Source organism: Uloborus diversus, chromosome 3 (genome assembly GCF_026930045.1).
Source record: "Uloborus diversus isolate 005 chromosome 3, Udiv.v.3.1, whole genome shotgun sequence".
NCBI lineage: Eukaryota > Metazoa > Arthropoda > Arachnida > Araneae > Uloboridae > Uloborus > Uloborus diversus.
Window position 1 is genome coordinate 202,821,493 of NC_072733.1, and position 144,179 is coordinate 202,965,671.

Genomic DNA, 144,179 nt, shown 5'->3' on the forward strand with positions numbered 1-144,179 from the left:
GGTAAGGGAGTTGAGGTTTGAGTAGCCACTTCCTGATTTTTTTTGAAATTTCACAAATGCCGGGTACATCGGCCATTAGGCCATAAAACCGCTGGCTCTCAAATATTTCTGACAACACAATTAAAATTAATTAGCACAGAGCAGTCGTCCAGATGAGCAGCGTCCATGACTTGTCCAGAGTTGCATCAGGTGCAGATCGGGGAATCCTTCAGATGAAAGCGGAACAAATAGGCATTGTAAGGCGTAATCAGTTAAGTTCATTTTTTGAAATTGAATTTTAAAAACGCATCTTCAGTCACGTTCGGAGATATGTCAGGGTTTGGTGCCTGCCCCAAGAAATTTTTTGAACTTGAAGATTTAAAAACCTTTTTCCAGGCTATATGTAGAAGCGTTAGAAGATTAATGACAATTTGCTTTATTGAATTGTTATGGAGATGTTTTACGCTAATAAAAGCTGCACCTACGTTAGTGTTAATTGTGTAGTAAAAAATTGTCTTGGCAGCTGTGTTTTAAGATTTTTTATCAACACAATTAAAGAAAGTAAAAAAATAATAAAACTAAATATATAAATGTAATAAATTAAAAAGATAGTTTTAGAGATTCCTGAAATTTCGTAGTCTCGGGGGTTAGTTTCCGCATTGCCAATGTGATAGTAAGATCCTGGGATGGATAGGGGCCTGTATTAATTGCTGTTAATCATTAAAAACTTGTACTTTGGTTCCCCACTACCTAGTTCCTTTCTCTTGACCGAAAGTTATAGGGTACAGCGGGTATGGCTTTAGATATGGATTTAAAAATGTTCAACTGGCTGTATGTTTTATTTTTTTCTTCTGAAAATTTATCTGATACTACTAGTGGTTCGACTCCGGCTCGACGGACCACTACTATGGTGCCGATTATATTTTAGTGAACTGTAATATTTGGTTGATGAACTTAATCAATGAAATATTACAGTCCACTAAAATATAATCGGCACCAACAACTTTCAGATAGGTTTCAAGGGACAGATATTTGCTTATTTTAATAAGGATTTTAAAAGTCTCAGGGAACTCCCCCTACTCCCTTTATCACACTGAAAGTAGTCCATACCCCCAGCTTAACTATCACTTAAGTATATTATAATTATTATCAGTTAAGTTCATTTGAACATTTTATTTTCTTTATTTTCTTATTCATTTTTGCAAAAAAATTTATTATTTTCTGTGAAAAATTTTGGGAAATGTATTTATTTTGGGGAAATTTTTTTTTTCAGAGCGGGGCCCCTGCTGGCGCGGGGCCCCATTGGGCTCTTTTGCTCTAATCGGCTTAAGGCCGGCTCTGTCAGAGTTTAACTCTAAAATTAATTAAAACTTAAAATACATTTTGGAAAATCGTTTAATGATTCATTGATTTTTTTCTTTCAATGGGAGGGGTTTAACCCCTAAAACCCTCCCCTTTGACACGGCTCTGGGTACTTTGATAAGATACCTTGATCTCCCCCCTCCCTCTTTAGTTGGTTGGTTGGTTGGTTTATTTAGTTTTAATGGCGCAAGAGCCCTTGAGGGCTATACTGCGCCAAACGGTTTTTTAATCTTCATTATTTATTAATTATATAAATATAAAGTCAGGATATTGTAAAAGTAAACGTGCTTTGACAAAAAACTTATAAAACTTCAGTAGTTTAAAAAAAGTAGTAAAGAACATGTAACCATTAAAAGCATTTAAACTAAGTATGATTTCAGAAAAAATGAATGAAACGATAGGTTGAAAATAAACCTTGATTAACAAGAAAAGGACAAAATCACATTTTGACGCCATAAAAACTGAATTAAAATGGAGGAACCAATCTCCTGGAGGAAGGAGTATAACTCCTCCCACTTTATCTTATTTTAAATGCCACTTCTTTATAAAGTTTTGCTTTACTTTCGATTTTTACATTTAAACAATTAAGACTACTGGTGCGAATGTTTATTGTAACACTGCTGTTTATTGCACTGTATATTCAATTTTCCCCTTATTTAAAATTTATTTCGGCCCTCTGTGTATTTTTCTCCACTTGGCTGTGATTTCCGTGATATTTTTTTATTATCAAAAAAGATTAAATTTGTAAATATGTGTACTGCCCCTAAAAAGTTTTCATGTTTTTATCAACTTATTTTCTTTTTAAACTAAGGGGGCCCGCTGCCCGAAACCGTGAGTTTGTACAACGTACAGAATACTTTATTTTTCGTCAAAAAATGTTTCGATCGCACATTTCGGCGACCTTTACTTTGATAATCTTAATAATGCAGAAACTTTCAGTCTTTTCTCAATTGTATTTTAAGATTGCAATTTTTTTTTTGTAATTTTAGGGAAAAAATACTTTTTGTCACCTTTATTGTAATTGTTATAAACAGGGTCGCCAAGAGCAAAAGTGGGTCCGATGTTATTTTCTTCGCAGGATCCCTTCTGCACTTTTTACCAATCCTCTGCACAAGTTCAATTCCGAACCGGGCCCCTGTTCTTCAACTAAGCTGACATGACCTCTCGTCGGCCCTTGTTGTAAGCATTATATAGCAATTGTGAATGGTCATTCATAAATAAAAGCGTCAAAGGGACCAAACGTATTTTAACATTAAGGGCCACTAATTTTCCCCTCTTTTTTAAATTTATTCATTTGTTTATTCATTTTTTATTGCACCACTAAAAGAACATAGGCGGCTCCATTTCAGAAGCTCCCCCCTCCCTTCTTGGCGACGGCCCTGCCTCTCTCCACCCTCAAGCCCATGCGTAAAAAGGAGCTGAAGCTGGTATTTTGTGAATTTTCGTTATTCCAAACACATGCGCGCAAAATTTACATCTTGCTGTTAGTAGAGAGGCCCGAAGACTTTGCTGTTAGTTCATTGGCCCGAAACATGACCGGTCCACCGGGCAAATTACCGGTCGTCCGCCGGCTGTATCCGCCACTGCTCAAAAAGAACCCGGATAATTTTTTTTTTCATTTTTTTTTTTTTTGCTGCCACTAAAAGAACTAAAGCTTTTAGTTGTCGTGTTTTCTTTTGCCCCACCCTCCACTTTTCAGCCTCGATCGCCGCCTCTGAAGATATCGTATAGTTATGAAATAGGCATGCATTTAAGTCTTTAGATATATTTGAGACATCAAAAACGATGTTTTCTGGATTTTATGTAGGTTCAAATATACTTTAAAGTTGTAGGCAAATTTAAAGGTTTAAAAGTCGCAATATTTTGTATGAAAAAATAAATTATCTATAAATATCTTCATTTTGCATGCTCAGTTAACAGCCCATTTACCGATATAATATGAGTAAATGTGTTGATATTTATAACTAACTCATTTGTTAATACAAAAGTTATGATTTTTAAACCTGTAAATTTTGCCACAGCTATAAAATACAAAGGAGGGGGGAGGGGGCTAGTAGGGAGATGACAAGTGTTCGACATTGGGTTGAACATGAAGGGCGCTCTGAAAGAAGTTAAAAGCTGAATTCTAAACGAAAACCCACTTGCTCTATTTTCACCTTGTGGGGTCCATTCATTAAATTTAATTGGACTAAATGCTGCAAAGATTTGTCCTCAAAAAGTGGAATTATTTGACTCAGTTCAAGCGTTATTTTTATTCTTTGCAGCCAGTCCTTCGAGATGGTCCATTCTTTTAGAAGAGATACCAAGTTCTCTCCCATTTCGTTGCACCAGAAAGCACTCGATAATTTGTGTGAAGAACTTGCCCAAAGCCCCCGGCGCCCAAAGTGCTTGGCGCGCAAAAATCCCGGCGCCCAAAGTGCTTGGTGCCCAAAGTTCCCGGCGTCCAAAGTTGGCGCCCAAAGGTCCCGGCGCCCAAAATGCTCGGCACCCAAATTTCCCGTGGCCAAAGTGCTCGGCGCCCAATCTTCCCATTTCGCCATACTATAGGTCCGGTATCCTCTCCCAAAAGGCGGCCCTGTTCTTACCACATTATTACGTAGAAATGATGTAAAATTTAACATCGTTTGCAATTGCAAAAGGGTGTCAAGTGACGTTTTTTAAAGGTCTATACAAACCTAGTACGAAAACGACTGCAAAACGCTGTCAAGTGACGTTTTCTAAACATAACCATTAAACGTCGAAAATAAAGTTGCCAGGTTGGACATTTTGAACTGAAAATCGACGTCACCAAAGTACCTTTTAAAGACGTTTTGAAAACGTGGTCATGCTGCTTGGGGCTGTGTTGTAATCGATATCATTTGTATCGTTTTTAATTTTCATTCTACTATTCGGAACTCCAGCGCTCGAATACGCTACCTTGCGGTGATTTACAAAACTGCAAATGAAGCGTTCCACGTGTGTCTGTTGACGTAAACACAGGCAGTTTGTTCTGAGTATTTATTAACGCAATCGATGTGTCTTAGTTTGCTTTCAGCTACAGAAATTAATTCGTCACTTAGTAGTATTCTCGAGCTTCTCAAAATAATGTTAGTTTTCATTATTTCCTTAATAATTGGTAAAAGCGAAAATACTGGATTAACAAACTTGGATAACGTTATACAAGGTAAAATTTTTTATTGTTTTGTATGAATTTGTAAGAATATGCGTTTTTTTTAAATCTTAAATTAATTAAACTTACCATATTTTACAGCAGCATTTAGTTGGAATGGACAGTATGCAAAATATTTTCTTGAATATATTATCATAGAACAAAATGAAAAATGTTTAACCGAGAAAGAATTTACTTTATTCCTTTTATTCTCAGCTGAAAGGTATCGCCAAATTTGTTTAGGGTTATAGTTGTGGTATTGTGCGAGCAAAGTAGCCTTGGCGAGATTTCGCGTTTTTAGTTAAACCATTTTCAATTTTTATCATGAGTGGAATAAAATGGTAGTAAGATTACAGAATTTGATAAGTAAAAAGAAATAATTGTCAATCAACTGAAAAGAAAACTACCACCATATATCCGTGAGAATTTTGTTGATGATTTGCATAACATGACACAATTAAATCGTAACTCAGAAATTAGAAAAATCGAAACAGAAAATTTTTAAATTAACCGATTCGGGAATTCAAGAGAAATAACTCAGCTACAAATGGAAAACAAGTGCTAGCCAAAGCAAAGCAAAGAAGTATCATCTTCTTTTGGTAATAATTTGTAATGTCATATTAAATTTTCTAGCATTAATTGTTATTCTTGTCAGGCCACAATTATTATTTAGTTTTATCACGAATTGATAAATATCGAATTCAACATCGTGAAAATGGCTGCTTAGAACTACGAACTACGAGTACTTTGCATTAATGTTTGACGTTTAGTAATGCTTCTTGAATTCTCATTTCTTTCTACGTGGGTCAGAATATCAAGAAGACTTTGAAAATTAATTTAAAAAGAATAAAGCGAAAAAAATCATACGTACGAACAAAAATCACAGCACTTTTAGCATTTTCTTCGTTACCATGTGCGTTTGTTTTAGTTTTCAATTCCGCCATTAGACAGTGACTTCAGTGCCCCCTATAGTTCGTTGGAGTTGCGAATTGAATCAGTAGCGAAAGTACCACAATCTCTTCAATTTAGTGAATTAAAAAAAGAAAGAAAAGAAGAAAACTAAAATTGAAATTAAAAAAATTTAGAATTTTGAATTCCGTTGGAAATTGTGTTCTGATTCATTGAACTCATTACTTGCTCTTTAGTTTTTGAAATTTTGCATAAAACACGTAGAATTCAAAAATTTAGAAAATTTTCAATATGAAGGAACTTTTTAAAGTCAAATTTTCTTTAAATTTATCATGAGAAATATTGCCCCGATCTACCGAATTAATTCCAAAATATTAACTCTGTGATGGCATCAAAATACATTATTTGTGTATGTGTGATTTCTGTACCCAAAAAATTTTTAAATTAAAGAATGATGGACATAAAATTTCTTTTTACAAATGCAACATTTAAAATGTTTAGAGAAATCCATATTTCTCGTATCTTCAGTCAAGGTTTATTTTATGCTCTTTCAGTGTATGAGTGAAATGCAGAATATTTATGATCGAACCACAAAGCGTTGTTTTGATCGAAACTTTTAGGTGCTGAAAAGTTTTTCCGAGTAAGAGTACTATTAACTTCGTCTTTATTCACAACCGACGATGCAGTTATATTATTTTTTTGTTGTTACAAAAAATATGTATACTGCTTATATTTTTGAATACTTTTCCTACTTCGTCAGTGATTTTACATGAAAGGGCAATGCACCCTCAAACAAACGAATATTTGAACTTGCATTTGTTGCACATGAGGAATTGCTTTTAGTTGTAAAAAATGCTCTGCTTATCTACCAAATCAACTCTTGTGAAAACAAACATAGTAACTGGAAGCAATTCTGCTTTCAATTTTTGTGAAAACTTGTTGTACATACATGGGTGATTCTCCAAAAACCTGATATTTTCCAATCACAATTTTTTTTTAAATAAAAATGCTTAAGAAAATCTGAAAAAAAAATATAAGTAGGGGGGAGGGGGAGTGGTAATGAATGGGCCGCTAACAAAGTATGAAAAAGTATTTGCATCAAATTATTTTAGATGCCACTAATAAATGCAGGTATTTGTTCTACTAAACTCATCCAATTTTCAATTGTTTGAGAGAAGCCATTTTTTCACAGAGTAGGATAGTCAAGAATCTATTTGAAAAGTAATTTTTCCCTTTTCAGTAAAATAAATACTAGCTAAAAAGTATCTATTTTTCCACAGCACGAAAATAATGTTTTTCTTCCTTTTTTTGGATTTTTCTCTTTAATATTAAACATAACTGGCTGTCATAGATTTAGATTGCTGTCTTGTTAGAATAGGTTTATTGTAATTTCTAAAATTTGCACATTTTAACCCTCGGAAATACTATTAGCTATTTATTAGAAACATAAGTGAAATTCTATAAGTGATTAAGATGAACTTTCCAGTTATTGACCACACACTACCAATGTTTCACCATTTCAATTTGATATGAGTGATTCCATCCAGTAGGTATATTCAATAAATAGGTTAGAGTAGAATAGTGTGCTTTTGTTTGTTGATTTTATATATGATTTTTGAAAATGTCCTATTGTTTGCTTTGGTATATATTTAAATAGTACTTTAAAAAAAAATTACTTGTCTATTTGGAAATCTAAATAATAATTATTTTTTTATTATTAATGCTTTGTCAACAATAATAAACTTTACCAAAAGTAATAAAAATTTTAATTATTAAAAATATATATAAAATTTAACAGTAATTGTAATGAAGTTGATAAACATTTTTGCTTGTATTTTTATTTATTTATTAGAATTTTTTAAAAAATCAATTCCATATGGTTTCATTGAATTCATTTAGTGGCCCATTCATTATCTTGGATGGCCTATTCAGTCCCATGGGTGGGGATGAATGGGCTAAATATCTATATATTTTTATTTTCTGCTATCATTCATTATAGACAATTTCTAATCCACCTTTTATCACTTTTTTATACAAACAAATAAGTAAAGTGGGGGGAGGGGGCAAATAAAGGGCCAATTCTGAATTAAAAAAAAGAGTATTACAAAAATTATAAAAATTAAAACGGAAAATTTGGCTCATTCATTACCACTCTCCCCTACTCTTTGTTGGGTCATTCCACGTCAAATCAACCCAAAAAATGAGATTTTGACACCCGTAGTCTCGGATTTTGATGTAACTTGGCATAGTTCTTTCTATTATGGATGTAAGAAAGAATGTAATTTTTTTTTGCTGTATCTCGAACGGTTTAGATTTTATGGAATGTCAAAGTTTTCTGAATGTTCCGATTTTTCCCGATAGCGTGCGTGAAAACTAATTCGCATTTATGCAGAAAATAAATTATAACTTCCCTGTTTACCAACCAATATTGTTGAAATTTTTTTTAATAAACCTGATTATCCAAGGATTACAGAAAAAATACAATTTCATCAATAATTATCAATAAAAAAATAAGAAAAATTACTAAAGTACAATTTATTAAGTTTTTTTGAGAAAGTTGGGAGCTATACTTAAAATGAGATATCTCCAAATGGGTAGTAAATAATCCCTCCATTTTTTTTATTTCTGATCTAAAACATATATTTTATCACATAAAAAAATAATTTAGGTGGTTTTTACACGCCTTCATTTCAACAAGGGGCACAAAACATTTTTTAAGATAGCTGCATGAAGAAAAAAAACATTAACACCAGCCTTGCTCTCAAAGGGTAAAAATCTGACTATTATTATGCAATTTTGTCTGGAGCATACCTTTATATTGAATATACAACTTATAAATGGTAAAAATTACATTTAAAAATTTTGATTACAAAATTAAATGCTGTAATGAACATTCAATGAGCACGTTCATTGTAATGAAAATCGTAATCTTTAAAAACTTACCTCAAGGAACATGCATAATATTAAATACTCTTAATTGCAGATAGGGGAACTTGTATTTTCAAAAATTGAGTTGATTGTTTTCATAAAGTTTTGAGAAAATTGGTAAGTTCTTCCAGTTGTTGTTTTGGGGGGCTCCACAACTGCAAGGACAAAGAGTAATAGGGACTGCACAAATATCCTCCCTATTTGGCCAGAAAAATGATGGCGAAGGTGCATGAGGATGCATAAAATTTACAGTAACATCTTTTTCTTCTTCATTTACCTCATTCACCATGCCAAAATACCACAAATTGTCATATATACATGCGATGAAGCACCCAAAATACAACTGTTCTATTTTCACAATTGAAGTTTGCTGTTTGTTGTAGAGATTGAAAGTGAGAGCTGGTTTTTCATCAGTACTAATTCTTCTTGCTTCAATGTTTCCCAAATTATCCAATGGTCGAAAATTGTGGAACATTCTTATTCCGGGAAGAGTTTCTACTGATTTAAATCGACTTTCTAAAGTCTGGCGAGTTAAATCGACTTCCTGTTTAGAAATTAATTGTAAGTGAATATTTTTGAAGCTAGTTTTGCAAAACTCAAAAAGATCATTTGTGGTTAATACTTCTTTATGCATTCTCTTTTTGTGTCCTAGCAAACAATGAAGGACATAAGTTTTTTATAATCTACCACTCCCGCCCCCTTAATTAGCAAAATTACATTTTGGTGAATTGTGCATACACACACTAAGTGTGTGCCACTAGCACCAGCCAAAACACACCACTTTGGTCTTAATGAACAGAACTTGGACAAACCTATCTTCACATTTGGGTATTCTATTTTAAATTTTAGATACAGTTCCCTGAGGTTACACAAAATTAAGCGTTTTCTTTCGTAAACGTTTTTTCGAACACTCACAACATCTGGGGGCACGGCAGTGCTCCCGCCAAGTCGAGCGCGAAGCAAACACTGCCGTACCATCTTTACTGGAACCATTTCGCCGCATTTTAAGGCCCCTATTTGAGAACCTTCTGATGAGACCAGAACGCAGAAATTTTCGTCATCCAGTAAGCTATAATCACATACTTAAAATCCGAAATTTCAAGTCTGTAGGTCATTTAGTTCCGAAGTTAAGCGAAAGCAAAGTTTCGCATTTATGACACTCACTCACTCATGATCATCAAAATAGAACTAGTACTTCCCATAAACTCAGAGAGGTGAAATTTGGTACAGAGTTAGGGTTTAATGGTCACATAAAGGGAAAACTATAAAAACTAGGCTAATCGAAGATCTGGAGTGACCCTGATAAAAAAACACAAGTGCCCAACCAAACTATTAGAGATCGACACACTGCCTTTACAACAAATATTCAACTTGGTGGGCCGCTTCATTTGATGTCAAAAATCGAAAGTCTGAAGTATCTAATGAATAACCCTCAGCTGTATTAGAGATATGGTAATGCTCCCGTCTACTATTGGTACATAAAATAATCGACTGTCATTGCAAAAGTCCAGTGTAGTGGGACACATCTTCTAATTTAATTTAGCCTATTTTTAGTCTACTCGAATATTACACAAATTAAATGTTTCTACAAAAAGAAGTGAAATCCCACCAAAAACATTCTGTAAAAAACTAGCCAAGTCTCGATGGAGCTGCTTGTTTATCTCTAAAAAGTAATGAAATCTAGACAAAGTCATGTCAAGTCGAAGGTTCCTTACTGCGATTTCTTTATTGTTATAGTTAATGTTGTGTGACTTGGCCGTTAAAGGGTACACAAGGGTACAAAACCAGGTGCTCCATGACACGATTGCACCAATCTGTCGCCAGAACCGCTACCCATTGACGATGGAAAATTGCCACTTGGAAAACGTGTAAACAAAATTGACTTGTACCCACTAACGTATAAAGAATGTTTAACGGCCAAGTCACACAACATTAACTATAACAATAAAGAAATCGCAGTAAGGAACCTTCGACTTGACATGACTTTGTCTAGATTTCATTACTTTTTAGAGATAAACAAGCAGCTCCATCGAGACTTGGCTAGTTTTTTACAGAATGTTTTTGGTGGGATCTTTCTTTCCAGGCAGAATTCTAGAATGTTCGCTACTTTGATAAAACTGTTCTACTAATTGAATAGTTTCAGAACTTAACATTTTCCCTCGTCTTGGCTCCGGTTCTGCTAAAAACCTTTATCTTAAACAGTTTTTGTGCTTTGCGAACTGTGTAATCAGAAGCATTGAAAGTCTGTATTATTTTCCTTTTTGGCCACATCAATGCAGCTGGAATTTTCAACATTTGAATTTGTTTTTTTTTTATTGGAGCATTGCTTAAGTCTTTCTTAATAATGGAAATAGGTTGATCTAGATCTTTGGATTTTTGAATAATATCTTTTTCTGGGACATCTTTTTCTTCTGGTAAATTAACTTCAAGAATATTTTGAATTTTTTCTTTTACAGTTTCATGCACTCTTTGTAGCTTTTCTTCGCCATAAGATGGTTTGCTGTGTTCTCCAAGTGCATGTAATTTCACTGGGGAGCATCCAATATCATGCAAAGAAGAATTCAGTTCCTCGATTTGTCTTTTTTTTTTGTAATTTTTTTAACTCGTTAAGATTCAATCCATCATCTTCTTCTTCTGAGGAATTTCTGCTTTCACTGGTTTTTTCAATATCGTCAGAAAATTCATTCAACTGAGAAAACTTGTTCCTGCAATTCGCACAAAGCTTCTGTCCTGGTTTCACTTGAAATCCTTTTGCTGAAATAGTCCTACTTAGTTCTAAAGTTACAATGCGAAGTCCTTTCTGAATTGAAGATTTGTGTCTTTCAAAAGGATCACAACAACACTTTTGTAAAAATTCATACTTTTGCAAATACACACATTGATGATGAAGACAAATAGTTTTTAACTCATTGCTTGCACCTGTTCTTAATTTCAATAAAGTTAACTCAGATTCAGAGAGGTTTTTAGTACTCTTTGTGTCCTTTTTCTTGACAAAACTCAACAAATGACAATCACTATGCGTAACTTCTCCAACGCTACATGTCTCCATTTTTAGTTTACAGCCATGCAAAATCGAAATTTTACTAGCAATTTTTTTTTTTTTAAACGACAATATTAGAACAAAAACTTTTCACTTCTAATTACAACTAAAAATACTGTAATTGGAAATAAGAATCAGCTAAAGTATTAAACTCAATCATATGTGTTACTCAAGCAACAGCTTTTGAATGACTGACTGGTTAAGGTTTGCACTTCTGTTTCTATGATGATTTCATGTGTGGGAAACCCTAAGTGCAACTGCACAATCTCCAATCATATAATATGTGGTATGACCTTGTATAGTTTACACAAGTCAAGGCCATATGTTCTGTTTCAAAAATTCCTAACTTTTTCAGACAAGTTTCATGTATGAGTTCTCAAGGGAGGGGAGGGGCTCAATGAGCCTCTCAAGAGAGAGGCTCATTGGGCCTCTCAAGGGGTTTGTGCAGCTACTTTGTTTATTTTCATTCATCACTTGGAAGTGTAGGAGGAAGGGAGGGGGAGCTCTTATTTATTACTTGATGAATAAAGATGAATGACAACAGTGGATTATCCTGGTTGATCACTTTTTTTTCTTTCTTTTTTTTTTTTTGGCTTAATATTTTGGTTTTGAAGTTCCCAGAGAAGTTAGTTGAAACAATTTCTATCTTTAAAGATTAAAAAAATGATGAAGGAAGGGGAAAATTACAAAGGTGATTTTTAAATGTGATGAAATGAATTTTTAAGATCATAAATAGAAGAAAAAAAGGGGGGGGGATATTGTCAGCTCAATTTTTGAAAGTATTAGTTCACTTATCTGCAGTTAAAAGATTTTTTAACATTATGTATGTTCCTTGAGGTAAGTTGATGATTTTCATTGCAATAAACATGTTCATCGGATGTTCATCATTGCACCTAATTTTTGTAATCACAAGTTTTAAATGTAATTTTTACCATTTATGTGTTGTATATTCTATCTAATTTTTCATCCAGACAAAATTGCATAATAGTAGTCAGATTTTTACCCTTTGAGAGCAAGGCTGGTGTTAATGTTTTTTTTCTTCATGCAGCTATCTTAAAAAATGTTTTGTGCCCCTTGTTGAAATGAAGGAGTGTAAAAACCACTTAAATTATTTTTTTATGTGATAAAATACATCTTTTAGATCAGAAATAAAAAAAAATGGAGGGATTATTTACTACCCATTTGGAGATATCTCATTTTAAGTATAGCTCAAAACTTTCTCAAAAAAACTTAATAAATTGTACTTTAGGAATTTTTCATATTTTTTTTATTGATAATTATTGATGAAATTGTATTTTTTCTGTAATCCTTGCATAATCAGGTTTATTAAAAAAATTCAACAATATTCGTTGGTAAATAGGGAAGTTATAATTTATTTTCTGCATAAATGCAAATTAGTTTTCACGCGCGCCATCGGCAAAAATCGTAAAATTCAGAAAACTTTGACATTCCATAAAATCTAAACCGTTCGAGATACAGCAAAAAATTTTTGCATTCTCTCATAACTTTATAAAAGGAACAATTGTGCCAAATTTCACCAAAATCTGAGACTATGGGTGTCATGACTGGGTTGAAGTGACATGGATTGACCCTGTTAGGAACTTATTAAGAGTAAAACAGAGGGAACTCTCGCTTTAACTATGCTACACCCCTGAAAACAGGTGGTCAAATTTTCACAGTCCGTTGAGGGTGACAAAATGATTCTAATTCACTGATTTAGAAAAAATTTATCTAATTCTAGAAAGATGTGTTCTAAATTATCTATGTCAGAAATTTTAAGCAACTTCATTTACTTATTCCAACAACATTAAAATTTAAAAAATGTATAACCAACAAATCTTTTTTTGAAAAATTCGTCTGAACGAGAAAAAAAGGAAAAAAAAAATAAAGAGAATTTTTCTACTGCTACATTTTTCATTTGTTTGCCAAATTCAGCTTTTTTTAGAAAAAAAAATCAATCTTATTTTCTAACTAATGTATTAAAAATAAATTCCATTCTACTGGATGTATTACCAGTGCATTATAAACAATGCTAGGAGAGAGAATTTTTGTGTCCGGAGAATGATATATTTTTTTTTGCACCAGGAGAATGGTATTTTTCTTACAACTTGCCTGTTATGTAGGCCCAGGATTATAACTAAGGTAAAGAATGTTATTTCTCTATTCTAAACTCTTAATGCAACAGCACACTATGAGTAGAATGAATTATTTTCTTTTAGTTAAAGAAAAAGGTGTTGAGGAGAATGACAGTAAAAATATTTCATATCCATTTTTGAACTTCAAAATTTTAATAAGAACAGCAGACAAATCATATTTTAAGAAAATACTCTTAAGGAATCTAAAAAAATGGTGATAATGAACAGTGTTGTACTACAGCAGATATAAAATTCACTTTTTTTTATCACTAGTAACTGAATTTATTCCTAGGTTAGGAGAATGACATGAAAACTGGGGGACAAACTTTAAATTGATGTATTTTGATTATTTTAATAATTAAACTTCTGGATAGAATGTTATTTTACATCTTTAAATATGCATAATTTAAGACTACAAATTAATTTGTTGAATGCTGATATAAAATTTTTGAATAATTTTACATCTGAGAAACGAATCGGGACACATCAAAAGTGACTTTCTGGTTCTTAAAAATTTTTTGTAGGAAAAAATAAGTTTTTTATTGTTTTCATTAGAATGGCATCAGAAAAGTTGTTTCTGGTTAATAAAATATAGAGAAAAAGTTCTTGGTCAAACAATTCTTGTGTTGGGCTCCTTGGACATAATATTGTTAGGATTTTGGGGAATCACCCATATGGTTGTTTCAGAACAAAACTTTAGTATATTTTTGATGCATTCTTGTTTTATTTATTATGAAAAAATGTGCTGCTAGTTAGTTTTCATGTATTTACATTCACATGTTAGTCATTTATTGTAAATAGGTTGTTGTATATTTTAATTGCGCATGAATGTAAATTATTTATGAGAATTCTATCAATGATAAATGCCAGTTGAAATGGTTTCATTAAAAAAGTAAATTTAATGTGCTCTCCAGCTGGGTAAATTGAAGTTTCAAAAAGTTCTAAAAATTATACGGAGTTTGTTTTATTATGGTTTCATTATGGTATTTGCTGTAGTTTTTTTCTTTTCTTTTTTTTAAAGATTGATTTACTCTGCTCATGAAATACTTACACTATTTTTTTTCTTCTGTTTCTGTTATTTCAGGGTTCATACGCTAATTACAAATACCTTATAAACTCCTGCTTTTTAAGAAAAGAAAATAAAGGCCCTTAAAACTCCTGAATTTTGCTATTATCTCCTTATAAACTCCCTATCTTTTTTTTTTTTCACCTTAAAGATTTTCTTCTATTGGCTATCCGATGCAAGTGCTTACGTTGTACCGAATTTTACCAGAATTCCGCTATTTTTTTGTCTGTTCATACCAGATATTCGATATTTTCGTTGACTATTTTCTTCCCCAAATCCGAATTTTTTTTCCAAATTTCTGACGATTATTTCAATAACTAATAATAATATAACATCGTGTAGACTTGTAAGTACCATTCTGAAGTTCTTTTTGCTTTAATCAATTATTTTACTTGCCGTGTTTTTAGACTTTTGATGCTTTCATTTTCATTAAAGCAATCTCTTTGCATCCGATATGAGAATCGAATTTTTCTGACTTTTGATGCTTATTATGATTTTAAGAGAGCAAATAAATGAAATTTCTTTTCATTCCTATAAAAATCACATAGTTTAAATTTTCAAACCAAATTCTGTGTCCTTTATGAGACTCAAAAAGTTAAAATCTAAATTGCTGGTTTAATTTGATTTTTGCTTCAATTACTTCGATTGCTATTAGTAATACTCTTATTGCAAAGCTCTAAAATGCAATTGTAATATTATTTATTTAAATAAATTCTTTTATGTGCCGTTCTTTATACTTTTAACGTTTTCACTTTGAAAATAGCAATCTCTTTGCATCTGCCTTGGGTATAAGATTTTTGGCATTTATGATGCTTACTATGCCTTGCGAAGAGGCAAAGAAATTAAGTTCATTTGTATTTTTATTAAAACCATTATATTGACAAGTTCTTAATGAATTTCATGCTTTTTAAGAGTGTCGAATGTCAGAAAGTTAAGTACAGAATCCTTTGCTGAAAATTCTTTTTGTTTCAACTTCTTTAAGTGTTTTATTCCAGACATAACATCTGTAGTTGTACGTCTTAGTACAACTGTAGTTTAATTGTTAGTTCGTATTTTGTTTTTGAGAAAATACTAATTTTCAATCAATATCACTTATTTTTTATTAGTTTTCAAAATAAAACATATTTCAATGGTTACCCCCCCCCCCCCCTCTTGTATTTGAATTTGATTCCATGACGGCTAAAGTCTAAGAAGCAGTAATTGCATATTTTTGCTATGCTATAAATTTAGTATGTTACATTTTTTTTTTTAAATACATTTTAAAAAATATATCTTTAAACAAGAAAGTTGTTCTTAAAAAGTAAAATGAACTACTGCAAAACTCCTTAAAAACTTCTTACTTTTAATTTTCATAGTTGAGTATGAACCCTGTATCTATTTCAGTCTTGAGAAAAAGTGTGAGAGAGGAATCAATTATTGAAACTTACAAAAATGGAAGATGTTGATGGGCTGCAGTTTGGCATGCATGCTAGTTTTCTAAAATCTTGGTGCCACAGCCATTTCAAAAGCTCCCTTGCTCTATTAAAGTTCCGCAAAATAAATAAGAACACACACACACACACAAAAAAAAAAAAAAAAAAAAACTATTAAAAGTTATTAAAATTCATTATGTTTTGCCAACGTGGCTATTTATCATCAATCTCCAAAAACCCACCTTTAAAGGTATGGAGACAGAACATTCAGTGCCCCTGAATTGTTTGCAATGTCCACAGCTGCTTTATACTCCATGCCTCATTCTGTGTAACCTTAAGTAGTATAATCTGAACACTATCACCTTTGTTAGCATTAAAAAATCAAAACCCATATAATTTTCACCCAAAATAATGTTAAAGCATATTGCTAAAAAGTGTAAGGCTAGACTCTAAATGGCGAAAATTTCAAACACCTTACCAGAAACAATCACATCCCCCCCCCAGCCTTAGCTATATGTTTGTACTTCTAAATTCAATTCCCTGATATGCTATTTTTATTTCTTGATTAAATCATGAGCAGGGAGAGAAGTCTTATGTGGCAATTTTGCAGCTTCAGAAGAGAGCACTTTCAGAGAAATCTATAACAACATCGCTGCTTGCCATTTTGATTCGGCTATGATAAAACAAACGAGTTACTTTACAAAAACAAAACAACTGACATAAGTTAATTTCTTTTAAAGAAGCAAACTAACATTAACAACAAGCACTATATTTGGCAGAATTAGTGATTTATTGCTTCTGCTGGCATAAAAGAAGAGCACTAATATTTTTTTGCCAAATTAGCAGGTCCATGTATAAACTGATTCCCCTAGTTTTAACTTTAAAAAAGGCTCCAAAAATTATCTGCATATACACAGAAATATCAGTTGATAAAGTGATGTAGTGGTTTTAGACGCTGGTATCTTACGCCCCAAGGCGCAGGTTCGGTCCTGGCTCAAATTGGTGGATTTTCAAGATGCAGAAAATCAACAGCGTCCGTATGATTATGTGCCATATAAAAGATCCCTCAAGTACTCGTTTGGCATGGAGTATCTCTTGGCAAATTAATTTCTTAGTGCTGTTTTGCATCAAAACCACTTGAAAGAGTGGTTGCTATACCGGGGGATTGCACTTAGATCTGCAAAAGGCAGGGCCTCTACCGCCGCCTCATTAGAAAGAAAAGAAAAAACCCTTGTGGAAATATGAGTTATTTTGATCTCAAATTTGTTTTTTTCAAAAATTATTTGTTAAGGGTTCTTTTTGGTTGATTAGAATTTTATGAAGGGTCCGTTTTCGTTGATCAGAATTTTGGGAGGAGTTTGTTTGGTATTTGGTTGATTCGATATTTAAAAAAGGTCTGTTAACGGACCTAAATTTCCTCTGGCCAGACCCCTGGGAGCAGGGTTGTAGTTTATCCATGGTTAAAACCACCACATGGCCAGAACTCTTACAACCCTGCCTGAGAGTGGTTTAAACCCTCCTCCAAAGATTTTCGATATTGAAGTTTTCAAAATGCAATTTTAAATGCTATCTTTGGTGATGTCAAGTTGATTAAGGATCTCCTTCTAAGCCCAGTTGCTCAGTGGTAGCGCTTCTCGTTTCCACACCACAGATCTGGGTTCTATTCCCGGGTCGGGGGGGATGAATGGTGAGCATGGTCGGCTCAACCATTCATCCCTTCAGTAGGTCGATAAAATGAGTACCAAGTGTGGTGGGGAACTAAACCCCGCGTTAGCGTTAGGCTGACCACTTAACGGAGCATCTGCCTTGCACCCCAGAGCCCTTGGTCAGCAAGACCAAGATGGGCACAGTAGGCCTTTGCCCCCATGGGTTGTTGTGCGACTGGATTTGTTTTTTTTAGGGATCTCCTTCAGAATTAATTTTCGAAATTGTATTTTAAATTGCTATTTCTGGCTATTTTTTGGTACCAATGGTTGTGAAAAGCTGCTTCTTGGATCCTCTTCAGAAATTTTTTATATTATTTATGGGGTGGATAAAGTTTCCTTGGTAAATGTTTATAAATAGGGAAAGAAAAGTGAAAATGTGCAACAGAAAACAAATGTTTTACTTTCAATAAGTTCAACATTCTTTGGAGAAAGATGGAATGAGGATAGTTACTTTTTGGTTTCATTGCAGGAAGATTAGATGCAAGTCAGTGATGTAGCCAAAAAAAAAAAAAAAACTCTGTGAATAGTAGAATTGTGCTCATCTAAAGCCAGTTTTTATGCACTTTCAATTAGTAGATTTAATAACTCATATCTCCAGAGTATCAACTAACATCTACATTATATATTTTTTTTCTGGTATAAATAGACCATGTTCTCACTTTCAACAAAAAATTAGAAGGGTGCTTTTTGTTGTTTTGAAAAAAAAATGTTGTTTATTTTGTAGAACATTTTCATCAAATACAAGTTTTTCATATCTTTAAAGCCCTTTTGTGCTTTAAAAATCGCAAAAACCTTTCGGAAAAATTATTACTGATTCGTCAAAGAACAAAATTTGACTTGTATCAATTGTAAATCGTTAAAAATTGGCTCAGTTATAAAAAAATTTGCACACTACTCCGTTTCATCTTGGCAGAAAAAAAACTCTTTTGATTGAAAATACACTGAATAGCAACAACAATAATAAGACAAAGGATTGAAAAAAAAAAACCCTTTCTTCTGGCCTTATTTTAAATTTCTTACGGCATTAAAAGACAAAAAAAAAAAAAAAATGTTGAAAAGTTTTTATGACGTGAAGTTGGATTATGTAACACCTCACAATAGGGCTGGGCGATGCATCGGCAAAAACTGGTGTGCTTCCCACATCATTAAACCGGTTTAGAATTTTTCTCTAAACTAGTGCATCGATACTACTCTGATGTACAGACACCAGTCCACGATTTTCGCCATTTTAATCTCTAATTTTTTCACACTAATGTTAAATTAACAATGACAATTCAATCTTGCTAAACAATGAAGGCGGAAAGAAGTAGACTTTCACTTCCCCCAAAACATGCAAGAAATACGTATTTGTTTTTTGCTCCTAACAAAAAATCTATTGATGAACTAAGTTCGTAATATAACCACTCTCAAAAAAAAAAGCAAAATTTTAAGAGCAAATTAGCAACAAAAGTTGAAGAGATGTATTTTGGTATTACAAGCAGCAGAGTTCCTAACACGGGTTTTACGTAATGTGTGCGGGCATCACCCCCCCCCCAAAAAAAAAACTTTAAATGTATTTTGTAAATATAAAATTTATACAATTTTCCGATATTCATTCATATTTTTGTGGTGTTACGAAAGTTTAAATTAAAAGACAAATATGAACTCCAAATTCATTTTATGCAAAAGTTGCCCCAGGCGCATATTGGGCTCTATTTTTGTTAAATTGTAATAATAAAATATAAATTAAGATATGTTGGTAGAAATTTTCAAAATTAAAGTATAATTTTTGATATATGAAATCCACTAGCAATGCTACTGGTTACAAGGAACTTCTTTTTAATGCAAGAAGATGTGAGCTTGTGAATGAAATGCATTACTTAGCTTCCATACACTCGCATCTTTTTGCATTGAAAAAATAGGCTCATTGTAATTTTAAAACATGCCTACATTATTTTTTGCTATCTTGCACTTTTAACGCTGCTTTATGTGTACTTTTAATTTCTTGCTGGTGCTTGAATCGGTTAATAAGTATCTGGCATGGTATACAATTTTCATACCTTAGACTCACTACGGTTTTAATTTTTGTAATTTATACCAACTTTTCTGTTATTGAGGTTACTAAACACGTTTTCACTGCTTACGGAAATCTATATATGTGTGGAAACCCGTTTTTTGAAACTCGATTTAAACACTAATATCTGATTGAGAAATGAGAGGGAGTAGCTTTTATTGACAATTGTTATGAAAAATGTTTTGAAAGTGCCACAGAAAAAACAAAAACAGGTGTCGCTAGTTCTATGTCAATGTCATGGTTTAAAAGAAACCACATGAAAATATTCAAATAATTTCTTGCGTTATGTTTTACATTGGTAGCAGATTTTAGCGTTGAAACTCAAAACGGATAGAACCGCAGCTACTTAAGCTCGGCTGTTTTACTAAAAAGTAGTGCAGGAGCTCATGCAAAATGGCATAATCAATTTTGGTGTTAATTTCTTAAGAGAAGTCAGCTCTTGATCAGGCCCGTATCTATAAATTTTGGCCCCCCCCTCATAACAAAATTTGTTGGGCCCCTTCCCAGAGGCCACCAGTGTATATTTGAAACATTAATAAGTGTTAAAGCTAGTTTTTTCCTTTCCTTTTTTAAATTTCTTGGGCTGTTGGACCCTTAAGGACGTAGGCCCCCGCGTACTGCGGGTACACAGATCCGGGACTGCTCTTAATAGTTTGGATGCCCTAAAAATTTATATGTGGCTTGTCGAACAATTTAACACTTTGTTTTCAGAAATTTTTTGGTCAGTTTTCTTTGAAATAATCTTCAATAATAAAAATTATAACATATGTTTATAATGCTAATAATAAAATAAAAATGTAAGATTTCGAACATAAATTTACCCCTTATGTCATCGCAGCATTTGAAATGAATTAAAAATATGGAGTTACAATTGTCGTTTACTTCGCAGAAAAGGGAAGGTAAAATTTGTGGCATTTAATAGTTATCAGAGAAAGCGAATTACAAGTTTTGTTTGTGTTTCTGGAAAACTTATCAATTGCTAAGTCCGCCAAATTCATGTCCTTGATTCTACCACTGTGACAAGCACGAACTTGAAAGACGCTTCTCAACCATGTTTTGACCCACTTGAGGGTGCTAAACGATCGCTCAACAGTGCATGTTGTTGGAGGAATTGTCAAAAAGAATTCTCTGAATCAAAGGGAAAACTTTAGTTTCTAAGAGAAGATCGATGAGTTTTATCCTCTGATTAAAGTCCTTGTTTTTCCGCACATTGTAACAGATTCTTACTTCTGCTTCAAGATTTTTAAATTCATAAATATGAGAAAGCTCCTTCTTCGCTTTGATGAAAGCACATTTCCTCATGGTTTTCAGCATGTAGGGTAGAATAGAAATTGCTTTGGTGTATCATTGCGATCTAAAAATCTGAATTCAAGTGACATAATCAGAGAATCCAAGTAAGAAATAAATAGAACAGTTCTGTAATAATCAAAAGGGGAGGCTTCAGGAATGTTAGATCGATGAATTTGCTGTGTACATTAGGTGGAGTGAAAAAAATAAAAATCTGATAAACAGTAAGTAGTAGTGCGAAAATGTTGCCTTTTGCAGAGATATTTAGTTATGCAAAAGGATTTTGACAGAAAAAAATATTTTAAGAGTTCGCCCATGCCTTGAAGTTGACCATTATTGCATAAAAAGTGGAAAAAGTTACAATAATTTCATCAAAAATAAAAATTTGATGTAATATCACTTAAGAGTAGGCTTTTTGTGTAGATTACACACTACATGTGACCATTTTAATAATTAGCTATATTTTAAAGTTCCACACATGCTTTGAATTTGACGAATATAGCATCAAAACTGAATAACATCGTGATGCTCCGTACATTGAGGAAAAAGTATTAGAAGTTATTACTTGTAAAAATTTGCTTCCACATTAATTAATTCTTACATAGATATGAATAAAATAAGCAAACTTTTACAGATAATAACTTCTAATACTTTTTCTTCAATGTACGGAGCATCACGATGTTATCAAGGGCGCCCATATAGGGGGGCAAGGGGGGCTCAAGCCCCTCCTTAGAAATGAGAACTTCCGGAGAAAATATCCTGCTAAACCATGGTTAAAATATCTGAGGTCTAATATTAGAATTATGATTTATTTAATTGAATTTATTGAATAATAATTTAGAATCTGAGGTCTTATCTAATATTAAAATTATAAGGGATATCTATATATATCCCTTATAATTTTGCATATGGGCGTCCATGGATGTTATTCAGTTTTGACGCTATATTCGTCGAACTTGTGTGTGGAACTTTAAAATATAGTTAATTATTATAACGATCACATGCACAGTGGTAATCTATGCAAAAACCTACTCTTAAGTGATATTACATCAAATTTTTATTTTTTGTTGAAATTATTGTAACTTTTTAAAAACTTTTTATGCAATAATGGGCAACTTCAAGGCACGGGCCAACCCTCAAGATATTTTCTTCTGTCGAAATCCTTTTGCAGGACTAAATATTTCTACAAAAGGCAAATTTTCTGCATTACTACTTAACGTTTATCAAATTTTGATTTTTTTCATTTTGCCCCCGTTATGAGCAATTTGATACCTATATCCAGGGAATTACATATATAGGGTTCGTACTTCCTTAAAAAATACTTAATTTCAACAAGTAAAATTAAGGTCCCTTTTGAAAATTCCCTTAATTTTCTAAAAACTATATTAAGTTTGGCGCCAGTTTTTTTATTTTTTCTATTCCCCCCCTCCCTCAAATCTCCATCTTCTGTGATATCTGCCGAAAACGTTTGTTTGGGAAACATGCCAACGACGTCTTTAGAAAAAATGTAAAAGTCGATGAAAAATAATGTAGTCCCTCCCACAGTCTTGGATTATATTGAAACTTGGCATGTTTACTTTTTTTACGTACTTAAGAAAGCGTTCAAAATATTTACGGTGAATCTCTAATGGTTTAATCTGCACAGCCTGTACTTTTTTTTTTGGAATCTCATGATTAAATGAAGCAACTTCAAGTTCTTTTTATCATGAAACAGTATTATGAAGTTTTCTGAACCAAATTATGAGTTCCAATGCAAGGAAAAAGGATAACCTATTATTTATATGTATAAAATGGAATGTTAGTAACAATAGCAAATGAAAAGCAATAATAACAAAACAATAGTTTAAATATCTTGAAGAAAAGGGATTTTAGTTCTTTTTCTTCATTTTGCCCTTCAATAATGTATGCTAAAAAAATAATTTTTTAATACTTGTATGCAACTAATTTTCTACAGCTATACCTATTTTCTTGATCCTTTTTTTTACTGAAATTTGAGAAATAAATACTATGCTTTAAGAACAATATGTGCCATGCATTGTATTAATTATTACGCATTTATTTCAGACACAGTTTAGGGAAAAAATTCCGTATTATCTTTGAAACTGGTAAATTAGCCATTTTTGTTGAATTTTGGAATGTCCTGGACTCCAGGAGCCATTTTTATCTCATCCCTTTTCTGCATGATTTTAAGATTTTTTTTTTTGGGGGGGGGGGGGTTTCCTCATTTTTGCTCTCTGACCACTCTCATCCCTGTGGTGTATGAAATTTTAAAAAATGATTCACTGATAATGGGGCATCGCTGGAAATTGCGCCTGTCCCTGCATTTTGGAAACAATGTTATTCATTTGTGCATGTTTATATATAATATGTATCAAGTACTTTGCCCCTTCCCCCCTGGAAAACTTTGAAATGGTGTACCTAAAGCTATTTAATCATTTCCAATAATTCCTTAACATTTTTTGAGAGTCCTTAAAAAGTTCTTAATTTTGCGATGAAAATTTCATTTAATTCTTCATTTGATTCTTTCATGTGCTTGCAAAACTGTTTTAGGAGTTCATTCGTTATGTACGGAGTCAACAAATTGTAATTTATGCACAATTGATTCCAAGTAAGATTCCTTGTTATAATTCTGAAAGCAATTTCAGTGCAGATTAGAGTAATTAAAATTAGATATGTTTGATAACTCATTTTTTAATAACTGAAGAAGGAATGTTTTTATATTTTCACTAGAAAAAATAGTTTTAAAAGTAAAGGAGTACTAACGTCTAGGGCGGGGGTGGGGGGAGGGGCGGCTCGAGCCCCACTTGCCCTGCCTTATGAGGGTCCATGATATTGTTTCATTATCATTATTATTTTTTTTTGTCCTTTAATGTTGTAAAAAATGCAAAATAAGGCCATTACAGAGTTTTTTTTTTAAATCCTTCATCTTATTATTGTTACTGCCTAGTATATTTGCAATCAAATGTTTTTTTTTTTGCCAAGTCTGAAACGGAGTACTCTACAACTTTTCTCCTACGTCAACAAATTTGTAACGATTTACGATTTTTTATTCTTTGACATTCCAGTATTGATTGTTCTGAAAAGTGTTTGGTCTTTTTTAAGCTCAAAAGAGCTTTAAAAAACTTGTATGAACATAGCAAAAGCATGGTCTATTTATACAAGGAAAAAAAATATGATGCTGATTTTAGTTGGTACTCTGGAGATATGGCTTATTAACTCTCCCATTTGATAAAGCATACTAACTGACTTTAGATGAGGAGTGGAACACTCTGCTATTCAAAGAACAATTGTGTTGTTTATACTTAAAGGGAAAAGTATTAGCTTGAGATTGATGACTAAATCAGCTTAATTGGTTGAAAAAAAAAAAAAGAAATTAGGGAGATTTTGCTAAATTTATGACAAAACAGCGAAGCCAAAAAGTTATAAAAAGCCGATTTTTTTGAAGAACTCTCCTAAGCTTCATTTTTATTAAAAAAAATCTTACAAAATTAATTTGAGCTTATCTCATAGACATCTATTCATAAAAAAAATAATTTACTGTATCTGAGACATGGCCGCACGGTCAACAATTTAATTTGGGTGATTTGACTTGGAATTATCATCCGATGGAAGCACCTGTACTCCCTTCAATGTAAAACTGCACAAGGAATTTGATTTTTCCTAGAGTATTCAAAGCCAAATATTCAAGGGATGTTTTACATGCTGCATAATCATACAACATGGGCACTTTCGATTGTCTGTGTCTTAGAGCTTAATGAGTGTGAGAGCTTAATATCAGGTTCACCCTAATCATTAAAATAGCTCATTGTTTGCTCAATAAACAAAATTACTATTTTGATATTAAATTGGCCTCTATTTTCAAACACTATAAGGTTTTTTTAATTTTATTTAATTTCCGTGAATGAGGTATTTTTTAAATTTATGAGTAGAATAATAGGAGTTTAGCTGAGTCATTGTTTATAGTTCTTGCTAGTAGGTAACACTTTCATGTAAGAATGCAAAAAAAAAAAAAAAAAGCAAAATGTTTTGAAATTGAAAAATATTTTTGTTCAAAAGTTTCACATAATGACCCTAAAAACAATAATAAATAATGAAAAAAAAATTAGATTTTAAATTTATTTCAGGGAATCTTTTTAAAACGTTCTCCTACGTATTGCTACATGTAACTGATAAAAATTGTTTCTCATCACACGAGGGGAGGGGGGGGGGGGGCAGCTGACCCTTTAACACTCCTCTAAATCCGGCCTTTGCAAAAAAACACCGGTTATACAGATGCTGCTGGTTGGGTAGACAAGGCTTAGCAGAATAAAATGACAAAAACTGTTGCTACATGCATGCTTCAAGCTGTTTTGTTTCTTGATGCATGGTTGTTCTGATATGGACAGCTGCTTAAGAAATAAAATTGATGCACAGTAAAACCTGTGAAGTTGACCACCTTTGTAAGTGGACCGCATTTTTTAGGCACGGAATTAGTCCTTATCATATAAATCAACCTTTGTAAGTAGACTACCTGTTTAAGTTGACCACTAAAGTAGTGCACCGCAAATGGTCAATTTTGGTTTCACTGTATTTCTGTACTTTTAATTTAATGGTTTTAAACATTTCATTCTTTCATGATTTTTAAACATTTTCATGCTCTTTAACATTTGAACTTAATTCATTCTTTCAGAAAAATAAATGAAGGAGTAAAATGGGAGCATCCTGGTAAGATAGTCTGATTTAGTACAAAATCATACTGCTATCATCAAACTTATCTTTATGTGGTTGCATTCAGGTGAGTCAGTTAATTACATGTGCTTTCAGAATTTCTTTTATTGTGACTGGCTCTTTCGTAATTATGTTCATTAGATGTTGTTTTCCTTCTTTCTAAAATGTTTATTTTCAAAAATCAAGGCAAAACCTTCCCAATTTTTGCAGAAAGTAAATCTTCTACTTATATGTGAGTTTTTGATTTTTTCTCAATTTTCCTTCTAAAAGTAAGGAGGTCGACATGTACAAGAGTCGTCGGAGTAAGGCTTATACTCTAGTTTTATCAACAACAGCGACTTTTGAATACTATTGAGCCTGTATATTTATTTATGAACTTGGGTGCCGGCAAGGGATGCGAGGGGGTGCACTTGCTTCCCCTAGCTTTTGAAATTAAGAAAAAAAAAAGTTAAAAAAATGTTAATTGGATATATTTTTTAATATTAAAATAATAATTACTATTAATTCTAAATAAATTAAATTAAATTCATTTTAATCAGTGGACAAACTACAAATTACTTAATCTACAAGTACATCAGAAACTATATAAGAAGTTGAATATTTATGTTTATGAGTGCTGGCAAGAGAATGCAAGGAAATATACTTTCATGTCCTGGCTTATAAAAATTAATTTAATCAATTAAAAAAGAACTAGCTACAAAATACTTAAAAAACTACAAAATGCATCTTGTCACAAAACTTTTTTTATGTAAGTTTTAAAATGTTTAAAAAAAATTACCTATTGCAGGGATCTGGCCAGAGGATATTTGGGTCCGTGAACGGACCTTTCACAAAAATCCGATCAACCAAAACGGACCTTTCTCAAAATCCTAATCAACCAAAACAGACCTTTCACAAAATCCTGATCAACCAAAACGGACCCTTCACAAAATTCCGATAAACAAGAACGGATCTTTCACAAATTGTTTATTGAAATAGCAAATCTGAAAGCAAAATAATGCACATTAAACCCAAACCGATAATTTTTGGAACCTTTTTTAAAGTCAAATTAGAGGGATCAGCTTGTACAAAATCTGCTAATTTTGCAAAGAAAAAAATCGTCACTCTTGTGATGCTCCTACAAGCGATAAATTGCTACTGCCAAATAAATATACTGCTTGTTTAGAACAGTTAGTAATACAACGTTGTGAAGCTCAAAAATTGCAAAATTATTGCAGACACGTGTTTTGATGTTACAAGGAACACCTTTTTCAATGCTAAGAAGTGTGAGCTTCTGGATGAAAAGTCATCCGAGAAAATCATAATGTTGGATTACTAACTGTTCTATTTTTCAGCACAAAGGTATTTATTCATTATTCATTATACTGCTGGTTTGTTTCTTGGAAAGAAATAAGTTTGGTTTTAAATAATTTTGTTTGTTTTATCACAGCTAATTAGCAGCGGTGTTGTTGTAAACTTTTCTGAAAAGGCGTTGGTAAGCACTCCCCCCCCCCCCCCCGCTCATGATTTAATTAACAATAATAATAATATCTCTGCGAAATGAACTTAGAACTGCAAAGGGATAGTAAGGGTGGAGAAAAAATATGATCGATTCAGATAGGGTTATACCAATTTAAAAATTATCTCCACTTAGTGTCTGGCATTAACCCTTTATAATAACTTGATTAGAAAATATTCTCATCATTTTACCAGCTTGTCAATATTTGTGTTTTTATGGTGTGGTGCGATGTTTATCTGTTATTTTGGGAGAAAATTATATGGGTTTGATTTTTCGATGCAAAGAAGGATGATTAACTTTAAATAAACTTTTACTTGCCTTTTTTTTCTTTAGATGTCTACATTTTGAAAAATACAATCTTTTAACATCCAGTATGATAATCATATTTTGTTCTTTTTCCAAGCTAACTTCGCTTTATTAAGAAGCAAATAAATGAAAAGTCTATATTTTTGTTAGAACACTAATTTCAAGATTTTAAAGCAAAATTCCATTTTCTGTTATGAGTCAAAAATTAAAATGCTGAATCGATGGTTGAATTTTTTTTTGCTTCAACTGTGTCCACAGATATTAATGATACGTTTATCATAGCACTCTAAAATGCAATTTTAAAATAATTTTACTAAAAATATTTCTTTTACAAGCCATTTTTATACTTTTGATGCCTTCACTTTGAGAATAGCGATCTCTTTGAATCTGCTATGTTAATCCGATTTTTTGAATTTTTGACGTTTAGTACACTTTGTGAAGTGGTAAACAAATAAAGTCTCTTTTTATTTTTGTTAAAATCACAGAATTTATAAGTTTTAAATGAAATTCTCTGCTTTTTAAGAGTGTCTTGGGTCAAAAAGTTAAATGCTGACCTCCCCCCCCCCATGTCTGAATTTTTAAAAAATTTTTTTTGTTACAATTATTTTAAATGCTGTACAGAAATATTTCTAGTATAATTTAACATAATGTAGAATGGTAGATAAATATTGCTACTTGAGAGAGCAATGCCGCCCCCCTCCCCGCACCAAATACTAGAAAAACACCCCAGAATGATATTCTCAACATAGAAGAGGAAAACACTCAACTTTAAGTTTAAATGATGCAGTTTGTGCCCTCTTTAAATTGTAAAAATTCGTTTTAACAAAAAATATTTTTTTTTTTTGAGAAATTATTCGATTTTTCACAGAATTAATTCATTTTTCACAAAATTATTTGATTTTTCACAAAAAACGGACCCTGTGAAAAATCCTGGACAGACCCCTGTATTGGGTTTTAACTTTCCTCCCCTTTAGGGTTTGACTTTATTTCAAAAATCAATGTATTATCCAAAGTTTATTATCATTTAAAACATTTTTAAAGTTCTATTGCATTAATGAAAAAACATTGACAGGGCTAGGTTGGGGGGGGGGGGGAATCTGAGGTTTATTTGTTCTGGATGGCAGCACCGCTATGCATACGCAGATTTAGGGCTTACTGCATTCGTGGTTAAATAAGTAGCTACAAATAAATCATGTGAGCCACAAAGATTTTCTTCAAGTAATATGTTATAGAAACGTGAGGAATATTATTTTTACATTTTTGGTAACAGTGGCCAAATTGAAACCAAATTAAAAAAAAAAAAAAAAAAACGACAAAACTTGGTGACCAAAAGACTGGCGATGTATCGCCAAGTGTCCGACAAATTATAACACCGCTTGAGTTTACATCGAAATTAACAATGATTTCCCCCCCATAAAGGGGCAAAAGGCCCCCTTAGGAACATACAAATGCAACCAAAAGAGAAGGTGCACAGCTAGGCCCCACTAGGAGTCTATGTACCAAATTTCAACTTCCTAGGACATACCGTTTTTGAGTTATGTGAGATACGCACATACATACATATAGACAACACAAGAAAATTCATTGTAATTAACTTGGGGGTCGTCAAAATGGATATTTCGGGTGTCTGTAGGTTCCTATGCATATATCCACGTGTGGTTGGGTCGAAAAAAAAACTCAATATACATTCGGGGGTGAGAAAAATGGAAATTAAGGCCAATTTTTGAGTGAAAATTTTTTCGCGACTGCAATACTTCCTTTTTTGTAAAAGGAAGTAAAAAAGCCATACGTATTTAGATGCCAATAATGTAACCAGAATAATTTAAAAGTTTGCTCTTTATTTTGCATTATTGTTATTTTTATTCTGGTTATAACTTATTTTTTTATTTGGATACATTGCATCAATTAAATATGTATTTTAAGTAACTTAAGTTAAAACATAAATTTGAAAAATGTAGATGCTTCACATTTTGAGTTTGGGTGTAGAAGTTTTAGGAAGGTATTTAATTTAAAAAGAAAGAAAAGAAGAAAGCTGAGTTGTCTCTGAAGATTTTGTATGAGCTTTTTTTTGTTTGTTTATTTGTGTACATTAAGTGATTTTTTATGTATCTTTCCTTTTTATTTATTTATTTTTGTTATTTTCTGAGAACGTTATATCATTTTTCAGGAAGTTTATCAACATAATTTTTAAGATTAAACTTTATTATGTGTAGCCAAATAATTTGAACTAGAATATTAATCAAATTTCCTTGCAAATAAGTTTGTTTTTTGAATTTAAATTGCATTAGAAAAATGTCTGCTAATGTACTTATTTTGTTTGATTGCATGTATTATTGAATATGTGTTAAAATATTTGTTTATTCCTAGAATGCCTATAAATAACCCGGTGGAAGGAGAAGATGCTGTTGAAAATGATACAGACTTCGATAATCAACTGACTGGTATTTCAAGGCAAAGAGTTCAGTTGTCTCGATTCCCAATCAAGGAATCAACTGAAATTGAATTTCAACCTGACACTGAAGTTTTGGAAAAGTGTGCAAAACTTATCAGTAATCAACGAAGCAGCAATAGACTTAATAAGCGCTTACGTCAAGAAGCCAATCCTATTGATGCTTTGAAAAAACCAGGTAAACAAAATTTGGTATTAAAAATTGTGTTTCTTGAAATATATGATGTAATTATTTTTATATTTATTTGTATACAGATATTGCAAATAATTTATATCATGCATATGCTACTTTTGACACCTGTGATAGGACTTTCCTTTTCCTGTGAGCTTTTACATTAAAGAACTAACCTTGATAATATATGCTGTTGGATACTTAAAGTTCCCTGTACATCAAAGTATTACTTGTTACTTTTCTCTCTAAAACTCTAAGTATGGGTACACCTACGCAGTACAGAATTGTATATGCCAAAACATACTCCCAATTGTGCTAATGTGTGCAACCAAATACTAGCTGATCCAAGGTCTTTAAAATTTTGAGCCCATTTTGCGCTGAAGTTACGGCAAAAAAAAAAAAAAAAAAAAAAAAAAATGATTCGAAAGATTATTGCCTAGATTGCAGATATTTGGAGAGATTTTAATGCTAATGGATAAGTAGAAAAAGCAGGCTAATTTGAGCTCGTGTATCTCCATATATAATGGTGACGGTGTTTGCTTTTTTTTGTTTGTACCCGACCTCTAAAAGACCCCATAGCACCTAGAGCCCTCAAACTTTTGCACAAAATTTGAATTTACCCCGGGGGTCTGCACCTCAAAGCCCAAATTTTAAATTTCAGATTAGTTTTTTTTTAAATTAAGTTTGAATTTCATTTTGTGTAATTAGGGGGTGAAAAATCCCCTAACATTATACATCATTGGAATGGGTTTTCATTTCTGAACAAGATGTTTGTTTCATTTCCCTCAATTAATTAGAACAATAGATAGAAACAATTCTAATTAAGCCAATTTTCAAGGCTAAACCTTGTATTTTTTCTGTCTGAGTTTTCTGTAGTGTTATCATCTTCCACAGACGTCGGATTCTGATGGATCAACCGGGGAATTCTTGATTTGGTTTGCATTTTTTAGCGGAATAAAATATGCAACTTTTTCTTTTGTCTGACGATGATTTTCGAATGTCCCACGGGATTTTTTTTTGTCTTTTTCCCAAAGGATGGCTTTTTGCACATTTTCTTTATTTTTTAACAACATTTTGGGGAAGTTTTCATTATTATTTACAGATGTTTTCCTGTTATTACTTTAGGTTGTACTGAAACGTAATTTAAAATCCTGTACTACTAATTTATTGCATTTCTACGACAAGGTTACCTCAGCTTTAGATAACAAAAAATGTGTGGATGTTGTTTATATTGATTTTCAAAAAGCTTTTGACAAGGTACCGCATGTTGCTCTTCTCAGCAAGTTAGCTGACATTGGAATAGGAGGAAAAACTTTACTTTGGGTTAGAAATTGGCTTACTGGTAGGAAGCAAAGAGTAGTTGTGAGAGGAAATCATTCTAATTGGAGTGATGTTTTAAGTGGGGTTCCTCAGGGATCAGTTTTAGGGCCTCTTTTGTTTATTATATTTATGAATGACATCAATGATAATATTTCTGGAAGCATGAATTGTTTTGCTGACGACGTAAAAGTTATGGGGATTGTCGAAAATGAAGAACAAGTAAAACAGCTGCAAGAGGATTTAGATCATATTACTAAGTGGGCAGATAAATGGGGTATGGCAGTTAATGTAGGGAAATGTCAAGTGCTACACTTAGGTCATGGAAATAAGCGTATGAGATATCGTTTACAGGGTTCAGTCATAAATCAGGCAGAAAATGTTATGGATCTGGGTGTCTTTATAAATCAGGACTTCAAGTTTAGTCAACAGTGCAGTATTGCTAGTAACAAAGCCAACAAAATGCTTGGGTTCATCAATAGATCTATTTCAAACAAATCTAAGAAAGTTCTTCTGCCTTTATATAGGAGTTTAGTAAGACCGCATTTGGAGTATGCTGTTCAGTTTTGGTCGCCTTATCTGAAGAAAGATATTTTTGTATTGGAAAGGGTTCAAAGAAGGGTAACTAAATTAGTAAGGGGACTCTCAGATTTAGATTATGATACCAGGCTTAATAGGCTTAACATGTATAGCCTGGAGCAAAGGAGAGTCAGAGGGGACATGATTCAGTTATTTAAATTTATCAAAATGAAAGATGTAAATGGATTAAATTTTTGCGGGGAAAGCAGGACAAGGGGTCATTGTTTTAAGCTATTTAAATCTCAGGCTAACTTGGAAATCAGGAAAAACTACTACTTTAGCAGGGTCGTGGGCACTTGGAATAGCTTACCGGAAGAGGTGGTAATGAGCAAGGGAGTGGATAGCTTTAAGAGGGCCATTGATCTTCATTGGGGACTAATTAATTGACTAGGACCAGCCTAGCTGGGCCCAGTGCCTGTTGCTGGTCGTCACATTTGTATTTGTATTTGTATTTGTAATAATCCTACTTATGCCTGGATTAGTCATAAAAATTCTTGTAGCATTTAGTTCATTTATGAATAAAGTAAACTCTTTTTATTGAATCCTAAAAAGTTTCATTAGTTGGACTTATGCTCTTTCTGAAATAATCGATTCAGTTCAAAAGTGATCGGGAAGCAGTGTCTGATGAACACCGTTCTGGCCAGTCGATTGAAGTTTCAACTTCCACACTGTGGACTCGAATCAATGGTATTATTATTCATGCAGACCACCATGTCACAATGGAAATGATTGCAGAAAATATTCAAGTTAGTGTTGGTACAGTTCATACTCATAGGAGAGGTATGATTATCTAAAAAAGCAAGACAATACTCCTCTGCATGTTGGTGAATTAACATGTAAAACCATTGATAAAATGGGTTGGGAAATACTTCCTCATCCCCCTTGTGACCCCGATTTAGCACCCTCTGATTTCCATTTGTTTGGTCATCTGGGGGATGTGTTACATAGGAAGATGTCCAGGATAAGCACGATATCAAGAAATGTGTAGGAAATTGGCTCTGACACCAAAACAAAAAGTTTTTTGCTGCTGGTGCACAAAAGCTAGTAACTCATTGAGACAAGCGCATAAATGTTGATGGGGATTATGTTGAAATGTAGGATAAGTCTTTTATTTTGTAAAAATAAACAATTTTTTTTTCTCCAGATCAGTTTCTCTTTGATTTTTGAATGACCCTTGTACCTATAGTACTCAAAATTGGCACCTCCTTGGTTCTATGTTAACGCTACCGGTGACAAAGCCTAGACTGCAGAAGTTCCGTTGACACCATGTCTCCCTCAGTCTGACTTTTTAATAAAAGTGTGCAATATCCTGCCCCCCCCCCCACCCCCCCAGCCCTTTTCACTTTTTTACAAAAAGAGTAATGATACATTTTACCAAAAGAAGGCAAAGTAAAAAAGACTGTTGTGATACACCATGTATTTGTGGGAAATGGTTAGTCATATGCGCTTGATTGATCTAAGCGGCATGATTGATTCAAATATCCGGCAGTGTTTTACCGGGAGAAACCAGTTTAAACGGGTCAAAAGATCCACCTTTTTTATGTCATAAAATGTTAGTGAAACTATTCAGGAATATGTTGCCAAAATTTCAATGCAAAATTCTGATTAGTTCTAATGCTATGAGCACTTTTGTGACCAGCTCTTGATTCAGCTCCGAAGTGTGCAGTAACTAGAATGGAGCAGTTCCTCAGATAGTCCCTTATTCAGTTACCTGGCTCAATACCTTCCCTGTACTAAGGGATATTAGAGATAAAGGAATATTGGCAGATGTTCTTTATTAGCCTTCAGTAGGAGGTGCTCAAAGGTCACTGCCTTAAATTCCTTGTTTTCATTCCTTTTTTTCAAACATGTTTTTCTTGAAACTACTTTTTTTCAACTTGTGGGCATTCTAGCTCAAAAACTTATCGACCAACCATTCTGAAAATGTGTGAGAGTATTCTTTATTCAATTACAATCTATATAATCCCAAGGATGGGAGGATATTATAATTAAAAATATTTTTTTAATGCAAAAATGATTAAAAAAAAAAGAAAGAAAGAAACATGACATTATGACCAAGCACCTCAAAAACATGCAATTTTCAGCTTTATGATCAAATTTAGGTTCATATTCTTAGGAAAATGTTGTTGATGAAAAGAAAAAAGTGAAATGATTACAGATAAAAATTGTAACTACAGTAATGCTCCCCAGCAACTAGCTCTAATGGTGACCATCCATTAACATCAACTTCTAACTCCACTATTTCTGGGGTAAATAACTTGAAAAAATTACAAAGTGTGTTTCAAAACATGAATAAAAAAATCTTCCAAGTTAGAACAAATTCTGATAATTCCTTCCATGTTAAAAAAAGAAAAATCAGAAAAAACACAGGTATTTTATCCTCCTAAACTGGTCCCCCCCCCCCCTAATGTTAAAGCTGGGATTTGTTGTTTTTTGAAAATCTGATTCACTAAAGTATCTGATTCAATGCAATCATTCAAATAAATGGGGCTCAACAGATATCTCCTATTTATTTAATGTGTCATCAAACAGTAATTTCACTAGATACCTTATCTTAAAATATATCAATTTAATTTTTTTTTTTAGTATTATTGAGCAATATTGAGATTTATAAACATTTCAGCTGCTGTCAAATCATCCAGTACAGTTGGATCGAAAACTCGCCGTCCATGGGAACTGTGGAGCGTTGAAGACAAAAATGCATTCTTTGAAGCATTATGTGAAGTAATTGTGTTACTTATTGTACCTAGTTTTTATACTATAAAACATGACAGTAACATTATTTTTTCTTTGAAAACTTCTTTAATTTTATTTTAGTGCATCTAAATACATTTTACAGTTTATACTAGAAAATATTTCACATTTCACCCCCAGCCGCTTCCCAGCGTTCTTCAAAATTTCAGTGGGTATTTTGGTGATCTTTCCCGTCTTTTTTTAGAGACTCTTTCTAAGGATAATCAGTAATATTTAAAGGGATGTGCCAACAGTCTTGGTGGGGGAGGGGAGGGAGGTCTCTCCTACTATTTTTGAACTTGCAAAAAAATATGACTTCTCTTTTGGACATTTTCTGTAACAAAAAAATGTCTTTATTTACTTCTCAATGATTTTTTATCCCCTTAAAAAGTCTGCACTAAATCTTAATTTCTTTGATATTATGGAGGCTAAATCGGCATCCTTCAACTCAACCTTCCTGCGCCCTGTTGACCACCCAGTCCGGTCCTGTCAATATTGAATGCAATATTATTACTTTACTTATGCTTGTATTTTCTGTGCTATTAACGGGAAAACACTGATAAAAAATTACACAATGTTTAAAAATTATAATTTAACGGTAGCATTCAAATTAAGTAGCACCATGAGTAGCATCAATGGATCCCTTGACTTCGTAGGTCTCAGTTCAAGAAATGATGTACAGCATCATTTCTAATATCTACGGCTTTCTCACCAAACATGCTTTAACACTTATCGTTAAACAGCATTGACGGCCGTCGTTCAGGATAAGTTTTGTGTTGATTGCATTTAAAATAGCTCCTGGTGGTTATATGTTGATAACCGTTTTCATTTGCTTTGAACCAAGGTTCACAAATTTAAGGATTAAAGTTAATCTTTGAAGAAACTTCATCTAGGGTAGTTTTTTTTTACGGGTTTTTTATGTAGACTAATTCATAAGTATACAAAAATTCATTCGTGCAGAAAAGAGCAATTTTATGACTCAAAAAATGAAATTAGACCTCTTTGGGTCTTTTTAAAATTCCAAAAACCTGCCTATATGAATTCTTGAGCAACAATTTACCTTTGTGCCAAATTTGGAAGAAATCTGACGAAAACTGTGGATTTGTATAAGGAACATACACACATACCCACAAACATACATCCATTTTTATAAATATAGATTAGCATAATATTAAATCATTTAAATTAGAACTTCAGTTTTTACAGGTTATTCACAAAAAAATAAAAAAAATAAATAAATAAATAAAATAAATAAATAAATTTGTAATTTTTAATGATTTATATCTGGAGAGCAGCAAATTAATGGCAAGTCAAACAACAATGGCAAGTCAAATTACGTGTCCAAAAATGTCTCTAGGCTCCATCTATTACTGCTTATTTGGTTATTATTTTTAAGAACATTTTTCTGTGACTTGTTATTGGCATGTTTCACTGCACCATTACCTTTTTTTTTATCACTTTCTCTATAATGACATATTTGTTTTATTTCTTGCATTGGGGGTAGTTATACTGTGTAGGAGAGACTGGGGCAGGTTTTCGCGCTTTTTTAAAATTATTATTTTTATTTTTTATTTATTTACCTAAGTTTTAAAAAACTGTACTACACCAGTCAAAGAAACCTTGGCTACAACGTGGAATTACTTTAATTAATTAAGCTTTGTTTTGCAGAAAAATAGTTTTTTTTTTAAAGTGTCATTATGTCACATGCGAAAATGTGCCCCGTGACTGGGGCAAGTTTTCGCATGCACTTATATCAATATAATTTAGGAAGTCAAACAAAATATTTTCAAGGTAGGTTATTTATTGATTTTCAGTAATATACATTTAAAAAAACTCATCACCAACTTGGCTACTTAATAATTTTAATACATGTAGGACTGTTAAAAACACTAAACGTCATCGACACTGTCACAATTAATGCATACAAAGAACATAGGATTTTTTTGATGCAAGACTTGTGCGCTCATCTTATTCAACGAGTGCACTTTACCCATATCTCTTTAGCCTTAGATTTACTGTACAATTCTAAGCAGTAAATGCAAGCACAGTCTTCTTCCTCTTCATCACTTGATTCTTCATTTTCTTCGGACTTGTTAGGTTTTCCAATTTGTCTCTTAAATAAACTCTTTTTTCTTATCTTTCTTTTCATTCTCATTTTTCATTTGTTTTTTCTGCTTAGCTTGTTGCTGCTCTAGTCTAAGCTGCTCTTTGACCAGAGTGTCGGTCAAAATGACCGACTTTCTCTTCTTTCTTCCTTTGCCGGTCTGTTTTCTCGGACCCACTTTTTCCAGAGGTCTGGGGTGGGACAACCTACGTTTGGCTGTGTTAGAACTTGAGTATCAGCCTCTTCGTGCTGCCCTGTTATAGGCCTGTACACCTCTGCCTGCACTGAGGCAGGTCTGTTGGTGAAATAGGCTGGCATGTAGTCGGCATCTGTAAAAATATCTGGGTTCAATGGAAAAATCCCTGACACCCTGAAGCCAGACAGTATATTGTTTGGCGTTAAAGCCAGAGGCATTGCTGTTGCCATAATTGATGGGACATCATATATTTTCACAGGCTTTTTATTTGTGCAAACCCAAGCATCACAGGCAGTATTGACGTGCTTCTTCAATGGCCCATACACGCTGCGATCCAACGGCTGAAGCTTGTGGCTGCAGTCAGGTGGGAAAAAAAGCAGGGTGACACCATTATCTTTTATACACAGTCGGATCCCGCTACAACGCAATCCGACTTGCGCAAAACGGCTATAACGCGAGTTTTTCACGAGTAATGAATTTTTTATTGCTGACGCAAATTACTCGCTTGCAACATTAAATTTTTTGGAAAGGAGCAGCGGAGCATTAGAATGGGCTTCGTTGACACTAAATATTGGTTTCGTGAATAGACTTTCATCCCTTTAGCATCACTGACAGCGGATGTTTACACATTGTATTAGTCTAAACAACGCTTTGGCGTACCGCTCCGATTCTAAACGTTTTTTTTTTCCTTCTTATGGACGCTGATAAAACAGAATGGTTCCCAAACAAGGACTTTCATCTCCTGTTAGCAGAAGTAGAAAGAAAAACAAAGTTTCTGACAATACAAGAAAATATAAAGATTCTCGATGCTTAAACAATTCTAAAGTGCCTCGAAGGTAGCACGAGAATTAGGTATGAGTTAATCTTCGATACATACAATTAAAGTTCAAAGAAAAGGAAATCCGCAAAAAGTTCAGAACTTAGTTTTAACAATGAAGCTCGCAGAGTAGTGTCTGAGCAAAATACAAACATCATGAAAATGGAAGCCAGGCGAGAAATAGTGGTGTTCCCACACTGCATAAACTTCATAAGTGTTAAAATTATAATTAAAATTACGATATCTACTGTTCAGTGTTATTATGATGCAGTAATGTTCTTTCTGTAAGTACCCTACTGTTAAAGTACATGTATTTTATTGATCATTGATTTTGTGCTTCATAACAGAGTAATCATGTTAAATAGTATCATTTTTTCTAAAATACAGTAAAAAGTCAGTTCTTAATAAAACATACAATAATATAGAGCTAAGAAATGGCTTGAAACAAGTTGAGGGGTATTATGTCTGAAATAATTGGGTATGCTTATAAAAATATTCTAAACATACGTTGTTCCACAACGCGAAATTCCGACTTGCGCGAGGGGGTCTAGGAACGCATCCCTCGCGTAAGTCGGGATCCGACTGTAGTTTAAAACTTCAGCAGATAAATGGGACTCATAGTTGTGTAATAAGAGAAGACAAGGATGTTCTTGAGAACATCAAGCATGGGCTACAAAGTGGTGAGCAAAATTCAAAAATGTTTTTTCCGTCATCCAGCCTGAAGGATTTGCGGCCCCTGCACTACCAGAAGGGCCATCACGAATTAAATATTCATGAAAATGAATCCTTGGAAAAATAAAGGCGGTATACTATTCCAGCTGCATTTACAGCAAACTCAAGTGTAACTAGATTACCTCTCTCTGCAGAGGTTAACTTGCCAATCTGTTTAAACCCACGACGGACCACGATTTTATCCGGCTTTTGGACTGTAGTGACGCCTGTCTCGTCCATATTCCAGATATCATTTGGACCTACATGTAACTTTTTTAACACAGTTGTTAAGTTTTTAAAAAACATTTCAAAGTTTGTCCTGTTGAAACTTGTGGCCCGGGACATGCTGGTAGCCTGCGGGGTCCTAATAGAGAGTTTTGTGTTTCTTTTTAAAAAAGAGGTGAACCAATCTGGCCCCGCCATTTCATTTTCCGACCAGCTTGAAGGAACTTTCCTATTGCATGCTTAATGAGGCAGGAGCACAGAACTGTCTGGGAGTTTCAGTTACCTTTTCAGAGGTTAACTTTCTACAATAATTTACCAAAATCCTGTCGCACAATCCGAACTCTGCCGCGACACTTTTCATACTTCTTCCTTCTTTTACTTTGTTGACAGCTTCTACCATAGTCTCTATGGTGTACTTGCCTCTTTCAGACTTCTTTTTGTAGTGTCGTACCATGACAAATCTGAAAACCCAACACACAGATCAATATCAAGTCATAATAATCAAGTCATTCTGTGAACATATCAGTTTAATGCTATTTTTATAAACACTTAGGCCTATTTTGTTTTAACATGTATCTCTCATGAATGATTGAAATTGTGATTTAATTTTTGTCTGTTTTTTGTTTAAAAATATAAGTTGTCAAATAAGAAGCTTATCTTTTCATGTGTATTTAACTATTTATGCTTCATTTAAGAGTAAATAATATAATAAACATAAATAAATAGTAATGATTGAAGGGAGCGGGGCATATTTTCAATGCGACGAGTCACGTTTTCGATGCAAAAATATGCCCCGCTTGGTGTTTGAAAACGTGCCCCGTCGCCATGTTTTTCCTTTAACTTCATGCAGACGGTCAAAGAAAGAATTTTATGGTCAAACTATCACATCAATGATAGCTCCTAAATGTGCTCTTTCAAAATATTACAACAGACAAAAACTTAACTTAAGACGTATATGTTTGTTTTTAGTTTAAATGAGGTCATGAAAATTTACTAACCTGTATAAAAACAAGTGAAACTGACGTTACGCAGCGATGTGAACAGCCCTCCAACTGAAATAGTTATCATCTAGTGGCGCTGCCTTTCAAATAGCCTGGTCTGTGCATCGCTCTACCGGCTCGCTAACGAGTTAAAGTCAAATCGAAAACATGCCCCGCGCGAAAACCTGCCCTGGTCTCCCCAATTCTTCGTTGGAGTTTATTTTCCAAAAAATGTAGGCCACTTTAATTAACCCTAGCATCAATGACCTAACATTTTCTTTACTCTCAACAACTGGGTACCCATTTTGAATTTTGAAGATGTAGATTAGGAATATATTTTTTTCTCTGAGACCCCTTCTATTTAAATGGAACTTTTTCTTCAACCCTCCTCTTGGGAAATGTGTATATCCTGTTTTTATTGAAAAACAAAATGGCTTATTGTTTTTCTAGCATTTTATGCTTACGTTTCACGTTGAATGGTCTTTTAGAAAAAAATGCTTTTCTCCAGTTTTTTGTAAAACTGGATGTATTTGGTTGTACGCTTTGCTATTTCATTGTGGATTCGTAGTATTTTATATAATTATATCACTGATGCTCATTACCGCCCGCAGACAACATGGAGCCCGGAAAGCTCATCCATGTGGCCCGTTACATCAAAAAATGATATCGGTCATTTTTATCTCCACAATCCTTTGCTCAACCTTTGCTGACATCCGTTGGTATGCTCAAAAAAGAAAAAATAACTAAATAAATAAGTAAAATAAAATAAATAAATAAAAGACAGGCCATATATTCCAACTGAAATATAATTGTCTACATCAGGAGAGAGATACACAGTTCTTAATTCGATATCACTGACAGTGTAACAATATGTTCGTACAACAACAAAAAGAAAAAAGGCGTAATATTGCTTTCCAGTTCACATCATAAAAAGTGCAACTCTGGAGCAACCAAAAGCCACAATTATTATGTTTTATAACTAAACAAAATCTGGTATTGACATAATTGATCAAATACTTTGAAGGCAAACAATGGGTGCAGTACCCTCCAAAGTATAAATTCACATTAATGTATATTATGAGTATACTTAATTTCATTTTTAATCTTAATTATATCTGTAAATGTAATTACAATAAATATCAATCATATGGAAAGTTTCTCTGCGTCAAAGATCTGTGGTGTGACTCGTATGTAACAAGCAATATTTTCAAGTGTTTATTTTTATTTTTTTACAACTTGAAAATTTTTTCGAGCCTGGGAAGAGAGACCAATACTTTGGTTTTAGCCCCAAAAAATAAATTAAAAAAAATGTATATAAAGAACCAGTAACAACAGAGAAAATAAATTAAAGTAAGGCATTTTACAGTGGAAAACCCCCTTGAGTGACTTGCAGTACTTGCAACACTTGAGTTGAACTTACGACACATGTTGAAGCTTGTGAACTCTGCTTCTCTTACTCTTTCAGAAGAATATTAATGGTAAATATTGTGCTCTCTTCCCCATCAAATTCAAATAACGGCTATGTGACTGTCAAAAACTGAATATAATTAGGGGGCGGAATTTATGGGGGGAGGGGAGGGGGAATGGTAAGGGGAAAAGGTGGTCATATTTTTATTCAGGGGGTCATTTTGCATGAGAATAATCAAAAATGGTGTCGGAAGCATTTTGAAGGAGTATTTTTTGATGCACAATGTAATGGGTACCCGGGTACCTGGTTATTGAATATATGTATAAAACATTTTAATGCTACTCCCCCTCCCCCCTAAAAATGTTTTTTTTTCTTAAAACACCGTTGCAACTTTCTGTTGTTCATATTCATGTAAATGACAAGGATTAAAACCAATTTTGCCAACACTTAATTAGAAAGGATGAAAATTGTGTTAAAAGTCCCAAAAGGTACCCGGGTACCTGGTCATTGATGCTAGGGTTAAGCTGTGACCAAGTTGAACTTGCATCTGTCATTTGCTAATATAACTGGGTCTGAAATATTGCTAATTTCTGTGGCTACACATTTTTGAAATATGTAAAACTTGTATTACAAATAAATGTGAATTTTATTCATGATAAACACATAGTCATTTCCAGTTCATAGAACTTGAAGATAAATAAATTAGTTTTTGTTTAAATGGTGTAAATCAATTTATGAACAGTGTTGACTTATGCCCTTTTAACAAATAGTAACTCCAATATGTGAGATGCTTCTTCCCCAATTAATAAACAAGATTCTCGTAACTACGTGTTCACACTAAAGAGGTTATCATGTTGAAGCTGTAATTTATTTATGTTTAATTTTTCTTATAAGTAAAGCTTAAACTGTTTATTCTCTTTTAGTATGGCAAAGATTTTGAAAGTATTCAAAGCTACATTGCGCAAAGAAGCAAGAAAAAGGGGGTTTCATCGAATATGATTAAGAATAAGGACCAAGTTAGGCACTTCTATTATCGAACATGGCATAAAATATCAAAATTCCTAGAAATTAGTGAGTGTAAGTATTTTCCTTGCACATCAAAAAATGTTTGACAGTGAAATGTTAATCTATTGTTATTTTTCTATTGTTATTTTCTTTCTCATTTGTTATAAAATCAATATTTAAAATTTTTGGCTCAGAGCAATACTGTCTAGGAATTATACATCGTCTGCGTAAGTTGGTTATCCCTGTTTGAGTTAGTGTCTGTTTGGAGGGCTTTTACAGTATGTATATGATGTAATAAGATTCTGTCCTCAAACTTTTGCAAGAATATGTTTTTATTTTTTAGAGAACTTTCAACTGTTATTGAAACTAGTAATGTACATGGGATTTTCTCTTTGAGGAGGGGGGGAGGTCAATTTCCCTCAAACATATATGTCCGTCTTGTTCCCCTCTCAACCTCCCAAAGTAAACAAAGTCTAAAATTGTGGTTAGTGCAATACCAGCTATGGGCGATTTATTTTGGTGGAGCAAATACAATTTTTACTGCCCTTTATATTCGAGGAGGTGCCATGCAAAAGCAATACAAAATTGATGTAATTACTGATTTTTATTTCTCAGCCTCATTCCTATATGGTAGTGTAGTTAGTTTTGTCCCAAAAAATTATGTCCTATTATTTTAGAGCTTTAAAAATTGACGTTCATTGCATAATGGAACATATCCATACATGTGTCCTAAGCAAACAAAAACAAATCCACTTCAGCCAATGGGAAGCTGTAGTTTGGTCATGTGACTCCCACAATGCACACATGGATTCAATGTTAACTACAGAGTTTTCAACAGTAATGGAAAAGTAATTCCAGTGTGTAAAAAGTTTTTTATGCACCTTACTCAATTGAAAACAATAAGGTTGAGTAATATAGCTAAGAATTTGGTTACAAATCAAAGTCTGAAGGAGAATCGTGGTGGTGATCAAACTAGTAATAAGGTTGAGTAATATAGCTAAGAATTCGGTTACAACTGAAAGTCTGAAGGAGAATCATAATAGTGATTGAACTATTCGAAAATCTGTAGGGGAAAAAATTCCATTTGAAAGTTTTTGAAAAATCTTAAAGGAAGAGAAAGTCATTATAATCACAAAAAGTCGAAGAGAATTTATTTGCATTCGGACTAATATTGCAAAAATTTTCAAGTTGTACAACAACTCTGTAAGTGTAACATTGTAAGTAAAAAAGTCTATGCTTCATAGAGTATTTTGCAAGTTTAACATACGCTTTAAATCACCAGCTAGTGATATTTGCAGCTATTGCAGCAGATTAGATTTGAAACTCAAATTATCTGTCTGTATATTATTATGTAAAATTATTTTCCAGTTTTACTAAATAAATTGAGAAAAATTGTCCAGGCAAAAGAGAACGTATCCCAACCCAATTCATTAAAAAAAACACAGATCCACGTAGTTCAAGTAAAAAAAAAAAAACACACACACACATCCAATATTTAACATTATATAATTAAAAATCTGCATATTTCTATCAAAACATGATGTAAAATATTAACATTAGATACAAACTGAACAATATTAAATACTTTTTGTTGGTTTAAGTTCAACATTATATAAATAATGGTTTTTCATGTTTTCCCGAAAGTTTTTTCAAATGGACCTGTTTGCTTTTGCCTGGCACCTTCTCATTTGAATTCAATTTGAAAGTCATCAATGTTCAAATAAACCTTGTGTGTATCAAAGAAATTTAAAATATTACTAATATATCTTTTGTTGCAAAGACAAGTTTAATTGCAACTTTACATTAGTAATATGATCCTAGTTGTAAGTGCAGGTTTAAGTAGAAGTAAGGGGTCAGGGGGAACTCCCTCAGGCATTTTTCTGAATTATAGTTGTACAGAAAATGTAATTTTATAACATTTTTGGTAATATTAGCAGAAGAAGAACTTCAGGGGCCCACCCCCCAAAAATTGTTCAAAATTTTGGTTAAAAAAAATGTAATTGTTGGTTATCTTTGCTTATATTTGGGGAAGGAATAGGCTCAAGGATGCACCCCTAGTAATTTTGCAATATTGTAGCTTTAAAAACACACTTTTAGACTATCTTTAGTAATAAGAACAAGAGAGGTTTGGTGACCTTCCATCTGAAATTTTTTAAAATTGAAATCTCTTTGCAATACTCTTGGCAATTTTTCGAAATTTCGGATTTAAAAATGTGATAGTATTGGCCATCTTTGTAACAAATACAAAGGTATAGGGTTCAGGGAAACATCCCCAATTATTTATCGAAATTGCAGTATTTGGAAATTGTCGTTTGGAAACCACTAGCTTAGAAAATCTCTGATGTTCATAGGAGGACAGGTTTGAAGACCAGCTCAGGTAAAATTTTCGAAAATGAAATCTTAAAACCCAATTTTCAATTGATCTTTAGTGAATAATGTTTTTGTAACTTTATTTTTAAATTCAATAAAATTGAAAGTAAATGTGCATCTTAGTCTTTTTGCCGCCCCCTGGTGGTGATGTCACCCACAGCAGATGTTCTCCAGAGACACCTCATGCAATACTTTTTTAAAAATGTTATTAAAAATTTAAACAATAGGAAAAATGATAGTTAATTTTGGAAAATGTGCAAATTTTTCACATAAGCTCAAAAGGGGGGGGGGAGCGGGTACACCACCTATGGATCCATTACTAATTTAGAAAAATGTATTTATTTTTGTTAAAAAAATAATATATGATGGATTAAACACAAATGAGAAATGTAGATGAAATATTAGATCTTGAATCCCAGAATGAAGGTAATGTATGCAAAGAGGATATAATGAAGGCTTTTAAGGAAATTATGCAAATGAATGTATTAATTTTGTGATGGTGCATTTTTGTATTCAAAATTATCTGTCATATGCTCAGTTTTCAGATTAAATTTTGGGAAGAGCTTATTTTTGGACTAGCATTACTTATATTGCATTACACTTATTGATCTGCATGGTTAATATATGTTTTAAAAAGTCCAGTCTAGTTTTTTGATGAGAGCAGTTTTAAAAGGAAACTTAAATTTTATAAAAAAGAGTTTTTTCATTTTTTTCTTAATTAAAAGGGATTTTCATCCAAAAAAAAAAAAAAAATTGAAAAATATAAAAAAATTTTTTAGCACAAAATAATTTACTCAGGAAGTTAAATTCTTAGCATTCTAATGCTTTTTTCTTTAATTTTTTTTAATTATCCAATCTCCCAAATGAAAACAACTAGATTTAATAAATCAGAAAGCGGTAAAATAATTTAAGCTCTCTTAATACGAAGTATTATTTGCTACTTTTCTCACTTAAACTGAATTTGTATGCAGGACAGAATTACATCAATGATATTAATGGAAATATTTGAAGTTTAATAAATTGTCATTTCATATAAGTAAATTTTTGTAATTAGAAGAAAGTAAAATAAGCTTAGTTATTCTCAATTAAAAAAAATGATTTGACGATTCACAAAAATTGCAGGCTATCTAAAATTAATAGTAGAATGATAAATTTTTAACTAATGTTGATACTTTTTAGTGTTTTGAACAAGGAAACTTGCTCCTTCTCTTTCATAACTGATGCTACTTGCAGTTATGAAACAATAAGCTACTGTTTTAAATAGTGTTTTATGTACATATGGATAAAATATGGACTGCATATTTTTTAAATGTTTTAACACTCTGTTTTTTAAAAAAAGATAACTTAAAAAACACAGTTTCATTTGTAAAAAAATCAATTTTTCCAGAAAGAAAGGTTTTTTTTTCTGCTGTTTGAAAATTTCTGGAAGTTGATATCTCTTGTCCATATTCTACCCCCACTCATATTTATCTGTTCTGCTGAAATAGCAGTAACTTTCTTTCCTTTCTATTATTTAGCTTTTTTTTTTGTTAAATTTTGTTCAAATGATGCCACTGATATTTTATTTATTTAATGTTCTCCCCATATAAACTCAAGCTTAAAATTAATTTCTAGAACATAAAATGTGAGTGTAAAATGGTTAAAAATTCTTTCATATTTTTTAGGTGTTAGGAAGCAAACCCAAGAACTATATGGACTAATTAATTATGCAGAACTCAGAAAAAAGATTGGAGGCTGTAAGTTTATCAACTGTTGGATAGAGGGCAAGCATCAAAACTATTTTCAATGTACACTCTTTGACAAAAATAAAGCACTCTAATGATAGTTATTTAATATTTTGAATGCACTGGCCCTGGAGATCTTGAAATTCAAGTTAGAATTTATTGATAACTCAAATAAGAGTGTTGCAGTTGATAGGAATTGTGCACAAAAAAGACATAAATGCAGTTGAAGGTTATTGAAGTAAAATATTATTTTGTGTAAATATTTTGTTTTGAAGCATATGTGTTTGTTTTGTGAAAATTGATTTGTTTCATACTCTTCTTATTGTGAGAAATTTCCTTTTAAATCAATTAGATTAATCTTTTATACAGTTATAGCAATGATTTGAGTTAAAGATATGCATCATCAAGCATGGAGAAAGCAACTTATTTCCATTGTGGTCCCGTTTAGCAAAATGTAGCAGCTGAAATTGTTTGTATGGAAACATTGCAACTGAGTTTCTAATTAAATGATCATTAAATTAGAAATAAGCAAGTTTCCATCAAAAGCAATATCATTTTGCTAAATAATATTATTTACAGATATTTGAGTACCCATTTGTGCTGTAACTTTTTATGGATAAAAGTCTTTCATTTATGCCACTTTGGGCAATTATTGAACATAATTTTTATTACATTAACAATGTTTGATGCTTATGAAACATTCTTGAATTGAGTTTTTCTTCTACATATTTCTTTTGATACCACATTATGGCAAAACATAGTTTTTTATGCATATTTCTTATTATGTGAGAATAATCTTTTTTATGCAGTTTTTGGATTATTCTTTGCATCTCTGTTTTTCTTGGTTGGTTTCATCTAGTTTATTGCTGATTATAGCCCTAAAAAAGGAATTTTATGACTTTATTGCAGCCGTTTTCTCATAGTTAATTGCAGTTTCATAGTTTTTCTCTGATCATATGCTTTTAGAAAGTTCACACAAATTCCTTTCCTATGTAGTTAGAGAATCTCTGAATATTGTTCAGATTTAAGCAGAACACTTTCATAAGCATCCGAGCTATAAAGCTGTTAGCTAAAGTCGTTCAAATTTAAGTCAATGGATTGCTTGTTTCAAACTTTCATTGCTTTAAATATGATCAGACCTCACTATAGAGTCATCTCCATTTGAAGCCACCTAGTTTAGAGTATGTTCATGAAATCTATAAAGTACCTGTTATTTCTTTTTAGAGACATAATGCTTGCCAAATATTTTTCTATCAGTTAGGGTGTCATCTTAAATAGCAAGCTGCCTCCATCTTAAATAGCAAGCTGCCTCATACTGTTAACAGAACATATCCCTCCATAAAATTCCTGGGTACTGATTAATTGATTGGTATTATGTCTCTTATCTCAAGAGGATTACAATAATTCATCATCCGGTGTGCAACTGGATTTTTCACATTAAAAGCTCTAATTATGTTTGTTTGTTAATGGGGAAGAATTTTTAATTACATGACTGAGTTACTAATATTAATTCGTAGCTAGCTGTGTTGTCCTTCATAGCACAGGCTATCTCAAAGTTAAAAGGTACGCCAAGTGATACTAGTTCAACTCTTGCCTGAATAAAAGTTGAAAATTTTAGTGTGAAATTTTTTACCTACCCCCCCCCCCTCTTCTACTCAAACACTTGAATTTTAACACTTCATTAAAATATGTAAAGACATGTAGAAAATAAGAATTAAAAATGTTAGATAATTCCTTCTGCTGGCTTTGAGCTTGAGGGTCATCAATATAATTGCCTTGCTGATTTATAAATACGAAATCCAATGGCTTAGTGCACTACTGACAAGGAGAGGTTACGGTCTCGGAAATTCAGATCGGGATGAGATTTGGCAGATTAGTAGTATCCCTTAAGGGTACTCTCAGGGTAAAGTAATAAAGCGCACTAGCCATAAAATTCCGAGAAAAGAGCCTTTAAAGATTTACGTGCAACTTATAAACTAGTAGAGATTATTCGTGAACAAGAGCCTGGTGGTCATGTGGGCAGCGCTCTGGGGTTCCATGCGGCCGATCTGGGTTCAAATCCACTGCAAGTTTCTTTTTTGTTCATTTATAAAGTGACTATTACCGCTTTTTGCAGTTTGAATTGAAGGTAATACTTAATTTAAAAAATATGATGTATTTTTAATGTGTGATAGTACATTAAATTTCTATTTACTATTCTCACAAACAAGTGATTACACATTTTTAGATATTATAAACTTTGACAAAGTAAATGATTTTTGCAATAAATACATAATCAGTTTCATTGTGGATGAGTAAGAATGTTGTTTTATTGCATATAAGCAGGTAGTCAAATTATAAAAACCCTAACCGTACTTATCGAGCAATGGTTATACATTACATTATAATATACATTATTTATAGTATGTGCTGTATATTAGACAGGAAAATTCTATACCGTGAAAAAGGATTTCAGTTTTTAAAATATTGTGAATCGAAATGGTCGGTTATTGAAGTAACCCTGAAACGAATAAAATCTGTTGGCAAAATGGATAAAAATTCATTGCACAGTGAAATGTTGAAGCAGAGATTAAAAGATGGGATTGTTTATTACGAGAGCTTGCTTACTGAAAATCATTTGATTGCATCAGAATCATATCAAGTTCAATTTCTCGCCTCCATTTTTATAGACAGGTAAAGAATTTAATAAAACGTATACAAAATTGCGCATATCTCGTTGAAAATAATAGAGAAATAAATACCCATGAAGACTGCATAAAAATACAATCAATTGTCCACCATCAACTGTCATCGCCAATTTTTGATAAAATGATTCGATATGCCTGGTATACTTCTAAACTTTCTGACAAAAGAGAAATTTTCCTGAATGTAAATGAAGTATGTTTTCTAACGACTCTTTCACAAAAAAGTTGCTCCTGTAAGCAATCTTCCTTTATAAATTTTGCGAGATGTCAAATCAGTTTTTGTTTTCCATGTTTTTATGATAAATATCATTCTGGTGTATGTATATAAATAACAACTATATTGTTAAAAATCATCTATAAATTAAGCTCTACAGTGATTTTGTAGTCATTGTAATTCAAATTTTAACTTGTATCGATTTAATGAATCTCCATTTTCTCTAGTAAAGTGCTTTACGTGTTTAAAAATTTCGCATTATCTTCAATTCAAATTGCACAAAACTGTAACAGTTACTTTATAAATGAACAAAAAAGATACTTGCTGTGGGTTTGAACCCGGATCAGCCGCATGGAACCCCAGAGCACTGCCCACATGACCACCGGGCACTTGTTTACGAACAATCTTTACTAGTTTATAAGTTACGTGTAAATCTTTAAAGGTTGTTTCCTCAGAATTTTATGGCTAGTGCGCTTTATTACTTTACCCTTAAAGGATACTACTAATCTACCAAATCTCATCCCGATCTCTGAATTTCTGAGACCGTAACCTCTCCTTGTGAGTCAATGCAGCTTTGTGCTTCCACCTTATAATCCTGAGTTCGTTTCTGGGTTGAGCACAGTTAACTGAACCTTCCATTCCATCAGTTGATCGTCAAAATGAGTACCAAGCGTTCTTGGGAGCTAAACTCTGGGGTTCCCTGTTTGGCTAGCCAATCTAACCATAATATTTGCCTTGCAAACCAGAACCCTTGGTCACAAAAACTGAGATGGGCACAAATAGGCCTTGTCCCCCATGGGCTGTTGCTCCTCTGAGTTTAATTTTAGTTTTTAATTAATGAAGAAAATTGGTTTCCTTATTACTTCCTTTTACAAAAAAGGAAGTATTGTATTTGCAAAAAAATTTTCACTCAAAAAATTGACCTTAATTTCCATTTTGCTCACCCCCGAATGAATGTTGAGTTTTTTTTTCGACTCGACCGCATGTGCATGTATGCCTAGGAACATATAGACACCCAAAATATCCATTTTGACATTTCCTGAGTTTCTCGTGACGTATGTATGTGCGTATGTGTATATGTGAGTATGTATGTCGCATAACTCAAGAACGGTAGGTCCCAGAAAGTTGAAATGTAGTATGTAGACTCCTAGTGGGGTCTAGTTGTACACCTCCCCTTTTGGTTGCATTCGGGTGTTTCTAAAGGAATCTTTTGCTCCTTTTTGGGGGACAGTCATTGTTAATTCGATGTAAACTCAAGTGGTGTTACAATTTGGCGGACACTTGGCGATATATCGCCAGTCTTTTGGTTGCCAAGTTTTATCGCCAACTTGGCAACAAATTTGATGGTTTTTTTAAAAAAAATCTGGTTTCAATTTGGCCGCTGTTGGTGATATTTAGAGAGTAAACTATTGAATCACATTAAAATTACCAATAATGGGAAAATTACATTAAATTGGAGTAAAAGGAAGTCATGTGAGGCACACATCCTAAAATAAACCACTAACCCTAAAATTAAACCACTAACCATTTTGACCCCTATAGAGCTCAGATGCAGGCCATTTCTAACAATCCAATATGGCAATCCTTGCAATCCAATATGTGATGGCAAAAGATACTAATTTAATTTTTTAAAGTACGTAATTACAAAATGTTTGATAAGATGTTTCTTTATGATCTGTGTGTCTTTTATAGCAATATTTTATCACACCATATACACAGCCACACAATCATATTGTTTGTAAGACGAGTAACATAAAGGTGACTCTGTAATGAGGCTTGACTGTAGTAGGTGTTTGCTCCTTAATTCTTATTTTACTAAGATTACTCCTTTTGGTGTTTTATTTATTTTGTTGTCAAAGAGTGTAAAATTCATCTGCTGAAAATATATTATGAGTAATTTAATACAGAATTTGATGCTATCATATTGACTTTTCTTGCATGACATCTTCATGATGTTGTAATTCTATTCTGTAATTTTTCACATCAGTGACTTTTCTATTGGTATTTTTAATTATACTAACAAGGTTATTTTACTTTATACTTTATATTTGTCTTTTTCTGTTTGAAGCTGGGATGAAATGTTTGGCTTTGTTTTATTATTTGAATTCATTATTGTTTTTGCATTAATATTTCTCTAATGATATATTACAGTATCAGACTCTGCATCATATATCCTTGGAACTGATCCATGGTTTAGATACTCTAAATTAAGACTTTAAGTTGTCACATGTTTTTATGACTTCTGCTTTTAGAGGTCTAGCTAATAAAAAACTCTCTATCAAAAAGAACAATGTTCTGTTACTAAATGAATGAAACCAACCACATAATAATAAAATAAATAATTATTTAAAGTATAACTAGGATTAATCAAATTTAACAAATATTTATACTTTGCATAGTAAATCCTCTAATTATTTCATTGAAAGAAAAAAAAAATGCAAAACCTTTATAGTAATATTGATACTTCTGAAAAAAGGTTATAGTAATATTGATACTTCTGAAAAAAGGTATCTACTTGTCATATAAGTCCCCAAAATGCCACAAAATCGGAACATGGATCCCTCAAGTCCTAAGAAAGTAAAGAAACTTCAAAACTGGTCTTAAAAACAATTTTAAAATCTGACCACATCTTAATTTTTTTCTACGGAATGAGGTCCTATGGACCTTGTCACATAGTTTAAGAATTGAAAGTTGGATTGATGAGGAGAGCACTTATAAATGATGCAATTTGTTGGCAGTTGTAATTTGTTGGATTGGCAGAGAAGCAAACCAATTGGAACATGGCTTGTACTCAAAACCTTGTTTGAAGGGGGAGAGAACAAATTCTTTATGATTTAGGAATATGATTCGATTTGTAGTGCTGCTCAAATATGGAATTTGGCATTTCCAGCACTTTCCTATTACTTAAGGGTGAGGGTTCTGATACTGTAGTTATCTCTTGATAAAGTCCTTCTGTTTTTGACTGATCTTTGAACTAGGGTCACAGGTGCATGTTCATATGTTTTCTTCTTTTTTAAAGTTCTTCGACACTAATCTTTCTTGCATTGTCCTTGGTACTTCATGTTGGTTTTTGTGTCATTCTTTTGCTGCTTATTTTTGAACTAATTCAATGAACATTTCCTTTTTTTTTAATTATGAATGCAATTTTGACTTTATACTTTTTTGTTTGTTATTTATCATTTCATTAGCTTGCCATATTGTTTAGAATATAGTGTAATAAATTCAAATGCCCATTGGATATTCAATGTATTTATTTTAATTCTGGATCCTCTTTAAGAAATTTAAGTTTTATGTTATGTGTGCGGTATTTACCACTGTTTATTACCTTTGTTCCTTGTTTATTCAAAATGATTTCCTTTATTATGACTTACTCCAAGAAGTGTGATGTTTTAGTGTGACACATTCTAAAGTTTTAGGCATATATAGGTAAAGATCCACATTATAAAAATGTTATTGGCAAAATTAATATGCAGATAAACTCCGATAAGGGAATATTAAGCCTAGTGAAACAAATACGAACGAATTTAAATTCCAAAATGCTTATGGTAAATCCTGATCATCTGGTTGCAAATGATCATCATGTGCTCTTTTAAACTGCTCATCTGTATAGTTTGCAATGTATTGTAATATTTTGAATTTGAAAACAACTTAAAGAAACCATTTTGTATCATTTGTAAAAAAAAAAAAAAAAACTTTCTGCTGTAGGAAATAAGCTTTATTTTAGTTCCAAAGAAAAATTTTTTTTTTGTTCAATTAAAAAATTTATTTCCAGGTGATTCGTCTTCTTCATTTTATATTTGATAAACTCTGAATCAAGTAAAACAAGTAAAGCACATTTATTTTATTGCTATTTGCATCATAGTCATCTAGAAGCTTAAAATAAATCTATTTTATCTATGAGTAATTATTTTGGTTTTTGCAAGCAATTTGAAAAGTATTACTAATCAAGTCAATGGGAGAAAACTGCCGAGGTACAAGAAGTTTCAGTTCAACTGTGTAAAACTTCAATTTTGTTTACCTATGGTTTATTTATTCAACCAGTCAAGCTCGGAGAATTTCTGGTTTTCAGTATGAAGTTTGTTTTCATTTGAATATTTAGTGATTTTGATTCAGAACTAATTGGTGGGGAGTTATACAATTTATTCTTTTCTTATTTACTTTAACCATGTTTAAGAATGGTTTTTGTTCCTTTATACTTTATAAAATGTGCTGTTCATGTTAGTTTATTAAAAAGAGTTGAATTTTTTGAAAAAGATGTAGCAACTGAAAGTTATTTTTCCTTTTTTCAAGTATGTTTTTTGAGCAATTTTGCTCATCTGTCGTGCATAGATTACTCATCCCCCCTATCAATATTTCTTATTGCTGTGTTTTGTCATTATATTTTGACTTAGTATTGGTCTGCTTTGATCTTGCAGTTTGTTGAGTTTTCCATCATGAATATGCTCATGGCACCTACAACAGAATGTGTGCTGCAGACCTTGAGCGAATTGATGTTTTTCAGCAGAGTTCAAAATGTAATGTTAGTTTGTGAGGTTTAGTACAATAGACCTCTGGTCACAGTGCTTGGCTTAGTTGACCCCCCCCCCCCCCCACCTCTTGCATTTTATTTGGTCTAGGATAGAGGGTTTCCTTCTGTCATAGAATGAAGATGAGCAGTGAGATAAGCAGTTCTTAATTTCCAACATCACATGATCTTTTTTATTTACTTATTTATTCACTCAGGTCAACAATGCAATCAAGAAAGAGGAAAAACGCTTGATTTTTTTGAATTTTGTTATTGCTCCTATCACTGCTATTAAATGGAAAAAACAAAGTTTTATGAAAATATTTTGTGATTTAATGCACAGTAGAATCATTTTTGGAATATTAGTTAGAGAGCTAGAGATGTTTTATATATTCTTTTCAGCCGAAATGTTATTAAAATTAAGTCTAGTTACTACATACTCTGGCATCCTTTTTACAGGAAAAGTCTTCACATATCTTTCAAATTTTCTATATGGAACCTTTCTTCTAATTTTTTGTTTTAGAATTGAATCATCTTGAATTAATGACCATTAAAAAGTATAGAATTGGAAATTCATAAAGCTTTTATATAAAAGATACATGAATATTTTTAGTGTCTCCTCATAAAATTCTATCATGTCCCAAACTATGATGCCTATATTTTACTGTACATTTAGGAAAATAAACTTTACAAATAGCTTTATTAATATCTTTGAACTTTAAGATTTGTCAATCTTGTTACTTTTCTCCAACAACTCCCTACCTTTTAGTGTGAAGCATTAGGACTATCATATAGCATGGGAGAAGTGGTAAAGTCTGCCTATGCTGGGTTCTTCTTCATGAAAAACAGTAGCCCTAAGTTGAAAAATATAGAATTATTGATTGATTCATAAATTTTTAAAAAAGAAAAACAAAAGAAGCAGTTGGATGTCATTTATTCATAACTTTAGCTCATGCAATTTGCAATTCATTTTTTTCTGCTTTTGCAGCCATTAAAAGAGCTGAAAAATGACTTTTTTGTCTGAATATTCTAAAATCTTGTCAGGTTGTGGCAAGATTTATTTTCCTGACATCTAAGATATAATCTTTGACTGTAATCTTATCTAAATGAACGAATCAATTTCAAATTTGTTAATCCAATCCAAGGAAAAGTCAGGTTTGTTATTTTTTAGAATATTTAAATTTTCTTTAAAATGTAATTTTTTATAATAAAAATTAAATGTATTTCTTACTATTGCTTTCACTGTTCATTTGAACTTGAATAAAAAGCTTGTTACAAAGTTTGGGTTCTTAAAAACGAGAGATAGTTATTATTTATTTTCTATTAATTTTAGTGCTAATTATTTTTTGATGATTTCTTTAGGGGTGTTCCCATAGGTTCCCATCTATATACACCATATACTATCAAGCATTTGTTTTTAGACACATAGAGGCTTCATTTTAGGGTGATTTTACGGGTGTAATAGAAAAAAAAAAGTCGCTATGTTCACTATCCATTTTTATCAGTTTTTTATTGATACTTTAAAAGTACAAAAATGCATAATAGCTGAAAAAAAATTCAAAATTGTAGTTGGTGGAGGCTGGCAAAATGTGGACTCTTAAAAAAAAGGGGGTCTCCTGGTTGACATGATTCCAACCCGCCAGGTGATCTGAAACATAAAGTTAAGGTAAAATTCTTATTAAACATGGATGTAGAATTGTCTGGGCGTAGCAGATTTGAAAATAATTTTTTTTTTTCACGAAATGGCTTCTTTTTGAAAAAAAAAAAGAGTTCATTGTTTGGATCCTTTTTTGAACTTTTGTATTTTTTTAAAAATAATAAAAGCCCAAAATTACAAAAACTCCCATGTGGACACAATTTTGATAGTACTAAGAATGTCTACCAAATTTCAGGTAAATGGGTGCATTATAACTTGAAATATTTTGTCAACTGTATCGAATAAACTAGCTTCGAGAAAAACAAGTTTCAAGTTTGCTGTCTCATTTCAGCAAAAGTTTATTTTAACAAAATCAACTGTAACTCCAAAAATAATTTGAATTTCCATAAATCCTTTTAGAAACTTATTTTTAAAGGTTTAAACTTTGAGAATATGAAGGAAAAAAGAAATCATTTTTTTTTTTGGGGAATTTCTAGACTGGAATACCCTTTTCACAAGAAAAAGAAAATCTACTGGGTTGGAGGATTTTGTGTTCAAATATTCATTTTTGTTTCCATTCAGTTTTTTCTCTCTTTGTGAATTAGTCTTAAAAAAATCATGCGTAAACGTTTCTTTAAATTCAGAGGGAAAAAATTCCTTAATCAAATTGATTTTTGAGAATAGGAAATATGTTTTAGAATGTATTCTAAGTTTTGTTTTTAAAATCTGTTTTATTATGATCAAAGCTCATGTTTTTTCTGTTTGTCATAGTTTTTGAGTCAGCAAAAATACAAGTTGGTTGAGTATTGGAAAATAATCTAGTTTTCATTGTATTGCTAAATAAAATGTATTCTTTTTCAATACTTATTTCAATGAACCCAAATAATATTTAATTATATATGTGTGTTTTTAAGGCTTAAATGAAAAAAATCGACAGAAACTTAACGAATTGGTCTTTAGTGGGTAAGTAAGAGGTTTATATTGATTTCTAAATCTGTTTAAAACACACTAATTTATGTAACATATCACGATTGTACAGTAGTGCAGCAAAATGAGTCAACCTCAGAACCTTGATTTTAAGCTGTATCATTAACCCCAGTATAGTAATTTATGTGTATAAGCATACCTAATGAATCTATTGTTTTTTGCGGGAGCTTCCTCCTGCTTCTTTAGGCTATCTCTCGGTTCCCCTCTTTAGGTATAATTTTCTTCAACTTTTTCAAGTTTATCTAAATTAAACAATTAAAAAAACCTTCTATAAACCCTCTAAAAATCTAACACAACATAAAATGATATTTTTTTTCCCTCCAATCAGAGTTTTTTCCATTATTTTTAAACTTACTCAAAATTTCTACCTATCATATTGGTTATTACTAATATTGTTAACCTTGGCCAGGTTGAAATATATGTATAAAAGTATTTTATTCATTAGAAAGTTCTTCTTACTTTAATATTTCATACTTCTTCTAAAAGAATGTGATATTTTGGCATCTGTGTTCAGAGTTATATATGTTTCTTTCCCACTTTCGATTATTATTCAACTTAAAAGGCTAGTACATAAAAGTTTTGATTATTTTCATTTAAACTGTAATTTCAAAATGTTTGAATGAAATTCTGTAATCACTTTGAAAGGGAGTTTTCAAATGTCTTGAATTCAAAGCTATAACAAATTAGTTTTAAAAACTTATTTCAAAATGTTTTCCATAGCTTACTGTTTTTTGATATAAAATTCTGCTACTTATCTCCTGTTTTTCAAACTAAAATCTACTATTTGTTTCTTTAAAAAATGATTGGTATGTGTATATAAGGACTCTTATGACCATAAATCTCACCTGAGGAGAAAGTTCTGGTTCATTAAGACTCCCCTCCTCCCTCCAGCCATGAGGAGAATTCAGACTGCTCTAGTGCAATCGTTACATCCCTAATGTTCATAAATCATCATGTTCTCCAATCATTTTCCATTGCATATTGCTATTAAATTTGCATCATACTAATCATTTTGCCATTATAGTAAATTAACTTGAACATGTTATAAAATTTTAAGCAACATGCATGTTTAAAATCAATAAAGACCCTCCTCCTGTAGTTAAATTTATTTTGGTGTTTGAGTTTCAGGAAGCAAAAAATATATGTTATATATTTTTAAAAAAAAAACAAAAAAAAAAAAAGGAAAAAGTTGGAAAATTGATGTGTAAATTAAAAATGTGCAAAATTTTTGAGCTGAAATGTGATATTTGGCAACCTATTCAAAAAAGAAAAAAGAAAAATCAATGCAGTTAAGTATCCTGCCCCGTTTACCAAAGTATTTCACATATACAATTATGCAAAAATTGAAATTCATGAAAGCTGATTCACATTTATATTTCTTGGCTTAATGTTTTCTTTAAAAGCTAGGCTCTTCTGTGTAACTATAAACAAATAGTGTACTTAATTTCTTGTTGATTTCTTTATAAAAAAATAGAAAAAATCCCAGCATGTACTTTATTATATCTTCCCTTTTTTTGACTTTCTTGGGGTTTATAAAAAATAATGATGTGTGAAATCTTTCTTATCTAAAGCTCTATGTTTTTCAAATCGGAATAAACTATGCATAGCTTAACTAAAACTAATGTCAAAAAATATGATAAAATAATGCTGTAAAAATCTTGCAGCCTAGATTGGAATTAACAAAGCTCAGGGCTCTTTGCTTTAGTTTTTACTCTTAATGATTTTATATTGATGTTTGATCTTCAAAGATTTCTTCTTATTTCTTGAACTATATTGTATGAAAGCAGAAATAAACAATATAAGAGTTGTGTGCATAATTTTTTCTGATATGTGTTTTTAAAAATCACATATTTTGACAAGAAACCAAGGTCCTTAAGAATTGAAATGAACTCCATAAACTCCTCTTACTTTTAATTTTCAAATTTCGAATATGATTCCTGTGTTCAAGAAAATTTAAAAATTTGAAGTGCAAATGATATTTTGCCACAAATAATCTGATTTTTCTCCTTCTAAAAATATTGAGCATTAATTAAGTAGATTTTTCTAATAGATAATGTTAACTTAATTGTGAGCTATTAATCTTTTTTTGAACTTCAGTCAAGTCAGTCTCACACATCCATACTTGCTGCTATAGTGCCAAATTTTAACAATACTATTGAACTTTAGTTTATTACCTCATGTATTGTTGTGAATGTTGTGTTAGTTGCACAGTTAATTCTCTACATTGTCATTTGAATTTTGAAATTTTGAAAGGGTGTTCAGGATGTTCTTCTGAAGGTGAAATTTTTTTATTGAACCACTTAACCGTTTTCATCACCAGTTGCCCACCTACAACATATACAAAAAACCTAAGTCTTTTACTCAGCAATGTTTTTAAGGACGATTTCAATGGTTTCAATTTTTCAACATTTTAGTTAGCATATAATGCTCAACTTCTCTTTTAATAGATGGAAATACAGAGGTGATTCCAAGAACCAAAGTTCATTTTATTGCTAATATGGTTGCACACGTTTGTTGCAGACTTTTTCTTCAAATTTTGTAATGTTTTAAGTGGAATAAAAAAAAGCTGAAAAGTTGTTGAATTCTGCTGATTTTTGCCTTGAAATTGCAGAAGCACTTTGCAAAACAAACACCATGTCCAAGGGTTAAAGAAAAGGAAAGAGTAAATTTGACAAAGGAATGGAGTAAAAAACATTATCGGCCTACTCAGCATCCACACTGAAAACAATTCAAAAATGTTCCTGGAAACTAATGGGCAGCAAATGTGCCCAATATCTGCCAGTAACATATCTTGCAAAATCCAGGAATGTTTTTTGCTAAAAATTAGTAACCTTCAAATTATCCTTGAATCTTCTGAAGAATTTGGAAATCTCCCAGGTTAAAACCAGGCTAGAACCTTCAAGGGTAATTCAGTAGGTTTAATGTAATTGATTAGAAACTTCCTGAGTTGCTAAGAAATCTCCAGAAGCATCAATGCAACCATGGCCAAAGCAATGACAGAATCGCAAGAAAGAACCAAACATCTCCCTTGTCTTGCAGAGCTGCAGCTATTCCAAGACTTATTCGCTCTCATTGGAAGCTTAGTCAACCTGGATGGGCCGGAATCAAACTAAAGCCAATATGCTTATTAAATACGCTCAGTCAATCTGAAAACCGAAAAAAACTTTTCACTACAGTGAAATGTCTGCATTCGTGCAACTTGTAGCAATTCAGGAAACATTTTTGCAAATGCACGTGATTTTACTGGGAAATAAATGAAAACCCGAGAAATCCCAAAATGTTTCACAGAAATAGTCGGTGACATTTCGGAATTTTTTACAGTGCAAATCCAATGTTCAGTATGAAATTGAGCACTGCCCTAAATGGGCTGACAAAAGCTCTAATGTAAATACCCTAAATGCTAAGGATTCATACAAAAAATGTTTTGTGAGGAATATGATTTAGGGACTTTGCTACAGCAAAAACAACAGCTATTTTCAAAATTTCCATATAAATTGATATTTTTGAAGGTTGGAAATTTATTGCCATTGCGATTTTCTTTTATCTTGTTGCAGAAATGCAACAATCAATTTTTTTTCAATGAATTATCCAATTACCATTGGAATTTTGTACAAAGATTTTATACATGCTTAGAATGGATGTATTCTAATGTATCGGCTATATATTTTTTTTTTTTTTTTTTGAATCCGAGTTGTTGAGATAAAAAAGATGAAATATTGATAGTAATATTTTTTATGGATGTTGCTTTAAGAATGCTTTTGGTTAGTTCATTATTAACTTGATCATTTTTTTCTTCATTTTTTTTCATGGACATAATAAGATTTAGTCCTTTTAAATTTAATTCATTTCTATTTCAATACATGTTAATGCTTCTTAAATATTCAAAAATGATTATTATTTTAGGCTACTGAATCAAAATACAACCCTCAGACCCCGAAGAGTTCCTATTTTTCCTACTTTTTCCTACTTTTTAGAGCTCTCTCCTTATTTTCCTACTTTTTCCTTTTTTTTCCTACTTTTTTCTTTTTTTAGTATGGCACTTCTAATTGTGCATTGATTCTTAGTTTTAGAATGCCGCACCGATAAGTTTCTGCATGTTTCAATTTTGAAAAGCAAAAGAAACAAGCAGCTCCTGAATTTTTCTTTGATTGACTACAATAATTTCTGGAAGAAATGCCGTGGCGTTTGCATGTTTAAAAGTGAAATTTTCGTATGTGACTTTTTTGCCGTTGCGCCGTTTATGATCGACTTTTCTTTATATCGCCCTGACTTCAGTCCTACTGTTTCAACAAAACAATAAAGAAATAGAAACTGGCACATTCTGATGTAATTATATATCATTTACCCGTCAATTAGAAGCTTTAATTAAAGTAAACGGCCGACTGCTCAAAAAGTGCCGGAAAAGCCGAAAATATTTCCTATTCCCCAATTTTTTGTATAGTTAATTACAAGTGAAATGGAGCTCTGTTTAAACAGAAAGGCAATGTAAAACCTTGAAAGGAATGTAAGAAAGAAAAGAATGAAAAACCTGTACACTGTTACATATTTTATTGATGTTAATACAAAATAAAAGTGACAGAAATTCTCAAAAACGGACTACTTCAAAAATTATCACGGAAACTAACTTTTTTCATACAGAAATATGATTATTGTTCATTCAAAATCGTAAACATGATTTTAAAATTTAAAAGAAATTATTTTCTTTCCTTGCAAAGAGTATTTGCAGAAAAAAACCTAGATGGGCAAAACGTTCCTGATTTTTGGAGAAAAATCAGAAATTAATTTAAATGCGAGATTCCATTTTTATTTCTTCAAATTTTAAAAGTTGGGAGATTGAACCACAAGCATAAATGTACTGTATTTTTTTAATGGGTATTTTCTACTCGGATGTATCATCAATATTGGTGGAGTTGCTCATTATTTTTATGTGCTGCGTTTATGGCAATACGGCATTTCTGAACAGTAAAATTTTTTTTGACAGACTCTTACTCTTTCTGGAGTGCGGAAATTATACCGATGCGGCGTATCTACTGCAAGTTATTGTACTAAAGGCGCCTGATCAAGGGGGGTGGGAGAAAAAAATATATGTAGACATTTGATGCCAGGTGCTCCCCCTCACTCTCAATTTCGTGAACAATTTCCGAATGAATATTTTTGTTGTATGGTGAGGATTGAGAGAATCTATATGCCTTCCCTTTTATGCACAGAGAAACATTAGTAACTGATCTTTGTCTTTGATAAGAATGTTACATTTACTATGCATGGGTTTTTCCTTTTTTTTCCGTGACAAAAATTTTGGAACAAGGAGGTAAAAAAATCATCAAACCAATAAAACAATATTTGTTCTTATTGCTTGATTAAAATTAAAACTGACCCGTCATTGAAGGATGTATACTGAATGCTAATTTTATCTGAAAACAACAAACACCGCACAAATTTGTCTAGTTAAGCATTAATTTTCCAAAGCCAGGGACGGGAGAAATAGACTCCACTGACTCCTATGAATGACGTGCCTGAAACAAAAATTTATGTTGAATGCTAAAAATACATAACATAATAAAAAACCCTATAGTTTGCGTATTTCATTATTTATTTAATTTAGTATAAATTTTATGTTCCATATTTAAGAACAACTTTATTTTAATTCTGCATTTTCAGTTCTTTTTCCTTTTTTTTTTTCAAATTCAAACATCTGCTCCTGTTTATGCAAGAATTCGTGTCAGCTGCTGATTATTTTTAACTAAAACTAATTTAATATTTGCTTTGCTTTTTGTATCATAGTTTATGACAACAGAAGCTGAAAGTGTTAGTATTTTGAAATGATAAATGGATGCTCTCAAAGGAATGTTTTCATTTTTGACAAAACAAATCTTCAACAAAAATGGTTTTATTGCACAAAAATATGAGTTTTACTAAAATTATTATTACTATTGTTTTTTTTTTTTTTGTGTGATCGCGCTCTTTATCATTTTATTCTGTCACACTTAAAAATTTTATTACTGTGTTGTTGAAAGGTGTTTCTTTGTTTGGATTTTATTTTCATATTTTTGTAATTAATATCTTTGTTTCCACCAGTTCCCCCCCCCCCCCATACTGATGATTCTCAGCTTATTTCGTTTTGTTTTTGCAACTCTGTCTTTCAATAAATTCTTTTAATACTTCAAAAGTTCTGTTGGTTTTTTTTGGGACAGTTTAAAATCAAAAATACTGTTAGTTTATTTTACATTAGAAATAAAATTTACTCTGAATTTGTTTCCTCGACGTGAGTGTAGTCTTATCTCTTCCTAGTTTTTCCTACTTTTTTAAGTGATTTTTTTCCTACTTTTCCTACTTTTTTAATTTTTGATTCCTTTTTTCCTACTTTTTACCCCCAAAAAACCACTTCGGGGTCTGAACCCTTTTACTTTGAAAAGTACCTTCAGTTCAAATATCTTAATGTTTTCCCTAATTATTTTTCCGAGCTCCGAAATTTTCCAGTATGTAATTCTGTGTATTTCTTTTATAGTAAGTAAAATTATATTTTTATAATGATATAGCTACATAAAAGTATATTCTGACTGGTTTAAAATATCATCTGGTTTCAAAAGGCTTTTTGTTTTTTTCTGGTTTTAAACGTATATCTTCCTCTTTTTCATTGCAAAAATGGGAAGGTACGGTATAAGTATATGAGCTGGAAATGGTATGGGTATATGAGCTGATCGTAATTGATTTAATTGAAGGAATGAAGTGTTTGAAGTTTGCTGTGGTGTCAAGGCCTGCATTTTTTTTTTCATTGATCATTCTTAATTTTATTTTTAAATTTTTATGAAAAATTAACTCTTAGATTTCATATTTTTGTCTAGTGTGACAACAGTTAAGCATAAAGGAAAGAAGCTAAGAATAAAAACTCCTGTTTGTAGAGCCTTAAAGAAAATAAATAATGTTACTGGTAAGTTTCTAATTTTATTCATTTTCCCTTTTTTGCTACACTTATAATACATTTAGCTGCATTTGAATTGTGGGTGTTATTGTCGAAAATTCATTAAAAAGTTTCTAGATGAATGCACTTGTTTTTCAGAAAGTATTGCTAACTCAAAATATACAACAGTTTTAAATGATGCTTGAAATTTCTGAAATAAAGAAAGAAAGAATGTTCAGTGTAACTTGGTCTTGTCTCTGTTTCATATCAATTCAACTTGCATTTTTTAAAATAATCTTTTTTCTCAAAAATGGTGCTTTTAAGTTACTCCTTGGTGTTTGAACAGTCAGCGTTGTTCGATTATTTGCCTTTTAATTTTAATTGAAGAAATTTCATCTTTGAATTTATTTGTTCTGTTTTGTACTTTTATGTTGAAGTAGAATTCTTTCTGTGTACAATTGCAATAATTAAAAGCAAGGTTGATAAAAACCACAATTTAAAAAAAATAAACAAACTAACAAATCTGTTCAAGTTAGATGTCCAAATCAGATAATTCATTTTTTTATATGCATACTAAAAGTTGTATGTAAATAGTATGTATGTAAAAGTATATGCAAATAGTGTACTACTATTTTATTGCAATTCTATGACAAGGTTAAAATGGCATTAGGTTACAAAAAGTGTGTTGATTTTCAAAAAGTTTCAATGAGGTACAGCATGTTGCTCTTCTCAACTAACTAGCTGATATAGGAATAGGAGGAAATTTTGCTTAGGGTTAGAAATTGGCTGACTGGAAGGAGAAAAGGAGAGTAGTTGCAAGGGGAAGTCATTCCAAATAGAGTGATGTTTTGAGTGGGGTTCCTCAGGGATCAGTTTTAGGGTCGCATTTGTTTAATATTTTTGAATATGAATCACAGATTGAGAGTGGTTGCTGACGGGATGAAATGTTTACGCCACAGCAAAAGGCGTTCACATACTAGGCAAAATGGGAACTATCAGGGACTCTAAATATTTTAATAAAAATGAGAATTTTGGAGAGAATCGGACGGAAAGGGGGGGGGGGATTTCAAGCTGGTTTGAAACACAGATGGGCAACTTGTTCTTGCATTTTTGACATGTTTCTTCTAAAATATTCTAAGACTAGAGGAACCACTAAATTTCAGTGTCTTTCAATCTAATACTCGCTAGAATGGAAATATGGGGGGGGGAGAGAAAAGGAAACAAGAAAATAACGGCAGCACGAATTTGCGAAAAACGCTTCTCTTGCAAAGAGGGTTAGTCCACAAATTAACTCACGATACTGAGGTCCAAAAACGTTTGTATTTTGGACAATCTAAGAGGGGGAGGGGTGGGGCTACTCAAGGGCTCCATAATAAAATATCAAAAAACTGAATTGAAAGTCATTTTTGAAGCTAGGAGTGGTTTGGGATTTTTTCTCTGCAAACTCATAAAAATTTAAAAGTCAAAAATGTTTAGGCTGTCTTTAACGATGTTAAAGGTGGGGAAGTTTAAAAAAAAAATCGGAAACTGGAGTCTTAAAAACATTAATTTAGGCAATCTTTGAATTGATGAGAGATGGTTTTGGTGTTCTAACCTGAAAATGTTTTGTAGCTGATGTATTAAAAACTATTTGAGGCTATACTTAAATTTCTTAATAGAAAGGGAATTTGGGATCCTCTCCGGAAAAGTGTTTGTAATTAAAGTCTTAAAACTTTTAGGCTGTCTTTGGCAATGTCAAGAGGGGGGAGGGGGTTCTCTTTAGACAAAATTCACTGGAGTCGTAAATGCGAACCTTAAGAACATCTTGGGATTCTGGGTCCCCATTCCCCAAAAAAAATACAAAGCTGAAGCATTCAAAACTCAGCTTTAGATAATCTTTGAAGGACTTAGGAAGAGGGAATTCAAAGACTTTCTCTCAATAAATTTTAGATCATAAAACTTCAGCGATGAAAAGGAGGAACCTCAAGTTTAAGTCAAATTTAGTGAACTTAGGGGAAGGAGTTCGGGGGGGGGGGAGGCTCTTTTCCCCAAAAGTTTCTCCATGCTGAAGTATTGGAAGGCTATTTTGGTGTTTTTTGAGTGAGTTAAGAGTTAGGGAATTCGGGGGTCTTTCCCGGAACATTTTCGAAATTGAAGTATTAAAACTAAGGGTTGTCTTTGGCGATGTGAGGAGGGGAGTTGCTCTTACAATAGAAAAATTAATCTTAAACACAAACTTACACTGCCTTTAATAAACACAAGAGGGGGGAATATTTGTGGTATTCCGCCGCCCAGCCCGAAATGTTTCCATTTCTGAAATATTAATAGCTCTGTTTTGGACTATCTTTGGATGACTTAAGGGGGAAAGGAGTAAGAAGCTTCCTTCAAAAAGTTACCAAAATTATAGTATTAAAACTTTTAGCTGATTATAAGTCATGTTATAGGTAAGGGGGGTACTGTTCCTAGAAAAAAAAAATTAGAAACTAAAGCCTTAAAACTCAAATTTAGGATATTTGTGGTGAATTCAGAAAAAGGGGTTCGGGAGTTCTCTTCCAAAAATTTTTTGATGCTGAAATATTTAAAACGCCACTTAAGACTATATTTGAGTGCATTAAGAGAGATGTGATTCGGGCGTCCTCCCTGGGGTGAGGATTCAGTTCCCCTATTGCTTTTTTTAATTAATGATTATTGGAAACTGTACCTCGTTTAAAAAATGTATCTACTTCACTGAAGTGGTTTTTTTATGGCCAATTTCTCCACCTGCTACCTTATAAAAGAATTCTTTTTCAAATGAAGACTGTGTGGGGGAATGGTGCTAATAGTCGTGCCTATAATTAGTCGTGCACACCCTTCCCCCACCTTTTCTTCTTTGGTTTGTTGGCGCTACCTTGGGTAGACTTTCCGATCACAACTGAATGATGTTGCAAAAGTGAAAATCTTATGTCCCAAGCAATTTTATTACTGCAATAAAAATTTTTACGATCGGCAAAAAAAATGACGGGGAACCCCAAAAGCTTTTACCCCGAACGTTTTCCAACAGCATCTAATATTGCGCTTTTTTAACTTCAATTTCAAAACGTTGCCGAAGGAGACCTCCTGAACTCCATCCCTTCGATAATGCATTCAAAAAGCGTATAAACATTATGAAAGATTGAGTACAATTTCGTTTTTAAAGCTTTAATTTCGGGGAGAGTCCAGAGCGCCCCCCCCCCCCTCTTTCTCTAATATTTTTGAAGGTCGCCCAATATTGCGATTTTGGGACTATCAGTTTGAAAAAATTGATGTAAGAGTCCCTGAACCCCTCCTTTCCCTGAACATTACCAAAATGGCCTACCATTGCATTTTTTGGACTTCAATTTAAAAAAACATCTAGGGGAGAACCCAAAGACCCCCCATTATTGGCGATTTTTAGATTTTTGGAATTACGATATCAAAACGCTTAAATATTGCAATTTAAATTAAGTTCATGTTGTTAGAAAAGGCAAAAGCTTAAAATTCAAATCAAACAGATTCCAAAACTGGCATACTTAAAATCTTTAACATTTATACACATAAATTTTTCTTAAAGCACACATGCTAGGGGGGGGGGGGGGTAGCAGAAAATATTTTCCGTCTTGAACACATCACCAAACTTGCACCCATAACGGAAGCGGTCATTTTGACCACAAACGATTTTCAAATGCTCATATTTGCTGCGTTTAATTTTCAAACTCTTATTCCTTCATTGACTTTTCCTAACTATTTATTAAGATCTTACAACAGTAACTTTTTTTCTTTTAGGATTATTATTATAGTTGCTATAAATGTTTCTACCTAGAAAGAGACTGACTACGTTCATTTTGACTGTTAAGTGAACCTTTCTTTATGCATCCGTTTTCTTCTTTTTTCTCTTATCAGTTGTGTGTACTATGGACTATTGTTAGTTGTCAGGGTGAATAATGTTCTTTTGAGCTCACATAATTATCTTCATGATGTCGAGAAGAACCGTTGACAAGCAAAACATTAATTCCTGAAGCTGTTGCAGATTTATCTAAAACAGATTATGGTTCGAATGAACAGTCTGACTTATCTGAAGAGAAATATATTCGTAGCGATGGGAATAGGTTGCTTTCATGAGATTATTGTGAATATTTTTTGGAGCCTAGATTTGCAGAAAAGGATTGTTCTTCTAAGTTAGAATCAGAAGGAACCTTGCTAATGAAAACTGATGCTCAAAATATAAAAAGCAGTGAAAGAAAAGGGAAAAGGGTCCGACGCCGAAAAAAAGGGGAAAATTTCAAAAACAGAACGCTTATTTCTCCAATTTCCTCCAAATCACTTCTACTGTTAATTTTTGCTGCATATAAATAAGTATCTACCTCAGGAAAAAGATTAAAATAGTGTGAAATTAAACTATGCGGAAATAAATCTACGAGCATTTGTTCTGATTGCCAAAAAAAAAAAAAAAAAACTGTTAATGGCTAATATACAGGTGACGTGATAACATAAGTATTTCAAAATACTGTAAAAGATAGTAATGTACGGTATCTTGCGATATTTAGATATTTTTTAAACCAAACACATGCATGGTTGATAATTGTACTTGTTATTACATGCTAACAAAATTTCCTCTTTTTTGTACAAATTTGCTCTTTCTCAATGCCAGTTGTGTAAAGCATGTGTATTTAACATGATCAAACATAAAATTTAAAAAAAGCTATCTGAGACTTATTTGCAGACTATATTACGATTAAATTGTTAAATTACATTCTGACATGTTGAAACAAATCTTTTCTATGGTTAAAAATCCCGAAAGGAGGAAATTTCCAATTTTTTAAGTCTAGCGGTCAAAGTGACCCTGCTAGTCTTTCTAGGTATACGCAAAACACCGTCTTTCTAGTGTTAACTTAAAAAAAAAAAAAAAACACTGTATCCGCTGCACCCGTTATATGCGCCGCACCGGCAATTTTTTTACTATTTTTCTTGCTTGCGCTGCGGCGCTTTTTCCTGAATATTATACTGAATTTTTTTATTTTTCTTCAGTTTCAATTATTATTTTATTTTTCTTCAGGTTCAATTAATTTTTCTTTATTTAATAATAATATGAATCTTTCTTTTTTCTTTCTGTACAATCATTTATAATCAATATTTGTTTATGGTTTTTTCTTATAAAAATACTCATTACTTCATACCCATCAAATTCATTCTTCTATACTTTTAAAATTTTGATCTTTACAAATCATGATTTAAATCCATGAATTTTATTTAAAAAAAATCGACTAATTCAAATCACTATTTAAACCAGGTTGATTTAAATCACTCAACCCTGATTAAAAGAAAGAAATTTTCAACAATTAAATGTAATATGTGTGGGTTCTCAATAAACTGATCAATTTTTATCCACAGATAGCAAAGAGCCTGAAGTTGAAAAACTTCCCAAAGATGTTGTGGTTGAATTTAGGCCTCATAACAATGCTGCCTGGCTTCAAGTGCAAAATTTGTCCCAAAATCCTAGGGTGCGCACGAAAGTGTGTCTTCAAAAACGCTTAAAACCTGTGATAGAATATTTACAAAGAAGATGGCGATCTTACAGATTGAAGAGGGTATTAGTATTAAATTTACCTTTTTTGAAAAAAAAAATGCTGTGACTGTATTTTATCCAAAAGTTTGGTTTGTTTTGCGCAGAAAATGAGAGAACACATTATTTTACACATATAATGCTTTTTTAACATTGCTAATTTTTTTCATTTATTTTTAAATTGTGAAGTATTTTATTAGTTTTGAACTAGTAAAATGATAGAAATTAAGGACTTATCTAAGATTAATAAAGGTTGTTGTGTGTGATTGTCTGTCTATCTATCTATGTTATCGCTACTTCTGGTGAACAACAGAAAACTGAGCATCGAACCAGGTATCTATAGATTCGTAATTTTCCTGACTACATGTTTTCCTATGGGGCATAGCTGTGCAAGTTTAATTAGCGGAGATATTAATTAAAAGTGATTAAAAACCTAACATTCCCCTCTATCGGTTCTTCACTCCCCCCCCCCCATGATTCTCCCTATAATATTCCCCATCATTCCAGCAAGGTGACTCACAGAGTGAATCTTTTTCCTTTTCGCAAAGCCATGTTATTCTGCGTTCATAATCTCTCTCTCTTTTTTCTTGCTTTTAGCTTGAAGCGGAAGTTATTGAATAGGTCAGAATCAAAGGATTCTAGAGCTATGCTGCAAAAAAATTACCACACTGTTTATTAATTGATGTACCAATACAGGCGATGTGTTTTTTTTGATGCAATATTTTTTTTATCTTTTCCTTTGAAGGAATGTAATTTATGTATCGAAACTGTCATTCAAATTTCTTTCACTAATTGCATATACTATGCTTTGCCTTCAATAACTTTCTTGCCTTAAGCCCTAAAAATTAATGAAGGCCTTTTTTTAGGATTTGGTTCTTTCTGTGTCAAATCAACCAAAAAAATTATTTTCAACCTCCGATTTTCATGGCACTTTTAGCAGGGCCAATGAGAGGCCATGTCAGCCTAGTTGGAAACTAGGGGGCCTTCTCGGAATCAAAGTAGTATAAATTTGGCATGGTTTTTATCCAAAGATTTAGGGGTGGAGGGGGACCTACAACCAACTGACAAGGGACAAAAGTCTGGGCTTTTGACTTTCAGGAATCTTACTGTTTGACGTCTCAAATTTATGTATAATTAAAAAATCTTGTTTGATGAGTTATGTAAATGTTATAACTCAAGTTCTATTGGAGCTACAGAGTTGTGTAATAGCTCAGTGTAAAGGCACAGCGCTAATACACAGCGTGGTCTTGAAAAAACGCAAACTTTTTAGTGATAGAGTAAAATAAGTTTGGTTTAAAACTAATATTTATTCAAAATGAGATTTATTTAAATCTCTACATTTTGAACGCTCAACCAATCCATTTATAGACGTTTTAAATTCGGTTCTGCTTTAGGCAGGGCACACATTGAGGAAACACGTGTCTGTGACTAAAATATCTTCACAATAGCGCAAGGAGAAACCAGTCCGATTTTGCGTCACCATGAGTTATACAGGCTGTTTATATAGCTGTGCTGTGGTTGACTTAAGTTCGCACATTTTTGCTGAAGGTCAAGCACATGTAGCTTTAATTCGAGTTAGATCCCTAGAAGGACTAATTATCAGTAGTTTAGACCACTGCAAGTTACTTAATAAACCTCACGATACAAGCAAACTCTCTCAGTGAAATGACAAGGTTGCGAAATGTACCGTCTTATAATCATAATAACTAAGTCAATCAGTGGCGTAGCTAAAGGGGGGGTTTTGGGGACAAAACCCCCCCCGAAATGTTAGTCTCAAAAAAAAAGAGAAAAAGAAGAGAGATGAGAAAGAAAAAAAAAGAAAAGGAAAAAATTCCAAGCGATTATATATATATATATATATATATATATATATATATATATATATATATATATATATATATATATATATATAATATATATATATATATATATAATATATATATATATATATAATATATATATATATATATATATATATATATATATATATATATATATATACCCCCCCCCCCCGAAAGTCGGGTCTAGCTATGCCACTGAAGTCAATGAAAGTTAACTAAAAAGTGTAAAATAAAAAATTGTTAAATAGAAACAAAAAACCCGACTGCGTAAAAAGCAAAAAAACAAAAAAGGAAAATGTATAAGCCCAGTAGTTTAGAATGTATTAAGTACTACTGAATAACTACACCGTTGAAATAGTTTTATAACCGCACACAGATAAGACAATTCATAAATTCAAAAGCAGAATAGCAGGATCAACAGTCGGGTTCCATTCAAATTTTACGGGGTTCCTTGAATCAGAAAGGAATGGGCCCCGACTGTTGATCCTTCTATTCTGCTTTTGAATTCATGAATTGTCTTATCTGTGTACGGTTATAAAACTATTTCAACGGTGTAGTTATTCAGTAGTACTTAATACATTCTAAACTACTGGGCTCATACATTTTCCTTTTTAGTTTTTTTGGTTTTTACGCAGTCGGGTTTTTGTTTTTATTTAACAATTTTTTTGAAAAATTCAGTTTGTTTTGATCGAAAATATTGGATGTATCAAAATATATGATTTATATCAGAAGGATTGCCTGATCTGGGGGGGGGGGGGGAGTAAGCTTTGTTATAGGCAGCAATTTGTGGGGGCAACAAAATTTACCCTATTCCTGTTTTTTTTTTTCATATTCGATATAAAACTCAAAAGAAAAGATAAGTAAGGGTGGCAGTTTCATGATTTTGTCTCGGCTTGAAAAACCTGAAGATCTGGCCTTCACTGACCTAAATATCGGATATTTTCGAAATTTTGGAAAACATGATATTTTCAGACCCTGTTGTCAAATCAAGTCAAAAATTAGTTTTTGGCTTCCAAAAGCCAACCCTGATAATATCCAAGCATTTTTGGAAGGGGAAAAAATATATGTCTAAACCGCCAAGCTATCTTTAAATATTTATTTTTAATTAGTTCTATTTTAAAAAGAGAGAATTTTAATTCTTCATTTAATTTCCAACATTAAAATATTCATGTAACATTTATTGTAATACATGATTTAAAATTTTTCTAGTATGTTAATTAATAAATTTCTAATACATACATAGCATTTATTTGAACTTTACAGCCTAAGCAAATATTAAGATTAATTATTTTGCCAAATGAGTCTATTTATTTTTATTTTATTTTAATTAATGTTGCATTTTATGCAAATGTTTTCCCCTAATTTCAAGCTGTTCAACGCTAGAGTAAATGGAAAAACATACGTAATTGCTAGATGCGGCATTGAAGAACGTCAGACACCTGTCTTCTTTTTGTGCGCGCAAGAGTGAAGTTGTCTGATGCGTGACGCTGCCCCTAGCGACAGGGGCATTTGGTCGCCGACACATGTCGCCTCAGTGTGGGCACTGCCTTAGTGACTGGAACATGACCATAAAAAGCTCCTTTCATTGCAGTTTTCAGTTTCGGGAACAGAAAAAAAATTTGTACTCTCAATCACCCTCTATATTTGCTTGATCTATCATTGTGTGACTATTTTCTGTCTAGGAAAATTAAAACTGCTGTGAAAGGAGCTTTTTATGATGATGTTCCAGCCATTCAAGCAACCGTGACACAGATGCTAACGAAAGTTTTCAAAACTGAGTAAAAAAAGTCTATGATTGGTTGGCTGTTGAGAACATTATATTCTATTTCATATAAATATTAGCTTTAAACCATGCTTATTTTGTTCAATCACTAAAAAGTTCGGTTATTTTTATATTATATTGTGTGTGCACTATAATTTAATAAGTAATTTGAATAGTATTTGAGAAAAACTTTTTTAACAAAACTTATAATTTCTAAATTTTTTTAAAGTCTTTTATAAATTTTGTAAAGAAATGTATACTTTGCTGTTGCTGATCCCCTTGGTTTAGACCCCTAGACCATGTCCAAGAGATTGTTTTGCACTGGAAAATCAAAAACTCGCTCATGCCAGTTGCCAACGGAGGCACGGATTCAAGAGATTATATGAGAGTCAGAGGCAATAGCTAATCAAGGGCAGGTTAAAAAGCAAGGCTGTGGAGTCATTCAAAGAGTCGGAATGTGACTGATTTTGGGGCAAAGGAGCTCCCCCCTCTACACAGATGATCCAGTCCCCGCCTCAGATGGATGTCAGCCGAGAGCTTTGCAGGAAACTTTTTCCTCTAAAGTTAGTTTTCAATAATTTCACAAGAAAGAACTAATATTGCAATCACTGTTAAAGCCCCCCCCCCATCCTATAAGGGAAAAAAATTGAAAAAAAAAAGAAAAAAAGAAAATTAATTTGAATTTTGTCATCTTGAATTCAAATTATGTTTTTCGCAATCACGAGTGTGTGTGTATATGTAAGCGTGTGTGTTTGTGTGTGGGGGGCAGGCTTGGAGTCAATTACGAGGGAATGTAATCGATTATGATTACGGGCACAATAAAAGGGGGATTACAATTACGATTACGATTATAATCCTCTGGTAAAACATAATTACGATTACAGCAACTATCCGATTATGTAGAAAATGTAATCGATTACGATTATAATATGTCGATTATGATTTTGATTATGATTACAGACTTATATTATAATGTATATATCACTCATTTGCATCAACAACGTGATAGTTGAAAATTATGATTTTTGATTTAATATTAAAGAGATAATTGCAACTACCATGTAGTATTAACTTAAAGATTATTGATTTTGTATTATTGCGCTGTTGCAGGGAAAGAGAAAAAAAGAGAAAAAATATGAAAGACAAAAAAAATCTAGGAAATTCAAATTACGTACATTTCACAATGCTACAATGACTGTACAGGTATAGGCACATTCTTATTCAAATGGATACACAGTGCATATTGTTTTTGACTCGGCTGTTCATTAGTATTTTGCCATTGCAGTAGTTCTGCCTTAGCCCTGGCTTAAGGGCAATGACTTACTGATAAACTGCTCAACATTTTATAGCTTATTATTTCTGAAAATTGTGTGGCATTTCAGCATTGTATGTATTCTCAATTATTTAGTATATTATGTTAATTTAATATGCAGTTATTTAAAAAAAAGAGAACCTCATATAGGTCTTTGTGCAGAAAAACTGCAATGTAATAAAATACTCAGAAAGTGTAACTAAAAAATACGGAACTAAACAATTGAAAATTAAAAAAATAAATAAATAAATAAATAAATGCATTTAAGTGTAATTAATACTTCAAAGATGTCTGTTTTTTTTTTCTCATCCTTTGAGAAGTGAAAAATTTTTCCAGCAATGCTAAACAATCGTTGAACTGGAGCAGATGACGCAGAGGTGAAAAAATAATTGGGTAGTATTATTTTTAGCAAAAGGATACTTATGTTTGTTTGACCCCTACAACTCTTACAGGATCAATTTTATGATCATTTGATAAGCTAGTTGCATATGCTTTGATTTCATTTTTGAATCACTCACGTACTATATAAATTGCACTTTTACAAGTGCTAAAAGGTTTCAATTTAACACTCGTAAAGAATAAGATTGGACATAACATGTTTTGCTATGATTTCCACTTTTTTTGTCATACAGCTTTGTTTGTTTGTTTTTTTTTTTTTTTTTTTGCATAAATGAGTATTTTATAATGATATTTATAGATCACAGTTTTAATGCAACAGTGAAGAGCAATTTTTCTCACTTTAAAAATGTAGCTTAAAAGATAATTAAAGTTCAAAATTTGTGTTAATTCCTTGACACAATAAAAAGAAAACAAATTTTATAAAATCTGTCCATGCAAACTTTTTACTTTCATACACACTCATTAATTAGAGATAATATCAGTTGTAAACATATAAACATACATTTAAGATGGGACTATGGGAGAATCTTATTCACCAGGGTTTAGATTAGATGTCATATAGCAAAAAATAAATGCAATACGTGTAAAGGCAAGAATACTTAAGAATCACTGAAACCAAATGCAAATTCGGTTTTCTTTTGACAAAACCTTTTTTCAGTCATTCACTATTTTCTAATGAAAGTATAAAAAAACCAAAAGCTTTTTGTTGCGCAAAGCTTAGTTGTACTTTTGATATCATTGTACTTTTCTGCTAAAATACGATTTTGAGGCTTGATTGCCTAACATTGACAGATGAAAGGGAAACTGATGAATGACCAATTGTAAGAATTTAGGAAGACGTTCCCAAGAAGCCCTGAAATGCAAAAGCGCCCACAGGCTACTAATTGTACTAAACACTTAAGATGGGGCTCGATTTATGACTCTCGTTTGCAAACAGGGACGAGTGGGGATGAGCACTGAATAGTTAAAGAAAAAAGTTGTTTTCAATGTTACTATTGAACTATGATTTCTTTCCATACATTAATAAAAGGGAGGCTTAAACGTTTTCGCTTTTAGAAAGTCAAGATTACAAGATTATAAGGTTAAATTACGGATTATTTTACTTAGATTACAATTACGATTACGCATGAAAATCCTGATTATGATTTCGATTACGATTACGTCAGTATCCCATCGACAGATTACGATTATGATTATGATTACACAAAAACATAATCGGCGATTACTCCAAGCCTGGTGGGGGGTATGTGTGTGTGTGTAGGCATATGTGTTTGTGCCTGTGTACAGGCATGAGTGTGTGGATAGTTGTGTGTATGTGAGTGTGTGTATGTGTTTGTGTATGTGTGTAGGTGTATGTATGTGTGTAGGTGTATGTATGTGTGTGTAGGTGTATATATGTATATGTGTGTAGGTGCATGTATGTATGCGTGTAAGTGTAGGACATTGACGAAACCTGGAGACGGTTTTCGCTAGAGATGCAGCATCGTGAGGACCCGGTCGACGGTGATGCTGCAGAGGATGGCGGTGGGAAAAATGATAGGAATGTCAAAAACAGTCAAATGAAAGCAATAAGCAATCGTGATTGCTCAAAAAAAAAAAGGTGGAATCAAGAGTCAGACATTTCAAAATCCAAGAGTTGGTTTGTCCATTTTCTGTCCGACTCTGCAACCCTGTAAAAAAAGGCCCTTGTGGAACCATTGAAGTCCAGACTTCTAATGTGGCCAGATCTTAGCTTAGCTAAGACAGTTTGGGCATTACTTGAGCTGGTGTTCTGCAAAGACAATCCAGGATACTCTGCAATGTAACAGTCGTGTTCAGGAGGAATCGTCCAAGTTGATTTTACTTTGTCAATGAACATGGAATGAACCTTTGAGACTCTTATAACGGATGATGAGGGAGTGGAAGGGTTACTACTTTCCTCAACGAGTCGGTCAGCAGCATCATTACCATTGATACCAACATGAGAGGGAATCCACTGTAAACACACAGAGCTTACCTGGGACAACTAAACCAATTTGGCAATGATTCGTATGATTCTTAATGTATGATTTTTTTGTGTAATTTTTAATGCCTTTAATAGAATAGATACAAAGTTTTTCAGAATGAGGCTATGAATGTGTCAGCAATTATGACAAATAATGTGGTAGAAATTTTGATTTAAAGCTTTCATAACTCAAGTTTTGTGACCGCTAGAGTTTTATTATAGCTTATTTGAAAGATAATTGCATGCACTTGAGTTAAATGGGTCATTCCATGAGAAATAAGCAAATCGATTGAAGCACAGATGTCAATGAAAAGTTTTAGATAAATCAGACATATCTGTGACTGAATGCTAAGTATGAAAGTTAGAAAACTATATGTTGCATTGTTAAAATTAGAAGTTGAGCTAAGAATAAATTTTCAGTGTTAATGGTAGCCAGTTTGTGACTCAAAAACTCTTAAGTTATAAACATACATTCAAAAGATACATATTTTCCCATTCTCTTGACAAATCTCTATCAGGGAAGATGAAAAAAAAAAATTATTTGGAGCTTTTCTTAAATATGAGATATTAACAAAGATTGAAAACTTGTCAAAATACTTCAGATTTCAAATTATTCTGCTAGGGCTTTCAATGGGGGAAAGAAAAGCAAAACAAAGCCTATATACAAAAATATATATATGCATCTATATTTATGTATACATAGTGAAAAACTAGTTATTGCTAATTTATTGTTTTTGAGTTCCTTGGTAAAGCGATCATACTTTAAAAAGTTCAAATTTTCTGAAATTTTAATTTTTTTTCACTATTTCAGATGCTTGTTTGCATATGAGAGAATGCCCCTAATTTAATATTTTTTCTACGATATATCAGGGCTCCCGATAGAGTGAAAATAATGCATTTTTAAGAGAAATCTTCCTTGAAAAATATTTAGATGCGGGACCTTCTTGCAATTTGTCAGGTCTGTTAAATTGAATAATAAGATTTAAAAACAAATCTCTCTCAATTTTTTGAAAGTCTCACTCTAATTTCAATAGAGAGGGAGATTTTCTCACTCACATTTTTTCCACTAATGAGAACCCTGTATAACATATTAAAGTGTCTTTTAGATAATACGAAAATTTTTGTTTTTGCTTTTAGTGTGTTTTTTTACTTGAGTAACATGAATTACAATGAAATCTAATCAATGTTGTTCATTGTAAGTTCAGTACAACTTAAATATTTCTTTCATGTTTTATTTCCTTAAAATTGCATTTATGAAGTATTTTCTCAAGTGTTTGAATTTTCCTCTTTACTCATGGTATGGGAAAATAATAACAAGAAACTTGCCATAAAATCTATCATGTTAGTAGGACTATAAGAACATACTTTGTTTTAAGGTGAAAACAGAGGACCATCTCTTTTACATTCTCAATTGCATTGAGATTGGGCTATAAGTTTGAAGAAATTTGTTTTAACCATGGCTGATTATATTTGATGACCATACCCCATTTATTTTTACCATCCTGCTGTGATGTTCTTTAAGGTGTGGGGGGGGGGGGGGGGTGCAGTTTTAAAAAAGTGATTTTTTTTTCTTTTTGTTTTGTCTTGTAGTTAAATATTTCAAAAATATATTCCCAAAATTTCAAGTCGTTTCAAGCAAAATACTAAAAGTTATCAAGTATTCAGTCTTCGCTCCTTTAAACTCTAGCTTGGACAGCTGCGGACTCTCAGAATGTCAGTGCTGCTTGCTTGGGGTTAGTTAAATATAATATAAATAAATAAGGAAAAAAGAAAAGTCGGAGGAAATCCAGCGATTGTCGACTATGGAGCTGGAATTGATGCTTTTTAACTATTAAAACTTTTAACGCGTTTTTCTCTAAACCACTTTTTCAAAGTTGGTGTTCACTCCCTTTTTTGAAACCAATTCACCAATCCATTTCAAATTTTGTACACACATTCTGCATATTAAAAATTTCTCCCCCCTACTTTGAGTTTTTTTGTTTTTTTTTTAAATGCGTTTTTTGCTAACAAAATAGCGGATTCTTTCGTGAAAAATAGCACTTCTAACTTCAAACAACTGTCAAACATTTTAAAGTCAAGCAAAAAGATCTGGAGAACATGGGGGGGGGGGGGATTAATTAATACTTTGACTAAATTCAAATAGAATTTGATTTCAGATAAATGTCGACTGAGATGCAGTGAACACTGCAAATCGTCTTTCTCCAAAGGTGCTCTGGGAAAAGCTTTGTCATCGGCTTGTCTGTGGATATTTTATAACCAAAAATTTACAGAATACTCGTAAAACCATACATAATAATGTACAAAAGGTTTTAATACATTTAAACAAACCATTTCCTTAAAAAAAAATTCATAAAAAAAAGTGAAATTTTTGACCCTGAAAACCTTACCCTTAACAGAAAAAAATTCCTTTAGTTATGAAACTCATGTGTTTGAGTCATAGCTCTTCTGTCCAGAATGAAAATTGCAAGTTAACCAACATTTGCCGCAATGAATCTAATTTGTAATGGAATGGAGATGGCATTTTTTCCTACTATCCATGGCAAAACTTTATATTATTGCATCAATGTGACTTTTGAGCTATTAGCAGTAAGAACAAGTAATGTTGGAAACAAAGTAACATTCCTGATCATGTGCCTCCTGTCCTCCATGAAAATATTTTCTAAACTAATTTTAGTTTGGCATCCACGTTAAAATGCTAACTATTTTATTCACTTCTAAATCGAAGAAGAAAGACATTTTGATTTGCATGTAACTGAGCAGTCGCAGTAGCAATCCAGGTATAAAACTTCGATGAAGTGATAATTCTACACTTTTAATCTTTTCTTTTCATGCTACTTGCAGGTAGGTGCACATAAGTGCAACTTGTAAGGAAATGCCGAGATGGCATGTTTTTAAGTTTATATAAGGTGCAATAGTGTTTTATGATTTTAGTTGAATAAATTTTTACTGAAGTTATTTTGAGAAGTATTTGTGATCATTCAAGTAGAATTTCAGTTCGTGCTTCGCATGATTGCCGACTCTGCAATAAATATTTTTCAGCAAATGTGACTTTTGAGCTACTAGCAGTAAGAACAAGTTTGCATAAGTCATATAATAATCCCCTTATAACTACTAGATAATTTCTCCTTCTGCCTGCTACAATTACAAATGCTAAATATTTTTTGTCCCATCAGTGAGTGTTTTTAATCTTGAAAGAAAAAAATATAACACTTTTGGGGGTACAGAATATTAGTGCATATTACTTACCGAATTTCATCCAAATCAAAAATGGTGCTGCACGGCCCATTTGTTGGTTTAATAATGGAATGACCCTATAACAATGTGGTTAGTTTTTATGGTCAATTTTCTCAACAAATTAACTTTTGCCAATGAAGTATGAAAAATTCATCTCATTATTAGATGAGAGTTGTTAATTTTTATATAAAGACAAGAGATTTAACTGCACAAATCAATAATCAACAACAAAAAAACCAAATTTAAATTTAACGACTCTTTAAAATTTGTTAAAGAAATCAATAATGTAAATGAAAACAAAATGCATTATTTGAAATATTCTATCATAAAATTTTCAAGAATACTTTGAAAAAAATATGTTGGATTTTGAAGAAATATTTTTATTTTTCATTTTAATTCTTATTTTATTTAGGCAGTAGGTGCTGATGTTTTTATATTGCATTTCGTAGGACCAAGTTTTAAAAGTAAATGCATAGTATTTTTACATAAAAATATTTGGTAATTTAAAATGCAATTTTTGTGTACAGGAACAGAAATTACAAAAAATAGACAAAAATGATGATAAACTGGGGGAAGTTTTGAAGTTCCATTTCCCCTATTTTGAACCATTATGTTCTTTAATGTATTACATATTTCATTTCTTTGATCAAACTAATTATATTTTACAAAAGTATGTTATTACACTTTCAGTAAACCAACATTTTAGTCTGCTTGAAGTAATTTATTTTAAAAAGTTTATCACATGATATTCATGTTATTCTTTTTCTTGCTTCTGAATAATTCTCTCACTGATCTATGTTGAGTTGTGATATAATGCTCTGCTCTTGAATAGTAATTAAAGTAAACACTTAAATCACTATTCAAGATGCATTGAATAAAGGAAATCCTTTATTGCTTTTCATTTCTGCAAATATTTAATATACATTTCCATTTTCAGAAAGAACAAATTTTAACCAGTCTTCCAAATTCTACATTAGAAGAAACAACTTGTGATAATCAGTTTGTGTTGCGGGTCAAACCTCCCAGAGCTGCAAAAATTTCACCTTTATCATTGTCAGCTATGGATATAGCTTCAAGTTCTGATGTGTGCCTTGAAAATTTTATGAAACATTCTCAAACTGTTGACAAAGACAGCACCACTACAAAAAAAATATGTCGCTTGAAACAGAAAATTTTGCATGATAAACAAAATGATTTTAATGAAGCAGTCTCTGATGTTGTGGACACTTCACTTGATTTGTGTGGAGAGTGCCCAGATGTCAACAATTCATCTGAGACAGTTGACTTGAACCAAAACTCTGGTAAATGTGTAGCTGATGAGATAAGTTATATTAATGTTTTAACCCCTCCAAAATCTGTTCCAGAATGTTCTGATTCCTAATATAACTGCAATTTTAACTTCAATGCTGGATCCCAGTAATACAAAATCTATTGCAACAGATGATAGTGGTGATAAAGAAATATCTGAAACCAAAGGATTTAATGCTTCTGATGTGTGTAATGTTGCTGCTTCTGAAAATGAAGTTTTTTGCACAAATGAAGAAGGTGAAAAAGATAATTCTGCTGCCAATGAATGTAATATGGATATTAATCAACAAGACAATACTTTTGAGAATAATATGACACTTGGGGAGCTATTAAGTTTGAATTCTAAAAAAGAATTGCTTTCTCCTGACCCTTTATCACAAGATAAAGGAAAAGGTTCCCCTGAAAACTCAATAGAAGATTATGAAAGTGATGAAATAAAAACTAACAATGATATTTACTGTAAAACTATTAGAAATGGATGGACTATAGAAGAAGCAGGCTTCTTAACTTTTGGAGAGCTATATTTAATGGTGAGTGATACTTTTTTGCTTTTTGTGGGATGAGTAATAAATTTTTACGGACATCAGAAATTCAAAGGAAGTAGTAACATTTACTTTTGCTGTAGCATTGGTTAAATGCTCTTAAAAATAATCATCAAGGCTCCCAACTGGTCTTTTCTCTCTCACCCCCCTCCAAGTCTCTTTTTTAATTTCAGGACAATGAAAGGCCCCCCTTTTTTTTAAATCCGGTCCCTTTTTCTTTTTTCCTTCACAATTTCAGTTTCAATTTGAATATTTCCTATAACCTCTTTTATCCATTTGTATTTTTTCTGAAAAAATATGAATGCATTGTTCACACTCCTACCATGACACTTTGTAAATTTTGAATCAGATAGAGGCACGCCAGCAAGAACTAAGAAAGATTAGTTGGGTGTATTAAATTCATTTAAGATAGCTTTAAGCAACAGTAATTTTAATGAAAAAAATATTTTCTAGCCATTTAAGTGGCTGAAATTGGCCGATTTTTACATAATCAGTAAAGAGGCTAATTCTAGTTACTGCTGGTTAATCAGTGCATCCCTAACTCTAACTTTCAAAAGTGATGATTTAAATCCCCTTTTTAGAGTTCTGTCCCTTTTCCCCTGAGGACAAACTAAAACTTTGTATAGGGTGCCCTGAATCAAATGGTATTAACAATTTTAAAACACCTTGTGCAAAGTAGTCTCTTAGTAAAAACTCATTTTTGTACTGAGATTACAATATGAACTAGCTAAACCATGGTTGCCGTTGACTGAAACATGTATCTGAAAGAGGGCTGTGGAAGCATGTTACATCCCCCCCCCACTGCCTAATTGACTCCTGGATAGGGGTCCGGGAAAAACAAAAATTAGCAAGGGGTCCAAGAGCAAAAAAATTGGAACCCTTTGATATATTTATTGAATTGAAATACCCATACTTTGCCTTCAGTGGACATGTTGAACCTTGTTTTTAGTATATTGCATCTTTGGTTTATTATATCACTTGCTGCGTCGTGGGGGACTGCACGGCCTATTTGAAAGTGACCCATGTTCAACAATCTGTTAAATGAGAGAAGAAAAAATAGCAGCATAAAATTTCACGTTGGAATAATTGTGACAGTTCCTGAAAATTCCATTAAAATTTTGACCTTAGCCCCTAAAAATTCCCATTCGAATGAGAAAACTTAGTAAATAAAGTTTACACTACCCTAAAAATCAAAATACAAAAATGAATGAAAATAAATATAGATAAAAGGATTATTTGAATGAAGGCAAGAGCATAATAAAGACTGTTGACACAATAGTGTCAACAGACTCTTTGAAGCCTCACTAGAATTTGGGGCTACAACTTCCCCAAAATCCCTAGTACAATCTTGACATTATCCCCCTAAAAATCCTTTATTGAGTGAGGACAATAGCCCTTAAAGATCTCTATGAGAGTTAAGGAATACACCCCTTTTAAATTTCAATTAGTTCTCCAAACACTCCATTAGAAAAGGAAAAACATTCTTCAAAATTCTTTATCATGATAAGGACATCTGTTTCTAAACATTCCTGTTTAAATTAGGGTTACAGTTTTCAAATAATGTCAACAGTCCCTCCAAAAATATCTGGATAAGGAAAATAGTACTAAAAACCCCTTTCAGAATGAGAAGAAAGTTTCAAAATAACATCAACCTTCTCTCTTTTAATCCCCATCAGAATTGGAACAATATCTTCAAAAAATTTCAGTTTGAATAAATTCCCTAAAAATCTCCATTAGAATATAATCAGTCCTTGAAAATCCATAACAGATTCAACCATGTTTAAATAAAGTTAACTGCAAATCTAAAATTTTTGTTTATCTTCTGCTGGCATTACAAAAAATTAGTAAATTGCGGAAAAATAACCAGAATGGATTTTTTTTTTTAAATCTCCCAATAACAGGTAAAGCCTCAAAGCAAAAGCAAGAATTTTATTTGTTCACACTCAAGAAAAAAAGGCTAATGATTTTTCTTTACAATGATTTTATTCACTCTAATTTAAGCTGAGCTCACCGCAGACGATAAATTTCCAATTTGACATTGATTTTCCTTTATTTAAAAACTCTTATAGCTTTTCTGTTGGTGATTTTAGGGACTTGATAGTTTTGAATCCAGAGAGAAAAAAGATCTTTTAAAGATGTATTTTTTGGGAGCTTTTGAATGAGACTGAAATTGAATCAATCGGATAATTATTTCATGTAGAAAGAGCTATTTTATACCGTTTTCGAGTCCTGAAATTAAAATTTGGAGATTTCGATACTTTTTTGGCACCTGAAAACCCTCTTACAATTCTTCCTGGGTGCAAAAACACCTCTCTGCCAAATTTGACCAAGATCTGATGTAAGCTGGATATAAGTCTTTTAAAATCAAGTTTAGAATGAAAATAACTTAAAATGAAAAATTAAGGGGGGGGGGTGTTCTAATTATCCCTCAAACTTCAAGTAAAGTTCATCTTGTGCAGTTTTTTAAGGACTTAGACAAGCTGCGAAAATCGAACAAATATGATCTTTTTCCGATAAAATTCTCTCAAATTTATGATTTTCTTAAAAATTGGAATAAAAATCATGTTGTACTTTTTTTCTAAACGAAAAGTACCCGTGTTTACCCCAGCACCCCTGACAACAAGTATACAAAATTTCATAATGATTGGTTGAGTAGTTTAAGGCATGAAAAGGTAATAAACAAAGTCACTTTTGCATTTATTTGCCTATTAAAATCTGCACTTCTGTCAAGTGCTTATCACACAATCCAACTTGAGACGAGTCCAAGTTGCTGCAATCCTCAACACTGTCCAACACTTGCAGAGCTCTGCCTTGTTTGTAGTCATGGTTACTATTGTGGGATGCCATACAGTTTGGATCATCTGCTCTCAAAACAAAGAGCTCATTTGCTAAAATAAATTTTTATCTCTTCATGCTGACTTCTTTTTCATGTGCTAATTTTTTTCTTCTCTTTTCTGTTTTTTTTTTTTTCTTCTAATTTTGTCAGTGTTTACTGTCAAGTAAAAAAGTTGCTAAATTATAGCTGCATTAAAATTGTCCTTTTTTCTTACTTCTTTTGTTTATTTATTAACTTTTCTCTATTCAGATTTAAAATTTTATTTTATGAAAAATGGTGTTAATAATTTTTTGTGTTAAATTTTTTATGAGATGTAGGATATATCTGGGCTTCCGATTATGAAGGTTATAAATTGCTATCTTTCCCGCATGCACAGTGAAAAATTAATTGCTTTAAATGTTCATATTTAATTAAATTTTCAATATTTTAACTTCAAGTTTTGTTATGTTTTTCTAATATGCTGTCAAATATTCTGAAAGTTTAGTAACGTTTGATGGAAAACTCTGCGTGATATAAGCCGAAAACCTTCAAAAAAAAAAATGCATTTTTGAAAGAAATGCTTATATCTCCGTGGCTATAAGAGATACTTTCACGAAAATATAAAATAAATTCTAGATATGTTTTTAACTTATTTCTGAAATTTATTGTGTATTTCCAGCTATTTACAATGAAAAATGATCAAAAACCTTTTTTTGTTTCTTCACCCTAAATAAAAAGTATACTTCTCTCTCATTTTGTTGGAAAATAGCAGCTGGCGTATACCTTTTATGTGAAAAAAATTACAGAGCAATTGATCTTTTATTTCTCGAGAAATCCGTAAAAATGTGCATTTTTGAAAGTGTCTCAATACTTTTGGTCATATAGTGTATAAATCTCTAAATTAAAAGCAAGTTTGCTTCAGACAAACTTTGTTCGAAAAAGCTCTGGATGAAGAACGTGAGGCAGTGAGAAGCAAAGGGATGCAAGTGGACATTTTCAAGTTTTGAGTAAAACGCGTTTAAAGATAACATCTTTGGTATGCTTTCATTGAATTTTTTTTCTAAATCATGCTGTATAGCAGCAACTACCAGGACTACTAGTACCATCTTTTGCCCCAAGACAGTGTAGAGGTTCACCTACCATGTGTACTGGTTATCTCCAAATTTTTAATTTTGCCGCTTACATCCCTTTGCTTCTCACTGCCTCATGTGTAGAAAAGTTTTTTTCATTTAGCTATTTTAAGGGAATTTTTTGAACAGTTCAAAATTTTTTAACGTTAAGGAAATTGCAAAACATTTTTTCCGCACCAAAAAAGAAAAAAAAAAGATTGCAGATTCTGAATACATTCTCAATTTTTGGTTTCAAGAATAGAAAAATAAAAGTTCTTAATAAAAATCAAAATACAGTAGAGTCTCAAAAATCCAAGGTAATTGGGGCTTGCTTCACCTTGGATTACTGCAAACTCGGATAATCCGAAAAATTCTTTGGACTACATAAGGACATGTGCTGTTTTCTTCTTAATGCTCTGAAAAGGAAATATTGTCTCCTCGAAAAATTCATCACTCAAATATCGACATAAATTTATGTTTTAATTAACCCTAAACGAGTTTTGATTTTTGTTTTTGATGTCTGCACGTTTGTGTGTAAACTTGTAGGCAACTAAAAAAATGCTCTTTGATCGTCCTCGAATAAGTTGTCAAATAATTGATGAGTTGTCGTGACATTTCAGTCTGTGTGAGTGTATGTATGTACCTCACAAAATACAGAAATGTTAGTGGTAGAAGGATAAAATTTCGTATATAACACTTCGTACAGCGTCGCCCTTACATTTTTAATTGCAATCAGATATTTCAAAAGAGCTGTTTGTTCGTTCTTTGAGGCAAAAGTATGGTTTAATTTCAAGCTATTTTTGCGTCAACCTACTTCCTACTTTTTCCAAGGCATCTCATAATCCATCTCTAACAGTCAATGAATATTTCATGACACTTGGCAAGTGTTATCGACATAAACCTTTCAATATATTTTTATTACCTTATGTGTTAGGAAAGTTCTACATAGCTAAATATTTCAATTTTTAGATTAAAACATTTTTTGTCTATAAAAAGTATATCTTAAAAAAAAACTAAAGAACGACAGAGCACCTCGAATTGAGCGGAATCTCGGACTTTTGAGACTCGGATTTTCAAGACTCTACTGTATCATATTACGTAGATTTGAACATTGACTCAAGTCAGAGATAAACATAACTGAATCGAAATGAATTCAAAGTGCAAATGCTTTTACTAATGCTGCACAGTCAAAGGAAAATGACCATTTCTCTATTCTAACTCCTATACCCCAAAATTAGTCGGATTAGGACTCCCTCAACCAAGAAATAAGTCTTGGTTCATACAATGTCAATTCTATGTAAGGTTACCATACATCCCAGTCTCACATCACCATCTAGATTATAAGCTAATAAGTTAAAAATGAGAGAATCGGTCCATCTTCCTATGTTTTTGACCTGAAATCTTAGTATCGCTATATAGTAAGGGAGAAGTGGTAAGTTATTTCCGTAACCGATGCCAGAGATTGAGCCTGCGTTTTCTAGGAGAAAGACAGCAACCCAAACCACTGGACCCTAATTTACACCAGAAAAGGAGTTACCAAGAACAACCCTGCATGATTCTAAAAATGTTGTTACTAATAAGGATGTGTTTGCAGGATACCCACTGCATTGGTATCTGAAACTAAAACAGAACATGATTTACCTAGTAAAAAACATCCTATATCGGTGACAACTGTTCTAGTCAAAAAATGACCATCTAATCACAAAAGGTTTGTGGCAGAATAGATCCAAAGGAAAGTCTAGTCAACTGTACCCATATAACATACATGGGTGTGCCTATCCTCAAGTTTTGCTAAATGATTTCACAATGCCTATGTGTATTTTGACCACACTGTTAGCATATTTGCTAAGTAATGACATGAATAGCAAGTACATAAAATTGAATAACAAAGAGTTTATTTTAAATAAAGAAAGTATAGTAAATAAGTGGTATTAAAAGTATATAAGTAGGGGAATGTGGGGCAAAGTGAAATAGCGAGGCAAAGTGAAATGGTGGAATATTTACTCCGCTTTTAGTGCCACTTACCTAATAATATTTTAACTATGTAGTAACATATGTAGTCTATTCCAGTCAAGAAAAAATTACCTCTGAAAATCAAAGCATTTGGTAATACATGCAATTTTCAAAAATTGATGCACAAATTGTATTGTGAGTAAAAAAAATATTTTGATACAATTTATGTGATTAAGTTCTTGTCATTAACATTTTAAATATTAATTGCTACCTTCTAATATTTTGTGCAGTATTTATTTAGTTAAAAGCTAGCTTGTTTGTATTTTTAATATTTTTCACAATTAGTCAAGTGCATGCAGGGCAATGTGGATGGGGCAAAGTAAAATATTTCATTTTGTTTATTCATTCAATCACTTACTAAATCACTTACGTATTCATTTATTGACTAGTTTATTTACATTCCTACATTTAATAATTCACTTATTAATTCATTCTTTCACTTATTTTCTTATTCATTTTTACTATTTTATTCACTCCATTATTGTTCCTCATGTATTAATTAATAAATAAATTAATTTATTAGATTACTGTTTCATTATCTTTTCATTTATTAAATTATTCTTTTATTTGCTCATTCTTTTGTTCAAAAATATTTTTCCCAATCGATTTAATTTGAAAAACATTACATTAAATTTTTCACTTTGCCCCGGAAAAAAACTGAAAAATTTCCAGTATTTTTTGAAAACACAATTTTATTGCCCAAAATATAAAAAAAGTTTCAGTACAAGTTTTATTATAAAATTTAATGTTCTTTCTTTATGTACTGAAATTTTCAAAACAAAATTCCAATTTGTTCTATTGGAAAAAGCTCAGTCATCTTAACCATTTCACTTCGCCCCACATTCCCCTACTATTCTTTAAAAAATAGTGTAAACTTTTAATTAAAACACAGTATTTAAAGACAGTAAAATTGTAGTGAATAAAAATGGTATGGAATACATTTCTAGGTTTTTAAGAGTAATGATGCTTTGCTTCAAATTTTCATTTATTCTTGTCTAGATGCAATGAATTCTCTTCAAGAAGAGAAAATTTTTTAGTTTTTTTCTTGACTCATAATACTACCATCACCCACTGAACTATTGCAACTGTAAATCTCTCTTTGCCTTGTGGTTTTCTTCAATTACTTTGTCATCAGAATCACCCAATGGATAGAAAAATTAACCAGCAAGTTACCAGTATGACATATAATGTAGTTTATTTAATCTGCCAATATTTATAAACCAGCTAGCATTAATTGGTAAGATTTCATCAAAAGGGTTTTTGCTGTATCTTCACTGGCATAGATGAAAGATATCCTTGTAACTGAGAAGCAAAAAATACCTACTGCTTTCTTACAAAATCATTCAGAAACTCATACTTTTAAATCGTAATACAGCAGTAACATAGATTAATACTTGTTTCCTTTCAGTGCATTCGAAACTAATCGACTACAAAAATATCCAACAAAGACTTAAAATCAAGAAAATGATATATATTTGCAAGCTGAATTAATACTGATTCATTAACACTGCAAAATTGAAAGTTGTTTTTGTATATTATGAAATTAAGCAGGGGTCTGGCCAGAGGAAATTTGGGTCCGTTAACGGACCTTTCACAAAAATCCGATCAACCAAAACGTACCTTTCACAAAATCCCGATCAACCAAAATGGATCCTTCACAAAGATCTGGTAAACAAAAACGGATCTTTCACAAATTGTTCATTTAAAGAGCAAATCTCAAATCAAAATAACGTTTATTTCCGTGCATAAAAACGATCATTTTTGGAACCTTTTTTGAAGTTAAATTTAAGGTATCAGCTTATACAAAATCTGCTAATTTTGCAAAAAGAATCTCCACTCTTGTAAGCGATAAATAACTACTGTGGCCAAATAAATATAATGCTTGTTGTTTGTTTCTTTGAACGACATTAACAGCTGAAAGTTAGTCTGGTTTCTAATTTTGCTTGTTTGTTTAAGGCAGCTGTGTTGTTATAAACTTCTCTTAAAAGCGTCAACCTTCTCTGAAAAGCGTCCTAAGAAATTTTCTCCCCGCTCATGATTTAATGAATAGTAATATACAGAGCAATGAACTTAGAACTGCAAATGATAGTAGAGGTGGGGGGGGGGGGGGGGGGGGGGGGCGGGAATGTGATCGCTTTTAAGATAGAGTTGCCAACTTAAAACTTATCGCCTTTTAGCGTTTGGGGGTGCAATGTTTAACTGTTATTTTGATAGAAAGTTGATTTTTCGCGGCTAAAAAGGATAATTAAATTTTAATAAACTCTTTAATTTACCGTTTTTTCTTTAGATGCCTACATTTTGAAAGATGCAATCTTTTTACATCCGATATGAGAATCATATTTTATTCTTTTTTCAAGCTAACTTCTCTTTATTAGGATGCAAATAAATGAAAAGTCACTTTATTTTTGTGACAACGCTTATTTCAATTTTTAAATGCAAAATTCTATTTTCTTTTATGAGTCAAAAATTAAAATGCTGAATTTTTTTGCTTCAACTGTGTTTAGATGTTAATGATTTGTTTATCATAGGATTATGCAATTCTAAAATAATTTTATCAAAATTATTTCTTTTACAAGCCTTTTTTATGCTTTTGATGCCTTGACTTTCAGAATTACGATCTCTTTGCATCTGCTATGGGAATCGGATTTTTCGAATTTTCGATGTTTAGTACCCTTTGTTAGGGGGTAAACAAATAAAATCTTTTTTTTTTATTTTGTAAAAATCAAGGAGTTTATAAGTTTTAAACAAAACTCTGTGCTCTTAAACAGTGTCTTGGATTAAAAGGTTAAATGCTGAACCCGTGTCTGATTTTTTTTTCTTACAGTTTTTTTAAATACTATACAAATAACATTGCTAGTATAATTTGACATGATGTAGAATGGTAGATGAATATTGATACTTGAGGGATGCCCATCTCCCGGTGAGCGATGCCTCCCCCCCCCCCCTCTAAATACTAGAAAAACACTCAAAAATGATATTCTCAACAGAGAAGAGGGAAAGCACTCAATTTTAAGTGTCAATGATGCAGTTTCCACCATCTCAAGATTCTAAACTTTTTTTTTTGCAAAATTAATTTATTTTTCACAAAATTAATTGATTTTTCACAAAATTATTTGATATTTCACAAAAAACGGACCCTGTCAAAAATCCTGGACAGACCCCTGTTAAAAATGATTTCCTTTCAATCAGATCATATGAGACATGTCAATAAATCTGCTAATAAATTTCTTACCATCCTACAGCACCTTAAGAACTTCATTTTACAAAAATTAAATGTATAAATTATAGATCAAGCACTTAGCGGTAATTACTTAAATCAAATATGATATAGTTTTATGTAAAGAGTTTTGTATTTTACACACACTATACAAATATCCATTATGAGATTATTATTGTTATTTTTAAAATAATTTCAGATTAGTTATAAATTCACTATGTTTGACAAAATTCCTTTTGATTCCTCAAAAACATGCAATGGCAATTGTTTGCAGACAAAACTGCAAAAGAAATACAGCTATTCAAAATCAGAATGAAATTCATGCTATCAAAATTATTATTTCTTTTATTGGTCAAGAGTTTACATTTTTCTTTGAGATATGTTTGCAGAAGCCAAGTTTAATGAAAGCACAGTATAAGCGGAAAGTTAGTAAAACAACTAAAATGTAGAGTTTTTAAAATCAAAATCATAATAACTATGCATTTAAGCAATTATCCAAAAATCTGTTACAACTTGAATCAGCCCATTTATTTCGCATGTAACAAACAAAAAACTCAACAAAGATTCAGTTAAATGTAAACAGTTATTTGTCATTATTTTGTACTGTTTATTGTCCCCAATGTACCGTCTTTAACAACAATTACGAATTAATGTAAGAATTAGCTCAACTTTCATACGACGTTTAAATTAAGAACAATAATTGAACAAAGCATTGCAGATTTTTCTTCCGGGCACGATATCAAGTAATAATAATCATTGAATAGGAAAACTTTCCGTATGTAAAAGGTGTGCATGTTATTTGTAATTGTTGATTAATCAATTCCTTGAAAATACTGCCTCATTAACCGATTCCTATTGGTCTTTATGCAGTACAAGGGGACTTTAAACACTCCACAGATATTTTATCTTTCTCTAATAAAGTCCATTATTTAATAAATTTCTTGGTCCTCCACTTTAAGTTTTTGCAGGCAGTCATGTTGGAGTTGACCGTGCACTTCTCAGATACTTTCCTATTGGTCAGAGACCGATTTACCCCAAATTTATCATTTCACAGGCAAAAACTTGGACTATATTGGCATAGTGGGTGGAATATAGAAATGATTACGTTGAATCGGCCAAAGCATTTGAGGCATATTGAACTTGTCCTGAATTGGAGGGAATCATGCAAAAAGTTGCATCATGTGATAAGCGCTTTAATCTGCCTCTAGTCATCTCCTTAAAAGCAAATGTGAGCTAAGGGTCGAAACAGGTGTCAAAAATTTTGAAATTTTACAAGGATCCTCTAGATTGCCCGGTCTCATCTTCGTGTGACTTCAGTTGGAAGAGATATCAATTTAAATGTCAATTTGAAGCAATTTTTCACCCATTTCAAAAAGGTGTAGCAGTTGCTCGCTTTCAAATACCTGCTTCAAGTAAAGATCTGTATTTGATGTAATGCATTTCTTTTTTTTCATCTTTTCCTTTCAAGGAATCTCAACTTGTATGACTTTAATTAGCATGGATATTAAGTAAAAAGTCTATTGACATTCTTTTGCTTACTTAAATGATCGCAGATGGCAAGAAAGAGGCCAAGCCAAAAGGGTACTTTGTAGGGATGGGGGTTTGCACTGACTCTCTGTCAACAGGGTGAATGAACCACCATAGACAGTAAGGCTGAGACAGCTGTCACAAGCAGTTAATCTCGCTGCCATGGTTGCTTGTCTAACTTTATAATGTACTAGTCAGTTTACACAATAACTGACAGTTTACTAAATCATGGTTTTAAATGTGTATGTACATAGCTTTGCATATTGTGCGCTTTATTACAATATTTTAACGTATTTCACTGTAATTGATGAGTTGTAAAGTTGTTCTTTTGTTTCATGCATAAAACCTTGCAATTACTTTTAATTATTTTCTTTTTATGTAAATTATTATTATTTTTTAAAAATTATCAGTAAAGATTTCCTCTATTTTTTCTGCTAGACGTCATGAGTAAATTTCTCATTTTCAGTTTGGAAAACCATCTACTATTGTTCTAGAATATGAATTTGTGGAAACTCAAACAGCTATTTCACATCTGGAAAATTTTGAAGAGTTTTCAGTTGTTGAAGAAAGAGTTACCTGTGTATTGAATGAGGTGTTTAAAATTGCTAATAATTTTTTTATGGAGGGTAAAAAGCAGGTATGTATAATGTTTCTTTGAGTAAATTTGCATTCATTTTTATCAAATACTAGCTGACCCAGCCACGTGTTGCTGTGGCTCGAAAGTCATCATTTTGTTGTAGTTAAATTAATATTTTTAATAACCCTGGAAATAGTTTAGCCAATTTTAAATCTTATGTGGTTGAAAATGGGTGACTTTGGGTGTAGTAAGTACTTATTAAATTTATTAAACACTTACTAATGTTTCTATAGTAAATGCGTTACTTATTCTTTCTATGCTTAGTAAATATAATTAGTACTTACTTCGGCCTAACATGCACAGCAATTTGAAAATGATAGGTTAAGTATCGAAAAGTTGAAATTAAGCATAAATCAACATACACTCACATTGAGTGTACATTTTATTCATTTTAGCTCTAGCTATAGTTTAAAATCAATGACTTTCACACAAAATATACTACATAAATTCAAAACATATAATAACTAAATTTTTTAAATCAGGCACAATACACTAATTTTGAACTATTGTTTTTAGTATTATAAATTTTTAAAACTGGAAATTAGCTTAGTACTAATTTGTGCACTATGTTCTGGGTTAACCTATCTTTTGCTATCACAAATAGATTTGACGGTTTTCCCACACGTGAGCAGGTGACATGTAGTTGCCCCATGGGAGAAATACAGATTTTCCAAATCCAAACCAACATTGTTTGACCTGGAGATCTTTTTATGGTTATCGGGAAAACTAAACGAATCAGAAATTGAAGCAATCTATATGAAATTATAGATTTTGATGCTAATAATGGAATGCATGGCAACAGGACGATTTCTGATTCAACTTTTCCCATCAAAATTGTTGCTTCGAGGGCATTTCCGGTGTTTGATAACTATAAGTGTACCATTGCATAAGAGCTAGGTGGGATTAAATTACTAAGAAGAATTATTGGTGAACAAATTTTCAACCGGACATTGTATGGTGGCCTTCCTGGTATATCCAGAGAATTAAAAATTCAATTGGAATGTTTGTGGTTTCGTTTTCACTAACAACTGTATTAATTGATTTAAAATACTTCAAATCACTGGGAACAACTATTGTATCTGAAAGTTAATTTCATCTACATCAACATTTCTTTCTGCCAAAATAACACAAATACAAAGCCAATTATGATTTAAATAATTATCTAATATATCTGGGAAGATAATCTCAATTAGTTCACTTTTCGTCTCAACGGCAGAGCATAAATTGTCGGGCAGTTTTATGCATTGTGTATTTTAATACAGTTCAATTTCACCGCTTCCATTATCCAGGAATTGCTTAAAAAATACTTGTGCGGATGAATCATTTTGCACTTGTACTGGTATGTTTATGGTCAATCGCAGTATCTCGACATTTCGCCATGAAAACGGTTCTTTTACATATGCGTTGATTTTATCAGCAAAAGTAGAGTTAAGATCCGTAGGGGGTCCTACAGAACCTGGAGGTAGTGTTTGCTGGAAGAACCCAGACAGTAGTAAGACAGTACCCCGGAAAAGTTTATCGTTGTTTTTCAAATCTTGCATACTCCTATGATGTGCTTCCAGTAAATGCTTATGGGCCATAGGACACTGATCCCAAATTAAAAATTCCACTCTTTTGCTACACTGCAGCCATTCCACGTTTTCCCCCCTAATGTTACACATTGCGTTTAGTTTGTTTTAAATATCTAATGACAATTTTAAAACTGTATTTGCTGTTAGTTCACTATCTAAAAAGGTGGCAGCGATTCTTGACGATGCTATTTTATGTTGGGAACATATCTTAGCAAGACTTAATGATATTAAAAATGTATTTAAAAAAAAAAAAAAAAAGAACAGAAATGTTTTTCGCTAAAATTCAGTAACCTTCCAGAAATTATCCTGGAATATTTCTGAAGAATTCAGCGATCTTCCCGGTTAAAGCTAGTCTAGTCTTTGGCAACTTAAGAGAAAACTCAGGTAGGATTAATGTAATAGCTTAGCATCTTCCTGCTTTTCCAAGAAATCTGCAAGAGCATTAATGTAACCATGACCAAAGCTAAGACAGCATTACACTCGCTTGCCATATTCTTGTGAAACTACAGAACCCAGACACTTATTCGCTCTCATTTGGAGCTCACTCAATCTGAACGGGTCGTAAGTCAAGATGAATCTGATACACTTATTAAATAAACTCAGTTGATTTTTATACTGGTGGCAAAAATATTTTTAATAACTGTTAGAAGTCTGCATTTGTGCAACTTATAGTAATTCAGGAAACCTTTTGAGAAATATAGTTCATTTTCTCCGGAAGGGATTAAAAACCTATAAAATCCCAAAACGTTCTACGGAAATAATCAGAAATGTTTTGGAATTTTTTTGCAGTTCAGATGAGTTGTTTCGAATGATTAACCGACATTATCATCTATTAGGAATTAGTAGAACTAAACAATCAATACACACCATTATGAAATAATTAACATTTAATGTGCAATAATAAATGATAAAAAGTATCCTATCTTTTAAGTTGAGCTAAATTACTTATAACTGTGAAATGTTATTAAAATTGGTTCAGTAGTTTCGGAGTTTATCCCGAACATACATCATGACACGAGATTTTTATACATACTGATATGTTCAATAAATATGTCCTACCACTTATAAGAAATAGTAAAAAATGGAACATGCATGTTGTAGAAGAAATTAAGTTTCTGTTTTGGTTGGTGAAGAAAACTTTAAACCTTCCATCACATTTTTAAGGTTCTATAGTGACCCACCAAAAATTTTTTGCATCCTACTGCTGGTTGAGAAGCACTACTGTAACGTATTGTCTGCAGATTTTACACTACTGATTTTGAACACTTCCCCCCTTTTTTTGGATAATAACCTAGAAAATGCCATTAAATCAATAACCTGAAATATGCACATTTATTTATGTACAACCTTTAACAGAAAATAAGTGCATTTGGTCCAGTGACAAAGCCATGATGCCCAGGCCCCTCCTGAAATGTTAGTTACTGATGTGGTAATACTTATTCATGCAGAAATTATGTTCAGTCACTTTTTTTTATTTTTTTCAAAAGCTGCATTTTTTTTCTTTCTTTAACTTTTGAAATTTATAACTAATATCATCAAGCATAGCCTAAAAGTGTTTTTGGACCTTCAATTTTTGAAATTTTTTCAAGAAAGAGCTCCTTCTCCCTGTTCTATCATCTTAGCCGAAAGCCCAAAATTTCATTATTAAAACTTCAATGTCAAAAATTACTAGAAACTTATCCCAAGTCCCAGGCACTTGCAGTGGTCCAAGTGAGTACCCAAGCAACTGTAATGTATCCAATTGCCTTGGTATTATTACTTATACTTTATATTTTTTGTTTGTAGTATATCTGTGTTTTCTGAGTGAAGCGTGTGAATTCTAGTGTTACTGTTATATTGAGTAGAGCATTTTATATGCAGAAAAAACAAATATATAATATATAATACTGATTAATTACAAAAATACATTAGAAATGCATATTAGCAATACGTTAAAAAACAAATAATTACTGAAACTGTTGTCAAAAATATGCAGTGTTATAAAATACTACTAAAATACTACCAAGTTTAGTTTTCAGAAGCAGATACTGCATATAGTTTAATAGTTCATTTATAAATGAATTCTATTCTTCGTACATTAGCAGCAAACTATTCAATCGAAAAACATGTTTCTCTTTTTCAGAGCATTTATCAGTTCACATTAAATCAAAATTAGTCCAAGATCAAAAAGCTGCTTTTGTTCTATCAAAATCCAAAAAAAGCCAAGAAGCCAGACAATTTTTTTTCAAGCTAGACAATTTCAAAAAAGCTAATCTGGCAAACCCTTCAATCTCTGCATGTTTGGAACTGCTTGCTTGATTTTGTATCCGAAGAAGACCCTTTCAATCTTCCACATGCATGGGTTCGGTGTGGTTCTTTTTCCTTTGCATAGGAATGCGGTTTCCGAGGAAATCACTGTTTGAGCAACTAATACATGTAAATGTTTTTTAAAACTTATTTTCAGTGAAAGTCAAGATAAAGAAAAACTTATAATTTGTACTTCCTGTCAATTACGAGCATATAAATCAGAAATGAAAAGTATTTTTGGAGTGCCCAAGCTCTGCTTGGTTTGCTTGGACGGATCGCAGGTCACAGCCAAATCCTGACCTTCTTCCCGATGTCATCAAAGATTGACTAAAATGTGATTTTGGAACGTCGAGTTCGATAAATGTCCAAGAGAGGGTTCTCAAACCTCCACTCATTCCTTAATATTACTACCAAAGAAAGCCTCTTTTAGATTTTTGTTTTGAAAATTTTCCTTGCAAGTTTTCTTTACCTCCCTCCCTTCATTTTATCTAACTTCTCTCAAGATAAACAAAACTGTGTTTTCAGAGTTCTTTTTCGGGCAGTTTCTGGGAGGGACTCCGGATCCCCTAACTCCGAAGACAGTCTAAAATTGATTTCAATTTAGAAAAAAACTCAGAAGGGTACCCGAGTCTCCCTTTTCTACAATGGGAAAAAAAATGTCTAAAATTACAATTTTCTACATCAATTTTGAAAATTTCTCCAGGGGATGGAAACCCTTCCCTACCTCTCCCTCTTCTCCTAATGCCATTAAAGATTGACTAAAACTGTTTTTAAGACTTAAATTTCTAAAAATTTGCTTGGAACCTTCCCTAGTCCCCCTTCTCAGTTCTTCCTTTGACCATCCAAAGGCAGCTTAAAATTACATTTTTAGGACTAGTAACTTTTGGTATCAAGCTTGCCTTCTGAATAATAAATAAGGGCTCTAGTTTTAAGCCTTTTTGCTCAGTTGCAGAAACATTGAAAACCCATTCTGCTCAAATGCTTAATCAATGGCAATTTCATAAAATCAGAATTCTCTGAATTGAGACCAGAGTCAAAATCTACTCAAATAATTTAGATATTTTAAGGAGTGAAGACTATTTAATGATAAGTGCTGGTCAAAAGTGCCTAAATGACATTGTTTTGGACATAAATATACAGAGAAATCAAAATCTCTGCTGAGGAAATACCTGTTGGATTAAAAAAATAAGATGTCTCAAATTTTAATGCTTTAAAACTTTTTTTGTGTAAACTTCACTTATTTATAAACACTATGATTGGTAAAAATGCTTCATTATTTATATTTTCTAATTGAAAACTACTTAAATCATATGACTCATACATAATTTTTGAGAGTATTTATAATTTAATAGAGTTAGAAGGAATGAGACAGCTATATTAATGCTGAAATAAAAGAAAAACTATTTCTTGTCCAGTAGAGTCAAGAAAGAGTCTGAAGCATTTTCTTTTGGCATAAATGCAGCTGTCCCATTCTTGCGCCATCCCATTCTTCCTGACTCTCCCCAATAGGTGCATAACTGATTTTGATTAATAATTTAGCAGCTACCAATATTAAGAATAATCAAAAGCAGTCTTTATATTTATTATAAGGCAATTCCGTGTATGACAGAATTACATTTTTGATGAAGAGCTAAAGTCTAAGCGATTACAGTGATATAATTTTCATTAAAACTGGCATTTTTTTTCTTTATATTTCATCATTAGCATTTAAGATATGTAAAGCAAAACAGAAAGATTAATTTTTATGGTTTTATATTTCAATTTTCACTCTTATTTTATGCTTAGTGACGTAATCATATTTTCATCAAAGAAGCTTACAGGTTTCTTAGTACAAAATAAAACATCTTTAATTTTTGTATAAATTAATTTTTTTAACTGATTAGTACTTTTATGGTACAGAAGTAACAATAAGAGACTGTTAATATGAATAATTATTCATACATTGGATTAAAATTATTAAAGCATATTTGTGTGTGTTGTTATGGTTTAAAATAATTGAAGTTTATGACTGTGTCAGAATGGCAAGAATTTCCCAAGTTCATTAATTGCAGTAAAATTGACAATATTTTTAAAGAAATAGAAGAAGAAAAAATGTACTTAGCTCATATAAAGTTACTGAATAAAGTATTATGCGTGAAATGATTTATAAAATCATTCCAATAAAATTAGTTCCAAAAATATATATATATTCATAAAAGTTGTGATTTTCATTGAATTACCCTATTAAATGAAAAATAGGTAATGTGGTCTTTCATTTGGACTGCTCTCGAAATAATCTCGGGCTACGCCACTGACTTGGTCATAGAAATGTGGGGTCTGAGTGTATGTTATGGGAAGTTTCAGTGTTGTAAAAGTCTTACTGAGTTGTTTTAAAATTAGACAAAACACATTTTGTATTGTTTTTGTGTTACCCAATATTTTTCTTCTTTGTGTACTTCATATTTTCGAGGTTTTTCTTTTTTGGAGAATACAGTCGACTCCCGCTACAATGCAATTCGACCTATGCAAAATGGCTATAACGCGATTTTTTCACAAGTAAAGAATTTTAGGCCTAACACGAATTCCTCACCAGCAACACGAAAATTTTTGGAAGGGAATCATGGTGCATTAGTATCAACTTTGTTATTGGTAGCTAAAAATATTTTTTTTGCAAATAGACCTTCATCCCTTTATCATTACTGACGGCAGAAGTTCCCAGAGCATACTAGTCTGAACATCACTTTGTTAGTGCATACTAATAACTACTCCTCATTTTCCATGTGTTTTTGTTGACCTAGGGCCATTATTTTTGGTTCTTGAAGATAATTCCTCAAGTTTTTGAAGGTTTATGAAAGTTTCCAAAAACTTACTTTCTTCTTTTTTCAAACTTAGAATGTCATCCTGTTATTTTACCGGCGCACAAATCATTCCCCAGAGCCAACATTCCCTGCATGCGTAGCATGCATTTGTTGACCCGCCACAATGATGTGACATCATAGTAAAGATGTTGATTAAATTTTTGCTGTGTGCATGTGGGAAACAATTTTAAAGATTTGAGTTTTAAATTGTAAACTTTGTTGAATTGTTTCATCAATATAATTTATGCATGTTTTTTGATATGCGTTACGCCATCATGTATGGGGATTGTGAATGCTATTTAAGTGTGAACTCTCAATCAATCAATCTGTTTTTTTAACATGTTGTGACAGCAGTCCGATGTCTTGCTGAGGTGCTGAGATTGCGCCTGGGAACTGAGTGCTTGAGATTGAATGTTCCAGGTTGTATAGTGGATGAGAAGAAAAGAAGATGTAGGAAGTTTTTGGTTGAGCTCAGCTAGAAATGCAGGCATGTTCCAGTAGTTGCCTTGAGATGTCTTTTTAAGTGAGGTATTTTCTTTCTAAAAATGAGAGTTTAAATCAAGTCATTTTTGCTGCTAAAAGGCAAGCAGGGCCATTGAAGAATCACGTTCGAGAGCTGGATTGGATGTCCGTTAGATTTCTTCATTGGATGGATGGTTCCTGTTGTCCGGGAGGACAGTTTTTTTTTTTAATTCAGCAAGGTGGCATGAAATGACCACGGATGACTTTTATATGGGATCCAAATTGGTTGATCGTGCCTTCATTTTGTGCCAGCTTTTAAGGAAGGAATAGCTTTTTTGGTTGAATTTTTAACTTGTGCATCTGAACTATTCTGTTTTTGGCATAGAACTCTAGGTGGTACTTGTGTTAAACTAGTCATGTGATTTTTACTGGAACTTTTACGATACTCTTTTAAGAAATGTTTCCTACTGATATTTTTGGTGGGATTTTTTTTAGTCAGTTGTTGGGGAATGTGAATTTTTATTTACACTTGTTAATATTTCCATGTTATGATACATTTATTGTTCAATAAAATGTTTATTTATTGTTAAATATGTGTCTATAAATCCTTTCTTCCCGGGCTGATCATTCCGCAAATTTTCAGTTGGGCTTGCTTGCTTAAAACCTACTTTTAGTTCTTGAACTTCGGGCTTTTAATTGAGCTATCAGATTGAATTCCCGATCATTTTTTTCATTCTTAATATGAAAGTTAATGAAATATGACACCTTCACCTTAGAGCGCTGTTTCATCTAAAGTAAGGTAGCAAGACAATTAGGTATGACTATTAGTGAATCTTCTATAAGCACAATTAAAAGTCAAGAAAATTAAATCCGTAAAAGCTCGTTGAGTAGTGTTTAAGCAAAACACAAAAATGATGAAAATGAAAGCTGATCTTGTATTGTGAATTAAAGAAACCAGGAAGAGAGGTTTTGCCATATAAAAACGTTTTAAAAAAACTAGTGAAGCAACTGCACTTAAAAATATATTAAAATAACTGTTTGATCACGCATCATAAATCATCACCATCTTCATTTTTTATTGTTACCAATATCATTACTGGATCTACTGTGCAGTACAATTATAGTGCATTATTTTATTAGTATACTGCACATACCATACTAGATTAATTTATATCCCTTTTTCCCCGTTGATCATTGATTTTGCATCGTACCATTATTTTATGTTGAATAAAATAGTTTTTTTTAAAAAAGAAATACAAATAAAAATTCCGTTCATGATGTAAGAAATGGTAAAATATAGTTAAGGAATGGTTTAAAAGTTTTAGGTGATGTTTACAAGTGTCTAAAATAATTCAGTAGTTTATGAAAGTTTTTATGCACACCCTTTTCCACAACACAAAATTTCATCTTACGCGAGGGGTCTTCGAACGCATCCCTTGCGTAAGTCGGAACTCGACTGTGTGTGTCGGAAGTGTTGTTCTGTATTGATTTTTTGCATTTTGTGTTGCTAATACCAGAAAGTAATGTCGCTTTTTCAAACTAATAAATTTTTGTAAGCTTTTCTTTTTATTCAATATTGTAATTGCCCTTGTTATCAACAACCTTTTGCTGTGTAGTACACAAATTTTCAATTAGATAGATTTCCCAGATAGATTTAAATCAATCATTTTTGAACAAAATATTTATAGAAGGCATTGGAGATAATGGACAAATTTTCATTTTTTGTCACATATGGATTGTAATAAAGGGAAATCAGATGGTGCCATGTCAGGTGAGTGTGGTGTGTAAAGCAGCTCACCACCGCTCATTAATTTTTTAAAGGTTCCTCATGAGCCATATGGTCTTGCATTTTCATGTTTCATGATCACCAATTTTCTACTGATAATGTGAAAATATTCTCACGACAAATTGCACCATCTTATTTCCATTACTTATGATCGCTAAAACAGTTTCTTTGAGACGAAAACTTAAAAATTTGGCTTGCATCCAAAATGCCATTTAAGATTTTTACTTAAAAAATCAATTGATTTTTATCTATCCTGGATTAAAAATCTGCATACTAGATGGCAAAAGCTGTTAATAATGAAAGTTATACCATTGTTCATTAAAAATACAACTTTAACCAATTAATATGTTTGAAAAAAAATGACATTACTTTCTGTTCCCTTTAATAACTTATAATTAATTTAGTATACTGTTGATTATAGAAGGGACAGTAAATTATTTTTCTTTCCTCCTAGATAATAGGAAAGCAAACTGCAAGAACTTCTAAATCTACAAAAGTAAAAACTTCTGGTCTCTCTGAAAGAATAATAAAAGAAAATTCATCACCTCTTGTGAATCCTAACTTAGATGTAAATAACTCAATGAAAGATAACAGTGTATGTAAAGACATTGCTGTGGGAAATCCTAATTCGTCTAATGCAATGGATATTCCTTCTGCTACTGCTGATAAGCATGTGTTTGTTATGCCTGTTGGAACAGCTCCTCGAAATGTTAAGCCTCCCGATCAAAATACGTTAAAGGAAGAAATAGGGGTAAGTTGCAAATAATGACAATTTTATGGGGGTGCATTGTATATTAAACACCATACGGGACACCTCACACTACATTATACCTAGAACTTCCACAACGAAATTGCTGTTAAATATCATTTAATATCGTAACTAAATTATTTCTTTTTTATTAAAAATGAAAATTATTTTTTTAGGATCAGTTTACTCTGTTAAATTAAGTTATTGTGTTGTGTAAACATCTTTTGACTGTGAAAAGAAACATAAAATAACAACTAAAGAAAAAAAATGTAAAATTATGAAACATTTAAGAAGGATAAAATCTTTTGTATGGGTAATTCCATATCAAATCAACCAATGGTCAAAACGTCATGTCTTTAGATTTTGCTCATTTTTTGTTCCAATGGAGTCTTACCACAACAGAGAAAATATACAAAGTTTTAGATTTTTTCACTCATTTGTTTTCAAATTATAATATTTTAAAATTTTGACGAAGTTGAAAATTTTTCCTGACACGTTTTCTTTAAATGGCCGTAATTAAAAAACTATTTGACTCAAAGAGTTAAAACTGGTAGTGTTTTGTTCTGTATTTAATAAGGTTTTATAAAATATATGACATGACCTAGTTCTACCTTTTCCTTTTTTTAAACATTTTTTTTGAAAAAAAAATTTTTAATTAAAAAAAACTCAAAATCGAAATTTTTAATTTTTTTGAAAAAAAATTATGTTATTAAGTCTTACTTTAGCAACATTTATGCAAAATTTCATGATGGCATTATTGTGGTATCATAAGAAAAAAAAATATTTCCTCTTTCAACATCTTTATTCATGTAACAATTCATACTGCTTGATCAGCTGGATCATCCAAAGGGGGTGGAGGGATGGCAAAGACTGCCATTAAGATTTTTAAGGGGATGTTTAAGGGGCATTTTTCTCTGTAAAGAGGTTTCATCCCTGTGGGGGGGGGGGCTGTACATTATTTGAGGAGGTGTTATTGGCACCCTTGGCTTGATTCCTTTAAATATATATAGATGTTTATTTATACAGAAATATATATATATATGTATGTATATATATGCAGGTTCTTTTAAATAGCCAAGAATTAAAATTTATTAATTGAAAATATATTAGTCTAGTATCGTAAGTGTTGAAATAATTCAGTAAAGCAAAGGTCTCCAATCAACATTTTTTGAATCCTATGTTCATGGGTTGATACAGTAGAAGGGCTTGACCATCATGAGTCATGCTTCAGCACCTACATCCCTGCTACCCATCCTCTAAGTAGCCACTTCCACTCATCAGCTGCCTGCTGTAACGAATCCTTAGGCTTTCTCCTGGTGTAGTATGAAACCCGTCTGCTTTCTCCCACTACAGAGGCATTGAAATCTTCAGAACTTTGTATGTTCTTGGACAGTGCACATTCTAAATTTTACTGCTTGCTTTCTTTGAGAATTTTTTTTTCCAAGTTTTATTCTTATTTTAATGTTAAATTTATGCGTATTTTAGTTAAGAGCCAACTTTTAGTTGAAAATGGTTAAACAATGGAGCATATTTTGCTGCAATCTATTTAAAAAGGAAGGACATTGGGTGAAAAAAGATCTATGAACTGCAAGCTTGTGGATGACAACACTAACATATGGCATTGAAGAAGGAATGAAAATTTATACTGCTTGTCGCATACAATTAAGTAAGCAAAAACGTTCTTCAGTTCCTGAAACTGATGATGTTATGAATGAGTTCAGCAAAGATCCAAAACCAGGCTCTAGTACAGGAGATCCCGAGTTCATGAGCCCTCATAATGGGGATGTACAGTTTGAAGAAATTGTGGGCTATATTGCTTGTGCCTACGACAGCAAATGGTAGATAGGATATGTAATTTCAAAAGACCAGGTAGAAGAAGAAATCCAGGTTTCTTTCCTTCATCCTAGCGGACCATCATCATCATTCATTTATCCAAGAAAAGCAGACATTTTGACCATTTCTAAAAATTTTGTTCTGTGCAAATTACATCCTGTCACTGCTACAAGCAGAACATACCAAGTCTCGAAAGAGGAGATGGCAAAAGTAATTGAAATCTTACATTAGAAGAAATTATATCTATACTATAGGACTTACAAATCGAGTTCTATAGTAGCAAAGTGAGTTACACACATTTCAAACTGCTTCTTAATGGGCTTAAAAAAATATTAAATTTTATGTTGTAGCAATTAAATTAAATATAAATAAAACTTAAATTTGCTTTTAAAATATGGCTAAAAAAGCTTCAGTAACTTTTAAATTGAAGTTTTCAAATTTAAATAAAATTTAGATTTTTTATTCAATAATAAATATTCTTTCACCGAAAAAACTGTTTGAACTTGTTAATATGCTTGCAATGCTGCCAAGTACTTGTTTTTCTACGCAATAGTCCCGGTTTAAACCTTAACTACTTTTCATTAGAACAAATGTTTTTACAAATAAAATTAAAGCAACTGTTTGAAAGAGAAATTTTTTTTTTCTCCATGATACCACAAAAATGCCATCATGAAATTTTGAATTTATGTTGCTTAAAGAAGACTAAGTACCCTGTTTTTTTTTTTTTTTTTTTTTTTTCAAGAAAATTAAAAATTTTGATTTTTAATTTTACAAAATATTTTTTTTTAAATAAATGATTTTTTTTGTAGCTGTTTTGTTACATATTTTTTAAAACCTCCTAAAATACTGAACAAAACAGCACAAGTAAGTCAATTAGTTCTTTGATGATAGCCTTTTAAAGATTACTAAACAATGTAAAATTTAAGATGCTTCCAGAGTTAAAAAAATTTATAACTTTGGAAAGAATTGTTGAAATAATTTGAAACTTCAGATTTGTCATCATGGAGGTGTGTATCATAGACAGATAAAAAATCATTACATTCTAAAACATTGACCTTAAAAATTTATTTTTTATTGGTTGATTTGACATGGAATGACCCATTAAAGCACTGTTGAAAGAGGAATTTTTTTTTTTCTGCATGATACCAAAAGAATGCCATCTTGAAATTTTGAATAAATGTTGCTAACAAAAGACTAAGTAACATATATTTTTTTCAAGAAAATTAAAAATTTCGATTTTGAATTTTTACAAATTAAAAAAAACTTTTTTAATAAAAAAATTTAAAAAATATTTTTTTAGCAACTGGGCTTTGTTATATATTTTTGAAAACCTTATAAAAGACTAAACAAAACAGCACCAATTGTAGACTTCTAAGTCAAATAGTACTCTAAAAATAGCCCTTTTAAGATTTTAATCAATGCAAAATTTCGGGTTCTTCCAAAATTTAAAAAATGTATAACTTAGCAAAGAATTGTTGAAAAAATTTGAAACTTCAGTTTTTTCATCCTGGAGGTAAGTATAACAAACAGACAAAAAATCATAATAATCCAAAACATTGACCTTCAAAATTTATTTTTTATTGGTTGATTTGATATGGAATGACCCGTATTCAGGGTGCATGCAGACTCCTGGGATCCTGGAGAACTACTTAGAAAAAAAAAAGATTCATATGCAAGACACTTAAAACTTTGTCCTTGGAATTATTCGCAAATCTATACTAACGCAACTTCAATCATGTTTGCAATTTTTAGATAAAGAAATTATTACATTTTGCTTACAAAATGTAAGAATCACTGTTCGGCGCCCCATATAGTCTCGCGGGTACAATGAAGAATATTCTCAAAAAATCTAGATTTTTTTTTTCATTTATTTATTTAACTTAATTTTAATTTTTACCGCTAGGCATCAGTATTGTGGTGTTAGCCAGCGCTGAAGCGTCTTGTTTTATTTGTTTTGACAGAATTTTATTTCAGATAAAGTCAGTGTGAGCGAGATGACACAAGCTCAAATGTCCCCATCTTTCTTTTGTATATATTCTGTTAACGCCATTTAGGTACAGAGAGGGCTCTGAATAGGATTGATTTCTGATAAACAGTATGCAGATCTTACATCCAAATAAGCCATTGGTTAATTGCTTAAATAACAATGTTTACGATTGAAATGTGCAGCTTTTATGTTTTTTTAAAATGTCTTGCTTTTGAGATCTCATAAAGATTTCGTTTTGCAGTTATGGTTTTTGCTAATTGTTGCTTTTATTCCAAATTAATATGAATAAAATTTGGCTGTCAAATTTTCTGTAATCTTATCACAGCTGTTATTTAAGTAAGAAGTTTGTCCAGAACTACACAAGCTTACATCCTCCCTTATGTCAAAATAAATTTTCTAGCAGTTGCTGTATCTCTCTATCTATTGTTGCAGACTTCAAATAAATTCAAATGTAGCTTTTGAAAAGATAAGAACAATTTTAATATATATATATTGGAAAGTATTAAATAGGAAAAAATTAGAGTACCATAAACCAGAAGCCCAAAGATGCGCAAAGCAGCCAAACAAATAAGCCAGGTAAATATAAATATCAATAGAACAATAAACAGACAAGGATACAACACAGATAAATGACAGAGATGAAGATGAAGCCAGTACTCTTCAGCAGTGGAAACTTCATCCTATGGTTGAAAGACCAAAAATACTAAAGTGTTTAAAATTATATGTGCATAGGTTGTCGTTTTTCAATTTTTTGAAGGTTTTTTAGTGTGTTTTTGCGTATCACGGCATAACATTTGCATTTATTTTTGAATAGCAATGAAAATTAAATGCCTTTTTTTTTTTACTTTGACGACCTATCATTCTTCTGAAAGGGTGATAAGTTTTAAACTCATTATCTGTGTGACCCCTTAAAACTTGGAACTGAAATATCTCCTAAAGTTTTGGTTGGACAAATGTCAAGTTTTTTGTGTCAGTAATAGTTTTCAATGGAGTTTTATTTCTCTAAATATAAGTTAGGGGACCTAGGACCTGTAAAAATTTTTAAAGTATTTTTTTCTGAAAGAGCATGCTTAGAAAAAAGGGATCTGACCATTTAAAAAATAATTTGACGAAATTTAATATGTAAAAAAAATAATAATAATCGGTGCGCAGATTCAATTTTATTTTTTACACTTCTGCACATGACATCTCAAGTGATAAAATGGCATTCACCAATGCCATTAGCACAGAGCCTAAGGGAACCTGCAGCTCATATAAAAAGTTAAATTATGTATATTTTTGACTCATTTTTATTTTTTCTTCAAACTTTCACTATCTTAACCCTGCAGCTGATTTCGAACATTTTTGCAATTGGAAGTTTTTACCTAGGACTAATGGTTGCAAAAATAGAGGTATTGTAGGTTAAAACGGAACACCCTGTATATATGACTTAACTGATTATCATCATTAAATTTAGGTATATTGCCTCTCGCCTTTTTGCCAAATCACCTGCTTTCCCGTTTCAGTTTATTTTCTCCCAATTTTAATTTTTCTTAAAATTTTCCCAATTTTTATCATTTTGTAAAAATTGCAATGAAATTTTATTTTATTATTTCTTTTAAGCTAGAGATTGATGTTTGCGGAGTGTCTCCTCCCCTTCAAACTCTGGGAACGACTTAGATTTCGACTGTGATCACTAATGGTTATGGAAAGTCATGATTTTCAGCAAAAAATACTCAAAAATCATGGAAACTAACTGGTCATGGATTTTGGGTTTCAGAACATGCATATTTATTGAATTTTCAGATTATTTGCAAAATTTGCACATCCTAGCCGTATGTTAGGCTTTTACGTTTCAGTTCTGAGTTTTCACACGTTTCAAAAATCTGATTGCATCCACTTATTTTACTCGCTCATTTTTCTTTACTATGTGATTCTAACATTTGGATAATTATAATTTTGTGTTTAGCATTATTTTTTACCCTCCTTATTTGTCTAATAGTGTAGCTGAGGACTCATAGGCTTCTAATTTTGCTGCTCTCATTCGACTCGAAAATTTTAAGTCATTTGCATCCAAGTTGATGCAAGAGACTCATAAAAATTATCGTTAATTTTCAGCAGTGTCTTAAGTTAATGAAGATTTTAGAAAACAAAAATAGTCTGAAGAATTAATTAAGGAAGTTTAGAACATCGAAAATATACAGAAATCGGGGAATTTTCAAGGGTAAAATTTTTAATAAGTTAGAAAACGTTGCAAAAATCTTGAATTTGGGAATATTTTCAATATTTGTAGCATATCCTAAATCTTTGTTGGTAATACAAATACAAATACAAAAGTGACGACCAGCAACAGGCTCTGGGCCCAGCTAGACTGGTCCTAGTCAATTAATATATCTAGTCGTGTTGGTAAGTTAAATATTAAGTACTTTAATTTAATATTTTTTCTCATTATTTATTTATTTTATGTATTGTAATTTTAAATTTAGTATTCATCAAATCATTGCTAGCTTTAAAAAAGAAATAAGAATAGGTATAGATTCATTGTTTGTTTATAAAATAAATTATTTATTGAAAAAATTCAAAAGAAAAAAAATAAAATCATCTTTTAATGTTTCCCTGTTCACCTGTTGTTTTACATCATTATTGCTGCATGTTTGAAGCTTCTTTTATTTTGAAAAAACCGTTCTGCAATTGAAGCTTTTTAATTTAATATTTAATTTAATATTGTGTATCATATTGGATTTTTTGGAGAAAAAATACTAAATTTGTTTACATGTAAATTCTTACACATGTAAACATTATGTATGATTCATTAGAATCCAAAAAATATTTTCAAAAATTTTAGATTGATAAATGTATGTTCTTGGTAGCAAAATAATTAAATTAAAACTAATTATTTCATATGTATCACTAGTCATTGTTGTATAAATCGTTTTTTAATTATAATAAAATACCTTTATAGCACCAACCTATATAACGAGTTCTCTATAAACCGCACAACTTTTCAGACATAAAGAATAAGGTTTGCAGTTTAAAAAAGCCCTTTATTCCAATTTGCAAACATAAAAATTCTTAGGCAAATTAAATTTTGAAATACTTATTATCTTTCTATCTTAATTGAAAGCTTTTAAATTAAAATTAGTATTCACAGGAAAAAAAAAACAGATTGCCCTAAAACAGTGGTTCCAAACCGGTGCTTTTGAACAAAAAGCACCGGTTCATGAACGAAAAGGGGTTGGCGGGAGGTTTTCGGGGGGGTTGCGAAAAAAATATTGTAGTGGCGGAGTTTTAACATAACTGTTTCTGATGAAGTCTCTAATAACTTACGATGTTTAAATGAAAAGCAGAAAGTCTAATTTCTGTAAGACAGTCAACAATATTACTTGCTTATACAAGCAGAGATAATACCACACAGTGGAAGATGCAGAATTAATGTCAGTGTGAAGAAATGAACATTGGAAACTTGTTTAAAATCTTACCAAAACTTATTGGTCCATAGAAACTAAAATAAATAATCTCACAAAATAAATTAATAAAAATAAACCCTGGCCATAAGCAGAGGGGTAGTTCGCAACTCCCAAACACCTACCGAACCTAACAGACAAGAGGCTGATGAACACAAAAGAGAGAGAAAAATTAGAATCGTTTACTATTTATACTTGCCTCATTTGCATATGATTGGCCATCAAAGGATGCCAACCTAAAACTGAAACTTTACATGTACCGAAACAGTTGAGAAGTTAATCTAGTCTGAATAAAGTCGATTTTACATTAGATTAGGAATGAGAACGCAGTTAAATATCTGTTAGGAAGAAAAACAATTTCAAGAGTTTAGTGGACCTCACAAATGTGTATTGGTTGAGTCAAATTAGGAAGCATATTTAAGTAAATCATTAACATTTATTAGTACAATAAAAATACAACATGTTAGCAAATATTTCTAAAGATTTTAAAAAATAGTGTATTCTTGTAGAATCCTAATCCAGCAATAAAAAAAATATTGCAGTATAACAAGAACAAGAAAAACAGTTATACCACAGGTGCTCTTAAAAATTCATCTTGATAACAAAAAAGTCCAGTAGTTTTGAATCGTCTTCAACCAGGTAATTTCCAATCCAAATCTTGAGCAGTTCACGCAAGGCCGGCCGGCCTAACTTATTCATTCATCAGGTGGAAGCACGATTCCTGCATCTGGACTTTTGACCAAAGCCCAGGGCAGCTAGCCCACTACTGGAGCTTATATAGGAGGAGACGTTGTTGTGGAAGCGGGAGAAAGAGAGATCGACGTACGGATGTCCACCGCTTAAATACAACCACAATGACGTTCCACACAACTTGCATGTTCACTCTTGATAGTTCGATGAAATTCTCCAAAGAAACTCAAAATTATTATTGGCAACACTTAATTTCGTTGAAAACGTTACTTTGACAAAAAAAATCTTTTCACTGTGAGTTTTAACTGAACCGTTAATCGTGCACCATGCGGTTTGTTTACATTTTGCACTACGCATGCCGGTATGAACGAAAGTCTTGGGACTGCATTTAACATGTGTAGCGTCAAGATATGGAGAGCCCCCTCACATAGAAATAGGTAAGTAAAATTAATATCATTTCCCCAGCACCAGAAAGTCAAGAAAAATAAATAAAATTTCTAATATTTTGACAATATCGTTAACCGATGTCTATCAGTCACATGTTCAAGCGGTTTTAAGCAAATTTTGCTCTTTTTTTATTCATTTGTCTCTCACACATTCGATACTCTTAGCATGAGAACATTACTTAATGAAAACATTACATGGAGAATATACCAGGGGTAGAAGTAGTCCTATATATCCTATATTTCCTATATTTTAAAAAAAAAGCATCAAAAGGGTCCTATATTTCCTATATTTTTGAAATTGTCCTACATTCTTATAGTTTGTTATAAAAAATTGTAGAAAATTACCATTGAAAAGCCTTTTGGTCACTTGATTCGCACTTTCTTTCACGATTTGACAGTTCAAGACTACTTAAAAACAGGATGCTTGTTTATAAAAAAAAATTTTCTTGGCATCTCTGCCAATACCTGTTTCTTTAAATTTTGTAGAGTATTTTATGACACGCTCACCAAACTATTGATGAAGCACTTTGCCACTGAATTTTCACTAACAACAAAATGTGGGAAGATTCAGCCGCTATTAATGTTAAAAAAAAAGATTATTTAAAATATTTAAATGTAGGTAATTATGCAAAAAAAAAAAAAAAGATTAACCCTGCCTGGATTCAAAATTTGAACTTCTTACTAGAATCAGAATTTTACGTTATTTGAAAACTATATTTTTAGCAGAATTGGTTATTGAAAAGAAGGCTTTTTAGAAAATTAAAAAAATAAATAAAATTTTTACATTATTCTTCCATTGATACGTCACCATCTTGTTAAAAATTTTGAGGAATGGGGATTGGATGTTGGATATAAATTAAATCATTTTGGAAAAATATTTCATAATGATAAAAATTGATCAGCTCTCTAGATGCAAATACTTAGGTTTTTTAGTAGTGAAAGTCTTAAGCACCTTTCATAAGATGTAACATCAGTTGAAAGAGGTTTTTCTCGCAAACAAAAATATACTGACATAAGAAAGATCATCCTAAAGCATTGACTCTATAATAAGAGTTTTAAGGTTAATTAAGGTACTGCAATTGGGAAACCAATAAATTATGCATGCATTACCAAGGAAAGTGTTCCGTTTTATCATGATTTATTATAGTACTAAATACAAAATTCATAAAGAAATGGGAAATTCTTGTAGAGATGCATAACAATCAGAGGCAAAAGAAAAGTTTCATATACCTTCCAAAAAAAAAGTGAAATTTAGGGAAAAACTTGATTTTGCAATCTGATTAATGTAGGCAGTCAAGGCATAGAAAATGGCCTTAAACGTAAATACATATATATGTATAAACTTTTTTTTTTTTTTTCTGAAGCTATTCATTCAAGAACTGCATACTCATTCTAAGTAAAAGTTATAACTTTTATTTGGGTTTTTTAACTATGCAATATGATTAATTGAAGTCATTGATAATTATGCAAGAATATCTAGATTATATATACTATGTATTGTTTATTTTTTCATATCAGTATTATTCATAAAACAATCAGTATTATTCAAAGTTGACCACTTCTACCCCTGCATATACGAGCATCTCAAATATTTTGATGTTTAGTTTCTTTACCATTTGAATCCGACGAAGAACTATCGCTCTTCTCTTGTGTTGAGTCAAAAATGTGTAGAAGTGAGATCATGCTGTTGTTTGTTGCTTTGCTATAATTTTCACACTGCAGACCACAGTTTACTTCAAGCTTCATTGTCGAAAAAGAGAAAAAATGGCTAGCAACCCAAAAGTGATTCAACCTCAATAGCTTTAAAATTTAAAAAGTTATCAGCAATCTAATGAGCCGAATTTCTATAATTCTCGGATAGGCAACAAATGGTAAGGGGTCGTTTGTGTAAACTGGCAACACTTTTGTGGTATCGTTGCAGAGTGATTCATGATAAGAAGGGATTATTTGCGAATGATCCCTCTTGATTCGTCGTCTAGCTAAGAATCATTAAAATTCGACTCGTTAGATCTCTGATAGCTTTTTAGAGTTTAAAGATATCAAGGTGGAATTTTTTTATGAGTTGTAGAAAATATTTGGGCTTCCGATTATGAAGGTTATAAATTGCTTTGTTTCACGCATGTGCAGTGAAAAATTAATTGCTTTAAACATTCATATTTCACTGAATTTTCAATATTTTGACATCAAATTTTATTATTATGTTTCTCTAATATGCTGTGAAATATTCTGAAAGTTTAGTAACGTTTGACGGAAAACTCTGCTTCATATGAGCCGAAAGCCTTCAAACAAAATTCCAGTTTTGAAAGAAATGCTTATATGTCTGAGGGTATAAGAGATATTTTCACGAAAATATAAAAATAAATTCTAGATAGTTTTTTAAACTTATTTCTGAAATTTATCGCCTAGTCCCAGCTATTTATAATGAAAAATGATCAAAAACCTTTTAGTTTCCTCAATTTGTTGTTCGTCCCTGAAATGATTTGTAGACTTATTTTTTGTTAGAAAATGGCAGCTAGATTATACTTTTTTTCTGAAAAAAATTAGAGAGCAATTGGTCTTTTATTTCTCGAGAAATTCATAAAAATGTGAGTTTTTGAAAGTGTCCCATGGTCATGTAGTGTATAAATATCTAAATTAAAAGCAAGTTTGCTTCAAACAAACTTTGTTTGAAAAAGCTCTGGATGAAGAACATGTGAGGCAGTGAGAAGCAAAGGAATTCAAGTGCACATTTTCAAGTATTGAGTAAAACACGTTTAAAGATAACATCCTAGGTGGGCTTTCATTGATTTTTTTTCTAAATCATGCTGTATAGCAGCAACTACCAGGGCTACTAGTACCATCTCTTGCCCCAAGACAGAGTAGAGTTTCACCTACCATGTGTACTAGTTATCTCCAAATTTTTAATTTTGCTGCTTACATCAATTACAATTTTTAATTTTGCTTCTGACAGCCTCATGTGGTGTAACGTAAAAACTGGTATAACGCAAAAGCTCATGTCCCAAAAGGTGTGCGTAATAATGGTCATCTACTGTAATAGTAACCGAGATAATTATATTTCACTTTAATTTGAATTTTTAGAAACATATGTCCAAAGCATAGATCAGATTGTTGCAATTTAACTTTCACAAAATAATAATTTAGATATTCCTGGGAAAAAATTTAGGTTTTTTTTTCTTAAATTTCCTCCCTTGAGTCATGGATAGTTACGAGCAGAAGTCATAGAAAGTCGGGGAAAGTCATGGATTTCAAAACTCGAAATATAACAGATTTCATGTGTTTGAGTAAAATTTTTGAACTGACTCATTGTTTCGTGATCGTTCATTGCAGTATCTTACTTGTAAGGTGTTGATATTAATGCAGTAAGATTCACCGATGGCAACAAAATCTTAAACTTGGTTATACACCCAAACCTTTTTTTGTGCGGTGGATAGATATATACTGCCGTATGCAGGTAAACGGCAGTATCTGCAGAAATGAGTTTTTGTGATATTTGAAGAAACGTGTTTTGGATTCAATACTAATAATTGGGAAATGTTGGAATTAGACGACTTTTTCGTGCCTTTTTTTCAGTGGAAACCAAATAAGCGAGCTTGTACAATAAAGATAACGTACAATAGATGACAAAAATGCAAAAAAACTGAAAAATGAAAAATTTGCAGTTACTGCCCTTTACCTGCACATGGCAGTATAAATAACTTCGTCTGTTTTCAGTTGAGTCTCAATCTGATTGAAATTTTCATACACCGCACAAAAAAAGTTTACACTAAAAAAGTCGCCTGAAAAAAATCATTGCACAAAAAAAAAAAAGACTGCACAAAAAGAGGTTTGGGGTGTAGTTATTTCCTAACTTCTTGCTTTTTCTACACTGCTTGACAATTGCTAAGGAACAAGTGATTTATGCAAATTTGTACCTCAACCACCTGGCCAATGGAAATAAATCCAAGTTCAGATGGCGTGGTAGACCAAGACTCGTTATCGGTATAAAAGACAGACATCGGTATATGAATACACGCTCAAAATTCGTACAAAAATTCACGCTGTTTGGTTTTTAACAAAAATAGTGCTGGATGTTAAAAAAGGTTTTTCTCTGAAATTCTGTTTCGTTCTTGAAATACTTAAGAGTAAAATGTCAACAAGACATCGTTTGAGTATCTACGATCGTGGACGAGCGGTTGGACGACTGGAAGCAGATGAAAGTGTCACCACTGTGACTGCTGCAATGAGCGTATCAAAAAGTGCCATCTCCCGATTAAAGACGGCCGCTGAAGGTGGAAATGTTTTGCAAAAGCATGCCGGGGGTCGTGGTAGGAGCACGACACCTTCAGAAGATCGCTATGTAGCCCTCGTGGCAAAAAGGAACCGAAATTTCACTCCTGGACAGAGAGCTGTAAATCTAACAACCGCTACCGGTACGCATGTTTCTGCAAGTACCATCTCACGGGGAGTAAATAATGTCGGTCTGTATGCACGGAAGCCCGTACGTTGCATCCAAGTTCAACCATCGTCGAGAGATATTATGCTGGTGTAAGGAACATGTTGGTGGGATTATCAAAATTGGTCTAGAGTGATCTTCTCTGACGAAGCTCGTTTTAGTGTGACAAGTGATTCTGGACACCAACTACTGTGGAGAGAGTGTGGAACAAGTTATGCACAAAAATTTGTTTGCGAACGTGATCGGTACGGCCCAGGCGTCATGGTGTGGGCAGGCATCATGCACAATGGCAGAACACAGCTTCACATTTTTGAATAAGAAAGCGATACGTCGCGAATGTATTGCAGAAATGTTATGCTGGACCATGTTCATCTTTTTAGGGGGGCTGTCGGTTCAGATTTTCTCTTTACAAACGACGATAAACGGCCACACTGGAGCATTGAAGTGTCAGACACACTGCAAAGTGAAAACATTCTGTGTATGCAGTGGCTTGCTTACTTTCCCGACTTAAATCCAATTGAACTTGCCTGGGAGACTCTTGGCAGACGTGTTGCGCGAAGAACCGTCCCTCCCAGAAGAGTACATGAACTCAAATCCGCATTGAGAGAGGAGTGGGAAAACATCCCCCAAGCATTCCTCAATAATTAGTGGGGAGTATGGAAAACAGATGTAAATTGTGCATCAGTGTCCCTGGTAATCATACATCATATTAAGGTACTCATGTCTCCATTATTCTGACCTAGATCATTATTTTGGTGTTGTATGAAAATCATCTAAGTAGGATTATTTTTTATTTTTAAGTTTTTACTTCATTAATGCAGTAATATTTGTATTATTTTGTACTTATAATAAAGGCACATCCTCCCTATTAACTATATATTTCGTTCTGTTTCTTGAATCATTATCTGTTCTTTACTATTCCAAAAAACGTACTTGTTCCTTAGCAATTGTCAAGCAGTGTAGTATGTCTTCAGTTGGTAAGCATAGCGTCTTCTCCCAAAGTTATCTTCTGCTTAATTCATGTTTATATAGTCTTTTGTTCTTCTGTTCTAAAACTGAATCTAGCGTTACCTTCTGGTAAAAAAACTTTACTTTGCAAACAAATTTGAATTGAAATACTTATATCTACAATTTAATTTTTTTATTGTATGCACTAGTAACTTTTTCTCCAAACTAAATTTCACAAAATTTAAGAGTTTTTTCTATAAATGTATCAAAAGGAGACTTTGAGAACCCCCTTTCCTAGAATAACTCCTGGTTTTAAGTTGCAAACAATTTTTTTTTTAAATTTCATTTTAGGTTTGTTTGGCCAAATATATTCAAAGTACAAAGTTGATTTCATTAAAGAAATTGCCTCTTTGCAGAGACAATAATCTAATTATGGTTTTTTCAAATTCTAAATATACAACTAAGCTCGGGTATATATGTTTGAAAAATTCTTGTAAGGAATATAGAAATATTACTGCAGCTACTTCCCACTCCCCCACTTTACTATGTAAATGTTGCATTTAAAGTCGAGTTATTCTTTTAGTCAATTATTCTACATGTTTGTCATTACATGAATATTTGTTACTTTCTGTATGATTTGTAAAGTATTTTCCTTTTATCTCACATTTTCTTTTCTATTTCAGAAATTGTTACCAGGCACACGGAGAGGATGTCGAGTGCGTAGGAAACCACTAGTTGTACAAAGACCACTTTTGCCTCGTGATGGAATACGAACTCTTTCTGGTCCTAGACCTATGACAGTAGTTCATTTTGTGCCTTCTGTTTCACCCATAACTGCTGTCATACCTTCTGGATGTGGAAGAACAGAAAATAAGATCAGTATACCTCCTGCTAAAAAAGTTGTAAAAATCTTATCACCGGGTAAGAATAAAATTGAAGAATTCATCCTAACTCTTAAATTTATGCAGATAGTGCTTATACATTTGATTTTTCAATAAAAAGTAAAATTTCACATGAAAATGATACCAAAATTATTTTTTCCCTTTAAGAAAGAACCAGTGATTGGTGAGGGATACATTATATGCTTGTATGAGCATTGTTAAAATGGAAACATTTTTATATAATACTAATCATTAATAGCAGTTGCCACTCGTGAAGTTGCAACTAAATAAAAAACGTGACACTAAAAATATCATTTACCACTCTTGTCTCCACTTTCCCCAAACCCATGTCTTATCATTAGGCCCTTCTATCTCTAGAAATTTCAGCCTAACAACATATATCTTCATCATAAGCATTTGGCATGATAAGGTGTGAAAAACTGATGGACACAGTGAAGTACAAATTGAACCGTTGAGTAGACCCCATCATGTGGTAGATGATGGCAAAAAGCTCTTGGGTTCCACTTCTGACAATATGACTATCACCCACACTTCTATCTCAGAACTCATGAAAACTGCAAATTTATACTCTGCAATGAAGCAATCTAAATTTCAATTGAAAGACTTTGAGACAATCAGTGCTGACAGGCCTGAGCATTGCCAGGATTCATGTTATGAAGAGACAAGCAGGGGCATAACCAGACAGGTTTTCAACTTCCCCCTGAACTTCATGCAGTTACTCTTGGAATGGTAACATACCTTTAAGGTTTTTTTTAATGCAATCTCTCCCCAAGAAAAGAAAATCGGTTGTACTCCAGGTCAAAATTGCAATAGTCTGCAATGAATTGCTGTCTCTGAAGTTAGAACATTATTGGGAGTATTTTTAAGCATGTTAAAATTGAATTTGAAGCCGTAAAGTTCATATCATGTTCCATTTACTTTTTTTAAGGTGAAGAAAGGTTAATTCAATGCAAAATAAAGTATATTTTAGATATTTGTTTTTAACTACTCAATTAATATTTATTTCTGTGATTTATTATACAATAAAGTAACTGTTGAAGAGCATTCTGTGAAATTTTCATCAATATTTATGAAAAAATGAATCATTGACAGTGACTCTCTCCCATGCATCCAAAAAAAAAAAAAAAAAAGTCATTACAATGCCCCTCATAACTCATCACCAGATCATCTGAAATCAGAAAATCATAATGATTTTGTTAGTTATTAAGTTTCTGCAAGTAACTTAATAACTTATTAAGTTCTGCAAGTCAAGTTTGCTTTCTTTGATTGATTTTTCAATTTTTTTTACAGCAAAATACCCATTTTTCATCAAAAAAATAATTACCATTTTTTTAAACAAAATTTTTGAACACTGACGTTATTGTTTGCAGAAACTTATTAATTAATAAAATCCTTTTGATTTTTTGATTTTAGATAATCCAGTAGTGAGTTATGAGAGGAATCACAGAAAAACTTTTTTCCCCTTAAGTTGTTCGTACAGTCAATGGCTCGTTTCTACATAAAAATTAATGAAAATTTTACAGCATTTTCTTCAAATGGTATTTATTATTTCTGACAATGCTGCTTCAGTAGTTTCATCATTTTTTTTTAAATTAAAAAATCTGACGAGAGCTGATGCTTTTGACAAACAGAAAAAATTTATCACACACACTAAGGTTCAAATTCAGCTCATGCTAGAGGGCTTAGTGATATCCATCAGGTTTTCACACAAAAAATGAAGTTGGATAATTTTTTGATTGCCCTTCTATTAGAACACAAAACATTATAATATTTTCAGTTTTTCATTCAAAAGAACTTTTAAATGGTTATAAATGATTCAGATAAAAAAATATTTTGATCATTTACAAACTTTTCTCTTTATTGATGCATATTTTTAAAAATGTAGATACAAAATATTTTTAAAAGTATACAACACTGTTTGTGGAAGTCATACAGGGATACCCAAACTTTTCTGATATGAAGAATTAGGATATTCTCACTCCACCCAAGTCTATCACTATAATATGCATGTACGAGGGTAAGTCAAAAATTACTTACACTTTTCGTTTTACAACTTTATTAAACTAAGATAGGTGTACAACTGATACATTATTTTTCAATATAATGTCCACCTTTAGCAATGAACTTGGTCCAACCAGCCACAAACTTCTGTGTGCCTTCCTGGTAGAAGGTTTTCGGTTGATCATAAAGAAACGTTTTGCACCACATCATGGATGTCCAAGTCTGAGGCAAGTCGACGACCTCTGAAAGTCTCCTTAAATGGTCCAAAGAGATGAAAGTCTGAGGGAGCGATGGGCCGTTTGTCTTGCAACAACAAAACTTTCTTTGAGACTAGACTAGGGCGTGTTTCGAATCGCTACTTCAGCTTATTGACCAACATAAATCTGACCACTCCTCATTGCTCCACTTAGATGCAATCTGATAGTGGAGCTGACAAGCTTATGCTGTTGTAGCTGGACAACAATGAAGGCGATTGTGATTAAATTCTGCAAACGTGACCACACACGCGCCACCTCAATGCATGCAGCCGCCTCCTATCTTAGTTTAATAAAGTTGTTGAAAGAAAAGTGTAGGTAATTTTTTTCTAAGCCTCCTGTGTGTGTGTGTGTATATATATATATATATATATATATATATATATATATATATATATATATATATATATATATATATATATATAATGGACTCTTCACGGCATCTCTCATCTCTTCCTGTGACAGCCCAGGGTACTGACAGCTGATTTTATTTCAATAATTACCCAATATTTCATGTTTTATTAATGCATAAAACATTTTTCATTAAACATTCTCTTCTGAATGAAATTTCAAAAGTTTCGATTAAACAAAGCACAAATAAAATTTTGATGTACTGGATCACCCTGCATTAGCCGGCATGCCAGAAAAAAGCAAGATTGGCCAGCATGCCATGAAATTCGAATTTTCCAGCATGCCAGATAGTTTGAGGTTTATTTTTAAAAAAAAAACAAAAGTAAATTTCACTATTCAGTTCCAAGCAGAAAGCAAACCACTATAAGGAAAAAAATAAATAAATCCCGAAAGTAACCTTCTTTCAAAAAAATTTGTGTATTGCACATAATATATGCTTGTTATTTATGATAGGTCATAAATTACAGATAATTTAATTATATGCTAATAAAGTAATAAGTTCAGAAGCAACCATCGTTACTGCAATTTGTTCATATTTTTCTTAAATACATTATTTTGTGTTCCTTTTAAAGAAGTAAGTTTAATTTTTATTTATTAAACAGCTATGATAAATTCTTTAGCACTGGTTTAGGGGCGGTAACTTACTACTTAAATGTTTGTTTAATTTTAATTTAATTTTTATAAAATTGTTCATTATTAAACAATATTTCTCTTTTTAAAATAATAAATGACATTTATAATAAATATTTTTACAAAATTAAACTGTTTATTAATACTAATAAGATATGCATAGACCTTATATTAATTTTTAAGCTGAACATATATTTTTTATAATGTTTTTTTCCTAACCTCGATTTTTCCTGCATGCCTGAAAGGACCAGGCAAGTGTAATTGAAAATCTGATGACCCCCAAATTTTGCGGCATGTCGGATTATGTGGCATAATACGGCATGCTAAATATAAATTCTTTGAAAACAATATTGGGGGGACTTGGGCCATTATAGCTGATCAACCAAATTTATTACAAACAAAGCATTTTGACCGCCTATTACCCATAAAGTAGTTCAAGTTTGCAATTTTTTTTTCTTTATCGTGAGTTGATTTTTTTTATAATTAATTTTTTATGTTTTGTGCTCAAATTTTTATTTGTCATGGTGTAATTATAGAATAAAAAACTTCAAGCTAAAAATTTACTTAATGTTTGCAAAATATGTCAAGAATTTAGTAAAAGCCCCGGCCCCTCAACAAAAAAATGCATTAAATTGTTTGGGGCAATGTCTAAATCCCAAACTGGGGTGCCACAGGAAAAGACAAAGGGTGCTGTGAAGTATCTGTGATATCAATATATCGTCGCCTCAGAGCAATATTAAGATATCTAATTCCAGAAATAATACTAAGAGATCCTACTGTTGCGCTGAGGCGACAATATATGTATATAATAGATACTAGGGTACCGGGAGAAAATTCTAGTTTCTCAAAGGATGCAGGAGTCAGAATAGTTTGCAAACTCTTGGTTTAAGGCAATTTTCCTGCACTGTAAATTGATGCTTAAATGTCTAAATAGTATCTTTGTTTCTTTTTTGATGTTTATTTGAGCAGGAAGTGAACAAAATGACTCTGCAAAGTAAAAAAGTTAAAAAATGAAACAGCAGATCAGTTCCTCACCATTAAAAGCACATAAACATTAAGAATAAGAATCATTATTACAATTCTATTGAGTTCTGTGTCTTAGTTGTTGATAACTAAGACATACGATAATATTCCAAATGTAAGCTACTCCTAGAAACATTTTTAAGAATGTAAATAACTTTTAGCAATAGTTCTCATTAACTTTCATTGTCTGTACTTTTTAATATGAGGGTAAATCAAAAATTACGTACACTTTTCGTTCTACAACTTTATTAAACTAAGATAGGAGGTGGCTGTATGCGTTTAGTTGGGACGTGTGTAGTCACATGTGCAGAATTTAACTACAATCACGTTCATTGTCATCTAGCTACAACAGCATAAGCATGTTACTCTGCTATCAGGTTGCACCAAATTGGAGCAACAAGAAGTGGTCAGATTCTTGTTGGCCAATAAACTGAAGCCAGCAATTTGAAACATAACCGCAGTTTGCTCTCAAAGAAAGTTTTGCGCCGGTCTGCACATGGCCCATCACACCATGGAAACAATCAACAGGTTGGGCTATGAGGCCCTGAAACACCTTACAGCCCAGATCTTGTTCCTTTGGAGTTTCGTCCCTTAGGACTGCTCAAGGAAGCTTTGAGAGGTCGTTGATTGGCCTCAGACATGGAAAAAAAGGCGCTGCAAAAGACAGTGCAAAAGTGGCTTTATGACCAACCGAAAACTTTCTACCAGGAAAGCATACGGAAACTTGTGGCTTGCTGAACCAAGTGCATTGCTAAAGATGTACACAATGTAAAAAAAGTAATGTATCTGTTGTGCATCTTTTTTCGTTTAATAAAGGTTTAGAATGAAAAATGAAAGTAATTTTTGACTCACCCTCTTACTTTTTATTTGTTGTTATCCATGGTAAAATAATGTACAGTTGAGAGAAATAAAAACTCAAAATAATGATGAAAAAAGTTCCTTTCTATCAGAAATACATAGCACATTGAAACACATTTTCTTTTCGTTGATGCATGAGCTTCAACTAGTAAACTTGCATGTTAAAAATAATGATGGATCTTTTATGACTAGCTTTAGTTTTTAGAATGCTAGGAAATTCAATATTTTAGATAATTTGAGCTTTCTGAATTCATTTTATAGTCAAAAATAAGGCGTAGGAAAATTTTAAGTCATTTGTTCATTTCAATACTAAAATGGCCCCTTATCAATATTTCATTCTAATAATTTGAAATGGTGTCCAGTGACACCTTATTTGATTTCCTTGTGTGCCTGATGTCTAAAGAATTAAGAATGTTAAATTTTTCCCAAGACTGGATAATTGTATATGTCTTTGGTACATGCAATATTGTGGTTGACTTTGCACAAGCCAGGGAATAGAAAGAAGGGAATGAATCAAATTCCACTTCTGCTAAAGGGTGCTATGCCCTCATGAATCTTGATGCTTATGTGCTTGCATCAGTAGTTTAGCCTTTTAAACAATTGTATTTAAAAATATATTGTCAAGTAATTTGAAAATATTTAGTTAATTTTACTATAAAAGCACTTTAAAGACGCATGTAATGTCTTTCGTTTCATCCTACTTTGTAAATTCATTTTAAATTCAATTCCTTTATTATTTTTTTTAAATTTACTATTAATTATTCATTTATTTACTTTTCTGAATCAATCATATTATCTGCAAAACTAAATAAGTAGTATAACAACTACTTGGAAGATAATTTAATTGATTACCTGGAAGTTTTTAAATTTATATGAAAAAGTTTAGTTTGTTTGGAAAATGTGATGATTCTCAGAATAACTTTGTAGTTTATTGCAAGGGCGAGATCCGTAAGTTTTTCAAGGGAGGGGCAATTGATTTTTATTACTTACTCTTTACTATGTATACTGATTTAAAAACATTGATCACAAAGGTTTTGGACTTTAATTCCAAAACCCAAACCTCACTTCTCCCAACAGCTATGAAACTTGTCTAAATTTGCGTTTTTTGAACTTCATATTAAAAAAATTACCGGTGAAGAGTCCCTTGTACCTGTTCCCTGTTTTATCATAATGATTGCAAAAACTCTCGGAAAACAAAAACAAAAAATGTTATTCCGTTATTCAACAAAAATCGTACAAAAGAGAGGAAAATAATGTTTTATATGCATAAAGTAAGTTGGTTAGTAAAATGAAACTAAATATTATTGATGTAACAATTGATGTGAAGATAATTTAATTGTTGAAATGTTTTTAAAGGGGCACACAGAACCTGAAAAAAAACTGTGATAAACCTATTTTCAGAACAAAAATGTAGTTTTGTAATGATAAAAAAAGTTTCTCAATGTTCAGCAAGTAATAAATCATATTAATGTCTGAATTAAATGCCAGAATTTTTTCCCTGAAAGTTATTAAAATCTGCATATTATTTAATTTCAAAAATTAAATAATCAACAAATTAAGCAAAAAAAATTAATTTTGAAATACTAAAGGTAATTTAAACCTAACTTTGCAAAAAAAAAATTTCCTTCTATTTTCTGTTTTCTGTCACTTGGATGACCCGATTTCCAAAAGCAGATGGATAATGTATTTTTTATGAAAGTGAGGTGGGAAAAATGATACAGAAATAACCGTGATGTAAATATGTGTAACTTGCAATAAAAATAATGACATGCGTAAAAATACAGCAAATAATATTTTAATTGATTAGAATATTGAATAAATATGAGAATCAAAATGAAATATGACAAAAGAAGTAATTTTGACATCATAATGATAAAGATCTTTCTTTCATGGGGATAATCGGGTGCCATATCCGACCTCTCACAGTTTCTTCATATCCACCTCCTGAAACTAACAAAGTGCCGGCTACCTTTTAGCCTCCCTGGTGCAAGCATTCTTGTGCTAGGGAGCATGTGTAAAATTAAATCCACTCTCTAGCTGTTTGCATAAGCATCTTGTCTGTGTAAAATTAATTGGAAAAATGCTCAAGTTTACTTTCATAAGTATGCTTAACCTCATAGTGAATAATGTCAGATATGTTTATATATTTTTTAAATTTATCTTTTTCTTTTTGTTTGTATATTCTCACAGGGTTACTGGATCTGTTACTTATAAACAGCATTTTAGTATTTTTCTCATTACATGAAGCTTAACAAACTCGATAGAATTTCTTAAACTGGTGTTTGTGTTTTAAGTTGTTCTTCGTGTGTATTTTATATTGTTATATGAATTTGTAGGTTCCCCAATTGACATGCATCCAATTCCAGTTCCTGTCCTTAAACAAGTACATGCAGATCCTGGTCAAAATGTGGTTTTGCAACAGAGTTCTGCTTCTCATGTATTAGTGAATTCTAACTCAGGAAAACCTATCCAGATTATTAATGATCAGAATATTCCATGCCACGTGACACCTGTGAATCCTGTAATTCCCAGCAGTGATCCTGTTTTAAAATCTCATGAAAATGTATCGGCTCTGGAAAGTCAATCAATAATATCTGATGCAGTGTTATCATCCTCCAGTTTAGATGTAAGTATTTTAGAAAGTTAATTTTTTTATAGGTTTTTTTTTTTGGGAACAATGATGTCAATCATGTAAAAGCTTTTACATCTTTAATTTTCAGTAATTTTTTGTGTCCACTGTATTAAAATCTGACCATATCTATCTATGTATATATGTACCACTCAAATTTCGCAAGAATAAAAGCAAACTGAGACTTGATCCAAGTCTCCAAAGGATTTGTAATTTTTTGGGGAACGTCATAAGCTTAGCCTAAGGGCAGAGCCAAAAAAATTTCAAGATGGAGACAATTGATTTTTGTCTGATCGCTAATTACATACATGATTTACACTTGCTTTGCTTCAAAACCTTAATATCATTAAAAGAAGTCTGAAACTTTGTTTTTTGGAGCTTCAGTTTCTTAAAATCACCAGAGGAAAGTTACTGAACTCATTCCTTCCCCTAACACTTCCTGAGATGTATGTAATTGCATCTTTAGGACTTAAATTTGGAAAATACTCAAGGGAAGGCCTCCAAACTCCTTCTAACATCACTAAAGATGGCCTAAAATTGCCTTTTTAAAACTTCAACTTCAAAAGGTTTCCAGAAGGGAGATTCAAACCTGATTCCTTTCCTTAACCTTATATCAGAGATGACCTTCACTTTTGTTTAGGATCTCATTTGAAAAACAAATGGAGGGCAGACTCCCTCAAAGGGAGTATAACTGACCTCCCTTGTATCCGTCCTTCGCTTAGCCTTGCCTTTGTATGTTAATTAAATTGTCAATTCTTGGCGACGTTTAATGTGTTCTAAAATTGTGGAAAGCTGCTGCTCGCATCTTGAAAATAACCCTTTTTGCTACTTCAAGCGTTAGTGGATTTTGGCTCAATTATTCCTGGTTGGAGAGAAAGTAGATCAAAAGTTAGACCTGTGCCATGCCAAAAAATGGGATTAAATAGTATACTGCTTATTAATTAATGTACCTCAGCAGATTTCAAGAGAAGGCGAAGTCCCGGAAGTACACCCCTGAAATCGGTGTACCCCAACCAGCTACAGGCAGGTTCTACGAGTTGCCATAGATGTCTTCTCTAGCCGCCCTGGCAGCTAGTCCCTTTCTTATAAAACAAAAATTAACACAACATTTGATAACATGTATTAATATTTATATATTCACATTGGCAATAGAAAACATTAAATTTGCAAGCACTGATTTAAAATTGTATGGAAATAAAATTTATGATGTCTTAGAATTTTTTGCAAGAGCTAGATTACTCAGACAATTTGAATAATTTACAAGTGATGAGATAAATATTTAGCCAAAGTCGACTTAATGATTGTAAATGGACCAAGATGTTACAAACAAGACCAATTCTCTTTCAGTAATAAAACTACATGATTTATCAATGTATAAGGGGAGACCCAAAAATAACCGGAATAGCATTGCTGTGAATGAAGTTTGTATGATATGTATTTCTTCTGCCAGGTGTATGTAGGGCAACTCAGTACCCCCGAGTTGTTGACTTGGCTTTGTTCTGTTGATCTGCAGTGATTGTTTTTGCTACAGCTGTTTTGTTCTTGTTATGTTTTTTATGGTAGCAAGTTTAAATAAACAAGTTGCAGATGTGAAATTTTGCCTTTTGTTTGTAAAAATAGTTTTTTTTTTGGAGCTCAGTTCAGCAAATTTTAAACTAAGATTTGGGAACAAAAGGTTTGCTACCAAGTTTGCTTTTCAAGATCTGACTAACAATAAAAAGGACACAGAATTGAAACATGTTGTTCATCGTCAGGTGCTTGCTTTCCCACACCTTTTATTCATCTGATCTGTTTTCATGTGACTTTTTCTTATTTTCACAACAGAAAGGACTAAACACCAATTTGATAACGTTAAGAGGTCAAGGAAAAGAATAAGGTTGGAACTTTTAGTCATTTCTAAAGATGACTTCAAAAATTGTTTTGAACAGTGGAAGCAGAAGAGGGGCAAACGTATTTTATGGAGAGGATTTTGAAAGTGATGAGGTTGTTTTGTAAAAAGTTTGAGAATATGTGCCTTCAAAAAAGTAATTCTGGTTTCTTTTGGATCCCCCCTCATATATGATCTTTCTTTTTAACTTAAACTGTAATAATTTCAGTCTGAACCCTGTGTTATGATGTATTTTTAGAGTATGTTATAAAACCATTTTTCTGTAAAAATTTAGTTTTTGTGTTATGGTCTGTTGTCAAAAATTGTTAACATTTTTTGTAAACTTCATTTTTATAAAAATAAAATCATAAATTTGCTTTTACAGGCTCTAAATTTAGATTTGTTATCACCACCACATATAAGTAAATCAAACGAGTCATTTACATCTTTGTCTCAGATGTCTATTCCAGAATCATCAAATCACTTAGCATCTAGCATTTCTCCTACTGCATCCACATCATTTTTAGAAGGTATATTTTTCTACATTATGCTTTTGTTTTGTTATTTGTATGTCTTTCCATCTACTCGTCCTACTTTTTTTGATAAAAATGCTTCTTATTCACAAGTATCAAGTTTTCCTTGCTGTAAAAGTATACATTCAAATTCTGAAAAGAAAAAAAAAAGGAAAGAAATGCTATCAATGAGGTATTCAATAAATTTTATCAACTGTATATTAGCTTTATGCATCAGTTACTAGCAAAGTAAATGTATTTTTATAATTTTGCTTACTACATAAAAACTACCATGGCTTGAGTTGTGAAGCTTTTTTTCCCCTCATATTAGTGAATCTATTAGAAAAAGCTTGTTTTACAAAGCTGAGAATATTACTTTAATTTTTTTTAAAGATTATAGAAGTAATTAAAAAAAATAAAAAACTGAAAATGATTTTTCTTGAATGTAACATTAATCTAAAGCTCTGGCATACTGGGTTGATAATGTGTACCTAGAAAAAGGCTTCATCAATGTATTTCCCCATTTTCATAGAAACCTTCTACTGTACTAAATTATACTTGCCGAGCTAAGTGTAATGTAAGTAGGAATTCTGCAAATTAAAATGATGGGAACAAAATCTATTATCCTAAAGTATATTAGATAAAAATAAGAGATTAATTAAAACTTGTGTACCTAATAGTTATTTTTCAAAATGACTTATTTTAATTAGTAATTTCACTCAATTATATTTATCAACATTCAAACTTTATTTAATTAATTACCAATTTACTATAATTTGTAAAACATTCCTATTTTCATACAGAACAAAAATATAGTAATCATGTAAAAAAATTTTTTAAAAAATCAGATTTTTTCAAACCTGGATCATTCTGCAAAAAGTAACTTTTTAGTCACACGCCTTTTACAGTAAAGACTTTAAGGTATGATTCATTTAACAATGCTTTTTAATTTCATTAAAAATATATCTATTTAAGCCTACCCCAACAAGTTTTTAGTAATATTTTTTATTTTAGTATATTTTTGGTTGTGAACATGTGAATTCTCACCTCCGTGGCATGTCATGTGACTGTTTATGTTGCTTAATAACTTGTTTAGTTAAAAGTATATACTTATTTATTTGTTATTCTTTTCACAAGAGTCTCAAATACTAATTATTTAAGTATATTTGATTTTTTAATATTGTGTTTTAGTAGGGTAAGGAGTCATGTCACACAATAAATTCTCACCTCTGTTACCGAAACACAAATGTCATTCCTCATTAACATGTGGCAGTAATGACATCAAATTTTATTTTCCATGATACAAGGGAGACACCTTGTTTATTTTCAACCATAAAGAAGTTGTTAGGTTTTTTTGTTGTAAAACAAGAAGATTTTGTTTTAAAAACTAAGTGGTTATTGTGACTTCTCACCTACGTGAACTTGAATGTCAGGGATGTAAATTAATGTAAAAAATGAAGTGAACATGTTTCCATATGCTTAACATGTGCAGATTGTAGCAACAAATAAAAAAAATATTTATCTGAAAAATGTATCCATTAGGCCTATATTAATGGAAAATTCCTCACCTCCGTGACAGACCTTACAGGCACGTAGCTAGAACTTTGTTAAGGGGGGGGGTCCAAGGTTTCACAAACTTCAAAAGAGGAGACATGCTAAAGCAAAATTAGTAGCTCATATTTACGTTAAAAAATAAATCCAATTAAAACTAATTATTAAAATATGATAATTAACTAAAATTAATTAAATAATTGAAATTGATAGAGCATTTATTAAAAAATTATTTAACAAAAATTTTACATTTAGTGGCAAAAAAATTATTGTCAGTTTATAAAATTAACATTAAACTAAAAGTTTTCCCATACTAAGTTTTCATACATGGATAGAAAAATTCCATCACATAAGCTTCCTCTGTTCTGATGCTTTGAAAATGAGTGATATAATTCCTATTAATAAAAAGTTCACAATAAAAGAAAATCGGAAAACGAAAACTGTTTTATGGATTACTTGGAAAACGCAGGTAATAGTTTAATAAAATATTAAAGCTTTGTAATATATTTCAACAAAATATGTACAAGTCATTTTATTTGAAAAAAATAAAGAAATCTATATCTATCGAGTCGAATGTATAACTATGAATGCAATATAACGTAATTCCGCCACCCTGTCCGATTTGAACAAGATTTCTGGCAAAATTCAACCACCCTCTCGACGAAAATATTAGCAAGGTTTCATTTAAAAAGCTTGAACTAGTTCTTTATTTATCTACTTTATAACATTTTTTTGATTATACGAAATTGAATGAAGTTTCTAATTTTATCCGTTTTCTAATTATCATTTCTAACCATCATTTAAAAACTTGAACAAACTATTAACTCTTTGATGGATGGAGACTTCCTTTGTTGCAATCATTAAAAAAAATGCATATTGCCGTTTTTTTTTAAATTGTTATTATTATTTTTTTGCAAAACGAATTGGTAAAATAAGCTCTCTTAGGATCCATTATGGTATTTTTTTTTTCTTTCTAATGGGGCTTCGTTAGAGGCTTTAGCCTTTTCGGATCTAGTGCGAACCACCGATATGGCATCTAGTCTTTCAAATGCTACCATTAAGGCGCGGATGTGACTGCACATTAAATTTCGATGCCGAGTTTCCACCAGATGGAGACACTTGAGCTCTCTTCGGTGCGAAACTGCACTAGGGGTTTAATTTTGTCAAGCCAAACGAATACCTGAGAGATCTTTTACCTGTCGAGTAATGGAATGTATGGTGAATGAAATTAAGCATCCACATATTTTTATTTTAACAACATTTTGGAAAAAATGCAAATGATTGCTTTTTATAAATGTTTTTTATAAGGTCATGAATGATTTAAACATTATTGGCGATTTTCCTCTGATGTTTTCAATTTGATGTTTCATTTAAAAGATCAAGAGGAGGCATCGCACCCACCTATCTCACCACCAAACACGAGTTCAGTTTATTCTGCCAATACAAAAAAAACTTCTGTACAAATCAGTGTTTTTCAAATTAAAAATATAATTGTAAACAACTACAGGGAAAATGGCAATATACTCTATTAGGAATTATCGTGCCAATATTTGATTATAACCTGGTTAGTTTACTGTCTTTATTAGCAGTAAGCAAGTGTTCGACTCGAAAATTTCATGATTTGGAGTCAAACGTCAAATTTTGATCATTAAGGTAATCTTCGTCCCGTTTGCGATTGCGATAATACAGTAGCATTAAATTAGATACATTTTCAACAATATGTAATATGCATAAAGCTAGCCAATTTTTGAAATCAAAACTTATAGGTTTCTTATAGCCTCAGTTTATAAATTTTTTGCTCAACAGTCATCTGATGTTCAAAAGCCTAAAGACAATCTTTTGTAAAAAACACTTCTGATTCTTTCATTTTCAAATTGGTATAACTTCCATTCTAGGAGCGATTTTGTAATCATCATGTATTCTCGAAAGCATATCATATTTTATAATGTAGGTATTGACTTTTTTTTTCTTTCTTTTATGTGATGTTAGTAAAAGATATTCTATTGTAAGAAATAGCAAATAATTTTAACTTGAAGAAATTAAGAGTTAAAAAAAATCTAATATAGACGTGAAAAACACAAGAAAATGTACCTTGCATTGACCTTTTTTTAATTATATGTGCAGTAAATAGCAGAAACTTTCACCTAGTAATTTTATAGTTAAATGCACATGTCCGTTTTTTGTTACGTTTAATACTACCTCCGCAATTTACTAATGATGGATGCATAGACGCTTATTAAATAATTCCTCAGTAAAAAGGCGGTAAATACTAATCAGAAAATTTATTCCAATGAAAGAAATACAAATATGCTTTTCTTGAAAAACGGAACAACATCGAAGAAAGATTTTTTTCTTCAGTTAAAAATGACTAGCCGCTCTTCTCTTGGGACCATAGACTCACATTTCAGTAAGATTTAAAAGTACGAATTTCTAATAATTACTTTTAAATTACATGTGTTAATATGGCCGAACTTGCAATTTCATAAACTGATTACAGTAAAATATTCAAGTAATTTTCAATTTCATTCTTCGCTTCATAAAATTTTGATACAGCGAAAAGTAATTTCGTTGCATCAACTTCAAATTTATTTATTCACTTATGTTCAAAAAAAAAAAACCCGAACTTTTCAGGATTACAGTTTAAAAGTTGTAAGCTTCCGGGGAGATAAGTAATCTATTATTGTTAAAAATAAACTAAAAGTTTAAATAAGATTATTAATCAAAATATAAAATGAATCTGAAATAAATCATACCAAAAATATAAAGTTCAAAAATAAATTAATAATTAATATTTATTTTTTCTCATCCTCAATCACACGAAATGTGTAGAATTTTTTTTCGTTGCTGTCGGAACTTAGTTTTTAAATGGGAAAACATATTAACACGTAAATTGCTCGTATTGTTAAGAAAACTTTAAAAGGAAACACTACAACTTACCTAGTTTATGTACACTTAATTTTCTTCTGATTACAATTTTGTTCAAGATATGTTTCCTATAAGCGCGTGGTAGAAAAAAACTGTGTGTTAAAACAGAAAATAATAGGAATTTCAATTACTAATTCACCAGGGATGCACCTCACTCTGGCTGTCCTTCGTGCAGCATGTGTCTAGGAAATCAAGTCCAAACGGGAAAAGAGTCAAAACGAAAAGAAGAAAGAAAGAAAACCACCCCAATGAGACTGGGGAATGTTTGTTTTCAATTAGTTTGCCGATAGCAATTTGGTGGGCTGAGGGAGAGGGGCCAAATTTCAAGGTCACAACCCAGTTGGGTTGAATTGGAAATTCGTCGTTTTCGGACGGATTCTTCGCGACACAGGAAGAGACCGGCGGCAACTGGGAACCCGCAGTTATTTCACGAGGTTCTCGTGTTCTGAATTGACTCGGACGCGGGAAAATTGTCGATAAATGGGAATATTTAAGGGGAAAATACCGGGTTTCATAAAATTTCTCTCTTTGGAAAATTTTTGTTGTTGTGAGGTGCAACAACCGAGAAAAAGCAGACAGTGGTCTTTCGGGAAGGGGGGGGGGGGGGGGTCCGGACCCCATGGCCCCCCCCCCTTGGCTACGTCCTTGGACCTTATCAATGTCATTTTTTCTGAGGTGAAAATAAATGATGGAGGGGATATACATCAATCCTATGCATTCTACCAAAATTATAAATTGCCAGTATATTCTCAAATTTACTAAATACACTTTTTTAACACATTTGAACTAAAAGGATAACTACTAATTAAGCTGTACTGTAAGTTAGCTTAATATTAGATTCCCACTAATTATTAAAATAGCTCATTGTCTGCACAATTATCAAAATTACTACTTTGATATTGAATTGGCCTCAATTTTTAAACATTAAAAGTTTTTTCTTTTCTTTTTTATTCCATGAACAAGACATTTTTTAATTTTTTTCATTTATGATTAAAATAATTGGAACTTAGCTGGGCCATTGTTTGTGGTTACTTCTAGTAGGTAACACTCTCATGTAAGAATGAAAAAAAAAAGAAGAAATCAAAAAGTTTCAAAATTGAAAAATATTTGCGTTCAAAAGTTAAGTTTTCTGGAGAATGACCCACCTCCATATTTTCACACTCCCTGAACATGAATTGATCAGTTTGGGAACAGTGTCTGTGTGTGTATTTTGTGTACTCTGTAGGGCTCAAACGAAATAGTGCATTAAGGTAAAATCATATCTTAATTTTAGATGTTGGTGTATTCAGTATTCTACATAAAGGACTATAGGTAGTTCAGTGGCATATGCAGAATTTTCTCAAGGGGTGTATCAAGGGCAGATACAGATGATCATTTGAGGAGAGAGAATGACTAATGGAATACATGTTGGGTTGGGGGATTGACTAAGGAAAATTTAACCAAAAAAGAAAAAACAAAGAAATAAAGTATGTCGTTTTTTTAAACTTATTTTTGAGTAACATATGTGAAGGGATTAAATGAAAGTCAAAAGTGTTTCTAGTAAAAAAAGTGAAAAGACAAAATATAAAAAAAAAATTTGACTGGTATTCTGGACCCATTATAAACTAAAAAACTTGATTCATTTCAGAACTCAGGGTTACAGTAATTTAGATCCGCAATCTTTTTTTTTTTTCTAAAGAAAGACACCTTTTTTTACTTTGTATTGGTCAAAATGAAATAAGCATGGAGAATGATTATTATGAAAATTGGAATTATGGCTAAAATTTGAAGTGAGATAGTTATGTATTCACTAGTTGGTTAAGCTGTTTGTTCAAAAGTAAGGGTGTCAGGGGTTCTCTCAAAAACTTTGCTCTCAGAACTCAATTTTCAACTATTTTTGGTGATAGTAGGGAGAAGGAAAATTCATAGAATCTTCTCCAGAAATGTTTCTAGTTCTAGTCTTAAAAACAAGAGTGCTATAGCTTCAAGGGAAGAAATGAGGTTCAGGAACTATCTCCCAGTCCTTTTTCCATAAGTAGCTCCAAAACTGCAATTTTAGATGATCACTGATGATGTTATGGAAAAAAAGGGTTCAGGGGTTATTCCCTGGGAGCATTTTTGGAATAAGTTCAAAAAATGCAGTTGTAGGCCATTTTTAATGAAGTTTGCGGGAGGAATGGGTTTAAGAACTTTCTTTGGGTAAGCACTTGCTTTGTTAGTGCTAAAAATGTAGTTTTAAATGATTTTTGATGGTTGGAGAAAAGTCTTTCCTCAGAATTGTTTTCAAAATTAGAAGGTTGAAAATGCGATTGTTTTCAGCTTTTAGTAGCATTATGGGAAGGGATAGGGCTAAGGAATTCTCACTCAGTCATTTTTTTATTTATGTTACAGTAATACAATTTGAGATGATCTTTATTTCTGTTGCAGATAATGGGGTTCCAAGAACTCTCTTAAATTCTTAGAACTGAAATCTCAAAAATGTAATTGTAGGGTATCTTTGCTGACATTAGGTGAAAGCTTGAAGTTCAAAACTCTCCTCCAGAAATGGTTCAAAATTAAAATGTCAAAAACACTATTTTGGACCATTTCTCTGAGACGGGGAGTGGAGAGGTTGTGTGGCCTTCCCTTAATTTTCTCTGAAATATTTAAGATTAAAAAAAGCACAACTATAAACTATTTCCTAATGTTAGAGGAAGGAAAGAAGCTAAAAAATGTAGAAAGTGATTAATAATTTTTGGGGATAAACTCGAATATTTAGGGGGGGGGAGGGTATAAAGCACTGTCATTTTCTTGCCTTTTTTATTGTGATTTACTATCTTCAACATCATTAGTAGCTGGTTCATAATGACATCAAAATTATCTACTTTAATTTTTGCAAGCACAGTGAATGAGTGATGTGTTACACAACTTGTTCACCGTGCTAATACAATAACCTTTGATCATGTTTTTATTATGAAGTATCTCAAGCCGAACATGAGAAAGGTTGAATTAATATAGAACAGTATTCACAGGAGGAATGCTACAAAAAATGGAGGAATGCTTACAAAATTCTGACCCCCTAAGAATGGACTCTTCCTAAAATTCAGCCACCTAAAATCAGATCTTTTATGCAAAGCCATAAAGAAAAAAATTACCCTTCACAAAACTCTCAGACTCTAATTTCACAAAGCAGTCACTGAAAGTTTTTTTTTCCTCTGATCACCTGAGCGGAATGAGCTGTGTGCAGTCATGCTAGTATCAGAGGAAGGATGCTGATTAACTTGCGCCTCTTGGTAAATGAAGGGATTTCGTGTGTGCAGTGATCCTATTGGAGGTTTTCGTTTTATATCGCTGGCAGCGTTACTGCTGAGTATAAAAAAATTTCGGATGCCTTGTTTCATGTTGTGTATCATTATGTTCAACATTTTGAAACTTTGGAATGCAATCTCTTCGTTGTTAAATGCTTTTATTTTTACTCTAATTTAATAAAGAATGATGAATATCACTTTAAGTTTTTTTTAATTAATTTTTCATGTTTACTGAACTAGTTGGAATAATTATGTTTCTTGGCCATTTTATAACTTTCGAACAGAAAGCACATGGCGTTCTAGGCAAATCAGATACTGTTGCTCGAATAAAATCTTTTTTTTCTTTCCTAAAATGTTTAATGTGTCTTTTTTTTTTTTTTTTTTTTAAAGGAAAGGTACTTTGTTCTCATTGTTATGTTAGTATATATTTAAATAAAGTTTTTGAAAAATTACATATGATTTGTTGAAAAACAGTACTTAATTTGCTTTTTTTTTCACAAAATTCCAAAAACCAGACCCTGACAAAAATTCCTGGATTGACCCCTGATAATATGAAACTGCATGTATTTGCTCATTTGCATTTTGTAACCAAGTTAAGTGTTCATGCTTTTTGGGAAAATTATTTTGTTGTTAAAGTTTGATTGCTTTTACTTGTTTTCAGACTTTGGCCTTTCAGCAAGGAAAAGCACATTGTATGAACCTACTGTGAATTCATCAACAAGTAATAACACTGATTTACTGTCAACACCAAGAAGATGTTCATCTCCTGAGAGTCCAACTCATCAACCATTTCGAATTAATTCCCCTGAAATACAGTGGCTTAATGGAGAGGTAACATTGTTAAGTTTTTGGTAAATTTAAAAGGATACATGCACATATAAAGCATTCAAACATTCTTTTCTTACACAATTGACCATTTCTCTTTTACTTGTACTGCAAAACTTTAGTGCAGATGAAAGAAGGGTGTAACAAATTGAAAAAAGCTAAAATTATAAGTTTAGCTCTATACTTTATGTTAAATATCTAAAAGTTAAATATAGTATATGAGTGTTATATTTATAAACGGATTGGACATACTTTTTATGCGCTCCCTCCCTATCCCCCCAGAAATTATCATTGCTTAAACTTGGATTTCTGATAGATATCATAATTCTAAGTGGACATTGCCCTGCAATCATGAAAAAAAAAAAAAAAAAAAAAAATTCTTTTCAATCTGAGCTTGATGATTCCTGAAAATATGCTCTGATTTTACAGCTCACAAAATCAAGCCACATTTGACAGGCTGCTGTTTGTGATTCTAAGCTTCTCTGACATACTTACTTGTAATCGGTAGATATTCTACCAATCTTGTAAAAATGCAATTTTCTCATTATACTGTAAAAATGATTGCTACTTTGAAAGCTTTTTTTTCCCATTTTATTTGAAAATATTATGCATTGCATATGGGTAATATCTTCGGGACATCAACCAAGGACTTACTAAGATTCCTCTTTTCCTTGTCAAAATTCATCTCCCCCGCCCTTTCAAATTTTCACTTCCCCTCTTGTGAGATAAAAGAAGCAAACATTTGCATTAAACCAATGAAATCTCTACAATTCTGAGTTGATAACTGGGTGATTCCCCAAAATCCTCACAATATCATGTCTGGGAAGGTTAACACTAGATTTGTTTAACCTACACACGGTAGACGTCGCTTAATGTGGTCACTTTGGGAAAATTATAGTTTGATAATAATAACCAATTGATAACAACCAAAAAGAATCCTGGACACACAACAACATGATGATTTTTTTCAATTAAGAAGCATTCATTTTTACAGCTGCAAATTAAAATAGCAATGAGTCAACTAAATGCAGTTTTAAATTATGAAATTAGAAAGGCAGAGCAGTTTTTTCCATCAATTAAACTATCCTGCTGATGCTACAAAGTCTTTTTTGTCCATTTTTCCAAGCAAGATTTTCTGTTTTTCGCTGCATTAAGGGACCATTTACTCGCTTACTCTTTTCCTTGACATTTATTAATCAGTTTCAAAGCAAATTAAAGTTTACTATATTTTCCAGCATAGTCTACCTTTGTTTAAACTTTATTTAGCTTCAGTTTGTTTTCAATCTCGTCACAATTTTTTAGTAATTTACAAAATGAGTGAAAATTTTTTAGCTGTGCTTTAGCATTTCTTTGATTCATCATGATTAAATTGTCAAAGTACTTTAAAATGTCAAGTTTTTTCTTGACAGTTAAGTCATTGCATTTTTTTTTTCATTGCGAACATTTTTATCCATTTAAAGTGGAGTTTCTAGTGTAACTGGAGAGGAAGAAATTTTTTTATGCTTTACTGATAAGAAGAGAACTTGATTTACCGGAAGCTACATTAATTCTCTCTTAGTGGGAGGAGCTCTCCAGCTCCTCCCACTCCCCAGGATACAGCAACACATCCAATGACTGAATTTTTGCATGTGCAAGCAAAAGGCATCTTAGGAAGAATCTGGTCATTAAGATCAATCTTCCTGTTGTTACTATTCTAGAAAAAGGTTGCATTGCTATTTGAAACCACAAGATACCACACGGAAACTCTTGTCATTGTTTGTCTTTGTATTTCTGTGGATTGAGGAACAAAAAAAGGAAAAGATTTCAAAGTTATGAAGAGTGATAACAATAAATGAAGACTGATTACAATGTCCAACTTTTTTAATGTAAGTGTTACGGGACTTTGTGATTCTGATATAACATTAAGCGAATGATAACATTATCCGTGATCACATTAAGCAGCATCTACTGTATATAAATATTTTAATTATTTTGAATACCCAAAAAATCACTCACCTATGTATCCAAATCTGATTTTTAAGGGGGTATTCTAGTCTAGAAATTCCAAAAAATCGAATTTTTTTTCCTTTTAATATTTTCCAAGTTTAGACCTTTAAGAATAAGCCTCTAAGAGGATTTACGGAAATTCGAATTATTTTTGGAGTTTTAGTTAATTATGTTAAGATAAATTCTTTTTTCCTAATATATACCTGACAAACGACCATCAAGTAAGGTATATGTACGTTCTTCATGTACTTTGTATTTTTTCAGTGTTAAATTCAAATTTTAACTATGCAACAGATTAAAAAAAAAATTCCAGGAGAAAGTAATTTGCATCTAGATAGACAAAGACGAAGCCAGCAAACAAGATCAACAGCGAAACAAATGCACCAAGGTACAAGCTTCCAAAACTTCAAAAGAAGGCAGAACTGCTCTTATGGCTGAAAGATCTACCAAAAATGTATCTTTTGAAGTATAGGAAGGAACTGTATAAGGCAGGGATGGCTGTTCAAAAAAATATGAGTATAGCATACCATTAAGCCACTCAGACTGCCCGAAATGCCAATGTCAACGTTAAACATGTTTTTCTCCAAACTACTTTTTTCAATATGGTTGACAAGATATCTCAAGTTCTAATGCACCGATTTGTTTGAAATTTGGTAGCAGACTTTCTTAATGCTATCAAAATTGTCTCCATGTAAGGGTTTCTGTTTTAACTATTTTTTAAAATTACCAAAGTTAAAAAAAGGAGGCAAAAATGACCTTTTTTTTTCATTTTGTGCAATTGTTTTTCCCAAATCGGCTACGTCCAGACAGTTCTTCATCCTAGTTTAACAAGAATCAATCTTAATTTCCTGTTTCAGAACATCATGAGGATTGGAATCTTGTCAACCAGTAGACACTTTTTTTTTCTGAGTCCCCATTTTGCCAGCCTCTACTGATTTCAGTTTAGAATCCCCCCCCCCCCCCCCGCTGTTATACATTTTTGTGCTTCTTAAGTATTAATAAAAAGCTGATAAAAATTGATATTAAAATGGTTACTTTTTTTTTATTTCACCTACAAAATCGCCTCAAAATCCAGCCTCTTGGCTAAAATACCCTCTTAACTAATTCTCTGCACTTGAATTGTTTGAAAAAATTGTATCAACATTCCACAAAATCAATTTGTAGTACTAAACTAGGCACACTAAAAGGTATAAAACAGTATTGTTTTAATTCATTTAACTATTTAAATAAGATCAAGGTACAGTCGATACCCGCTACAACGAGATTTGACTTACGGGAAATGGCTATATTGGGAATTTTTCATGAGTAACAAATTTTAGAGCTAACGCAAATTCCTCATCTACAGCACAATTTTTTTTTTTGGAAGGAAGTATATTCTTTGTTAAAGGGTAATAAATATTGTTTTCGTGAATGTTATTACATCCCTTTAGCATCACACTGATAGCGAAAGTTCTCACACCAAACTAGTTTACGCATGTAGTTGTTAGTGCATCAAATAACCACTTAGCTACTTTCATTTTTTTTCATTCCAAATATTAAGAGCAATAATCTGATGTGTCATGCCTGTGATTCATGCCATCTCAGATTTTTTCCAAAAAAATACGAACTGTTACTTATCTGATTAGAAGACCAAATCCAGAACTTTTTGTTTTAAAGTTGAGTTGTTCAGTTTCTTGGGCCGCTAAAGGCTCTTGTGCGGTATCAAAAATTAAGCAGATTTTGAGACATTGAAATTGCTATAAGTCACAACTCATTCTGAAAACAGTTTGAATTCGATTTTTTTTCATGTTTTGAATATAGAGGGGTCTAACTTTATATAATAAACGATAATTTTGCGACAACTAGTTGCCCAAGATTAATAAAGGTCACAAAAAAAGTAGCATTTTTGTCGTTTTAACGCATTTTTGAAGTCCAAAAACAGCTTGCCCTTTTTAGTTGCTATGGCAAAAGTACTGTTGTTAGAAAGGCAAGTAAAAGCATTTTTAAAAAATTTATAAATAGTTGAGGCAAGTTCATTGGACTTTCAGTTACATTAGGTCTAAATATGGGAAATGTCATAATTTACCGATATTCAAACTGTCATTACTTCTTGCGCGAACAGCATATTGAAATAATTCTTTTTCCATTATTATACTCTAATATGGATCTTAGCATAGCAGTAAAATCCATTGATGCGAAAAGCTTTAAAATTTGTATTTATTTTTTTTAAAACTTAGCCTATTCCTATAGTCTGGGTTTTTTGCTTGTTGATACTACTTGCCTCACTAACTGCTGTTTTAATCATATAGTTTGCAATGTAAATTGATATTTTAATGTTCTGTGACACATGTACGATATTTTTGAAATTTATTTAGTTTTATGAATGACATTAATAACATTTAGCTGAGTCTGGGGACAGTTGATCCCATTTTTTTTGTTAGAGCCTATAACTTTTGTTGAACTCAATGGAACATCTGACATTGCAAAGTTAGAACAGTTCTTTCCCCATCAAAACGCCAATAATTCTGATATTTTGATACAGTAAACTCCTGATTATCTGCAGAATTAGTGGCACAAGTACCGTGGATAATAAAAATCGCGGAAAAATCAAAAAAGACTAAAATGAGGGACTAATGAGAGAAAAATTGTTCCTTAAAAACTGAGCTCTATATTGATGCATAATACATTCTACAAGCAGTGAAAATATATAGAGTACAATAAAACCGCTTTGAATTTTTACCCAACAAAACTTATCAATAAATAGCAAGTGTATGTACGATGAAAAAGTGCATCAAACAATTAAAGAAATAAAACAAAAACAATCAAGTTTAAATTTACAATTTTTCCGACAAAAAAAAAAAAAAAAAGCCATTGGTGTTTTTTTTTTTTTTTTGCTACAAGAAAGAATACATGTTCCTGATTGTTAAATGACTCCCCCGTAATTCGCCACACGGTTAATCCGCTCACGAATTATAGGGAGTTAACTGTAAAACAAAGCAAAAAAAAGTAAATAAAAATCTGATATATTTTTTCCATCCATGCAGTTTTTGCCTGTGTAAGAAGTTGATAATCTTAAGCATCTTTTTAGAAAGTCTGCTATTTTGATAATATTCAAGAAATGCTTAATTTCACCTTGGGATGAGTTTTTTTCTGGAAATACATGAATACAATAGTTATTTTAGTCAATTAAACAGTATTTATGTAAGGGTCATCCATACAGGTTTGATGGATGGGTACGCTGGACCGTTTTTAATTTTTTGAAACTCATGTCCCTAAAAGCTGCATATGAAAGATGTTCAAAACCACATTTATTTTTTCTCTAAACTTTACCTTTGATTTTTTAGAGGTTATCAAAAGTGGTTTTTGTAGTCAAAAATGGGACTTTCAACCATTGAATTTTGGCCAAAATTTATATGAATTACGTTTATGGCAGTTAATTTTACGATTTGATGTTAAAGTGCATAAAATGACAGTCTTCATGCTAAGTTACGTGGCTGTAACTTAGTAATTAAAATAATGGCAACAGATTAAAGTTCAAGGTCAAATGTAAAAATTGTACTCATTTCAAAGGGAGATAACTCGCGCAGGGAACGGAAACACAAAATGAAATATGGGAAAAACTAATCATTGAAACCACACTAATAAGAATATGTAACTGTTGATGTGTGTTTGTTTATCCTTTATAGATTACAGCCCCTCAAAAATCAGAAAAATTACAAAAATGCCATTTTTAGACCCCTGTAAATCAAAAGGGGATGGAGTTAAAAATAAAAATTCTTGGCCAATTGAATATTTCATTCAAGTACTATACTTGTTATATATATTGTTTTTTGTATTTGGTTTGTAAAAAAAAATACAGGTCTTTGAAATTGAGTAATTTTGCTAGTTAATTCACACACTAAAACAGAAATAAAAAGTGAAAACTTCATTTCACCTTCTTAAATTACGTATGTTGTGTGCTATATAATACATTATACTGAAAAAACATATTGTAAATATAAAAATAATTATTTTATTTTGATAACGTAGACTTATGTCGACATGAATGAGTAGTTCATACTTGATAGACAGCTTAAGTAGTCAATTTATAGACTTACTGATAATCTACACACACAAATTTTCAATACATACAAACATATGCTCTGTACATTGACTCCTCTAAATTGTCTTAAACATATGCAAAAACATTATATATAAAAAATTTAAATTTAAAAAAGTTTTTTTTTAATTTCTTGCATAAGCATAGTTTTGAGAAAATGAACTCGCCTAGTAGTCCTATAGTCGGAATGGTGACTCTGGTATATGGCGTCTTGGAATGTTTTACCAAGGCACATTCCCAATGTGATACTTCAAAACTGTACCAGGACCAAGACAATGACAGAGATTCTAAATTTAGTGATCAACACAAGCTATGTAATAACCTTTTTGACAATAATGGGCATTTTCTTTTGATAGTCTTTTTACTAACCCACTATTCTTCATACCTATTGTTATGGGACAATAATTTTACTGTGATAATATTTAAATAGGGTGGCATGAAGCAGTGATTAGATGTTGTACTGGGAATTTTCAAACCCAGTACAACATCAACCTTTCTTGCGTCATTGGCATGAGTCAAACCTTTCTTGCAGCATTTTTTCAGCTAGTTTAATATACTGAGTGTTCACAAGGATACATGCAATTTTTAATAGCAAAAGTGCAGAAGGTAAACATTTCTGTAGGAGTTTAATTGTGACTTCTAGTAGTTCTTTGCAAGCTAGTCTTAGTATCAATTCTTTTTATGGTTCCTCTGATTCCATTACATTGACCATTACCATATGATATTGCATGGAAATGCCATTCAGCTCTTAAGTTGACATTCGATTCGTGATAACATAAATTAGCTTTTTCTATTTTTGTAGTGTATTTGAGTGAAGTATTTCAGTGTTCCTCATACTGTGTCACCACCAGAACTATATTACTACTGTGTTAGTTCATTTTCTTAAAACTACACTCAAGCAAGAAATGAAAAACGCACTATTTTTTTTCTTTCAACCATGTAGATAATATTCAGTAAGTTACCGCCCTATTGCAGGGCTAAGGCAGAAATATGTGAAATACACTGCCAGCTCAGTCAATTCCAGCCTCGGCTGGAATTGACTGAGCTGGCAGTGTATATCACATGTTGATAATGTTTTTGCATGTGTTTAGGCAAGTTACATAAGTTAATGTACAGAGAGTATGTTTGTATGTATAGGAAATTTGTGTGCATAGATTAGCAGTAGAGTGTATAAATTAACTACTTAAGCTGTCAATCAAGTATGAACTACTCATTCATGTCCAAATATGTCTAAGTTATCAAATTAAAATAATTATTTTTATACTTACAATATGTTTTTTCAGCCTAATATATTATGTTGTAATTTAAGGTGCAATGAAAATTTCGCTTTTTATTTCTGTTTTAGTGTGTGAATTAACTAGCAAAATTACTCAATTTCAAAAACCTGTATCTTTTTTGCAAACCAAATACACAAAATGATATATATAACATTTATAGTACTTGAATGGAATATTTAATTGACTAAGAAATTTTATTTTTAATTCCATCCCCTTTTGGTTTACAGGGGTCTAAAAATGTTCTTTTTGTCATTTTTCCGATTTTTGAAGGGCTGTAATCCATAAAGGATAAACACACATCAACAGTTACATATTCTTTTCAGCGTTGTTCCAGTGATTAGTTTTTGCCATATTTCATTTTGTGTTTCCATCTCCTATGCGAGGTATCCTCTTTTGAAATAAGTAAAATTTTTACATTTGATCTTGAACTTGACTGTTGCCATTATTTTAATTATTAGTCGGCATGTAGACTATCATTTTATGTACGTTAATATCAAAGCGTAAAATTAATGGCCATAATGTAATTCATAGAGATTTTGGCCAAAATGCAAAGTTCTAAAAGTCCCATCTTTGACTACGAAAACCACTTTTGATGACTTCTAAAAAATCAAAGGTCCAGTTTAGAGAAAAAATAAAAGTGGTTTTTAACATCTTTCATATGCAGCTCTCAGTGATATGAGTTTCAAAAAAAATTAAAAATGATCGAGCGCACCCATCCATCGAACCTGTATGGATCAACCCACAAATAATTTCAAATGATTTCTTGTAATGTTGAAATATGATTTTAAATTGTGTGTTTTACGTATTTGCGTGACACTGTATGAAAGTGCCATCTTAACTACTTAATTTTAACATGAATTTTACTTGCTAGAACTTGGTCAAATTTTCAAAATAAAGACTTTATTCTTTAATGCAATGTTTGCTTGCAGCCAATAATTTTCTAGAACAATCTACTTGTCAGTTTCCCCTCTTTGTTTATTCTTATTTAGTGAATGCATTAATTTCTACACTCAATTTTCTTTTTGCAAGGTAAGCAAATGAAGTGAAAGCCAATTATTGTATTTTTCTGACTCTAGGCCAGTCCATGTATAAGCCAAAAGTGGGTTTTCTTAAACATTCACCAAAAATTCAAAGACCCTACATGAGTAGGATGGAAAAAAATCTAATGCTCCAACATCTCACCATAAGAGCAAAAATATCTTCAAAAAAATCATTGTCCAGTTGAATATC

At 31.9% G+C, this 144,179-nt stretch overlaps 2 protein-coding genes across 2 annotated transcripts; one reads left to right on the forward strand and one right to left on the reverse strand.

Moving 5' to 3' along the window:
* Positions 1-5,917: 5,917 nt before the first annotated feature.
* LOC129219132 (protein cramped-like) lies at positions 5,918-80,698 on the forward strand. Its single transcript, XM_054853452.1, has 10 exons — positions 5,918-6,038; positions 25,695-25,799; positions 29,904-30,163; positions 34,677-34,777; positions 42,151-42,298; positions 46,267-46,338; positions 56,279-56,327; positions 63,194-63,279; positions 68,614-68,810; positions 80,255-80,698. Exons 3-10 carry the CDS (start codon positions 29,905-29,907, stop codon positions 80,696-80,698), a joined length of 1,356 nt encoding a protein of 451 aa, XP_054709427.1. The 5' UTR covers positions 5,918-6,038; positions 25,695-25,799; position 29,904.
* Positions 10,872-11,375, reverse strand: LOC129219131 (ARL14 effector protein-like). Its single transcript, XM_054853451.1, has one exon. The coding sequence runs from the start codon at positions 11,373-11,375 to the stop codon at positions 10,872-10,874; it is 504 nt and encodes a 167-aa protein (XP_054709426.1).
* Positions 80,699-144,179: the final 63,481 nt, after the last annotated feature.

Excerpts from the sequence above, each read along its gene's own strand:
- LOC129219132 (XM_054853452.1), top strand. The coding sequence starts at position 29,905 with ATGCCTATAAATAACCCGGTGGAAGGAGAAGATGCTGTTGAAAATGAT. Across the intron at positions 56,328-63,193 it reads AACGAATTGGTCTTTAGTGG|TGTGACAACAGTTAAGCATA; the intron begins GTAAGTAAGAGG and ends ATTTTTGTCTAG. Across the intron at positions 63,280-68,613 it reads GAAAATAAATAATGTTACTG|ATAGCAAAGAGCCTGAAGTT; the intron begins GTAAGTTTCTAA and ends TTTTATCCACAG.
- LOC129219131 (XM_054853451.1), bottom strand. The coding sequence starts at position 11,375 with ATGGAGACATGTAGCGTTGGAGAAGTTACGCATAGTGATTGTCATTTG.